The sequence below is a fragment of the Crassostrea angulata genome, chromosome 2 (assembly GCF_025612915.1).
Source record: "Crassostrea angulata isolate pt1a10 chromosome 2, ASM2561291v2, whole genome shotgun sequence".
NCBI lineage: Eukaryota > Metazoa > Mollusca > Bivalvia > Ostreida > Ostreidae > Magallana > Magallana angulata.
Genome location: NC_069112.1, coordinates 12,284,270 through 12,399,632, shown reverse-complemented (window position 1 = coordinate 12,399,632; position 115,363 = coordinate 12,284,270). Strand labels below are relative to the sequence as shown.

Here is a 115,363-nt window from a genome sequence, read left to right as displayed (position 1 = left end):
AGCCCCTTTTGCTTGGTGTCAGTTGAAAGATCTTTTATAGATTAATTTTTGATGCTCTACATGTGTTAGCAAAATATTGATTAGAAGAAAGATATTCGTGATCAAATCTCAAATTTCGTAAAAATTGTCAAAAAAATTTAACATCAACATTTTCAGTTCCGGGCTAGCTTCAAGGATGATGACTTCTGGTCAAATCTAAAACAAGCAAGCAAATCTACCATAACCACTCTATCTTGCATATAAATTTCAAGTCCCTAACTATAACAGTTTTTGAGGAGATGCGTGAACAATATCATGTTCCAAAATACATGAAAAAGGGAGATAATTCAGAAGCGGAAGTGAATTTTCAGACAGGAAGTATGATGCAAAGAGATATTCACCTAAGACATCATCCCTGTAAAAATCATTTAAATCGATTGAGAAATGGCAGAGAAATTTAGGGTGACTACCAAGAAGAAAAATAATAATATAGAAGAATGAGAACGCGTAGAAAAACAGTAAGGTCTTCCGCTGAAGACGGAAGACCTTAATTAAATAAATAAATAATTTTCTGTTTAAATTTTTTCACATGTTTAGATAAGCCCTGGATTTATGCAACGTAATTTTTTTTTATTCTTGATAAAATTAAATTTTTAAGACAAATGCAATTATTTTTTTCTTTAAATTGAGAAAAAAAAAAGAAATTATTTTTTGGAAAAAGTGTAAAAACTACTAAATCATATTTTTTAAAAAATGTAAATAAAATTTTTGAAAAAAAAAATGAAAACTGTTTTGTTTTGTTTGTAATTGAGGCATCTTTTCTAAGAATTTGGTGGCACTGAAAAGGGCCGTTGGGTTGATGGTGGCCCTGAAAAGGACCGTTGGATTGATCAATTTCTTCGTTCAGCTCCTCTAGATCTTCCAAGGCCAGCTCCTCTTCGTGCTCTTGCCCTCCCTAATCTAACACTACCGAGTGGGTGGAGGGCTTGGGGTGGATCGTAGTATTTCTGCATGGTTTCATAGAGACCAGCTCCTCTTCCAAGGGATGGTCGAGGGGGGTTGTTCTCGATTTCTGGCACCGGCTCGTCTCGCTCAGCTTCTCCCGAAAATCGACACAGCGGACATGGGTCCCAGATCTCTATTCCCACCATGCGGAAAGTGCACTCGGTGCACGCCACCCGTCTACTGCACCCCCCCGCACACGTAGATAGACGTCATCCCCTCAGCATAGCACAGGGGGCACTCGAAAAGGACTGAACTAGTCCGTTTAGCCCAAGTCGGAACAAGTTCAGTTCCGGGTGGGAGGGTTGGTCTTCTTGGGAGCTGAATGACTAAATTTACCTCGTTGGTTATCTGGCGCGACAAGATGGAGCATGGTCCCACGCCATCCCCTATAGCCATCTCTACCATGAACCTTTGTCTGAAGCGCAATGGCGCTCTTGGGACATACACCTCTTCAAGCACATTTCTGTTATCCTCTAACACCTGTTCTATTCTTTCCTGATTCATTTTTTCTTTGATAAAAAATAACTGCAAAGCCTGATAGTTATTACGAGAAGGCGGAACAAACCGCTTTACAGCGAGGACCAATCAAGACGAGGGAAATCGAAACCCATTAACTAAAGGATGTGTCAATGAATAGAGTATCGTCATAATCCGTTAATCACCCAGCTTTAGGAATTATCCTTACATTTCGCGAGATAAGTAACGAGCCATCAATGCCATGTTTACATAAATATATTTATTGACAAAGAATTGTGATGTGTTTCTAACAATTGATACATAAGTACGGGAATAAAATCTTCTTTTATTCATTGTTGCAAAAACAAATCATTTCACAATTTTAACACTTTTTATATATTTCAGCATTAAAATTTTATAATTTGCAAAAGAATAAAATGTAAAAATTATTCAAATCATCATAAAATCTTTATATACCCAATATACAATTAGATATTGTTCTATACATTTTTAAATCAAAGTACTGAAAGTACTGTTAGACGGTGGCGTCGTTTGAAATTGGCATATCACATGTAACAATGAGTGATACAGTATATGATAATTATTTTTGTCGAAAACCGCGGCCAGTATCGCATACATGCACTAATACTTAACGCGTACTCGCACAACTGGTCGTGAGTTTCCTACATGGATAATTCTGTGGAAATCGTAGCTGTGATCGCAATCCACACTTTACAAATGCTGTGTCTCTTGGTCGTCATCTTTTGGGAAAAAGCCAAAGATTTATCACAGTAGTCTTTGTCGTATAGAAGTTTGTATCTATATTTTGTATCAATATGTTTGTATCTATATCAGTTGACATTAAAACCCCGTTTGAATGGTTGGCACCACATATTGAATGAATAAATCAAATCCAAAGCGATTTCATCACAATACACCCAAATATTTGATTGTTTGAAGGGGAATTTTGGTTTTTTCCCTTTTGACCTTTGGGTTGACCCCGCAAAGGGGAACAACTTTTGAAAAGTGTGGATTGGACTATTGTGCTTTAAATATATTGTAGAATTCTCAAAGTAACGAGAAGAAATAAAACTTTGGTATGATAAAATACTTATTTTTACTAACTATTTGGGCATATATATAGTATGTTAATTGGCCCTTTCGATAGCATATTCCCTCATTTTCTTCACGTGGAAAAAGTTGCAGTCTTGTGGATCATCACATTTGCTTTTTTTCCTCATAGTCAGTTAATACATTTAGGTGTAAAGAAAACGGAATGGGTTTACAAGAACCTGTTTGATAAAACTGGTATTGCTTTTGGAATGCACGTCATCATGAAACAGAAGAGTAAATCAATATTTTATCTTCGATTTTAGTGGATTATTTCCATTTGCTCACAACGAAAGTGAATGAAAATTCAAAAAAACTATCATACAACAATTGGTCGCGGCAGTTTCATAAAGCAACGTTTTAAACATTTGTTCTATTGTATTTAGCTATAGATTTATTCAAATCATTTGAATGAATTCGGGAAAGTCACATGTATATTTTATCGCTTCTCAGTACACTTTAACACGCATAAATTACTTGCTACATTAAACTTTTCTAGTAAACTTACAACAAATATTAATTAATTATACAAAATTAGTTTTTTAAAACACCAAACAAACAAAATTCAAGCTGAACGCACGTTTTTCTGACCGTACAGCTGTGTATATATAAAGAAGATGCCCTTTTGGTTTAGTCGTAAAATACAATTTCAAATTTAGCATTTTATCAAATAAATATATTTGATATGTTATTATACAAGTTTATAAAATGGTAATTTCTAACTATATTCAGTTTGAAATATTTCAAAAAGATAAGAAAAAAATAATAAATCTTTAAGTCTTGGTGGTATTGAACCCACAACCTAAAAACCCAAGTTCTATAAAGTTTCCTAATGGCTGGTGCTCTAACCACTGAGCCATTTCATTCACAACACAAGTGCGTTGTTTAAATGCTATATGAGACTATGACCACGGATTTACGGACTTGTATTATATTTCTAAAACGTTCAATTGTTGAGCTACAAAATGACATTTTTGAACTGTAGTGGGTCATCTCTTCACATTTTTGTTGACTACAATCGGTTTAAATTCCATTGAACCACATTTAGACTGTAAAAAAAAAAAATAATGAGCTCAGACCCACTCTATGAAAAAAATGCATTGAAGTTATATAAAAATTGCACGATAAGGAGGTTTTGACACGCATACGCCAGTTTAAATCAATATATTGCAAATATTTAGAATATTTAAAGATTACAACCCGATGTTACGGTAAATATACATTGTTTTTAATTATTTTTTTAAAAAGTATCAGATTTAATGATATTTTAATTTTGCCGTATCTAATCATTCCTCATATGGGCATTTTACACGCCTTATTCACCCATCTTCTTTGAATTTATTCTTTGCATGTACTAGACAATAGATCTAGGGTACGCAAATCCCGGCAATATTTTCGGAAAGCTATATTTCTGTAGCTCAGCAGAATTCTACAGTCATCTATGAAGCACATTTTATGCCTTCATGTTTCATTATTTATCGCAAATATAGCATGGATGTATACGCTACGGCCGATGTAGCATTGCGTGTGTGTATTTCAATTGCGAGTCGCAACAAACTGGCGCATTTATATAGGCCCGCCTATTTGTAAATGCATGTTGACAAAATGATGCCAAAGCTGCTTGGTCCGATTTTGTATTAAATTTTATGCACGCTTTTAAACGATGGCTATGCTTAGTATATGTATAATAATTGACATTGCAGTAGTTTAACCCGTTAATTATGCCTAATTTTAATGAAGAAAAATACGTACAAAATTTGCTAACAAAACAAAGGACATTAAAAGGTACCGCGTTATTTCGCCTCATATTAAATTTCACCCCTGACGACGAGACGGGTATAGTTGTATTACGACTTTGACATAGCTTTAAATATAGGTCGAAATGATCAGACAAATTACAAATAAAAATGTGTACGTTTTGTTCGCTAATATTTCCAAAGTCTACTTTCTTTACAATCGATGCATAGCATGCGGGTTGAATAACCCCAATCATTCTGGGGACGAAACCAAGCGGTTTCCTTTTCTAAACATTCCCGTGATGCATTTTGATTTGTTTTTTCGTTTGCCCAAAGAGAAATTATTTATATTTCTAACATTGGAAGGAGATTGATTCTGCTGGTGTAAATAGGAGAAAGTCCATAACTTTCTAAGATAAATGATTTGTATGGAAAAAATTTTGATACTGTAATTACAAAAAAATCGGACCAAGCAGCTGTAAAAAAAAGCTTGGAAACAAATGTCGAAGAAAGTTCATAATAGAGTTGTACTCGCGAGTTAAAAATTATTTGAGAACAAACGGGGCGATGTTTACGTACATATGTAAATAATGTTATCTGTTAGTGAAAAAATGCCCCCAAACCAAAGAAAAGATTCTCTAATACATTTAGCAGGGACGGGCGCATATAAATTAAAGTCACTATTTGTACTTCGCTTATCGAATTGCGTTATTCAGTTCATTGTGAAAAAATTTGACAGAAACTGTTTAGTTATTAAAATTATTATATCTTACATTACCGTTCACAATGTACCATAAATTTATATGGAATATCGCATGTTTTTTTCTCACAAAAAAGCTAGCGTTTGCTGCAAATTAGAGATGCACGAGCTGACACGCCGTGAAATCCATAAGACGTTTTACAGCATATGTAAAAAAAAAAATCTGAACAAAAAATCTTTGAAACATCGTAAAATGTAGTTTATAAACATTTAAAATGGCGACTAGATTTGCACGTGAATTTTACAATCCGACGTCGATTTGCGTGTTTGAGAGAAAGTCAGCAGCAAGTAAAGCGTCAACATCTGCAGTTAATATTGTCTGATGAATATTGAGGTGCCTGTAATAAAATTAATGTTTCTACAGACTGAGTGAGGTACAAAAATAAGGTACATTGTAAATCACAGGTCAGTCGAAAATTTAACACATTTGTATCGTAAATTTAAAGTTTTTTGTGTGTTTGAAAACACGCACACTTGTAGAAGAAACTGTGCCATTGATCGGTTGAAGTTCAATAAAATGTAATTTATGTAATATTCATTGTCAGTATCTGTTGTGAATTCTACAACAACAAAAAATATGCTGCTCAACTAAAACTAATGCGTTAAAAATGGCTGAATTTATCGAGGAAGCATAATTGCTGAAATATGAAATGGCAAACCAGTTTAAATAGTGTGTTTCTGACAATTATTTATATCATAAAAAAACAAGAAGCAGTTATTGTGAGATCTCTTGACCAATTATCGCAGTGATATAGTTTATGCAGTCCTGATACAGAGTTAAACATCAAAACTGGCAGTTAGTGCTTATATTTAATTATTAATACCGCGTAACCAGATAGGGTAACGGCCCATTTAAAATAAAACACAATTTCATACATTATTTAAATGTATGTACAAAATAATTAGCAGCTATAATGCTTAAAATATCTGATAAGATTAAAATTAGTTCTCATACTGAAATCGACACGTAGATAAAACATTGTCTGTATAACACTGCATAAATGTACCCAACAAGAGTTATCGTTCGTTATCCGCTAGGGTCCCCGTGAGAAATACTCTTCCGGTCAGGACCGTAGCAATAGACCGTGGCTATTTATAGCCACCGTCTAAAAATTAGATTCACTTTCTAAACGCTCCAACACAATAGTCATAGAATAAATGAAAATCATGCAATCGGCAAAATAAACTCTATGATTGATAGATATAAAAATACATATAGAACTTTCACAATGAAAATGAAATCTCTAATCCTATTTTAATGAATTTTTTAAATTTTTATAACTTTATAAAACTCTCTCTCTCTCTCTCTCTCTCTCTCTCTCTCTCAACAGTTTACACATTAATCGCTGTCGTTCAGTTCGTCGAGCAAATGTACGAGACCTAAGTCAAAATCGTCAATTTCAATTTCATAATCATTTTTACTTTTAACTGGGCATAATTCTACATCTAAAGGTAGGGTGGTGATGCCGTCGGATAAAACTTTGCGTTTACAGTAAAAATATGAAAACCCGTTTCTTGCTTGACGATATGTACAAATTTTGTTATTGTGCAATTTAAATCCCATATTGACACTTGATGATGGTTTTTGGGTTTTCAAAACGTATCTAAAGGTAGTCAATGGAGCGGTCACCCGTTTCTTTGAAATGCCTTTACATGAAAATTTAATTTTGGTCACAATTCGCTGTTTGACGAATAGTCTTTTCGGGCTCCGCGATTTTTTTAATGCGCGCTTGAGTATTCGCTGCGCTGCAATCCATGCAGGTGATTCTTTTTTTAGAATGCGTTTAGAAACAATGTATGTCTTAGAGCACAGGCCGATTATTTCGTCGCCTTCAAACTCTATTTTAAACAATCCAGGCGTCCTGCGATCGTAATTTTTGTGTTCCTCACAGCAAGTGCGAGGAAACCAATGACGATCGCAGTCCGCCTCGATCTCTCCGCTGGCGGTGCAGTGACCTTCGAGGCTGTGTTTGTAAATTTGTCGCAATTCAGGTTTAATCACAGACTGGAAGGTCTCCCCCGATATGGCCATGTAGGCAGAGTCAGTGTCCATCTCACAGTATTCAAAGTCTGCACGGTCTACATATCTATCCATGAAATCGTAATAGAATTGTAGCATGTGAAGTTTTGCGTACTGCAAGATGAAGTACCCGATTTGTATGGGTAAATTTAAATTTATATTTTTTTTATGTTTCTCAATTTCATAAAGTTCCTCGTCGTCTAAAAGAGATGTTAGTTTCTTAAACTGAGGATTGTTAATCTCTACCATGGCCTTTCCCTCACCCCGAATGTATTTAACTTCCTGAAAATTTTCTTGGTTCATGATCGTGGACCCGTATGCACTGTTTCCCTCTAATTTTCGCGTATCAGCAAGAATGGCTTTAGAGGGATCTACGTCACCTTGACGGCGAGCATCACTGACGTCGCGCACGAAGCTTTTAAAACATGTTTGGGGTGTGTATTCGACGGTTTGGTAAATCTTTGTAATTTCTAGACCGTGGTTTATGTACCACTTAAGTAATGGGGTCGCAATCAGTAATTGTCGCGCGCGCATTCCCCCGACCAATAAACGACGCGGTTTTTCAGACAGGTTAAAGCGCTTTGCATGATCTTGCATGTGATGACCTATGACATCGAAGGGGATGTCGGTTGTGCAAAAGAGGGGGCTCATTTCAGAAAAATATTCGTAAGGCGTCATGGTTGAATGACTAAAATGAGCAGGCCATGTATCCGGCACGCGTATGTCGCACTCGACCATGCCGAATAATTTGTCACTCATCACTGCAGCAATGAGGTCTTCCTGAGACATTCGACCATGACTCATATTGGACTTGCGCGCTTCTGTGAAACTTTTTAATCTCAAATTAGACCGAACGTTATTCCGGAAAGTGCATTCGCGCATTTCTACAACTTTATAACCTTTCCTCTTCAGATAGACAGTTGTTTTTCGCGTCTTTTGTTCTCGACTTTTCATTAAATCATCGTCTTGAATATGTCGCGTTAACCAACAACGGTGACCGTGCCAGTAACAACCTTGAAATTGAAACACGGTGTTTGTAGTCTCGTCGTATCCGTCGACCGGGAAGCGACCTATTTTCTTTTCCTTTCCGGAATTAAACTTATGCGCGATATTGTACTGACCGCTTTGGTTTAGCCACTCTAGCCAATCGTACGCGAGCATGTATTTCTCTCGCTTTTGTGCTTTGAAACCGCTGTCAACTTGACGACGCACGAAAGCTCCAACGGGCATGTCTTTACCTAAACAATGTAAATAGAGGGCATTTGCATCGAAACCGATTATTTTGCCGCATAATTTGTGCGGATTGCCGCGAATATACGATTTTCCGGTCTCGTGATAGCGCGTAAATATAATACTCGGTCCCCCGATGATATTCTGTCTGACCGTATCGTACAAATCTTCATTTGTCTTATCAAACAAGGAGAAAACAGCCCCTTCTTTCCTAGCACTTTCAAATAGCATTTGTCGCGCCAGGCCCGGTACAGAAATACTACATTTGAAAATGTCAATGTTTCGTTCGAAATAATACTTTTGTAAATTTTTAACAGCTTGAACGAAAGGTCCGACGTCGAGGTTATTGTACCAGACGAGAAAATCACGAAAAGTGGACATGTTGTTTTCATGCCACACTTGCTGACAAAAAGCATATTCCTCCTCTGAAATATTACAATTTTTCAGGGATGAATAAAAAGCATTGTGATGCGGGAGTCTGTCGTAATTCAGTTTATCGACGTGATCTAGAAATTGATAAGGAAAAAAAACCTTTAGATTCTTGTACATCAAAAGCCTTTAAGAATCCTGCATAATTAATGCCGGGGCTCAGATACTGTGTAATATCTAAAAATTTAAATGTCGGCGTGCTAATACATACGTAACTGTTGTTGCGCTTTACAGTAAACGTGTCATTTCCGTTTTCCGGAATGAGGTGTTTGATCAGATAGCTCTTGATTAAATTGATATCATACTTGGCCGAATTAAAACCTATACATACTAGCTGTTTACAATATTTCTCTAATTCGTCTCTTAGATTTCCGGCGTATTTTCGCTCTTCCTCTATCAATTTCTCTATCTCAGTGTCATGTTCGAGGTACTCTGCCATTTCGTTGCCAATTCCGGCATCGAGAAAAGAACCCTCGAGTTCGTCAAACACATATTTAAATTTAGTTCTAGTCAATTCGGTTGCACTCTGCTCTATCATTGACATATACGAAATCATTTTCCGGATAAGATCGTCGGCATTTGGTTCAACTATACAGTGCGGTTCGGTGTATCCGTTCACATTGGAACATATGCTTACCGATATTGGCATGTGATGCTCGGTGTATTCTAAATTATCGGTGTTTTTTATTTTCGTAGGGACTAGCATAGATTCAAAATCATACACCAGAAACCACTCATATAACCTATCGCTTTCGTCCACGTGAATTCCGAATTGATCTAATTTATCGAATATAGATTGGGTTTTAGAATAGAACCCACCGGGAAATTTTCGTTGCGTTTTTCCCGCACACTTTCTTTGATGACGTCGCATGGCATCGATACGATTGAAATGTCTGTGACATGTTTTACACTGAAATTTTTTTCCATATGCATTGAAGTTAGAAATGTATGACAAGTGGTTTTCGTACAGATTTAAATGCATCACGTTTGAAAAGTTTGCTTTTGATTGATAGATGGACAGAACACACTGATTTTCGTTCAACGAAAAAATATTTACACAAACTTTAAAACATTTCTCAAAATAGACAATCTGATCTAAAGTAACGCCAGGAAAAGACTTACAATCCGAATTTATTTCTTTTCGGTGGGATCTATTGTATTCGACCCATTTATCGAATAAGAGTTTAGTTCGAGTTTCTAATCTAGTATGGTGACCTTCGTGCACAGCTAAACAACGGAAGGCACACAAATTGTCTTTGTAATAATGACCGTTCCTGTCTTTAGACAAGGAAACTATATTGGCTGATTGTTGAATGTGATCGGGTAAAACGGTGTCACCCTTACCTAACACGAAATTTAGGCTGTAAATAACGATTCGTAAATTGGTAATCAAATATGGTTTCCATTTTGTATCGGGTCGTTGACGTAAAATGTAATCGGTAATATTTAATTGTCTCATGCGTAAATACAAGCGGTTTAAATGTCTTCGGTTGGACACGTAAATAGGTCTTTGAAATAATTCTTGATTGTGATGAGGTTTAAAATATCTATACTCGCGTGTTTCGCTATGAACCAAAATAAGTCCGAATTCTAAATTTAATCTAAATGCATTGTTCTGTCGTTCATAGATTTCATTTGCCGCTTGCATGATTTCTTGTACAGAAAACTGATTGTCAATGGGAAAATTATAAATACTACAAACATTTCCCTCCTGATGTCTTCTTAAAATGATAGGACTATTTGCTTCATATACTTGTTTTAGTTTGTTATCGATATGCCCCCCCTTCTTCCCATGGCGGGGTCCCATTCCCCCACGGCCTGGGCTGTAGTTGTCCTGCACCAACTTGGAAATGTTCGTTCATTTGGTGGAGGTAGAGAGTTCTCCTACAACTGAAGGTTTGTTGACATGTGCGACAGGTTAACTCTTGAGCAGATTCCTGTGAATTATTAATAATAAGAAAATAGTCATACATTCTGATTTATTTATTTTATTTATTTTTTTTTCAAAATCAATTATATAAATAATAATTTGCCCCCATACCTCATTTCGTTCGATCGGACGACTTGTTGATGGCAAATCATCTTCGTTTTCAGCGTGCTATAAATGAAAATATAAATTACATTAATCATCCATTGTTTTAAGAGAACACAAAATATGTTGAATATGTAATATCAATTAGAATTTACATTCATTCTCTGTACCTCATTTTGATTGTCTGGACGACTAGTTGATGGCAAATCATTTCTATTTGCAGCGTACTAGTATAAATAAATTAATAATTATAATAAACATAAGAAATAGTGAATGTTGGGGAAAAAACGGGAAACATGTTTAGTATGTGTTTAGTATGTGTCATTTACATATCCCTACCTCATTTGGAATGTCTGGACGACTCGTTGATGGCAAATCATTTCTATTTGTAGTATTCTGAAATTTTTATCACGAAACCAAAGTAGTAGCTTAATTTCGATTACTGTCTATTTTTTTCTTCTATAATATATATATACATGTAAATGAGAACTTCAACTTAAAATTATTATTTATTCAAAAATATTAGTAATATCTTTTCGAAAATATGTAATTACATGTGGACAATTCGTTAGTCAAAATGAACAGATGATGTGTAATAACACTTAAGTGTTTTTTTCTACTGTATGGGAAGAAGATTATCTTGTAAGAAAGGCGGATCTAATCAGAAGTGAATGATCAAGTATTGTGCATGTGCAATTGTACATATACATGTATTATGGTGAAATAAATCCCTATCGATGTAATGATTATATTGACAAGTAAGTGACTTGCTAAGTAACATTCCGTATTGAACATAACCGTATCTTGTAGATCCTGATTGATTATGAAATACATAAACAAACTAGAGACGAGCTCGTTGCAAGCAACGATTAGGTCTTCCGTCGTAGCTGCGTCATACTTGTGACGTAATATAAAAATTGATACCTGACCATGGTGCAATATTAGATGTATAAACACTGTGTAAACGAAACAAAGTACATGTATATAAGCAAATACAGATCTTTAAAAGTTGTCTGACGTTTGATTCGCCGCATGTTGTTTTTTTGCATGTGCATTTTATTTTGAGAAACTTATCGAATCATCATAATTGACTCAATATACACAGAATATGGACGACGATTATAATCACACAGTGGGTATGCCCGGTATGAACGTAAAAAGACCAAACATTTTACTCGCATTTTTTATCGAAAGCAAGGGCCAATGAATCTTTTAGAATGTATGCGGAGATCCTGGAAATTTTACAGGGGGTTCTGAAGAATAATTTTGTTTTTTGAGGGGGGGGGGGGGAGGGGGGCATGCGCAGATAAGAAAAATTTTCCTGGGGTGGGGGTTGAGTGTCTGACGGTTATTTGAGTTTGCCTGGGGATGTCCGAGGCATATTTTTGTAATTTTATATTGTACATGTAATGGAAAGAAATTTTGCGGGGGTTGGGGTGGGGTCTGGAACCCTCACCCTACTCTTCTTGATTCGCGCATGGGGAAGGCCGATGCCGGTAATTTGACGGTAATTTTAACCATTTTTATTTAATTAATCATTTTCAAAATTATCGGAATTCCAATATTACCTTTAAACGCAGTTAAAACTTAAAGTACGAACCATTTAGTCTTGGTGAGTATTCGGCCAACATGCGTCCGCGTACGAAAGAAATGGCAATATTCAAGAAATTTGGATGGACGATCTGGGTCCTAGGTCGTCCATCCGATTCTTTTTCAGACTAAGAGCTACAGAACTGCACTTAGAGAATATCAAACTGATTATGTTTATTTATTTTGTCTCAAAGAATCAGTTTTTTAAATAAAGTTTTATCTTAAAAAAAAAGAAATCGGGCACAATTTTCAATGTTAGCATTTTAAAATTTAAAGGTCTAATCAAATTTTGAATGAAGTTTCAAGATACTACTCTTCGTTGTTTTATACGAAATATTGCGTGGAAAAAAGATTTACATCGCATATATATTATAGAACTAATTTCTTCTCTTTTTTATTTACATCAAAATAAATCCAAGAAAAAATCTAAATATTTTTTCCCTTTATATGTGTTAATGAAAACGTTGATCAGCAAGGGCCGGTTCTATGTCGTGCAAGCACCTACTTAATAGATTGTTACACGGATCTAGCACGATGACAAATATCGAAAAGGCAATATTGTGGGTGAAGGATGAAAGTGTAGTTTGTTTTTTAGGTTTATTTTTGATAATTTATTTATCTGGATCAATTTGGTCTGTTGGTTTGTTTTGTTTATTGAAAAGGGGAATAATAAAAATGAGTAATTTCCGATATGAAGTCAAGCATATATTTTCATATTATCATTGACTTAAAACATGTTGGAAAAAAGAAATATTGCATCAAGCAGTTAGTTATTATGCGCAGATTATGCATTCCTCTATGGTTTTCACAATTGCATGTATCAGTTACTACACGTATTTGCTTACGGAGAAATAAATCTCCAAAGAGATGATATAGTTATCAGTTAAGTTCCAGATTGTCTTCTGCACATGCAAGCACGTGTGTAATCCTGATTTAAAAATAGGTATAATGTCCGGGGAGGGGGGGGGGGGGGTCATCGCAACAAAACTGTGTATAAGCGTACTAGAGTGTACATTGTTAATTAATAATTGATGTTGTTATTAACAAACAAAATCATAAATTTATAATAACAAACACTAAAATGCCAGGGAGTTCTGCTGGACGCGATTTCATTTGTCTTCAATTAATAGGGTGTAGGGATGCCCGCCTACTTAATACATATGCTCACGCGTCAACAGATTAAAAATGACTGTATTTTGGATTTATAAATCGCTCTAAAACATTCGATCTGATATATTAACAATTCAAAACTTTGAACGATTAAATTTGTTTTTATACCTAGTACCCCGACCCTCACGGAAAAATCCATTCAGATCAATGGAAATTTCATTTACAAGACTCCGCGCCAGAATCAGGATGTCTCATTCATTAATTTTTTCGTAGTTATAGTGGACGAGTCCAAAATAGGAATTTTGAGACACATCATACAATGTGAACATATGCCATGAATGCAGTTTACTTTGCGTCTATTTTCTTATTTTGAGAGTCCTTTTTATCATGTTTATCATGGCTTGAAAATGACGGAAGGCCCTTGAATGTTGTTATCTTTATGCAGGCATCCTTTTTGAAAGTGGGGGGGGGGGGGCAGACTCATCCAAAAAATCTTGACAAGCAAAAAAAAAAAAAAAAACTCCCAATTTCAATCCTAATTTCCTTATTTTTATATAAATTTTTTACATCCTTGATAATTCAATTTTTTATAAGCAAATTTTTAAAAAATTAGTTGCTGTGAGAAAAAGTGGGGGGGGGGACCCACAAGCTTGAATTAATAATTGCCTGAGGATGCATCTTTAATGTGTCAACATTTATATTCATAATTGATGAAAACGTTATATGGGATGTAATAAGCACAATGAGCAAGAGTGTTCAATTAAAAGGGCATTTCACATTGCACGTGTGTAATCCTGATTTAAAAATAGATTGCCATATTTGAAAGGTCCAAAAAAAAAGAGGGAGGTGTCATCGCAAGATGATACACATTGTCTAAGTAGTACAATGTAAGTAATAGTTGGTGTTGGATTATCATCATTAACAAAGAATCATCAGTTTGGATTAATTAAAACAAATATAAATTCATATAATTGGAATATTTACTGGAGGGGCTACGTACAAGTAATTCGCCGAAGTGGGGTACGTGTGACCCGATTTTCGATCAATTGGGCGATTTCATTCATCTGGAAAAGGGTTTCACTCGCGTGTACAAATGTAAATGTACATCTAACAATTGCTAGTCAATTAAGTGTGTATGTTAATTCGATAGATTTCTTCTAAAACATTCAATCCAAAGCATAATATATGTAGTTATTAGTTGACACCCTCCCAGTGGATCTATGCCGATGGATCTATCTGAGATCTCAGCTGTTGCGTGAATGGTAAAGAAAGACTTCGCGCCATAATACGTCTCATTCATAATTTTGGCTCGCCGATTAGTGGGCGAGTCCAAGTTAGGCCAGAGCACATGATGTGTAGATGGTCTTACCCACTCTATTTTCTTAACTGGTCATATAATAAATAGAGATATCATGGATCTTTCACTTTTGTCGGAGCATGTAATAAATGGAACCAAAAAATAAAGTAATTCTAATTGAATTAAATTGAAGTTAAAATGTAAATACCCCCTCCCACCTACGGATTAGGATTTTCAAAATTCCCCATTTTTTAAATTCCTTGTCAAGATTTTTTTTTGATGAAGCTGCCCACCTAACCCCCCCACACACACACACACACTTTCAAATAACGATGCTACATGTACGTGTTTGAATATCCTTTCCTATATGGTTAGAAATAACAAAATGTCTTTGATTTTGCATCTAATATATAACAAATTCAATTTTCAATTTGGCTGTTTGAGATTATTCGATACATGTACATTCCTAAAATGATTTAAAATAATGAAATGATTTAATTTCCAGTGATATACAGGTACATGCACTCGATCGAAGAAAAAGATTGAAATTGCTTCTAAACTCTGCACGTTCAGTTTAATAATTTATGATCCGCAGCGAAAATTAAATTTCATTTCTTATAAGATAGTCTAATTGATACATGCATGCTTCCATTGAATAAATTTGGGTAGTCAGGCAAGCTTTTTGGAAAGCTATTGCTATGAAAAATTTCGGATGGTACTCAATTTTTCCAGAAGGAGAGCTACATATATGCAGCTAAGGTAACTAATAATGCTTCCGATGAAATACTTTGTTTAGTAATGCACGGTTTTAAGAGAGCAATACTTATTTGTTTAAAAAATAACACCCTAATACTTCGCATTTCATTCGCTGTTAGTAGAACAAGCAGAACCAGTATCAGTTCGATCCCTATCGTATGTACATTGTTCGAATTTAATAGCCCTTGCATTGGATTGCTTTGCATGTACAAAATATCTTTTAAAAATTCAACACTGAAAGTGTTTATCTATATGGCTATTAATCTATATGTACATGTACACATAGCGTACACATGTGATTCAAAATACCCCAAACGGAAAAATTAACTTATTGAGTCTACATTTTATAGAATTTGCAAAAAATACATTGCGGGTCTGAATGTTTGTTAATGTGTCAATCTATCAATATACAGTTTGTTAATTATTTTCGATTGCTAAGGCTACATCGTTTTTGATGAACATTGAACAACATTTTTCCATGCCATTATTTCCACGGAAGATAGCGAGTACAATTATAAAGCACAATTTATTTAATTATCTCTTTAATATTGTGTACTAGTATGTAATAAATTATTTATAAATTGCTGCCGAAGGTTGTTTGGTATTTTCGTTTGTAGATGCATTGCAAGTAAAAAACGTGAAACGCGGGGCAAGTCATAATTAATACATGTATCCCTAATAACCGTTACTTAAAAATAGCGGCTTTGGATTCAAATATTATCGTATACGAATATTAAGTTCACTTTTTAAAATCATCTCCACGATGATAATATTATATCCATCGGAAATCAGTATTTTGTTTTGCTTTAAAAGAAATGTTCTATCGGGAGCAATCCCGCGTTCGTTTAAATTGCCAGCGTACATTTGTCATGTCAGTAATACACATTGTGCTTTATATGACGGCCGTGTATACGTACTGTAGAAAAGTTGAGTTTAATTACCATGCATTCGAACCATTTAATTAACACATCTCCCAGTACTGAAACAATTCAAAATGTCTCTGTAACAGTAACACAGTGGGGCGTTAAACATGTGTACGTCCAGCTCTACAAGCATATGCACTGTCGTCAAGGCGACGGCCTGAATACAGCTAGCTACTCTTCTATCGATCGGTTACCTGAGTCTCGTAATGCATCTAAATATGGAAAGGGGCACAGTTATGAAACAAACAACAAAAATAAGGTCAAAGACGTTCATTTTTATGAAATGAATATGTACATATGAATAAAAACATTTGGGAATTTTTTGTAGAATTATTTTTGCGCGCTGCATGTATCAGTTAGTGCATTACAAAAAGCCCTTTCAGAACCTCCAAAACGTGCGCACCCCCACAAAAATGGACCGAACTGACAACAATTGTTTCTGCAAATACTGGCTATAAATTACGAAAACATTAAATTGAATACCACGGAAGGATTCAAAATTAATTTCTTTACAACTTTGCTTCAATAATGCATTAGAAATTTTTATTCCTTTACAAGTTATTGACAAGAAACTTTTGACGCATCTAACTCCTTAATTATAGGGGCCAGCCCCTTTTTCTGTATACCGAATGAAAGGTCTTGGTAAGACCAAGATCTTTTAAAATACATGTTATAACAAATTTTTATCAGGTAGGAAACTAACACGGAAAATACGCGAATTTTTTTGAATTTTTTTCTTGCCTTTGTTTCAACATCTATACCACCCCTTTTATTTGCATTTAAATAATAAATAAAATATATCTCGCACAAATTCAATGTATTAGCTTCCAAACCAGCCCATCTTTGAGACTCTGCCAGCCATCGTTATAGCTAAACCCCCCTGGACAAAAGAAGTCGTTTAATTTTACTAAAAGGGGAATAACTCAAAACCGAATGGGAATTTTCCTCAACTAAAATATGCAACGACAACATCACGCGGCATGTTATCAGTCCTGAAAATTTCAAAACAATCGGTGAACAAACGAGCGAGATATTAAGGATCAAAGTTGGCGTCTAGAAGAAAAAAAAAAAATAATAAGAAATTTGAAATTTTTTCAGAATAATAGTAAGGTCTTCCGTTGGAAACGGAAGACCTTAATAAAGCAATTTGCCGGATACTGATGAAGATTTATTTTATCTTAAAATCCTTTTTCATATTCTCTAGCAGGAAGAAAAGCTTTAAATATGTATGCAATTGTTTATGAATATGTTAATGAGTGAGTCTCATATAAAACTCAAAATTTTGTCGGCATACAGTACTCTATATTTTTGTCTGGACGTGCATTCATCATGAGTTCCAACGTAAGTAAATTATTCCTAAGATAATATGAGGGTGATATTTTTTTTGTATATTGTAAAAAAAAATCCTGTTTTGTCTTAAATATGTTTATATGTTACATGATTTATAAATATATTCTAATTTTATAGATTTTTTTTTAAACTTTATAAAAATAATTCGAAATCGATAAGCAATTTAATATTAAACATAACGATTTCGTTTTTATTTCATTTAACAAATCAGCATATATATTCATTATTTTTTTTTTTTTAATTTAACAGACAAATAATGTGTGGCTGTCGTCGCGGGTGATGGTAGCCTCCACACCAAAAAGACCCGTGTTCGCACGTGTGAGGAAGCGTTTGTTGTTTGGTTCAGGACAAGTAAGTATATTTAGATTCACCTCGTTTAATAAAATTCACTAAAGAATTGAACAAAATATCTTATTGTTCTTGTATATTAATTGATTTGTTGAATTTTAATTTTTTAAATTTAATTTTAGTGTTTTTCTCTAATTATAATCTAAAAAAATTATTGCTTCAATTTTTTACAGACTGCGGACAGTCCAATCAGGGAAATTGTTGTATTGGAAAAGAGTATCATAAACAATGTAAGTAAAAAATTTTTTTTTTGCTTCCGTGATCTATCGGCTGGCTCCTCGGGAGCCTCAATTTAGGTGGGAGCCTCAAATTAGCACGAAACCCCACCGACTATACTACTTGTATTAATAAGAGTGTACACTCATTACAAATTTGCACACATCAACAAGTAAATAAAACAAATGTAAATCCTCTCTTAAAAAGATGATATTAATGCTATCAAAAATAGTAAAATGAATAAATGTCAAATTGCTTTATTTCCATCTAAGCAATATATATATGTGGTTTTCTGATGACAGTGGACGTGCTGCTGATGTTGAATTTTTGGCGGGAGCATGGAAATGGCAGTCGTAAACTACAAAATTTAAAATTAGACCTTAGTTTCCCCTTCTTTCATTTCTCCAGAAGATTCCTACCACAGGATAAAGACATTCAGCATTCTCGTTACGTGGACTCAAAATTAAGTCCCTTTGTTCGATCAACACCGAGTGTAACCGTCGTTTGTCCAAACTTGTGTCGGCGAATTATTTCGGACCTTATAGAATTTGTTATTTTCTATTTTGGAAGAAGACAATACCAAAAGGATATCTTAATTTTGTAGTTTACCGAAATTGAGGATTCAGGTGTCACCCACCGTCAACCTCACAGGAGACTTGCCATTGTGGGACTAAGTTGGAAAAACCATAACTCTTATCTGGAGTTTACAGATGCAGTCATTCACGAATTTGTACACGTGTTAGAGACTATGAACGATGAAGATCATGGGGTGGAATTCGCTGGAATTTAATAGGTTTATTAAGTCTTTTACATTAACAGGAAATTGACCCGTCTTATGCAGGTGTGAATCAATGCGACTTACAGACCATCCGGGCTTCTGTAGAATGTAGAGAATAATATAAACATTTGTTTAAGATTTTGTAATCAAAGCCTCACTCAAATATCATGTTATTGTTATTTATGTATTATTTACAAATTGGGGAATTGACCCCTAAATAAATGATGATTACGCAATTCTTACTCTAATATTCAAAAGGATAAAGACATTAGTTAATTGGGATTAATAATTGATTAATCCTTCAAATGCTGACTCAAGAATTATACCACTTAGAGGGTGTAGCCATATGAGCTGGAACACCAATCGAACAATGTCACATGATATGAGCTGGAACACCAATCGAACAATGTCACATGATTTGAGTAACCACTTCCACTTAGAATGGGGTTGAGTTTTATGTTTAGGTATAGCTGTTAAATTTTGCGTCCAATTTCGAAGAATAAAAAGAGGGTGAAATTTATTACCAAGCCTTTTTAAGATCACGAGTTATATGCGGAAGCTTAGAAGTGGCATAATTAGGGATGGCATGAAACCAAGAGGAAATTCTACGGAAATTGTGACCTTGTAAATAGAGTAAATGCAAAATTAAGAACACAAAAATTCGGATATAGATTGGTGTTTTCAATTTCATTAATAATTAATATTTACACAAAATAACAAGTTACAAACATTTCAGATTCAGACGCCAAGGAGAAAAAGCCAGTACCAGCCTGGGAGGAGGCCGACCCACTTGAATAAGTTCAAGTGTTGGTAGATATGGGTTTAAAATATCCCGAGGCTAACCGATATGGGCGTTACGATAAGGCACGTGGTTTTTTTCTAGTTTAAGCATTAAATGACCTGGTTGAGTGACCGTGTTCAGGTATATACGTCTCATGAGTACGAATCCAGACTTCGTGATTTCTCCAACGACCCTGTGACAATAGCTGTAAACCAATTTCGAAGAATAAATGTGGGAGAAATTTATCAACAAGCTTTATTAGGAACACGAAGTACATACAGAAGCGTACAAGTTATCGAGTGTATGACAATTGGCCAGATCTGCCCAGTATAATTTTTTTTTAGTTTCAACAGATAGTACAGTGATTATTCCAGGTGTATACTATAGTTATGTACTTTATAAAATTAAAATAGTAATTTGAAAAAAAAAATGGTTCTTTATATCTTTTAATTTTTGTTTAAATATAGATGGTTAACAACTATTGTTACAACAATTTCGATGACTATTTACATTTGGTATTTTTAGCTGCACAACTGCCAGCAGTCCCTAGATATCAATCTTTGCTAACCTACACAGGGAATTTAATCAGGAACTATGCCTGAAAATTTGAATTATATCAAAGAATGCAGTAAGCGACACAAATATCATCTCATGGGTGGACCTTACCCTAGTATTAACGTTTATCGATTCTTGAGGAAAAGTCCTTTCGTTGAGTGCATGAAGCTATATAACTCTCAAGTCTAAATCGTGTAGGATTGGGGTTTTTCGGAGAGGGACGCTCGGAAAATAACCATCTCTCTGTAAGATAACTATTGCTCATTAAAACATTTTGCTTTGACCACAGAAACACATAACTAAGATGTAACGTCTTTAATTACATTGAATTAATTTTAGTTTGCCTTATTTGTGTCAAAGTGTTTAACAATTAAAGTACCTTTCTGTAAACCAAAGTTCACCCTCGCCGTTTGCGTGTAGACTGTGCTGCTAAACGACTACTTGGAAGTTGCGTGTGCTATACATGTACGCAATTTGCATGTTGCCGGACATGCATCAAACGTATCAAAAGAAAGCACAAAATGTGCTGCAACTTGAGACCTGTTCCATTTTGATAATTATGAGTTGTAAGAATCAATTTTGTTAATAAGCAGAACATTATATTAAATATTTAAATTCAAAGAATGTTTCCTTTATAATAAAAACAATTGCTTTGATATGTTAGAAATTTAAATCAAAGATAATTATTAAAAGGTATTTTTCTATATCTGGTCAATCCATTCCACCTTGACAGTAATGAGTTATCTTTCTTTATGAAGAAAAGAACAGAAGTTTTTAGACTTTAATAATGAACAGGAAAGATGACAGAAAGAAAGAAGCGAAGTGTAAGTATTTTATTTGAAAATATCTTATACTTTATTAAGAATGATACAAGTTTACTTAATAAACTATTAAATAAAATTTTTTTTTGTCATTTTAGACTAACGGGGTTTAGTTAGATGTTAGATCTACAATAATAGATTCAACACCGACAACCGCGGTGTTCATTTTCATTAAAACAAAACCTGAAAAACTGTTTTATTTAAAAATGAATATTTAAGAAATGAACTCAATGTCTACCCAAGTTATACTCGTATAACCTGGGTTGGGGTAATTTACGCTTTATAATCCGCGAAGCGGATTATAAAAAAGCGTAAATTGCTCCAACCCAGGTTATACGAGTATAACTTGGGTAGATATTGAGTTCATTCCTTATAATTTAATTTTCTGGAATTTGCTGTATAAATTGAGTCCGTTTTACTTTTAAAAATGATATAAATCTGTTCAAAATTCAAACGTAACGTCAAGTGAATTAGTACGTTGGTGCATTGTGACGTGTCTTGTGACGTGCAAACCAGGTTATACAAATTTAACTAAATTTTTCCATCCAATCAAATGCCGCATTACAACCAGAATTAAATTATATACGTTTAACTTTTTAGTAGGCGTCAAGGAGAATACTATTTTCTGAGACTGAAGGAGGTGAGCAGTCCCATTACTTCACCAGCAAGGGTGCATACACGGTAAATACATGTGATTTATCATGAACTTCTCTATGGTGAGCTTTAAGAATTTTTTACAAAAAGATTTGTTGCAAATGCAAAACATTATGCTAAACAAAACAACAGTACTTTTCAATTGCTTATGACAACTAAACTATACCATGAGTACCGATCTTTACCGTTTATGTTGTATTTTTATGAATGCAAGTTGAACTTTTAAATTGTTTTCTACTCATTTCTTTTTCTTGATCATTTTAGATCGATCATTGCTAATGGAAAACCTTAAACAAAGAGTTTGCAAGTTAGGGGAGAACTTGGAGGCCTTGCATCGTGAGCTTCAAAATAAACGCATTCTATGAAAGAAATTGTAGTACTGAGTTCTATTATATAAAAGACGGGAAAAAATGTAAACTTTCGATTGTCAATCACTTGGTAAAAATGAATTTAACCACGTTTTATTGAAGTTGGATTTGAAAGTAAAAGAGATCTCCGAAATAGTAAAAACAAACAGTAATCGGACTAAGCTACTAGGATGCTTATCTATCTAGGAAGGTCGATACAGGAACAGTAACTGAACGCTGCTAAAATTATACTAACAGTATATTAATTTTGAAAGAAGACTTAGACGTTGGACGAAAGATTAGGAAAAAAAAGAAAGTTATATTACAAATTATTCTGTGAATTTTTAAGATTTTATCTCAATTTATTGTAGAACTTATTTACTTGATTCTAACTTGGTTCGTTTTGTATGTACAAAAAAGTATTATGCACGCTACAATATAAAATGCGGTTGATGTCGCTCATTTGGGGAAGTCACTATATAATCCTCCATACCGCAGTCTGTACCTCTACTATAAAATCTTTGAAACCTTTTTTTTCTTGTTGGCTAACACCTGCGAAGTCAAATTGGTCCCGTGTCCAGGATTGGCCAAGTACTTACAGAAAGAACTTGCAGGGAAAATGTGACACAGTTTCTTGTTCTACAGACTGAGCTCGGGGGTGAACCTGAACACATTTCCTTTTCTGCCAAAAATCCTTCGTTCCCTCGTTTGATGCGAAAAAACATCAATGCTCCAGAGGGAATCTATGAATTAATGAAGAACTTTAGGGTTAAATTTGCTCAAATATCTTGCATTATTTAATTTTTCCTTTAATTTATCGAAAGTATATAGTTATAATATCTAATTTATAAAATCTCTCATTTATAATTAACCACTAATGTTTCTTTAACCCACGACAAAAGAAGCCGTTATTTGTATTACTGCTTGACGTATGTACAATAAAAAATTTTTAATGATATATATAATGGAATGACAGAATACTTGCTACGGAAGATATTTTCTTTCCTGGGGTGTACAACTGGTCATTGATAAAGGTGTTTTCCAATTCTGTAGATTCGAAATTTAGTCACTAGGTTTAGTCTACATATAGAGTTCCCATCCTTTGTCCGAATGTGTTTCGACGAATCATATCGATCCTTGTAGAATTCTACAAATGTATATCCTAATTGAAGAAACGGAGATGCCAGTGCGATACCCTGACCTTCTAATTAAATAAAATTGAAGATTTAGGAATCGCCTACCGTCCACCTCACTTGAAACTAGCAGTCGAGGACCGATATTCCTATCTAGATGTTACCAATACAGTAATCCACGAATCTTACGAATTTGACCATGTGTAAGAAACTATAAAGATGTCAGTACGATGCCCTAATCTTTCAGTTTACTAAAATTGAAGATTTAGGTGTCATCCAACGTCATCCTCACAGGAGACAAACCATTGCGAGACTAAATGTAAAAAACCTATATAGAGTTTACGGACACCGTAATTCACGAATTTGCACACGTATTAGAGACTACTGATGATGAAGATCATGTAATGGGGTGGACTTCGTCAGAATATTTAATGGTTTATTAAGTTTTTTACATCCACAGGATATTTACCTGTCTTATGCAGGTATCATTTACAGAGGGCATCTTGGGGAAGTTAAAAAGTAAAACACAAACCGACTGATAATTGAAACATTCCACGAACAACAGCAAGTCACACACAAAACAAAAATTCGGATATATATTGACGTTTTTATTTCATCAATAAATCTTAACAATTAAACAATTCAGATTTTAACCATTGCAATACAATTTCTGAGGATGCTATATAGTCTTAAATAAGATAAAAAAAACTGTTAAATTGACAGTAAACCGGGTTAACTTTCAAATATACTGTATTCATAATATATTCTTCAACCCTGATTTGAGAAAATGACCAAGTTTATCATCTAACATTTTTGTCGTATATTATCAAAATGCAGGTTTAAAGCATATCTCTGATGAATGTTCACTTGAGTTGCAAAACAAAACTCCCTCTCTTGAAAGTTATAAAACGAGTTGTCCCTACAATAGGGGTGCCCTTAAAATGGCTGTCCGCCCGCCATTTTCACCATTTAAATAACCGGATATTTCATTTAGAAATTCTTTATAATTTGAGAGGAAACGAATTAACTTGTTCTTTCTCTCCATCTACAAACATGATGATCGACAGAAAGGAGATGGTATTGCATTTGAAGGAAAATAACAACGGTATGATTTCTACATGATAATGATAAACATGTGCATTACACTCAATCCGCACCGTTTTGTCTTCTGCTTACCAACTTCACATTACTCTGTATCATGTACAGTCCTATGTCGGCGTGTGAACAAAAGGTCGACAATAATCATTTGAGGGAGGTGCTTTAATAGAAGAACCGGAGAGATGAAACAGTCTCGTGCAATAACCAAGATGAATACATTCGTAAGAAAGTGTTACACCCATGTCAACCAAATAGATAAATGATAAAGACCAAAATAAGCCATGGCCTTATACACATATGACTTGGCTTAAGATGAACATCCGTAGTGTTAAGAGGATTAACAACAGGATTATGGTTTAACAGGATGCGGTTTTTACAGTACGAGTTAATGAATCGTCATTGACTTGGAAATTGATCAAGTTTACCATATATAGTTCGTACATGAATTGACATTTTTGCGACGAATTAGACGAATGAAATTGGAAAGCGCCACTTTACACACCAACACTTATAGTTCTTTGTTAACTTGTACCTAATATTAATCTTTCAATCATTATATAGTCAAATGTACTGAATAATAATAAAAAAACTATTCTACACTCCATTAATTAAAAAGTTATCTACGTCATTTGATACCCTTTGTGGTATTTTACTTTTATTCGAATGTTTGTGAAATGACAAACCAAAGTTCGGGGTTAGCTTCTTCTCATTATCCTAGATTTTTTAGGAACTGTGTACATTGTATTGGAATATATTTGCGATCATTGATTTCCAAGTTAGTATAATAGGTTGGTAAATCCATTTACGGGTTTGTGGAACGAAGTTTTTGATAAATGCTTAGAATAGTTCCGTTAATCGTCGGAAAAACTAGGTAAGAATGAACATTATGCTAAAAATATCAGGTTTTAAGAAAAATTATCCGAATGAATTGTAATCTATCACATATATTGTGACTTTGCCCAGCTCTAACCGCTAGGAGGAACCCTTATTAATTCATCAATAAATCTTAAAATTTACACAATATAACAAAAGTTACAAAACCATTCAGATTTTAACCATTGTAAAAACAAATATTTTAGGATAAATACTGTTTAAGTAAGAGATAAGCTGTCAATTTGACAGAAAACCTGGTTTTCCTTTAAATGAACTGTATTCATGGTCTATTTGTCAACCTTGATTCGAAAAAATAACTATGTTCAGGGGCTTGTATTTTTGTCAAATAATCTACATCAAACTCAGTTTTAGGCACATCTCTGATAAATGTTAAGTTGATATGCAAAACAACTTCCTCTCTTGAAAACTGTACAAGGAGTTGACCTAAAAAAGGGTGACTTAAGGCAGCGGCCGTCCGCCATTTTCACAATTTTAATAACCGGATTTTTCCTTTAAAAATTCTGTATATTTTGAGAGGAAATGCATACATTTGTATTTTCTCTCTATCTTCAAACACGATAACCGACAGAAAGGAGATTGTGTGGGTATTGGAAGAAAATAACAAAAGTATGAGTTCTACATGACAATGATAAACGTGTGCATAAAACTCAATCCGCCCTGTTTTGTCTTATGCTTACCAACTTCATGTTACATGTGCGTATAACGAATTTATATCTTATATTTAAATACAGACACTTTTAAAGTGTTCAGTCTATGTCGCAGTATGCACAGAAGTTCGACAATAATTATTTATGCCTAATGGGATGAGCTTTAATGGAAAAAGAGCCAGAGATGATACAGTCTCGTGCAAGTACGCACTTTCAATACATTCGTAAGAATGTGTTTCACCCATGTCAACCTTGTAAATAAATAAATGATAAAGACCGATATAAACTATGGCCTTAAACATGTACACATGACTTGGCTTAAGCTGCATATCCGTAATATTAAGAGGATTATCAACAGGATTATGATGTAACAGGATGCGGTTTTTATCGAACGAGTAAACGAATGGTAAATAATTCAGTTGGGATTTGATAAAGTTTACCATATATAGTTCGTACATGATTTGAACCTTCATTAGACGAATATAAGTGGAACGCCTCACCTTAAACAATACATGTACTTATGAAATAGTCAACTTGTACCTAATATTAATCCCTCAATTGTACTAAAGTAACTATAAATTAATTCTACACTCGAACAGGTTAAAGTTAACGTCATCTGATACCCCGAATTAATATTGCTATTAGTAATATATTTTAAACATTTTTTATAAGAGTTTTAGGGCGTGGTGTATTTCCCAATTTTCCATTTCGAGTTTAACTTATTTCCAGTTACTTTTATCGAAAACCATTAATCAGACATCAAAGACACCTTAAGTTTAGTCAATTGTATAATTTCCGCTTCTTAAAAAACACTAAGAAGTTTTTCCTTCGCCGAAAGTTTAAATGTAGTCTCGAGAAATCCACCGAGTTTGTCGATATCGGTTTTTGTTTTGCCTTTGTTTGTACATTACATAAACATATTTCTAAATGTATTTTCTTGTTGTTTCTATATTATTTGTTAATAGTGGAAATCTTAATTATTTATCAACCTTTAACCTTAAAAGCAGTTATTTCGAAATGCATAAATATTGAACCACTCTTGCACAATTATACACACACACACACACACACACACACACACACACACACATATATATATATATATATATATATATATATATATATATATATATATATATATATATATATATACACACACACACAGTAGTTGGCCATGAATGAGTTCGCAAAATGGCGGCGGCGTAAACAAATATTGTCCGCTTGGAAAGTTGAGAGTAAAACTTTACCGTAAATCATGAACGTATCGAGTTCAATTTTATCCGAATTAATAGTTTTATAATTTTTGGATTGTTTTGTTTTATTTTCTGGATTATTCCCCTTTGGTAAACAATTTATCGTCTGCATAGAAACAATGGCTCGCCACGGGAAAGAATTGACAAAAGAACAAAAAGAAATCATTTTCTCTTTTTCAAATAACGGTTTTTCAGGCTATAAAATTCAGGAATTCACTAATATAAACAGCAGAACAATTCAGAAATTTTTGAAAAGGGTGAACGAGAGAGGAACTACAGAAAACAAGCGGCGAAGTGGGGGTAAGAAAAAAACAACACCTCGAGATGAGCGAGTTTTATTTAGACGTGTGAAAGGCAACAGACGACAAACATTAAAAGATCTTACAAGTAGGTTTAATAACATAACGGGTTGTAATATATCTGAAAGAACTGTAAGAAGAAGACTATGTGACGATGGATATAGGAGGCGTGTGGTTTCAAAGCGAATTACAATCTCGCACGTAAATCGAGAGCGACGGAAACGCTTTTGTAGACAGAAATTAACATGGACTGTCCGTGAAAATTGGTCTCGAGTCATCTTTAGTGATGAGACGAAAATTATGTTGGGTAACAACAATAAAATATACGTCTGGAGGAAGCCTGACGAGCGTCTACGACCCGAGTGCTTGGGTGAATTTGGAGACAGGGAGCGCACCTGCAAGGCATCTGTTATGTTTTGGGGGTGCATATCATACCATGGCGTAGGAACCCTTTCACCAGTTGACGGCAACATGAACACTGATAAATATATTTCTATCCTTGATGATTATTTATGGCCTGTGGTCGCACAACATTTCCCGAACCGACCCTGGATCTTCCAGGAAGACAACGCCCCTTGTCATGTGTCTGCTAGGGCCAATGCTTGGAAAATCACCAACAATATAAGCACATTACCATGGCCAGCCCAAAGTCCAGATCTGAACATAATTGAAAATGTCTGGAAAACCTTGAAAACTCGCATACAGCGACGAACATCTGAAATTAAAAACGCCGAAGACTTGAAACGCATAACGCTGGAAACGTGGACTGCATTGCCTCTTCACTACATTCGCAGCTTGTATGACAGCATTCCACGCAGAATTAGAAGTGTAATACGCACAAAAGGGCAGATAAACTAAATACTAAACAAGAAGGTAAATGATTTATAATTTTAAGATCAAATATCGGAGTTTGATTTTTGCAGACGAAGTTTGTTTACATCGACGACGCCGCCATTTTGCGAACTCATTCATGGCCAACTACTGTGTGTGTGTGTGTGTGTGTGTATATATATATATATATATATATATATATATATATATATATATATATATTGTGCATTTATTGATCTTCAATTGAATTTGTATTTAATCCAACATCACCTCTGACATGTGGAAAATTTACTCAAACACATGTATGGCGGAACTGTCATGGCTTTTTATTCATATCAACATTCACAGTTAACATGCCACTTGCATGTTCATACTCTATGCGCCGATCTTACCACTTGTAAGCTTTTGGCAGCATAGCATTCACAAATTATTCATTCAACAAACCATATCAGAGCAGGGGGACCTGGAGACAACAGTATCCCTCAGCAAATTGTTATATGTCAAAATTGCGCCAATTGGATTTCATGCAGAATGAAATCCAACCGCCATCACAGCGGTTTAATTTTGACCATTTAAAGCTTACATAGCAACATTCACATATATCGACCTAACAATGTGTACATACATGTACATATTAAAATCATTTTTCAACACATTCATAATAAAAGCCACAACAGTTCCAGACTAACTCTTGATCATATCTTTGGATAACATAAACTTTTACCCTCAATAAATTGCCTTAAAGCTGACTGCATGGTTGACACAAATTCATGATTGCCCGAAGGCGACAAATGAACCCCGTCATTCAGAAAGAGATTACTTTGATTGGGTTTAATGTCAACATATTTAATTGAAGCACCACATATCTTCAAAACAAGAGTGGCCACATAACTATTAATCCTAAGCCTAAATGTAATATATGTGACCAAACAATGCATGTTGAAGGCATATCCGTACTCAAATTGACCATAACTTTTTTTATAAACTTTTGTTGTCTAGATAATGGGTTATCATCTTTACCAATGTCATTTCCACCTGCATGGATGACCAGAAACCTTGGATGTGGATATTTTGATCACAAGTCACAAATAATGTCGGCAACACTGTCAAAACTTAACCCTGATACTCCTTTCCACAACACTGATACATTAGGTAATGAAAGGTCTGTACAAACTCTAACGACATTGATGCATAGTGCTCAGCTCTTTTAATAAGAGATGATCCAACAATCCATATTGAATCTACAATATCATAAACAATAAACAATGCATGTATACATGTAGCAGTAGTTGCAAGCTGAATTGATAAGTAAACAAACTGCAGAAATGGTGGTGTTGTTAATTAAAGTTGTAAAACATTCAAAATTAAATTGACGGTTAATATGCAACCAACTCAGGTCTCAGGTAATGCTTATATGCATCTGAAGACCATCTCCCCCTTCTTTCAATTTCTTGTTCAGCTATGCCCAACATGTACATGTGTTTAGCAGCTCCTATTCTAAAAGAGTGTGTTTAAATGTTTTTGTTTCAGTACCTAAAAATGTCAGTGTTTTGTGCAATATGCTTGAAAACTGGTATGAAGACAGGGGACTGCCTCTTAAATGGCAAAATAAAGGGCCATCATCCTTAGATCTGCATAGCAGAAAAGTCTCCAAGATTTCAAAACATACTAATGACTGTGATGATTTGTTTATATTAATAATAAAACCATTGCCACATTGATCTGTTTTAGAAAATCGGAGGTTTAGTATGATAGTATCTTTGGTTAATTGTAGATCTGAGAGATGTATAACATTTTTGTTATTGTTGTTTGATGCAGATGTTAACTCACTAATGCGGAGAAGACCGAAAAATGCAACTGACAAAGCAGATCCAAATAATAAATGCTCATACCTAGATTTTGTCACTGTTGGTAAAACCTGCAGTATTTTGAGCAAAAGTTGATTAGTAATGGGGCTTCTAATGTCTTTCACAGGCTTAGTTTTTCTTAAACCAGCCAACATTTTTTGGACAAAAGTTTTGAGTGGATTGTCTAGGCCAAGCATTTGCAAATTGTGGCTCAAAGCTGACAAATAAACTTTAGCTGTCGAATATGCAAGGTCTTTTGAAGCTAAAAATGCTAAAAAATTGACTTTGTGATCTACTGGGGCTGGCCAAAGTGGTGGTAAACAATACTGTAACCTGAAGTCATGAAAAACATTAATGGCTTTGTCATAAGCAATCTTTGTGTTGCTTGAGAGACTCGCGTCAATTAAACGATTGACATTCCCTTCAAAAGGCTCCAAAATTGAGTAGGTACTGGATAAGGATGGCAGTCTGCCCATGGTGCCAACTGCCTGAATCTGCGCCACTGCAATCGAGAAATTGAATCTGCAATCTCATTTCTATAACCACTTATGTGAACTGCCTTAATCTGAATGTTGAACTTCAATGACAATAAGACCAATTCTCTCATGAATGTCATTACCCTCTTATTTTTGGAAGTTTTTTGATTCAAAATTTCTACAAAGGCTAGATTGTCAACATGGAGTATTAATTTCTTATTTTGCAACTTATCAGACCACGTATAAAATCCTAAAACTATAGGGACAAACTCTAAGAAAGTTATATCATTTCTCATAACCGTGTTCCGCTCCTCTGGCCAACAAAAATAAGACCAAGAACTTCCAAAAATCACCCCACATCCTACTGACCCTGATCTGAATAAAAATGCAAGTTTTTATCAGATTCCCAATGTAAATCTGGAAATTTTGTAGTTCCATTGAATTCATTAAGAAATTTCAACCACATCTGAAGATCACTATGTATTTCTCTTGTCAGGCGTACAAAATGATATGGTTTAGAAACACCAGACATACACCAGACATAAGCCCATAAATGCGACATGTAAATGTCCTACCCCCCGGTAAGGCCCTTGTTACAAAAGCTAATGAACTTGCTAATGATTGAAGCTGTTTAAAAGTAACTTTGGATTTTCCTTGAATTTGAAGTATATCTTTGTTTAATGCTTCAACTTTCTCTTTTGGAATGAAAATTGATGTACTTACTGAATCTAAACCTAAACCTAAAAATACAATATAAGTTGTTGGACCCTCAGTCTTTTCATCTGATAAAGGAACACCTAACCTGTAACAAATTTGCTGAAAACTATCCATTAATATTGAATAATTGCCTGTCCCTTGAGCTCCAGCAAAAAAAAGTCATCTAAATAATGAACAATGGAATTTAAGTTACTATGCTGTTCTACTGACCAGTGTAAGAAAGTAGAAAATTTCTCAAACAATGCACATGATATGGCACAACCCATTGGTAAGCATTTATCTACATAGTATTTGTCAAGAAACTTAAAACCGAGAAGACTAAAATCCTCTGGTCTTATTGGTAACAATCTAAAAGCATTAGAAATATCCATTTTTCCTAACATTGCATTTGCACCAAGGTTTTGTACCATGTTAACAGCTTGATCAAATGACGAATAGTTGACACTGCAGATTTCAGGATCAATGAATTCATTTATACTATTTCCGCGAGGAGCAGATAAATTGGTAATTAACCTAAAGCCACCTTGTTTCTTTGGTAAAACTCCTATTGGGCTGCAATGAAAGTTTTTAAATGGCGGGACATCAAATGGGCCAACAATGCGACCTAATTGTATTTCTTTGCTCAATTTACCTAACAATTGGTCTTTATTTTCTGAAGCTGACACCATATTTTTACAAGATACAGGACCCCTTTGACCCGTATAATTCAATGAAAAACCAAATGTAAACCCATGTAACAGCTGATCTGCTACAGTTTTGTTTGGATAGTTTTGTAACAAAGTGGTTAATGCAGAAACATTCACTGGGGTGTAACTCAACTCCCAAAGACTTGAATGCCTATTGACGAAATGGCCTCGGAAATCTAGTCGCATGAAAATTGGCATTGCCTTGTTGACCTACACTGTGGGAAACCTTTTTGGACATACTAGTATTATGGGTGGTTTGAATATTGGAACAGGTAATGGAGGGGTGGTTTTGACCACATTTAAGACAATTATGTGAAAATCTACAATCTCTTTTGAGACAGGAACCCTTCAAATTGAAATCATAACAGCGCTTGTGCTGGTGCAAGCTATAAGCAGGCTTCCGTTCAGGCACAGATCCCTGACCCATATATAATAACCACAATTCTGCATCAATGTTTTCCCAATTAATCAAATGGTTCTTTGCCCTTCTCAACCGAAACTGTAGGTCATAGTCCCTCCACCCCATTGTTGTGGAGCGTGATGCCCCTAGTCTTATTGAACTTATATACTTGATTATACCCTGGACATGCTGGGGAAACCTTTTCAGATATATAGCAGCATAAATTATAATTGCATCTGTCCATTCGGAAATGGAAGCTATTTTCTTATCTTTTGATTTGTTTGTAATCTTAATTTGCCCATCTTCTAATACAAGAAGCTGTTGATTTTCAGCTGCAGGGTCTGAATGCAATAACTTTGCTAGATCAATGTATTCAATATTCCAAATTTTTTCTTGTGTTGACACTAGAACATTAGCACCAAGATCAGATGTAATGCTAACTAGCGGATTAATATGCGTACCGTATTGAGCCACCAGAGGTGATGTTACAATAGACATACTGGTTCCTTGCGGTTGACTGTGTTGAGGCTCTAACGCAGGCATAGTTGACATCTGCGCAGGCGGTGAGCTATACATTCCACAGGCATTAGGGACACTGCTTGGAACTTGGGGGATGTTTTGGACACTTGACGTCGTAGCTTGTTCTGTGGGCAGGGTTGGGTCTGTAGCACGTGCTTGGTCTGTGGCCAGTGCGGGGCCACGTGCTTGGTCCGTGGCCGGCATGGATCGTGTTGATCGTGCAGGTCTCGCGTAAGTGGGACTTTGTTTTCAATCGGCGAGACGATCCCGCTCTCAACATTCCAGTGCTCATTCTCTTGCAAATTAACAAGACAACTGTCAAGACTTAACATACAAATCTTGATTTGTTAATCTATAACTGAAAAATTAATCTGCGTGCACGTCCAGGATTTTTTAGCCAATAAAATGAAAATACATTGAAGAAATGTAATTGATGTGTCCTTTTTTTCAATTTCGACGCTTAAATTAAATCGGATGGGTAATTTACCTCAATGATGGTATTTGATTTTTTCCGCTGCTCAATTTTCGTGTTCACTCGGCCGAGGATTAAAATGAAAAGGCCAAGAGCGCATGCTCAGGAATAAATAAAGTATCAGTCATGATGTATAGAAAAAAATTCCGGAAAATTGGAAATTTTGTTAGATTTAAATTACCTAATTTATTATCAATAACTGTATTTATCTGTAAGGGATAAATTTGATTATTTACACTTTTCCCTGCGGGACATTGCAGTTTACGTTACAGTAGAAAAAATATAGTACAATTGGAAACCCAACAAAGGTACATATATAAAATTCATGTTCATCAATTATTACATATCATGTTGAGATAACCCAACCATGATTGAGGGGTTCAAACTTTAATTCAAGGATTCCGGCAGCAATTATCGTCTCAAAATCATTTAACTATTATTTGGTTGTTTTTTTTAGTACAATAATTAATGTCTCAATATTAGAATTTAGATTCCCGACCATGATATAATGATGGGATGTGCAGTTAAAAGCGCGAGGAGACAAGTATGCAGTAACACTGCACCCAAAAGACTCCTGCCAATGTGAGGCTTTGGGAACTTGCTGGCATATAATCGCTGATAAGTTTCTACCGGTGATGAAGAATGCAAGGCAAAAAATAATATAATTTAACACAGTTTCGCCGCAATTATCGGAAAAGGACAAACGCTGAAAAATGCAATCTCCTCCAAAAGTGGTTTTAAATTAGGTTCGTTTGAAGAAAGTGTCCATAAAGCCCACTAAACAATCCTGCCTTACTTTAAGCCAGAAGCGAGCATTTCGACAAATCGGGCGAATCCAGAGGGGACAATACTGAGTATGAGATCGTCGACAGAGATGGTAATATTGATATTCTATTGGTGAAGAAGCTTATTTATGAATAACATTAAACAATTTGAAAACCAAGACGTTAATTCAAATGTACATATCCACCATGGCTTATTACCTATATTGATTATTCTACACAATGAACTTAATTGATGAACATACGAACGACGCCAGCTACTACATTGTGAAAATCTTATGTGATCAAATGATAGCAAATGAATCTGAAGTTTAATCGTTTTTAGAGTTTATTTTATTCATGTGAAAAAGGTATACTATTCATATTAGGACCTTCTTTTCTTATCTTGAATATCCATCATGTATTTTATACTCTAATGAAATTCCAAAGCGTTTTTTTTTTATTGACATGATTTACCCAAAGACATTTTCAAAAATGTTATAAACTTACCAGTAACTCATTAAATTTTAAACTAAGGTATATGGGGACACGCACACTAAGAGTATCTCTAAATGCTGCGATGGAGAGATGTATTTAATCATAAGAAATACAAAAACTACTGAAAATAAATTTTAGACCCTAAATATTTTTATCAAGGATTGTACTAGTTTTTAAGGAAAGAAAAACCTTCACAAACAGGAAAAGGTCATTTATTACGACACCTTCCGCTCTTACATACTGGTACTTAAACATGAGAATTATGTCCAATGTAATGCATCCAGGTTTCATGAATCCGGAGCTATCATGGCTCGGATATCTTAATAAACGTTGTTTTTAGCTCCAACATCGATATCCTGTCAACTAGGTGTTTCTTGTCCTTTTGTGCACTTTTCTTTATTCGTTTGTGCTGTATAGAGTATGTTTCTTTAGCTGATCTTTAAGCCTGACTGACTTGGTTGTTATTATTTTTAGGTCTTTCCACCTTTCAGGTGAAAGACCTTTTGTTTTTCTTATGTTTTTTATTATTTTTTTTCTTCTCTTTTTTTCCAGGGACAGCTTTTTTGTTTCAAGAGATATTGAAACAATTTTTTCTTTATGTTATTGGCCATTAAAAGTTATGGTACCAAATGACCCTTTGCTTGATAACTCCCAGAACTTACATAGTTATTGCCCTTGTGTACGAAAAGCTTGTTATCGCTACTCCTCTGAAACCATAAGAGATAGATACTTAAAACTTTTACCAATGTCTTCAGTACACCTAGAGGGTTCTTCAATCTACTAATACCGAATGGATCCGAGACCCCCTTCTATCAGTTATTGCCCCTGAAAGTATTTGAATTTCCATAAAACCACTTCCAACTTTTTTATTATTTATCATAGAGACTTCGGACCACTTGGGATGGAAGCGTCTACATTGGCCGAACAAAATAACATAAAGGTCAAAGGTCAAGGTCATTTAGAAATCTGTAAATTAATGAGTTTTTAGATCTCTTTTGTAAAGGGTGGTAGAGAAAAAACTTTTTCATGGATGTATTAGGACATCTTAAGACATTTTAAAATATAGCCCTTCGGCTCATACCTTTGAATAAACACATAGTTATTGCCCCTATTGTACGAAATGTTTGTTATCGCTACTCCTCTGAAACCATAAGAGATAGAGACTTGAAACTTTTACCAATGTCTTCAGTACACCTAGAGGGTTCTTCAATCTATTCATACCGAAAGGATCTGAGCCCCCCCCCCCCCCCCCTTCTACAGTGGTAGCAACGTTATTGTTGACAAACGACACGCACGATTCTGATACACGAACGATCACGCACGATACACGAACGATCACGCACGATACACGGACGATCACTAACTTACTGAATTTTCACGATACACTAACAAAAACGATAAAACACGCAACCGAACGATTCTACACCATTAAACACGCAAAATCAAAATTAATTTTTAAGATTAGAATTAAGAAAACTTATTGTTTTAATTTGTATTGCTTTATGTTTGTGTTTTATTGAAAAGCGGCATGTACAGTAGCAATGCACTGTTTTATATTTCACGAGTAAACAATTTACACATCAATACAAAAAAAAATATATGATTCATACACAAATTAATTTTGTAAATTATTTACAAACGAGTTGACTGTTTATGTAATCCAGTTCCCTTGCGTACGGTTTGATTATGCGGGATAGAGGTAAAGAAAGTGAGCGCACAAGATTGTAAGTTTGCAGGAATCCTCGACACGAATCAATTGGGATTTAAATGTCTATAACCTCGAAATTCAACAAAAATATATTATGTTGAGAGTCGAAGTACATGGGTATTCCGGTTATTACAAAACTCACAAAGCTTTCAAAAAATGGCAATGAGAGGTAAACCGATAACTAGTTAGAAATGTTAATGCAAACATATTTTAATGAAGTTATATTGTGTATATCCTAAAAAAACTAGTAATAAGAAAAGACATTTTGTATAGTGTTCATACAGCAGATCTAGAAATCAATAACAACAAATTAAAATATACCGGTATATTATAATTCAACATCATGTTATAATAACAAACATTTAAAACAAAAAAGTTTATTTTAAAAAAAAAAAAACCACCAGTTGGATTTGAACCCAAAACACTGAATGTATGTATTCACAAATCCAGGACGAAACCACTGAGCCATGCGAGACTTGTCAATATATGCCCTATAAAGTACAGTTTGAAACAACACTGTCATATCAATGGACTTAGTTTTTTATCCTTCAAAAAATAATTTGAAAAAGTACATAATTAGTCATCTCTGGGTCATCTCTCCATCTTTTTTTAAAAAGCGACATTTTTAATGTTGAAATATGTTATCTTTACACGTTTCAAATTTGTGGAGAGAAGACCCAGAGACAACAAAATCATTTAAAAACAGTTGTAAATAAGTAGGATTTTGCATGAATTGCATCGTGTTGCTATATTTAGACCCATATTATAATAAAACCTTTTGCATTTCAAATATTTTTCCACCCATTCCACATCCAACAGAAACCAAAGAACGGTTATAATTCGAAAAATATTCAAAATCAATTGATGAAATTTTCACTCTCCTTGTGCCCCCAGATTCCTGCCGAATCTACATCTAAAGCGCCCACATTCTTTGTTACCTTGTTCCATAGAATTTCGATTTTACATATTAATAGTTTCATTATTTACAGTACATAATTGATTTATTTATATTTATTCTAAATTTTAAAGCGTCAATAAAAAAATTATTTAAAAGAAAAATCGTTGGGGATAATCGTTTAGTTTAAACGGGGAATGGATGCTTGATATAGGCTGACTATAACATTATGCAAAACTAACTCGACCGAACAAAGGATTGAATGAGCTGTGGAAATACTTGATAAATGTATTTAACCACGAAAAAGAGAATGAATGTTAACAACTGTAAATGTTCTTCATAAAAAATGTTTAAAATCCACATTGTTTTACAAAAACTACTTGTCGTTGTTATAAGAATAAATCCTGACATTCCGTAAAAAAAAAGTTACAAAACGAAAAAACCGCACGATCGCGCACGAACACGCACGGTAAAAAACGCAAACTAATTTTCCTGATACACGCACGATCCCGCACGTTACACGAACGATCACCCACGTTACACGAACTATTTAACACGATTGGCTTGTCAACAATAACGTTGTTACCACTGTAGTAGTTTTTGCCCCTGAAAGTATTTACATTTCCATAAAATCACTTAAAACTTTTTTATTATTTATCATAGAGACTTCGGACCACTTGGGATGGAAGCATCTACCTTGGCCAAACAAAAAAACATAAAGGTCAAAGGTCAAGGTCATTTGAAACTCCCCAAATTAATGAGTTTGTGTATCTCTTTTGTTTAGGATGGTAGAGAAAAACTTTTTCATGGATGTAGTAGGATATCTTAAGACATTTCAAAATATAACCCTTTGACCCTTACCATGTAACAATTATAGAGTTATTGCCCCTATTGTACAAAATGCTTGTTATCGCAACTCCTCATTAACCATTAGAGATAGAGACTTGAAACTTTTACTAATGTATTCAGTACACTTTGACGCTCCTTCAATCTATTCATACCGACAGGGTCCAAAGTCCCTTTCTAGCAGTTATTGCCCCTGAAGGTTTCGAACATTCAATAAAGAAACACAAATAACTTTTGAATCAATAATCATAGATACATCGGACCATTGGGTATTGAAGCGTCTACCTTGTCAGATGAAAATGACAGGAAGGTCAAAGGTCAAGGTCAAGCATTAAAAAATTGAAAACTTAATCGTTTGACACTTTTTTTTATGAAGTAACGCAGAAAAAATAATTTATTCTATTGAAGCAATCTTATTAATATTTCAAACATAGAAAACAACGAGGTGGAAAGACCTCTAATTGTTCGAGAACAATTAGTCTACTAGTTTTCTTTGTTTTACGTCTTTGTTAGATTAATGCCCATGAGACAGCATACTACCAGTAAATATCTCTGTACAGAGAACTAGGAACAAACACAGAAGAGTAAGTTGTACAAATGTAAGATTTATCATTACAAACATAAAAGTTTCATCAACTCGTACTCGTAAATGAAAAAAAATAAAGACATTTACCAGCTGTCAACTATCAAAAACATTTTTTTTTTATTACAGAAGCAATAGGTACACATACAGCCTGCTTGTTTGGTGGTGTTTTTGCTATTTAGGAAAAAACCCTCTGTGTTTCTCTCCCTGCATGAACAGTGACAAGGATTAGAGGTACGTTTCAATCCAACCAGTATAGAAAATTCAAAGACCCAGAATTAGTTAGTTTGGAGAAAGAACAAAATAACATTCAACACAATACATATATACTTATGTTCAAACAAAACAAAAATAAACACAACATAAAAATAAGCAATTAAAAAAAGAATCAGTTACATAATATATGTATCCAGGATCGAGACTTTGGGAGTGGTAAAGCAACAACAAGCCGGGAGGGGAAGAACACTATATACAAATTGACAAAGAACTGTTGGTATATTAGCACATTAAATATACTTGATAGTGAATCAAACTTATAAACAGTCACAGCACTTCCTATACTGTTGTCTCTCTGCTTGCAAATGGATTGAAACGTACCTCTTACCCTGGTCACTGCTCATGCAGGGAGAGAAACACAGAGGTATGAAAGTGACATGCATCATCTTTTTATTATGGATTTACCTGCTACACAATGGTGGTGGCTGTACAGCTGGCAACCATGGGACAGGATTATCACAGCCTTCTTTTACCGCAGATAGTGTCACAAGGGTTGATGTGTATCCTGAACTTTAGAGGACAATTTTAACAAACTATACAAATAAAACTGTTTGAGTTTACATATATGTCGAAATATTAAAAGAATATAAACCTAAAAGTTATCTATCAGAAAACAAATGTGCTTAGATCAACACTTCTTTCGCACACTGTAGTTCCTATGTTTGAACCTTGTAAGTCACCCTGTTTGGTTGTGACATTCGTCTTGAAGATTTTTATTTCGTAAATGTCAATTACGAGACCACTTGAGATTGTACTGCGCATGTGCGAATGATGTTTGTTTGTGTTGGATTCGTAACAGTTTTTAAACATTGTTAACGTGGTTGACAAATTATTTTATACTTATTATCAAACGGGGCTCCATAGCATAGCCGAACGTTTTGTTGTGAAGGTGTATATTTCTAACATGCAGAGTGCCCAGTTAGTGAATAACTCACCAGGCTGAGTTGTATCAATCACAGGATCGGCGAGAACGTCCGTCCGTAATCAGGGTACCTATACAACTGTCGATTTCGCGCACCTGATCAGCTGATTTTTATTAAACCCCGAACCCGATGTAAATAATATGCTTATCGATTATCACTACACCCCTCCCCATTTGAATTAAAAGTGCTATTTTTGTCTATTTTTTGAGGTCATGAATTTGATAATGGGAATTTTCCCTGTTGTCGTTTTTATTCAGACTTTCACTCGAATTGATTTGGGGATTGCGTCCTTTGTTTTCTCATCTTCTTCATAATATAACCAATATTTACTTTGGTCTTATTGTCCTGGATCAAGATTGCGATGAATTCAGTTTTTCCTGAATCAGGGTCCGATGAGGTTTTATTTCGGTCAGGAGTTTTGAAATTTTTCGAATCGGGCTTATCATTTAGTCCTGGAACAGGATTCTTGCAGTCTAGCAAATCAGCTTGACCATATCCTGGGACAGGTTCCCGTAAACTATTAGATTTTCCTTGATCAGGATCTGAAGCTATGGTATCTAAATCTCGCTACTAATCTGCCTTCTGCATAGTGAACCACAATATACCAATTTCTTCATCCACTTTCTTTGGTTGATTTCACGTATATGTGATAAGAAACTACAATTAAATATCCTTGCTAAGTGTGTAATAAATCGAGAGGTGCTCAAATAAAAGTTCACGAGACTTCTCCGAGAATTGTTCAGTTCCTGTGAAATTTCGAATGGAAGTGTAAGTGTTCCGATAATATTCTCAAAATACGATCCTTTGATGACGAATCTTGTTTGGCGGTTATGTTATTAAGCTTATTGACAACAGCTTTTGCTTTCCTTTTTCTATCTGTGGAAATAAGTTTGTTCCTCTCTTAGGACAACATGGCGCTCGCCATCAGCAGCACGTGCACTGAACCACGTGCGAAAAATATCAAAATCTGCTGCGTAAAAATATTACAACACTTATGTACAGTTTTAAGAATCTTGTATATAAGTGTTGTGATATTTTTACGCAGCAGATTTTGATAAATTTCAAACTTGATTCACTTTGGTACCCGTATTCTCAACCGATCAAACTAAAAATATACGAAAACTGTATTGATCTTTCAACTGCGCCAAGCTATTTTTTACATGCATGAAAATTCCTGTCTTCAGTTGATTACACGTGTAATGGGACAGGCCAGGTCTGAATCACACTCTGAAGTTTGTTCACCGTTTCCTATGTTGTTGTGATTTATTTCCCAGGTTCTTTGTGATTTGAGTTTCTGCATGGTCTTACTTTTAAGTTTAATAATATATAATTCACCTTTGATACCTTTCAACACACTGTAATGAAAAACACCAGTTTCAACAAACAGCAATATATATTTATTTACGACGTAGTAAAAAACAACAAAAACAAAATAATGATAACAATTGTAAATTCCTGCCGAGTATAGACAAAAAATGTTAATATCTAAAATTCCTCTCAAAAATCCCTAGCATACGAGAACGGTAGCCCACCTAGCGGGGAAAAAGGCCTAGATTAAACTACAAAAATCCCATTTAATAAAAACTTATTATCTAACTTTTAGTTTTAGGGCCGAAAACAATTAAACTGGTGCAAATGACGACCACAAAATGATCAAACTATTCTCTTTACGGGTGCAACCTGTTAAATATCTAATAAACCATGTTACAGATCCTACAGCAAACTAATGCTTAACAAATTCCCAAGAAACTTCGAATTTCAGGGCTTTATATAGCAAACTACGATAATAGAAAAACACAACCTTTGACTGTATTTAGCACCACCCGAAATATATTAACCAATAGAAGAGTATAAACAAAACTGGATACATGATGATCGAACATGTGTAGATGATTATTATCGATTATATGTCAAAACTAACCTATTTATAGTATCAACGGAAGTAAGTATATAAACTAGAAACTTCCAAATATATTTATAAACAAGAATAAGGGCACATAGGGAATTATTACTAACCCCCCCCCCCCCCCCCCGCGCGCTAAAGAATAAATGATATCTTTTTGTAAGTATAAAATGTTATATAATCATAGCTGGAACTAATTTAAAAATAAAATAAACATTTTTTTTCTTTCGCTCATGAAAAATTATAAAAATCAACAATGATATCAATCAACATATTTTGATTATCAATCATCATTAAAACTAAAACAAAATGGCCATATGTTTCAAAATTTTCTCTGTTGAATATTTAATCTAATTCAATTGTTCCTTAATCGCACAACTTTCTTCTTGCTCTTCTGTCCCCCGAGTTTCTTTGTCACAGTAAGAGTTTCTGTTTCATAGGCGAACACTACTTCGTCGCGGTAGTTGGTTTCCGCTCTTACCAAAAGGGTATCAGAACCCACAACAAGCAACCTCCTCACATACATAACCGGTTCTATTCCGCGCAGTGTTAAATCAAAACCGATAACGGTAAATTCCGGCTTCCGGTTTAATACGAGTAGGCACCTACATTAAGCGAAGGTTATTCGATGAAGCGTAAATGCCCTAGCAATCTGACTAAAATCAGATCATTGATTCGCTCTTCATTTTGTTACTGTCATCGCCCAGCCGGTCTTCGTCATTGATGACCGTTCCTGTTTAACCTCTTGAAGTGGCGAGTTGGAGGAGTTCACATTCTGAGTCGTTTCAAAACAAAACATTATAAAAAAAAACGAATAAAGGAGCAGATTGAGTATCTTATTTAAAACTGATTGATGCCCTAGGTGATAGAATTTGACTTGAAATTATAGTAAGGGAAAGTCACAAGGAAAGGTCTACTCAAAGAAGACCCTTTTATAAGTGGTAAATGCAAAAGTAAAATGTCGAAGAAATACTGACAAAATATTGTATTATTCAATTTATCATATTTGTCAATTCAGTTCAGATAAGTCGTACAGTTCATCTTGTAAGTTGCATACTTATAATGCTAAAAAGGAGAAAGTAGTAATTGTGTATGATTTTAATTGTATCAATTTTGACAATGTTCAGCTTCTCTCATCCTTGAGGAAGTATAATATTTTCTTTTCAATCTATTTCCTATGTATCTGCACATCTAAGTATTTCCAAGGCATATAAAAGAGGATCTTGTTGACACTAGAAACAGGTGTTACAAAAGCTGGAGTACCATCTCCAATATCGCTACGAGCAGGTTTGCCAAGTTTCTTGTTGCTAAGAGCAGGTGTGTCGAGTTCCTTATAACTAGGGGCAAGTTTGCCAACTTCCTTATCGCTAGGAGCAGGTGTACCAAGTTCCTTAACACTATGAGCAGGTGTGCCGAGTTCCTTGTCACTAAGAGCAAGTGTGCCGAGTTCCTTGTCACTAGGAGAAGGTGTGCCGAGTTTGCTGGGCTCTTTTCTTGCCTCTGCAAGATCGTGTCTGTAATCTTGGATTACGTTTGGAAATATTTTGACCACTTTTACTGAAAGCAAACAGACATATGTGCTTAAATTTAATTCATGGATCTATCATCTGTTAAGTTTTTCCTGTGAAATGGCCGTAGCAGACAGTTTAAATTCTTTTATGACCACATTACAAATTATTAATACTGCAGTCTTCCCTTCTTAGGCCGATATGTAAAGGATTTCAAATCTTTCCTCCGTGTTTGATTATAGTATTTGATAAAAACCAAAAATTACCTCAATTATGGAAACATATATTTAAAAAAACCTATCAATGGTAATTTCAAAATTTTCACACCTTAACTCTACCTCTCTAAAGCGTATTTAATAAAAATAAAGTTTTATATTTTTGATACGATACATTCATTCTATAAAGTGATTTATTTTATTAAATTTAATGTAAACAAGTATGGCAGTCATTGATTTACTACAAAATCACCATAATAAGAGGCTAATTGGAGTTGACCTTTTTTATTATATGATTGATGAGGTTAGATGTTGTGCCTTTATATATAATGATAGTCGTACGAAATAGACAGGAATCCATTTCTCCCAAATTTAGACAGCGAAATTATATGCTTTTCACCAAAAGATAACATGCAATAACACTACTGGCTCTAAAAACCCCTGTCCGTATGAAAATCCCGTCTTCCCCTGTCACCCCCTGTGTTTTCACTGTCATCCCCTGTGTGCCACTGTACAGAGCCCCTGTATACCCTGTCATCCCCTGTGCGCCCCTGTACACATCCCCTGTGTGCCACTGTAAGCCCCTGTCACCCCCTCTACGCCCCTGTCATTCCCTGTAAGCCACTGTATACCCCTGTGCATGCCCCTGACATCCCCTGTACGGCTTTTGACTGGGTTTTTTTTCAATATCATTTTCTTAATTCAACTATAGAAATCACATGTGTTCAAAAATCATGCTAACAACTAAAGATTTGAGATTCACCGGGTGGTAAACCTCAGGTGAGGGCGGGAATTATGTTTTATATTAGGTGTGCTAGCCCTCAGGGCATGCTCGGGAACATCGCTACTCCCTAATATTTGAAAAACAGACATAAAAATACAACAAAGAGTGAATTATTCAGTTTTTAAAATTGTCTACAGATATATGTACACTTTACTTATGAATATCTTAAGCCTATGAATCATATGATTCTTGGTAATAAACAACACACTATAAACTAAAATCAAGTGCGGCACACGGTTTTGTATATATCTAAACATATAAGAGCGCACTAAAACCAATAAATCAGTCAGAATATAGAATTTATAATCAGCTGTGTAACTATAGAGTACATCTTTCTTCTTTTTTCTAAGTTCTTGGTTATACCTTTATTAATTTCCCGTGGATAGCAAAATAAAGCTTCAATAGCTTATATAAGTTTTTCTAAGAAATCAAAGATATCAAAGATGATATTTTAGTATGTTTGTTCAATACGTTTCTGACCGGCTTATTGGACTCTTGAATTGAATTTAAACTGATGTTTTAATCTCATAATCAATTTCATTAATTTCCAAAATCTAATTGTCATATCTCTTTTTAAGGTAGCTCCTGCCTTTTAAATTTATCTGAGAAATGCAAGTAAAATTGCTTTTAATCAACTAATAAACATCTCATGAAAAAGAAAAACACAAAAAATGTTGATATAATTAGATTAATTTTACTGTAACAGTCCATCATATACGCATACCCCATATATTCAGTTGTACCTCAATCACTGCTATAAGCATACCTTTACATTTTCAAGTATAAAAAGTTTATAAATTAAAAACCACTGTCCATAGTTTGCAGAATAATGCTCTAATATATCCTTATGACAAAAATTGTGTATTTTTATGGATGAGATGCAGTTAGAGAACTTTTTTGACTATTTATACAACATACCCCCCTTAAAAAATCATCAAATCTGAACCAAAAAAATACTTTCAAAACAATTTTTTTAAAAATTTCCTCTGAGCCAAACATTTTAAATTATGTCTAAAAGAAAGACAGACATCTACTGAACACATTAAACAAATAAAACTTATCTATCATCACATTAAATTTTGAGCCACACCCAAAAAACTTTGGGTACCCTATACAACATCATACAGAAAACATGAGTAAATCGCATATTTATGTCAAAACAGTCTTTACCTGCTCAAAGTTCTCATTACAGCTGTAAAATACAGCATTAGAATGGATTTTTTAACATATTAATGTACATATCAAATTGCTAATGTGAAAGTTACACATGATAATGAAGTCAAATAGTGCGTACATGCCTCGTGTGACGACAGAAGTAAAGGTATTTTTAACTACAGAACTCACTTTAATTAACACAGTTTTGATGACACATGTAAAAATAGCATAAAACATGGGCTCAAATAATCAAAGCTGAACATAAATACCCGGTACATATTATCTGCCTAACAATTGGACAACACATGAAACATGGCATGTCAGACATGGGGACTAGGTGTACAATCATGTGTAATGTAATCGAAGGTCTAATATAGGCGTTATATAAATAGCTTTCTGATTTGTGTTAAGATTCAAAATTACAAATTTGAAAGATACTGGACAACTTTGCTAATAACAGCTTTTGATTTTGATACTCTTGGTTTCTTAGAGTTTGGTATTTTCTCACAAAACACAATGTGAATCCCGTTCTGGGGATCTCGCTGGTGGATAACCTGCAGTTTTGCCATGGTTAACGAGAGGCTAACAAGTTTCTTCAATGTAACAGAAGAAATAACTTTGCCTTTTACAAGTGGATCCAAAGATTCCTTACAACTGTAATATGACAAATGAAATATGTCATCACTAACACAGTGGGATTCCAGTTTGAGGTTAAACAGGTTCTGAAGAGAAGAAACATCTGCGATGGCATTGTGTGCTTCATAGGTTTCTCCTATCAGCTTCTGAACAAGATTCTGCTGCTTGTAGTTTCCAACATCAGCTTTAGGGAAGGCTTTTCTTGAAAGCTTCAAAGTATCAAGGTATCCAGTGACTGCAGTTTCAAATGCTTTCAGAAGGTTGTATTTGGACAGCTGGTGTATCAGAACTGGTAAGTCAAAGTTCTGGATATTATGTCCGAGCAAAATGGAATCAGGAAACTGTGAAAGGAACTGGAGAAACCTTTGAAGTCCGTCAGATGCTTGTAATGATTCTACGGCTTTTCCTTTGTGTTTTAAAACACCTCCAATATAAGTAAGACCTGTTTTAATAAAACATTTAGAAATGATAAGTAAATACTTTGTAAGGGACAATCACAAAATTTTTTCTGCTCACGATAAATTCTGTATACGAACCTGTTGCTTCAGATGCAGAAATACTGATGTTACAGCATGTTGGTTTCATGTATACATTAAAGCTCTCTGTTCCACAAACACATGCAATCTGGAGGATATCTGAAGTCCTGCCTACAGGTGAAGATAAGGCCTCAAATTTAACAAAATTCATCGAAGGAAACCTTTACAAAATTGACAAGGGAAGAATGACAAGTCCATATTACACATACCTAGTCCAGTGGTTTCCAGATCAAAAACTATAAACTGACTTCTCTGCAGGCACACTGACTTTGGCATGCTGATGTCCTCCAAATCCACCGACTCCTCTAATCCAATCTTTGAACTATATGTTGCACCTACATTTTTTATCAAATAAATTACTTTAACAAGAAGACAATTATATTTTCAGATTAACTTATTACAATTGAATATAAAATTGTTAATCAAATAAATTACTTTCACAACAAGACACTTATATTTTCAGATTAACTTATTACAATTGGATATAAAATATTACCCTCTAATACAGACTGGGAAGCATCTTTTGTTGATCTTTCATTTTTCAATTCCAGGCGGCGCCGTTTAACACTTCTCTGAGCCTGTGCCAATCTTTGTCTTTTTAATTTCCTGGCTAACTTTTAAGTCCATTTTTCTGTAAACCTCCCAGGGGACAGCTGACATCGCCTATTTAGCTGAAATTATAACAGATTGAATATTCAATAAAATATGCAAAAACAGGTGAGCCTTTCTGATAATATTATGTTTGTCGTCCGTTTGCCTGTCAGTAAAAAAAACCTGACAGATCTGGCCCAGGGCCATAAAACGTAATAGGTATCGTGTCGAGCGCCCAGTCCGACTTAAATTACATTTTACCTTTCAATCCTCAAAATCGGGAACATCTTTTGCATATTTATTTGGGTCATGAGTTCGAGTTTCATTTTATTAGATTAGAGCCAATAGTAGGCATGCAGTCGGATGTTTTTAATAGTGCAGTTAATGTTCAAAATGTAAATATAACATGTCTTCAAAACAAAAATACAATCTCAAATCACAATATCACAGACAACTGTAGTGATTTTTACAACCATTCTTTTCAGGAAGTTATTCAACCTACAAATTATTCGACTGATTCAGTTCTGAACCTACATTTATCTACAGACGACAGTTCATTTTCTCCTCAAAGCAGCCATCTAGACAGCGCCCCTTGTCACACAGAAGAGGAACACATTGATGCTCCTCTCCTGTCAACGTTAGATTCATCAGCCTCCCCAACAGCCGCCTCAGACAGAAACGATCTCAATTCCACAGATCATGACAGGTTATCCCCTCCAAGCCTTAATATGTCATTTTATATTGATCCGCCTTCTTTAAATAAAATTGCAGATACAGCAAATGGTTCAAATTATGACGAGGAACCTCCGGTGTTATCACCAATTCATTTAAGGTCAATAGTGCGCCCTCCTAAGAAGTTCACACCAAGCGATTATGTCAGGGCACGTAAGCAAATTTTTGCCGAAACGGTAAACCAAAAGCATTTTACTGATTTACCTTTTTTTATTCAGCGCAACATTTTGTCCCTTGTAATCTATAACAATTTCAACATGTATTTAACTTTAATGAAGGTAACAACACATTTCGAACATCTGCTAGCCACCCTTTATAATTTATGTCCTCAAATTTACTTAAATGAAAATGTTATGTCCATATTGGAAGGTAAATCTGTGTTTCCTGATGGCGTACGACACAACTGGTCTCTTCGTAAGTTAAGCCGAGTGGCGGGTCCTGGGAGTGGAGTAATGATGGAACTGCGTGACGTACTGAGACCAATTTCTTCCCGATGGATAAATGGCTACATCGAGATCCTCGCAACAGCAATCGCTGGATGGTATTATATTGTCGGTTTTAAATTCAAACAGTAAAATTTAATATTCGCGTTTGCAGCGTTAGTAACTGAGCGTCAATTGACGGTGGTACGGCCTATTTTCTCTAAATAGGCTTCCAGTTGGAGCCACCAATCGCGCAAGTAACATAACAAAAGTAAACATGTGGTACGGCCTGTCTCCTTATGAGCTGGCTTCCAGTTGGAGCCACGTGTCGCGCAAATATAGGACAATATGTAAACAAAATGAATTTATTTATTTATTTATTTATTTATGTATGTATGTACTTATTTATTCCATTATCTTTTTCAATGTAGAAGTAAAGGAAACACTTTCAAAACAAAGCAATGTTGAAAGTGTTTTCTCTATCTCTCTCTCTCTCTCTCTCTCTCTGTTTAATCATTTAATAAAAAACAAAGACTCTTAATAGGAGATGCCTCCACGTGGCAAGAGTTGGGCAACAGTTTAATCTGGCAGAAATCTCCTGATATTATTACTTGACTTGTGCATGTACTAGCAAGGTAAAGTGAGTTGATTTCCAGACCATACCCGTAATTTTTATTTAGTTTTTTATTCATTGTTTTCCCTCTTATCCAAACATGATTTTCAGTACTATATTTATTTGCTTTTGTCTGGTTACTCAAAATGATTAGATGGTTAAATATTGAAACGTGTATTTTAATGCATACTGAAAATGCCCTAAATGTCATAGATTTCATATTAGAGTCTCTGAAACGTTTCAGAACTGTTCATGTAATCAGTAGTTTTTGATGATGCACATGTCTTTATAATACATTTTCAAAATCGTCATACTTAAAATTCGAACATAGAACCTCTACATTGTAAGTTTTAAATTACCGCTAATTTACGTACGTTATAGTAAATACTTTGACATGCAGATGCGTATAAAATCTAAAGAAATATATATTTTTTTTAACCATCAAGAAGTAATGAAGAGAACTATAGGTGAATGTCTTTTTCCCGATTAATTATTTTTAAATGTTTGTTACCGAATGCCTGATAACCACAAATTTCCTAAGCATCTCTGAACTTAAGATATAATCGTATTCTAGAATTAAAAAAAAAAAATAAGATAAACAGAGGCGGTATTATGTTCATATTCTTTGTTTACAACTGTATTGTTGACTTTCCTCTACATGTCAGCAATAGTACACAGTCAAATTAATAACTAAATATTTCATTTATGAGAAGTGGGATGAATAATATCAAACCCGTTTACAAGTTATTAATAATGTAATTAGTGCCTACGTGTGATACTAAAATTAAAATTATCAGATGCGGTAGTCGTTACTCATTAATTATGAGGAGATAAATGTTGGCGATAATTATAATCGCTTATAATAGAAGAGGCAATTGTCATTACTGTTTAATTATGAGGAAATAAATGTGAGGTGATAATTATACAATCGCCTGTATTGTCCCACGTTTGCTATAATTATGATACATGCATTTTATTTTTTATATTAACGATGAAAGTCGCCATCTTCGGATCCTCATACGTGAAGCGAGCTTCTTATTTTGCAGACTTTGCCATGCCATTTGAAATAGAGTGGTTCGGTGTTGGTGGAATGACAGCCTCCCAGCCCTGCCCAAACCTAATCTTCAAAATGGCGAGATACAGCCCGGACATCGTTGTCGTTTGTTTGGGGGGTAACGACATTTCCAGTGGAGCAGAGCCGTCTACTGTCATCGACTGCCTGACAAGCCTCTTCCACAGAATAAGAGATTTCGCCCCCCGACAACCCGATATTTTCTTCACGGAGATAGTCTCCAGGGGAAAATTCCGTTCTTCTCCACAGCGTGAGGAATTCGACGGCAAGAGGAGAACCGTCAACAATAAGATGAAGAAAATCCTTGGCAGAACCTTCATCAGAATAGACGTCAGGTTTCCCAGACACTATCTACCAGACGAAATCCATTTTAACGACGCTGGGACTGTCATATTCCTGCTTTCCATAAGCAAGACAGTAAAAAGTCGCTCCTTGGAGTAGAGAATAAACGGCCCTTTTAAGGGCCTTTCACATTTTTCGAAAAGCTACCTCTTAAGGAAGGCGGACCCAATTCATTTCTACAATAGATTTTTTATTCAAATTTTTATATAATGTTGATCAGTTAATGGTGAGTGAAAATCAATAAAAAAAATACATGATCATCGACTTCCTTATTTTACTGGGGGCGTTTCAAAGTTTGGGTACGAAAATTCTCAGATATAATAGAAAGTAATGGGAATTTTCTGGGGTGTGGTATAAAAATTGATATTTTAAAAATTCTGCAATAGATTTTTTACTCTAATTAAATTGTAATATTAAGAAGTCAATAAGCTTACAGATGAACAGAAAAAAAATGTAGGTCATCGACCTAAATTTTTTAAGGGGTTGTGTCAAAGTTCACTGCATGGTTCATTTTCCTTCAGAAATGTCATTGAAAAAGGACATAATTAATTATTCCTGACTTTACATTAACTGTTGTACATATATATTGTTAAGTTAAGGTATAAATTCATTATCTACCAGATTAAAAGACTACAAACTTACTTTGGGCGTTTTAGGATGTATAAACCGTGGAAATAGTACGGACTTGTCGCAAACAGAGGAAATTCGGACTATTTTTTTTTTTTTAATTTTTCTCCACTAAAAATATTTTGGCATCACAAATTATGTTTTGATCTGTTAGTCAATATACCTCTTTAATTTTCTGTCGGTTTTAATTCATTTATTTCTTAAAATCTGTATATTTCAAGGCAACGTGCTTGCTGCCACTCACACAATACATGTATACGATTCACTGATATAAAAAAAAACCATTATAAGTAATTCTGTCTATTTTGTAAGCAAAAGCAAGTTTTATAACAACTTACCTTTAGCTAAGTGGTTAGATCGATATATACAATGCAGGACTGAACACTGCTAGCTAGTTTATAGGAGAGTGGATTCTTTAGGCATGTTAGGGAGTCGGACGGATCGATGTGAATAACGTGAAATAAGAAATGGCCACGGCCACGGGCTACCCTTTTTATGAGACTCAATAACCTTTCTAAAAAAAGTGCCAATAGTTCAAACAATATCATGCACTCACATGGTACATTATCAATTGTGTACGGCAGGGCAGTACGTTATTCTGATTATTCATGCCTTCCGTTTTGTCTATATGACAGCTAGACAACAAAGTACAATTACGGTACCTCCTTTACTACACAGATTTGTGCGAATAAGTTATAAAGAAAACAATGCTAAAATTTCATTAATGCCATTCTCTTTATATACTAATCATACGATTTTATAATCAACACTGCAGATAATAAGTGTTCTGATAATCAATAAAACTGAATCAAATACATATATATTTCTGATATAGTACCCTGTATCTTGTAAAATCATATTATCATCTATAGCACCTATAAATTCTGCAGTCAAAATAATTGAAAAAAATATAGGTGAATCTTAAAAAACTACAAATTCTCCTCATATTTTCTTTCACAAGTTTGTCATCTACCATATTCCAAGCTGACAATAGATTAGAGCACACATCAAGTATCTACGTACTTATCTACGTACATACATAAATATACAAAAAACACATTCAAATCAAAATGTCCCCTGTAACAACTATTAATTGTTGTAATTCATCAGAAAAACTACAAGGTACATGTACATGTAAGTTTCAAAATATTCATATGTTGAATTTAACTGCACAAATATGATAGGTTTTTGTTTTTGATATAATACATGGCACTATTTTCTTTATCGATCTGCATATCTTAGTCAAAATAGCTTTACACATATGGTTACATGTAGCTTTGAATAGTCTAGCTATAATCCTCCATAGATAAATGTATATGTACTATATATGCAGTACGCTTTCATATGAACTAAAATTTAATGACATGTATATGTTGCTACGTACATTTTCATATTTGTTCATCAATAGTACATTCATGTTGAATATAATGTTATTATAATACATTATAAGATGAATAATAGAAAACCCTAAATTATTCCAGTGGCTATATAATCACATATTATGTATCTCTGAATTTTGCGAAATATAAGATATATACATGTACAAAACCTATGCAGCATAATTTGCCTTTCTATATCAAAACACATGTATTTACATTTGCATCACTCTTCTTGGAATTCAGCTCTGAAATGAGCTGCAATGTTTTCAATTACTTTCATACATCTGGTGACCCTAACTTTAGCATCTTCATTTTTCTCCCCAAGTAGTAACTGCAGTCCATCAAATCCGCCTCTTTTGAATGCCAGGAGAAGGTGCATATATCCTAAACCAGCTTTTTGTATTTTGCCACAAATGTGTTTGGAAATTACTGTTTTAGATACTAAAGATGACAAAGAATGTTTGGTGGGTACAACACCCTTGGGAGACAACTGTGATGAATAAAAAAAGCACTGCTCTGATATCAAAATTTCAACATTTCCCTTCTCAAAAACAAGTCTTTGAAGAACTTCTACGTCTTTTTCTGCATTATGTGCATCATATGTGACATTTAGTAAGGACTCCACTAATGTTTCTTGCTTGTAGTTTTTCAAAAAATTTGGATACATGATTTTGAACATAGGAAGAGTATCAGAAAACCCAATGACTGTTTTACAAAATTCCCCCCATAAATTGTACAAACGTAGCTGATTAAAAAGTATGACTGCATCAAAATTTCGACAATTGTGAGCTGCAAGATAAACACCCTTGCCATTCTCAGATAAAAAAAGAAATGAAGTCAAGAAAAGCATTGACTGGGTGATGATGGATAACCTCTTTTCCTTGGTTGCACATAGTCTTTCCATCAAAGGTGATGCCTGTGACTTTTGATGCCTCAGAGGAAATGTTGCAGGACAATGGAGTTATGTATCTACTGAAGCTTGATGATCCATTGGATGCAGCTATTTGAACAATACTGCTGTGTCTACCTGGGGAAAAAATCAGTCATGTAATTCTGAAGAAAATTTAATAACAAGAAATTAAATAAAAAGCTAAATAATAATACTGGGCGAAAATAACCCTGTATGCAGTACTGTCCATTGGTATCGTCTGCAACCAGAGTCCAGAGTCTGCATAAATATCTCATAGATTGGAGAATATATATATTGGCTTGCGATGAGGGACCATGTATTTCAGAGAGCAATCTTTGCAAAGCTACAATTTAAAGACAGCATGCACAGTCGCTGTAGATTTCTGGTACCGGTAAAAAGTTCACCGCTAGACGCTTGTCTCCTAAATTGTTAAGTATGAAGCATTTAATGCATAAAGTTGATGAAGACTTGTAGTAACTAAGTTGGGTGGCTCACAATTACAAGTTGTGCAGAAAAGATTGAGGTTTAACAAAAGACTTGTTAAAACATGGGATAAAAAGAATCTCTCAGGATTTTTAGCCAACTTCTTTTTTGTGCTTTCTATCCCCTCATTGGATAAAAATCATATTTTATGCAAATCATGAGAGATCCTATATAAATTAAACTTACTCAATCCTGTTGTTTCTAGATCAAAACAAATGCATGTTTGAGGTTTTCTTTCTACAGCGGGAATTTCTTCTGTACATAGGTCTGCTGCACTTTTCTCTGAGGATAAAAAGTTAATAATGATTAATCTTAAAAAATTAATGTGTACATAATTTATTGTGGTCAACTTAAATTAGGTGCTTGCACCCAAAGGCTTTGCTAATTGACAGAAATAAAGGGCACTATATATACTCGTACCCATGATATCTGTTGCGTAGGTATCTCCTTCTCGCACTTCACATGTTTTGGTCTCTTCTAGCCTTTCCACTTTAAGAAGAATTCGTCTTCTCTTGTACTTTTTCTCCTTACACATTATCTTCTTTCGCTTCACTTCTTTGTTCATAATGTTTGCCCTTGAAACAGTAGAATTCCCGGGGCTTAGTCCAAGATTTTGATGAACCTAAAATCCATTAAGGAAAATAAAATAAGTTAAAATAAGACAATTTTTTATGTCACAGCAGTAATATCAGAAACAGAATGTTAACAATCTAAAGTATCTTTGAAACATTTAGGAAACAAATTCAAATTTGTACCTTTGCAACATAGTCATAACCTTCATTTTTTTGACAAACAGCAGCAGATAACCTGTGGGCTAAACTTGAGCTTTCGGAATAATGTTTGTCTTTTGGGGCTTTAGATCTCAGGATGTTGTTGAAACTCTCATTTACATTGCTTGAACCCAGTTTGGACAGCTTTTCAGCATCTAATGTTTTGAAGATACTCATAAGGTCATTCTTCAATGAATTATTGGAAAGATCCAGACCCCATGGCAGGTTCTTATGCTTTCCAGTGGGATTTCCTTTAAAAGAACACCAGTTACCACAGTCATCATGTTCTCCAAACTGGTGCAAAACAACACTTTCCAAGTTTTCTTTGATTGCATATATATTTCCAGTGTTCTGTGCTATCATATAACTGAAACTTTTCAGCAGGGAATTAATTGTTTTAACCGATAATTCTTTTGGGTACTTCGTTTTCAATTTGTACAGCTTGTTTGACAAATTTTTTTTCATATGATTTTTGTCACTGACTTTTTCTATAGTAGAATTAACTTCTTCTCTAGCTCTTTTAAAGGCTGTGCAGTCATCATCTCCAATTAATGTGGCAACAGGGGCATCTGAAGATTTTGCATGTTGGAGCATCTCAACAATCATGTCTGGCTCCATGGCTTTCGCTGAACCCACCCAGTTTTTCCTACATTTATGCTTTATTGGGGTTCTGTTTGACTTTTTGGCAACCATGCATTTTCTACAACGCTTGAACCTGCTTGAAAACCCGACCACTTTGCCCGTTTTCAACCCAATCAATGATGCTGCACCTATAAAACATGTAAAACAAATTATGTAAATCTATGAAATGTTGGCTGCCTGTGGGGGCATTCATGGTGTAACTTTACATCTAGTTCATATATTATATATATATATATATATATATATATATATATATATATATATATATATATATATATATATATATATATTCTGTGTTGTCTTTCATTTTTAGAATTTTCTCTATGGAAAAACCGGACTGTGCGATTTTTTTTTTTTATTAAACAATATTTATAAATCATGCGGGGATCTAGAGGGGGGGTCGGAGGGGTCCCGACCCCCCCCCCCCCCCGGAAAATGAAAATTTATTAAATTTACATAGTAAAATTATTACAAATATGCCTCGGACCCCCCTGACAAACACAATTATCCTTCAGACCCCCCCCCCCCCCCCCTGGAAAAATTTTCTGGATCCGCGCATGTAAATATACCAAAAATATATACACACAAAAGGAAGATCCTTTTTCACTAAAATCAAACTAACCTGATAAACTGTTGTAACATCTACCAGATCCTCTCTTCTGAAAAGTTCCATCTGCAGATACTGTTATACCCATCGATGTGTCACTTTGTTGAACACTTCCTTGACTATCAAAAGATGAATATACCTTAATAATTTAATTCTGGTTGTAACGCAGTATTTGATTGGATAGAAAAATTTAGTTAAATTTTTATAACCTGGTTTGCATGTCACAGGATGTCACAATGCACTAACGTCAATAAGGTACTAATCCACCTGATGTTAATTTTGAATTTTGAACAGATAAATATTCATTTTTAAAAGTAAAACGTACCCAATTTGTACGGTAAATAACAGAAAATTAAATTATAAGGAATGAACTCGATATCTACACAAGTTATACTCGTATAACCTGGGTTAGAGCAATTTACGATTTTTATAATCGGCTTTGCTGATTGTAAAGCATAAACTGCCCCAACCCAGGTTATACTCGTATAACTTGGGTAGACATCGAGTTCATTTCTTAAATATTTATAGCCCATACTCTTTCAAATTTTTCAGAAATTTATCTAGAGTCTGCAGCTACATGTATAATGTGTATTGTATCTTTTACATCTGAATATTTATACACATACACACACACACACACACACACACACAAATACCTGTCTTTATCTACATTTCTGATGACATTCTTTTCAAAAGCAGTTGTTTTCTTTTTATGTTGTTTACTTGTGGACTCTCTTGATGGCAATCTTTCGTCGCCTGAAAATGTATAACATAAAAATGAATGTGAAGTTTATCTTATTCTTAAATGCAAGTACATTAAAAATGTAATTGAATAAATAATTTAAAAAAACTGTTGCAAGTTGGAATTAAATTTTGATATTGAGCATTATATATGTATTAAACATTTTGGAATAAGTTTTCTGGTTATTCACAAATGAAATTATTTTATTCCTTTGCCTAGAAAACAGCTGAATTGCACCACCACGTGTTTTAATCCAGATAAAAATAACCTTAGCAGTAGCATTCTAAGACTACTTTGAAATTTTACGATGTATTCCGATTAACTCTATCCCATCCCAACAAATCAGGATTTTCAATATTGGCTAAAATATTTATGCAATGTATGACGGATCACTGATATTGCATCTTTAATGTAAATACATATCATAATGTAGATTTTCCTTAGCAAATATGGTTTTAATGTTTAATACTTCTTCTAAAACACATTCATGTTTCTCTACTGCTTATTCTGTATAATGAAGATGATAATCTTGTATATAATTGTATGTGGGCAAAAAACAATACCAATTACATGTGTAGCCAGGTATTTGCATTCTCTATCTCTCTCTCCTCTTTCTCTCCCTGTCTCTCTCTCTGTCTCTCCTCTCTCTCTCTCTCATGCAATACTCTTGTAAATTATCACTTTCAGATGGAAAGAATTTTCCAAAACTTTTATCATTAGGACACATGCATATATTTCTTTTTTCACTAAATATTACCTGCAACATCATTGTAATCATCTTCATCAAAATTAGCATGCATGTTATCTGTTGACACTGCAAGGCTTTCTTCTGGAACATCAATTTCATTCCTTCTCACCTCTGTAAAATATCATACTGACACATGTATATACATGATTAACTTGCATGTCTGAAAGGAATTAACACTATTACTCTCTCTCTCTCTCTCTCTCTCTCTCTCTCTCTTAATACTTTTGTAAATAATCCCCTGTCATTATATTTTTCCAGATGAAAGAATGTTAAAAGATTTTTATCCTATTTCTTTTTTCACTAAATATTACCTGCAACATCTTTGTAATCATCTTCATCAAAATTAACATGCATGTTATCTGTTGGCACTGCAAGGCTTTCTTCTGGGACATCATTTCCATTCCTTCTCACCTCTGTAAAACAACATACTGATATGTATATACATAATAAACTTGCATCTATGAAAGAAATTAATTCTCTCTCTCTCTCTCTCTCTCTCTCTCTCTCTCAATACTTTTGAAAATAATCATTATATTCTTCTAGATGGAAAGAATGTTAAAAGATTTTTATCCTATTTCTTTTTTCACTAAATATTACCTGCAACATCTTTGTAATCATCTTCATCAGAATTAACATGCATATCTGTTGACACTGCAAGACTTTCTTCTGGGAGATCAATTCTATTCATTCTTACCTCTGTAAAATATCATATTGATATATACATAATAAACTTGCATGTATGAAAGGAATATTCTCTCTCTCTCTCTCTCTCTCTCTCTCTCTCTTGCAATACTTTGTACTAAATAATCCCCTGTCATTATATTCTTCTAGATGGAAAGAATGTTAAAAGATTTTTATCCTATTTCTTTTTTCACTAAATATTACCTGCAACATCTTTGTAATCATCTTCTTCAAAATTAACATGCATATCTGTTGACACTGCAAGACTTTCTTCTGGGAGATCAATTCTATTCATTCTCACCTCTGTAAAATATCATATTGATATATACATAATAAACTTGCATGTATGAAAGGAATATTCTCTCTCTCTCTCTCTCTCTCTCTCTCTCTCTCTCTCTCTTGCAATACTTTTGTACTAAATAATCCCCTGTCATTATATTATTCTAGATGGAAAGAATGTTAAAAGATTTTTATCCTATTTCTTTTTTCACTAAATATTACCTGCAACATCTTTGTAATCATCTTCTTCAAAATTAACATGCATATCTGTTGACACTGCAAGACTTTCTTCTGGGAGATCAATTCTATTCATTCTCACCTCTGTAAAATATCATATTGATATATACATAATAAACTTGCATGTATGAAAGGAATATTCTCTCTCTCTCTCTCTCTTGCAATAATCCCCTGTCATTATATTTTTCCAGATGAAAGAATGTTAAAAGATTTTTATCCTATTTCTTTTTTCACTAAATATTACCTGCAACATCTTTGTAATCATCTTCATCAAAATTAACATGCATGTTATCTGTTGACACTGCAAGGCTTTCTTCTAGGACATCATTTCCATTCCTTCTCACCTCTGTAAAACAACATACTGATATGTATATACATAATAAACTTGCATCTATGAAAGGAATTAATACTCTCTCTCTCTCTCTCTCTCTCTCTCTTAATACTTTATATTCCTCTTAATGGAAAGAATGTTAAAAGATTTTTATCCTATTTCTTTTTTCACTAAATATTACCTGCAACATCTTTGTAATCATCTTCATCAGAATTAACATGCATATCTGTTGACACTGCAAGGCTTTCTTCTGGAACATCAATTACATTCCTTCTCACCTCTGTAAAATATCAGACTGATATAAACATAATAAACTTGCATGTATGGAAGAAATTAACACTCTTTTTCTCTTTCTCTCTGAGACTCTCCCCCATTAAACTTGACCAGTTATTTTCTTATCACCTGTTTGCCTATCATGCATTATATCCACTTCATAACATAATTGTTATGCAGTAGATAAATTGCATGTAACAAATCTTTAATATTTCACTGCATTGACTTCACAATTTATTTCCAGGTTACTGTTGATTTCACTTTATGATATAAAATATGGATTTATGCAAAAAGTGGAATTAAAACATAATGGGTTTATGCAAAAATGTGGAATTAAAACATGTGATTAAAAGAATTATTTAGGGTATAGAACTAAAAACACAACTTGTTTGAAAAAAAATATATACCATTACAAATAAAGAGGTCCTCTATTATGAATTATTATAAGTTTATAATTTCCCACTAATAATGTTTTGATAGATTGTAACAGTGATCAATTTTTTTCAGTTTATTCACTCAAACCATGAAATGGTACATGAGGTCATTCAGTATAATTATACATTTCAAAAGTCAGAGGTACATTTTATAAGTGAATAGATAGGTAGTAAATAAATAGTAAATAAGCATAAATATATAATATATACAATGAAAGTAGGAAAAGGTAGAATTGTGGAGGACAGACTATTATATTAGACTATAAATTTTTATAATGAAATAACATATTTTTTTCAGTTTTGTAACATTATTACAAGACATAATTCATACAGTAATTTATGAATTTACTGATACAGGGATTTTAATCAACATCTTCATCACAAAAGAAAACAATAAGCATTGAATGCTTATTTTGGGATGTCGTCGGTCCTATAACATACCAGGCCGTGCAGACAAATTGAATACCGCACGTTAGGGGAAATATACACTGAATGTAAAAATTGGGATATGTTGACATTGCAGATTTTCAGAGTATTGGTTCTGCAACTTTTTCCAAAATGGAAATATTTAGGGTAAATATAGACACCGATTATAATATCATAAGAGACACAATTTACTGTCAGATTGTAATTTGTGCAAAGGAATTAATTCATACCTGTTACAGTACATTTAACTTCTTCTTTTAATGCATCTTTTACTGAATTTTCTGCCAAGTTTTCAAGTTCTTCTCCAATTTCTTCACACCGCCTTCTTAAAGTTTTGACATTTATAGATGGCAAATTAAGTGTACAAAGGATGTTGTTCACTTGAGTGGGTCCAATCCCAGTATGATACATTGCTAAAGTAAAACACAATAATGACAATTAATACAATGTGAAAATTTGACATAATTTACAATTTTCCATAGGTTTCTTGCTTTTACTCTTGTAACTATTTGCAAGAGCAAAATTGCATATAATTAAATGCACATGTTCATTGTACATGTACATTAATCCAGGGACAAATACTGTTGAATCATTTTTATTTGTCTGGGTCAATTCTTCTTGGGTAGCCAAAATTTTCCTGGTTCATGGGGACAAAATTTCGTTGGTAATGTTTGGATAATTTTGAAAAATTATAAACAATTGGTTGTTTATTTGTTAGTGGGAATGTAAATTCATGGGCAAGGGTTACACACAAACGCCACATTGGTCTCCCATGAACAATGATGATTCCACAGTATAATATACATGTACATATATATTCCAGAGTGTGATCAATTTCACGTCAATTAATAGCATATTATTAAAACAGTGATATATTCTCCAACATTTCTTTACAAGACATGTACATCTGTATCAAATTCATCATTCATTTTACAGATTTAGTTTGTTTTATTTTGTCATAATTCATATTAAATGTTAGGATGCCCTCTATTTATTCACATACATGTACATATTCATTTTGCAGTTACATTTTTATAACTTTACCTGATCCAATTTTTGAATTGACATCAAATATCTTTGGGCCAGGTTTTTGTTGTTCTTGATGCGTTTTTCCCATGGCTACTTTGTTTACGTGTTTGCACACGAGGCATGTGATTACTACATGGCCACACACTCCAGATGGGAAGACGCCTAACGCATTTTTCAAGTAGATATCGTTATCACATACTTGGCAAAATAAATTGTCAATGAACAATTTCAAATCAATAATAAACCGGTAGAAATTAAGAGGCTTGAGTCTGTCAAACTGAAATGAATCTTCAAGGTAATCCGGGTGCAGGTGGTGAGTAAAGGCTTCGTCATGGTCAGATGTTGACGACTTTTCAGTGAATTTAGACGCGTAATTGTGATCAGATTCAATAACAGTCTGATATATTGGCTGATTGCGGGCTTTAACAATGTTATCTTGACGGATTTTTGAATGAATAAAATCCTTTTTAGAGACAAATTTCCCTTTTTTCCGAAAACAGTTGTCAACAGACATTGTCGTCTGTTTTGACAGATGAGCTTCCGGTGAATGTCGTAAACTTAATTTCGCTTCTTAAGAATTTATGAACATCGTTTGAAATATCACTGATATTTGTGTAAAACAAATTAGTTTAGTGGAATGAAAAATTTATTATTTACTCTTATTCTGATGTACCTTATTACGACAGTCATATTCATAGCATATGCGCGTATTTCTGCGCAGAGGCGCGAAATCTTGAATTGAGTCCGCCGTCATTAACAGCAATCAGAACATGTCTCACAACGGCCAAAAATGGCACACCCATCAAGTTACAAAATCTCGAATTCCTAATAAAAACAAAAAATTCATTTCATAACATTTAAGACAGCAACGTCTGCCTTCAGTTCCATGTACGACGTAATACAGATTTTGTCATATATTTATCCTCATAACTATTAATAATATTCATTTAAACGTACATTCCTGTTGGCGGACATTTTGTCACGTTCTTTCACAATATTCAGCGTGGGCATAATACGATTTCTTTAAAATTTAAATGCGGCGTACATAATGTAAAGACTTTTAGAAACTAGGCAACCTTTTTTAATTGCAGACATTATGTTTCGACATACAATTAGGTAGGCGGACATTTTGAACAACGTTCACAATGTTTAGCGTGGTCATAATACGATTTATTTAAAATTTCAGTGGCGGACATAATGTAACGACGGTTAAAAAATAGCACTTTTTAAATGGCGGATATAGTGTTACGACTTACGATTGAAACATACATTCGTGTTAGGGATGTTATGCCATTTTATTTTTCAATGTTAGCTTGGTCATTATATAATCCTTTTTAAAATATAACGGCGGACATAATATTACGACTTTTGGAAAAAAATGTGAATATTTGAAATTGCTTATATTATGCTATGACATACATTACAGTCGGCGGACATTATGCCACAATTTTTAGCGTGGTCATAATCATTTATGATTTCTTCAAAAGTTAATGCGGCGTAACTTTAAAAATAGGATAACACTTTTTTATGTCGGACATAACGACTTATGGTTTAAACATGCATTCATGATGGCGGACATTATACCACAATTTATAACGTGGGCATACAAACGATTTTTTTTTCAATTTATAGGCGACAAACAAAAATTTACGACTTTTTAAAGAAAGAAGTTATCATTTTTTTTAATGGCAGACATAATGGTGCGGCACATTTCCTGTTTGCAGACATGCATAATTTTTCACAGATTTTAGCGTGGACAGAGTACGTTTTCTCCAAAAGTTAAAGCGGCGGACATTATAAAACGACATTTAGAAAATTGGAGTGCACTAAATAATGTCGGACATAAGATTTAAACATGCATTCCTGTTTGCGGACATTTTGTCCAGATTTTTCACAATTTTTAGCGTGTGCATCGTGTGCGTTAAACGAACTAATAGTCTATATAATGCGGCGTACATAATGTTCCGACTTACGATTTGAACGTGCATTCCTATCTGCAGACATTATGCAATAAATTTTTGCGTCGGACATGATACGATCTTTCCGAATTTTTGACGGACATACGTTTCAACGTTATGAGATAGTGTGTACATTTATGTATATTGTTTAATACGATCATATAATTCTCATTCTGAAAATAATTTCAGATCAATAAATGGCAAACATAATATTACACAATGGGATAGCAAATGTTATATTTAGAAATAATAGAGAGAGTAGTGTGTTCAAAACTGGTGGCGGACATTAGCCCATACATTTTCCAAAAACAATGCTGACATTTTTAGCGACGTGCCTGCATTTAATACAATTTCTCTGAAATTTGAAGGTGGCGGACATATGGTAATGACTTTTGGGGGAATATACGGAATTTTTGTAAAGGCGGACATAACGGTGATTTTTTTCGAAAAAAGTGGCGCACGTTTCGTGATGGCGGACATAACGTGACCATTTTTTCAAAAAGCTGGCGGACATTTTGTGATGGCGGACATAACGTGACGATTTTTTCAAAAAAGTGGCGGACATTTCGTGATGGCGGACAAAACGTGACGATTTTTTCAAAAAAGTGGCGGACATATCGTGACGGCGGACATAACGTGACGGCGGACATAACGTGACTCAACAAGTGTTAAATTTTTCAAGCATCTGCAATCACTAGTTGCTAAGGAAAATATGACAGAAATTTGTTGTGGACAGACTGATCGACATACAAATAAGGATAAAACGGTGTTCACCCCCACCGCCTCCTGCTGAGCAAGGTTATAAAAACAACTGTGCTTATTTAAACCTCCCTGAGACTACATTTCTGACAGCAGACAAAGTTAACACTATCAAACAATCTAAAGCTATCATGTCCACAACAGATATACACATGCAACTATAAAACATTTTCAGCAGGCACAAACTTATACTCTATATAAGACAATGATCATTTGACTTAATATTGCCAATATTATATATATATGCACAGTGTATTGAGCATATATATAAATAATAAATATGAACATGACAACTATTACACAGACAAAACTGTCAATGAGACGCACATATAAACTACTGTGATAGACAATCACATAGAATTTCAAACGAGAAAAAAATACATGTATTGTTGTCTACTCTTTCAACTGTTGTAGGAAAACCTATGCTCTTCCTAACAACTGACAGTTTAAATCAAAAGTTAGTTTTCGAATCTTGATTTCTTTTCCTCGGACAGTTGAATTGAAGGTGGTGGAATGATAGGCGCAATCGTCTTGGAAATTCTTCTTGGGTCATCTTCCTCTAATTCAATTTGTCCGTGAATCCCTCTGTCTGCAACTTGTTTTTCTAGGACTTTTCGAAAAAGAATGGACACATGACCATACTTCTTTCTTTCCTTCACTGGGTACACCGACCATCGCCCAGACATCTTATTGTACGTCCTCTGCAGTCTACAATTAGATGTATATATTTATATTATTTTACCTCAATTAATCAACTACAAAATATATAAGAAAACTCCCATGTACCAGTACAATATATTTTGTGCATGCATGTATGAGTGTATATACATACCTGATTGTCCCATCTCTATTCATTATTGGTTCCTGTTCACAGTTTCATTATAACCCAAAAGCAGACATAATACTCCTTGCTTTGTACACTGGTGGGGTATAAGTATATCTCTTTGAGGAGTACATTAGCATGTGATTATGGTAGCTCTCCAGCTCCGCTGTACTTCTATGTAAAAAAAAAAATACAAGTTCCATAGTATTTCATGTACTTAACAAAGTAAGTAATATTATGATTTGAAACGAGTAAAGTCTAATGATATGTTCGTGTATTTAGAAGTTGAAGGAAATGCACACCGCGTGTTCTGTTTTCTGAAACAACGTCGATTTCCCCACATTATTTTGCATGGATTTGACGTCTTGCTCTACTAATTCAATAGCACTATTATTTAATCTAGAAAAACAAATATTGAAACATGTTAGATGTCCGAATTGTAAGTCGCCATCTTTGTTTTTTGAACAAGTATTTCTTTAGGATGAGTGAATAATCATCGGTTTACATGGTCAGTTGTATACATGTCAAAGTTTATTAAAAACAACAAGTCCACACATTGGCACTATACTGAGCCTTTCAATTTCGACTCAATTTTTCATAGAATAAGGATTCTATTACACAAATCAGAACCGAACCGAAATCCGGAAAAACAGAACCGAAACCGAACCGAACAAATTGTTCCCGGTTCTCGGTTTTTTCGGGTACCCTTGACAGATAAACACTATAGTGAACTAAGCGGTTTCATCAGCTTCCATGCTGTTGGAAATCAAATTATTGAACTGGAAAAAGTGCTAATCAAACAACATCCCAATTTACCCAGTGTATGCTGCTATTGGTGGTCTGGGTTTTTTTACATTATGACGATTTCCTCTAACAGGGTTTGCAATAAACAATGTAAGTGGTGATTTCTTATACCCAATACTTTTGAAAGTATTTTCTTGTTAGAAGTGAACTTACGATTGAAAATGGGTTTGTTTTTCAAGTGTGATGGCGCATCTGCTAACCGATCATTCTTCCAAATGCTATAAAACATCAGGGCAGGAGGGAGCTGTATACTTCACTTTAAAAAAAATATAACGGGACAAGAAAACTGCATTTCATCTTAGATGTGCCACACTTGCTGAAAACTGAGTATAAACAGACACTAATCTACTAAAGCTGTACATTAGACAACCAAACAAACATCAATATCTGTAATATTTATACAACAATCAATAATTGTAATCATTTTTGTAAATAGTTGCCCGTCATCTTGTTATGTAACATATATAACAATAAGCATTAACATCATTTTAGAAATATCCTTAATGAAACGTCGACCTCAGTAAACATAGCTATGTAGACATTTTGATTCCCCAACTTTGATAAACCCTATCGTTGCAAAACTGCCTACATTTCTATGAGAAAGATGAACCGTGGAGGCTACCAAGTACAAGAAGTGTGGGTCGGTTGTATACCCACCGTTTACGTCTTTATCGACTCGGATGAAGAAAGATCCCAGTTTTAATTACTCATGTTTGGATGATGAGAAGCCCTTTGAGAACTACCCAAGACATTCCCGTAACACTGTGGTTGCTGCCAGTACAACAGAGCTGAGCTTACCTAGCAATGTCTCGATTGAAGACACTGTCTGACCTACATATATGCCCCCTTCACATCTCTTATCATACATTAAATGATTGTAAATTGTTCTCGGTCAAAACCAATGGCAGAGAGGAAGAGAGTATAACTATATGGCATCAAAATTTACGATGCTTTTACCCCATGAAACATTTTTTTTTCAAATTTGTAAAATCAATTGAATAATTATGATATTAAAAATTCAAAACATATAACTATTAGGCTGTATTTTTATGGGTACGAATGATGGTTTTAGCCAGGTGAATGGTTACAGCAAAGGATAACAATGTATCATTATGGAAACTTTACAAGACATGGACGTAAGAGCAAGTTTTGCAGATGGCACATAGGTGATGATATTGATATTCATGACTGAACCAGCAGAATGTATCATCAACTACAATAACTAAGGAAATGAAGACCTAGGGTGTAGTCGTACCCACTGAAGGTCGGACACTAGGGGGTCGATTGCTAACCTCCCTCCAGCTGAAACGTCTTGCGTCTATGAATGGTACATTCTTAAAGAATGGTTTGTTCCTTATCACTCTAGAAGGTGATTAAACTATAGAACTAGAGGTCCATGGGCCAAATCGCTCACCTGAGCAACAGTATATATTGTAAAATCTCAAAATTATGCTCAAACAATCAAAATAAGTATTTGAGAGCAAACTGCTTAGGAAAGCATGGCAGTGTATTTGTCATTGACAGAACCCCAACTTTGATCCTGTTACGTTACGGCCACGACTTTCAAACCAAAAGCAATTATTCAACGAGAGACAAAGGGCAAACCAATAATGCTGGGTCCAATGATGCTTCATTATGAAAGTGATTAAGAGACATACACCACTTCTTGGCACATATTTGTCAAAAATACGAGACTAATCAGATACCATTGAAAGTGATGAAGAATTCAAGTTGTCTATCCAATTTTCCAAATTTTTAAAATGTTAATCAACATTTGCAATATTTACAACGGAAGAAAAAGTTTTATTCAACAAGTTTTTATGATCAAGAAAGAGAACATCCATGAAAATTTAGAGTCTTCCAAATTTTGTTTTTAATTTTATAATACTAATCGCGCATATTTACATTTGTCTTAAAAAATATATATTGTATTTTTAATCAGCTGTTCAAGTTGACATCTCACAGAGTTCAAAGACATCCAATATTGGTACTTAATGCAACAGAGATTTGGAAGAGTTTGATTTCTCGAGACGGCCAAAATACCTTAAATTGAAGAACGAAGTAAATGTATATCAAAATTGTGATTTTGCCAAGCAGATCTCCATCATATGAATGTGCCAAGCAAAGATGCATATTATGAGCCAAAACTTTCAAACGACCTTTACATAGTTGATGGGTATATTACTTATATGAACTTAAATATAATATACCGGTGTATCTTAATATGAATCTGTAATATTTATAACATAACAGATTAATAAATTACGTCAGTCCTAGGGGAGGAACAAGGGTGTGGAATGAAAGGAAATTCATAGTCTTTGAATCCACTCTTCTAAAGTTAGTCCGAAACTGCCCATCTTGTTCATCTGTAATCCTTTTTTTTTTTCATTTCATGGGCTCTATGGTTCAAGTTGAACAAGAATGTGGCACATGTTGACATCATAGGACATGGAATAGGCAACCACTGACAGGGTCGATTCCATCAGGAAATCTGCTCTTATCAGCAGCTATTTTATTTAATTTTTGTAAGGAAATATCGAACATGTGTATTGAACCTTTTGTTTTAATTAAAGGATTATTACCATCAAAGGCGCTAAGATTTATGGAACACTGCGTGTCCAGACAATAACATCAAATAATTTCTTTCAACACCAGAAGCACTATCTTCACCCATCAGCGTTTTGAACATTTTTCAAGTAAATTACTTTAGAAAGTTGGAAGAGAGTGGCAGATCTTTAACTGTTGAGGGGATGGCCGAGCAGATATTCCTGGACACTCTGCAAAGTTTGGAAGCTACGCTTTACTTGATACGGACTTGCCTCTGTCTCTGGTGATCAATATAGAGCTTGTACAGGTACCGCATATATTTAAGTAGAGGTATACATTTCTTTAAGAAATTGCAAACGTACATAATTTATAAGATATCATTTGTTAATAACATTTCCTTTTAGAGTAACGAAGTCAAAAGCAGTTACTACATGGAGAAGGAGGGATTCATCAGAAGCATTAATCATGTTCAGGAAAGGGGGTTCAAATAAAGGAAATAGTTAAGGACAGGCATGTACAGATTGTAAAATAAATCCGAGAGGAGTTGCCAGAAATAGTCCATCACTTTGATGTATGGCATGTTGCAAAATGTAATTAAATGATTGGCTGATAAAGATATGTCTATGGTGCGGTTCCAGAATTTTTTCAGGGGGGGGGGGGGGGGGGGGGCGGGGGCGGCATATTCTTTTTTTTGAATTGCTTTATAAAAGTAAAATTCTTTCAACTATACTGTCTCATTTTATTATATACCATTTTTGAATAAGTTTTCTCGTTATGTCACAAATGAGATAATTTTATTACTATGCCCTGAAAATTGCTGAATCATACCGGAAACAGTTATATTGCCCTCCCGGAAACAGTTATATTTCACAGGAAATAGTTATATTGCCCTCCCGAAACTGTAATATCACCATCGCGTGCAAGAATTCTGCATATTAATTACGTCAGGTTCAAAATTCAACGAGCCAGTTGCTAAGCAAACGTAAACAGATCCGCGAATTTTAAACATGTCAGGCCAACGTCTGCGGTTTGTTCATCTAAATTCAGATGAACTCGATAGTTTAATTGATGAAAAAAATTCGGCAAATACGACAAAAGTGATAAACTCAAGCGTAGGTGTTTTAAAAACATTTTCCTCTGCCTTGTGAATTACATGTAAATAAATTTGTTGATAACCCGAGTTTGATTTAATTAAAAATGTTATATAACATATATTACATGTCTTCTCGGGCGACAATACCAGAATATTTGCCCCGAGGCGACAGGAAAGCCCTGGAGTGTTATGTCGCCCGATGCCGATATATGTATAATGTAGCTTTCAAGCTTACATGCTTTTATATGATATGTGTACATTTCCTAAAATAAATTGAATTGATAAAACAATTGAATTTCAAGTGATATCTATATACATGTTCTAGATTGAAGAAAAGACTGACAATTTCTTAAAATTTCAAAGAGTCTTAAATTTGCACGTTCAGCTTATAAATTAATAATCAGCAGCAAAAATTAAAATTCATTTGTGATAAGATAGCCTAATTGATACAAGCATGCCTACGTTAAATAGTTTTGTTTAATCAGGCAAGTCTATTGGAAACTATTACTTGTATGAAATAAGTACTAACGCCGGACAAACAAAAAAATTGAGTAAACGAAAAATTTAAGGTGGAATAACACATCATCACGAAATGACTGACCGCTGATCGAAACGACATTTCGTTTTATTAAAAGGATTTTATGAACTGAAACATGCAACTTACTCCATAGCGCTAAGATTCACTCATGAGTCGTGGTTTGGATATCCAATCACAGGCACTTCAACCACAATTTCAGGCAGCGTCCAAACCTCAATTTCAGGTTTTTGACCAATTTAGAATTTGTTATTTCTCAGCTTCCAAAATAGCATCTTTTATGGTCGCCATTGTGTTACAGATGCCCTAGATATTTTGATTTAGTTTATGCAAAGTATAAGGGAATTAATTTGCTTATCTTAGGTAAGGTTGCATGTTTTCTTGAGATATTTAATTGATTATGTCAAGGAATTGGAAAATGTATTGGAAATAATAAAAAAAATATGAGTAGGGGGAGATCAATATATGAAGACCAGTAAAACATGTTTAAAGTGATTTAAGTTAAAAATGCAGATTTTATGCATATAATAACATTTTTTTGTTGAATTAATTGATGATTTAATTCATTATCCACTGTAAGTAGTTACAGAAATGAGTTGTGGGGTGGGGCCATGTGTGAAAGGTGCAACTGATGGGGTACCCTGACATCCCATTGTTAATTCATCATTATCAGTGTACCTGTGCAGAATTTGCTAGGCAAGTTGACAGTGTGGGGTAGGCCATGTGTGTTTACAAGTATATACCTGGATATCAGGTGTCATGGTTTGAATCTATATACTATTTGTTTATTAGGTACCTGTTCACTTTTCTCCCATCGCTGTATGAAGAGACGCTATACCGCAATTCACCACATGATACCTGCACTTTTGCATTGTTCATTTTCTGGATTTTTAAAACAACTTATTTTCTGTAAGTATTAATCTGAATTTCAGGTATTTTATAGTTTGATCTATTCATATCATTTGTATGTATTAATCTTTGGATCACCCTTACTAAATATATCTATATATTATTTTTATATAAAAAATCATCATAATTGATCTTGACTTTTTCCCTAAACATTATAAAATGGACTTAATGTTTTTAAATTAATAATGTATACGAATAATTTTGAAGCAATAAATTTATTGACAAGTAAATTGTTTGAATTTTTTATAATGAAATTATAATGAAGTAATTAGTTAGATTTTCTAGACAAGTGTTGTTATTACTGTATCATCTTTTTATAGTACTGTTATCTGCTAAGATGTAAGATGACATTTAAGGACACCGACAAAATATTTTGATTTTACTTAAATTTATTTGAAACATAAGTATTTAAAATACAATTCCTATTATTCAGAGCTTTTTAGATTTGTTATTAAATATTTCAAAATTTATTTTTAAGTCACATAAGGAATTTTGTAGAATATGAAAAACAAATTAATTTGCCATGCATGATTAATCAACAAGCAGACTGCAAATTTTTCCGGAAGCATTTTGTTTATCTCCACATTAGGTACATTCATGTGTTTCCGGTCATCATTTTAGAACACGATTAATTTGATAAAATAACAATGATTATTTCTCAGTGTCATGAGTTCATTAGTGCCCACATTCCAACGATTGCCCTCAGAAATGTTGTCCCTTAGTGACAGTGCTGCTGCGAGAGTCGTGAAAATGGAACACAGGGAACAGAACCGAGCAGAATCCGAGAGTGTCATCCGGATAAAGACCCAGGCAGAGCGATCCGTGAAGGCCTTGGGGGAGATTTTAAGAATGTAAAGTATCTGCTCGGTCAACGTACCATTCAGTTTGGACAGTTTCGGTAATTGACATTTTATTGTGACAATATTAAGTCCATTAAAGTGCATGTAATACCAGACAATAATTAATTTCATAAAGATAGAAATAAATGTTAGTTTCTTTTCTTTAACTTTTTGTGATAATTTCATAAACAATCAATCATCATCTTGATTAAGTTAAAAATGCCTTTGAATGATTTATTAAAAATGGAAGAATTCTTATTTATGGTTTTAATTAAGAAAATCTTGTTTTATTTCAGAGGAATGACTTTCAAATGGCTGCTTGAAAATGCTCCGGGGTGGGTTGCGTTTTTGATTGCCAGGGATGAAACTTCCGGAGAGACCCAGGGTGTTGGCAATAGATGGCTTAACAAGATGGCCCTCCGAAGATATGTCTATCTATTTGAGGAGAGCAAGGAATTAGTGAGGATGAAAAGAGAAGAAAAACAGAAAAGGATACCTGGTGCGTTCGAATACTAGATATGTTTAACATGTTTAATCCTTAGGACTGAAAAACATGTATTAAGTTTTTGATACTTCATATTGAAGCTAATTTTGAATTGCATTTTAGGGAATCAGAAGCCAAGTTCAGAGAACAGAACCCTTGATGTTCATGTTGATGACTCAGAACTGATAGCATGCTTAGAGGAAGTGGAAGGCAAAGCTGGCGAAGGTAAGGACTACATGTCAATTACAATACATGTCTTACTCTTTCAGAAAATCTGCTACAAAAATGAGAGATGAGAGGCTATTTATTTTGTCTGTCAACATTTAAAAAGCATAGTGTATTAAAATATAGGATTTGTTATGTTTGTTATAATAGCTTTGATGTTAAAATTTATCTTCGGATAACAGTATCTTGCTACATACTTGTCTTCATCAGTAAGTAAATGAGGGTAATTTCTATTGTCTGTTATATATTATCAGGTGGGCTTGTTGTACTGTGTGGTTAGGGCGAGTAAATATAGAGTTGCTATACGTGGTGTCTGTCTCCTTTAACATTTGTTTTGCACTTGTAAAATCAATCATAATCATAGTGTAATCGTTCATACATGCAACATCAAAATTTAATCATTTCTGTAAATAGTGTATCTTTACTTTATGGAAATGTGTCATATTTTCATTTATTTTTATTCTATTTTTCTAATTACAATGAGAGAAAATGTGTATTCATCTAAGCATTGTTTTTGTTTCTTATACGAAATCGTGCTTATAACATGGCCATTATTGTAAATTGTTTAAAATTCTTACATGTTGAATATTAAATCATGTTGTAAATTACATTACAACAGGAATCCCAAATCCTACGCCAAATCCTGCATCGGCTTTTAGGAGGAAATCATCTACATCTACTTTTACATCTGGTAATATTTTAATACCCCAAAAAATATCCTAAAAAGAAACAAAAAATGTTAATTTCCTGTCTGCAGCAACATTTTCAAACACTTGAATATCAAATATGGATTAACATTTTATTTAAGCAGATTCCGGATCCTCCAGACCGACTAGTAGTACTTCAGCTGCCATGCTTGAAAGAAATCAGCAGCAAGAGTCAAGTTCATCCACAGGTTAGCCAAATTACTCTGTTGTGGTATAAATACAATTAAAAAATATCTAAAACTTTGAATGTGTATTTTACACTTTAATATCTAAAAATTTCTTATCTGAAGATATGACATGTGAACATTGGTATGAATGTAATTGCATGTTAAATGATTATGTTCCAGCACCAGAGTTGGATAGCCTAGCACTTCCTTCTGGCTGGAAAAAAAAACGTTTCCTGAAGTTTACCATCAGTGGATATCGGAGTCCTTCTTTCATGCTGGGTCCCGAATTTGATTTCAGCTGTGTATCAAAGCTATGGTACGATCCACTCCGAGCTGTTTTGAACAAGCCTGACCGATACTTTGGACATCGTTTGTTTCTTTGGTTGCCACGCCACTTGTTCCATACGCAGTTTCACTGCCACCATAGTGGTTGTAACGGAACATTGACAAATGCAGGCGTCCATCAGAAAACCAGGCGTGTTGTGGATGCAGAATATGTCTACAATATAGCAGCTGAATATCTTAGCTGTTCCAACTGCCATAAGAAGGGTATGCCTTTCAATTTTTTTTAAATCAGGAATTTAAACCTTATTTGACTTACTGTCAATGAAATAAAGATTGTGATAGGGTATGCCCCCAAGTGTTAGTGATATCAGTAACTGTTTTAATTTTTATTTTCACAGTTATAAGTTGGAGTGATGGAGTTCTTAACCAACTGGACAATGCAACAAGGTCCCGCTTTCCTTACCTCGAAGTATGCCTGCGATTTGCGCCTTCTGAGACAGAGAGGACTTGGAAACAGCAGCAGCGCAGTGATGAAACAGGTAAGGGAACAACATGGTGAGTCTTATCTAAATAATTTACAAATGCACCTATCTCATTACAGGAACTTTAAGACATCGGCAGAGAGGGGATTCTTTGCTCCGATTCAGTTTAGTGAGCCCCCTCCAGCTGCCGCTGTACCAAGACACCGCTGGTTCATGGAGGTCTACTAGATAGATGTCCTGAACCGCGTTGATTACATCAAAGCCCACATGACGTCACAGTTTGGGACCGTCCTCAAGATGGACTCAACAAAGAAAATCACCAACAAGCTTGCCGGTAGGTTTTTCGAAAAGAAAATATATGTTAATGAGTTATATATTGTTGAAGGTAAAGTGAAGTATTTTTTCACACTAATGCATTTAAAAGATGTTTATGAGATACTTACTACATGTATTATGTAAAATTATGCACGTTCTCAATATTATATTAAAATAGCATTGAATTATGTTCAGGGGATAATGATTGCCATTTATTTGATAAAAAAGGGGAGGAAACAGCAATGTGGGCCACCAACATTGGTATAGAGCATGGACAAGTCCTCATGTCTGTCTTGGATCGGGTTTGAAGCAGATGTTGGATGGCCTTGTTACACGGTACAGAAATACTGGCGTTCCTCCTCCCAAGGCACCCTATGTTGACCGTGACTGCTGCGGAGCTTCATCTGTGCATAAGTACTTGGAGGCCTGGCCGTTTCTTCATATCAGGTGTGTATGATTTCTCTTGCTCTTACATGTATAATATAGATGATTTCAGGTATATAACTATGAGTCTTACATTTTATTGCCAATGTTTTTTAGGTTGGACATATGACACTTCATGCGCCGCTTTCCCTATGGCTGCACCACTGATAAGCATCAACTGTACAGTGTGTTCATGGGGAAGTTGAGCCAGTGCATCTTCAAGTGGGATGAGACTGATCTCAAACTTACTGAAGACTGCTAAGCGAGCCGAGATGATCCAGCAGTGCATCCAAAATCCTTCGGAGGATGATGTCATAAGACGCTTGTCTACAGCTGAGCTTGCACTCCACTGCACACGAGTGACCCGCGGCACTGCTGAAACAACTAGGCTCATATCCAGCCTGTTAGAATCCATAGATGGCCCCAGAGGTTTTGATACCCAGGGAGTGCCTTTGTTTGACAGTGAGAAGATCCAGCAGATCTGGAAGATACAGAGTCAGCATGTACCTTGCATCCAGGATCCCCTGGTCTGAGACTCTACACACAGGTCAACACATTGAAGAGAGGCGGCATTGAACTTCCTGTTTACAGATGTGCAAGAGGCTCCACCTCTCTGGAAAGCTTTCATCTCGATATGAACAGGTTTATTCCAGGTAAGAACAGATTCAACACAACTCTTTTTTATTAATATGAACATTTTTTTTTATTCAATGTTATAAAGATTAAACACCTATAGGCTATACTTGTCATTGAAATTTATTTAATTATTTGAATATTTTTATAGGAACCCTGGCAAAGGACATCAATTTCCAGGTATTCCTATTGGATGGCCTGTTCAGATGAAATTCTGACCGGAAGAGTTCAGCAGTAGTTGATGTCCAGGAAGCCGCCCCAATGACATACAGTGGACCGCTCAAGAACTCTGTTAACAAGTTGGCAAATGAGGTCTTGGGCAGAGGAATTTTTTACGACTACAAGCCACCTGGAAAATACACTGGTAGGTGAGCTATAGGTATTTTTTAAACAAGAAATCTTGCATTTCATTTTATACAATTTTCAACTGAATCTTTCTACTCTCACCAGGAGAGCTGATAGGAATAGAGTACCTCTACTCCCAAACAGGAAAAGGTGTGACTGACTACAGAGGGGCTGTCCGGATACTCGCTGATGATGCCGATGTGGAGGAGGAAAACCCAGAGCATTCTAAAGCAGATGAAGGATTCCATGAACAACAGGAGGAGATGTTGGATCCCACACTGCCTGTAGAGTTTGGTGTGGATCCTGTAGAGTTAGGTGTGGATCATACTTCTGCTACTCCTGCCCTCCTTAACATCCCATCTGTATCTGAGTATAGACAGATGATGGCCCAGTCAGATTCAGGTAATACACTGTAGGAGCTCTAAATTAAAGTAAGAATTAGAAACAATTTATGCAGTAATTTATAAGTTTTGTAAAAAAAAAACGTTTACATGACTAGCTGCAACATTACAGTACCTAATGTCTTTTTCTTTTTAGTTGACGTACATACTCATCACCATGAGGCTGAGACAGACAAAAGCAAAGATGCAGACTCTGGTGATTTAAGTGATTGCAGATTAAAAAATATTAGTGACATGAATGACAGCAAAAAATTGAATGCTAGTAAAAGTGAAATATACTTATAAATGATATATATTTACATCTGTGCTTTTTATAACTTTAATTTTAAAATAACTCTTGAGATTACTTATAACAGTTTTATTAATTTTCATATATTTTTATCTATCACCTCTTTATATTACTTATAACATATTAATTAAAAAAATTATTTAAAGGACACAGTTGGTCTAGACAATGTACCTGGATATTCAAGAGTGCTGGCTTTAGCACACTTTCTGGTAACCTTTAAAGATAAGGCAGCCATGACTTCAGCTGAAGTCCAGAAGCTGAAAGATCTGTAATTAGCACTCTCAGAGTATGACAGGAAGAGGACTGTGTTCCCTCAGCGATTCTCCACTACACCTCTCGGACGTTTCTGTAGCTAAAGAAAGAAAGTTGCACTAGGAGTTCAAAGTATTGAGAAGTAAGTAATTGCACTTTTGGAAGTTTAGGCCCTTTTGTAAAGAATAGGCAGTAACACTATTATGAAACCTGAAAAATAAAAACACTTGATGCTATGTTAAGTTGTACACTAAGTTTTACTGTGTTTTTTTATTAGGGTTATTCTTGGACCAAATCAAGGTCCATCATAGTGAGTGGCCAAACTGCAATCGATACACAGAGGCCACTGTTGAAAAACATTCTGAAGATCTATCCAAGTGATAGAAGGAGGAAGGGGGAGGAGGTTTTCACAAAATGGTCACTCATCCTGGATGCATATCATACCATCAGGAAGACCATTTTGAACAACCATAGAGCCATGTCAGTTACAGACATCCAACTTCCTCTTTTAAACAGGAAGACTCTCCAACAGTGGTGAGTCGATTTATCCATATTTACATTTGCAAAATATGCTTCCTGAATTTGTTGATGTCATCACTATTATTACAGTACGAGCTTATCGCTTGATGTTTGCAATGTTGTAAACATTAAAAACACGGGTATTTTAATAATTCGATTTGATCATGTGACCAACCAAGTTCATATACTGATGAAATTCTTAACTTTTCTGTTTATTTCATATACATTTAAATAGGTATCTAAAATGCAGATAGTTGCTTTTTATTAATAATACTAGAATTGAATTCTAATTTTTCAGGTTCAATGAGATGAGTAAGGATGAGGAGAAGAAAATCCTAATGCAGGGTCTTGCACTTCCTACACCAAAAATGACAGTAGCCAAGGCACCAGAAGCCTTGCCCAAGCCAACATCTTTGCCAGCAGGAAGCACAGACCCCTTCTCTTTTAATGATCCACCCTCTAAAATTGGTATGGCCAAAGAACACTCCAAACGCACCAATACCAGCTGTGGCACCTGTTTTTCCTTGCCCGACACCTTCTTGCGATCCTGTAATGAGCTTCCAATTGATCACAACTACAGAAGGCACTGCTTTGTTGATTCCAAATATTCCACACTCCACAAAGCAGTACCAGAAACGAAAACAAGAGCTTTAGGAGCAAGGGCGACCAAAAAGGAACTCTAAACAGCTGCAGAATTTGTGAAAATGTGCAGATATATTAAGAACATAATGTAAAGATAAGGCAAGCATATTACTGTCAATTTCTGACTCCATTATTTTTCTGGGAATAATGGAATTTAGACCTTTGTGAATATTACGTTAAGTTAAGATCTGATGTGTTTTGAGTTTTTTTTTGCATTATGCCCTTTTATTAATATTTGTGCAAATTGAAATTTACTTTTAAAAACTAGTAATTGGAGAGTGTTTTTTTTCTCTAAATATTTTAAGGCTTTAAAGGGGAAAATGTACAAAATGAAACAGTTATTGATATTTTATATTGTTTGATATTTAAAGCATCATATAAAAAAATTATATCTTGAATTTAATAATTGATTTTATTTTCAACCATACCTCTGTATTTCATGTAATTTTACATTGGCTGTACCATAAATATGCATTTTACTCAAATTTTGAATTTGATGGATTTTTTCACAGTATTTAAAAATTATTTATAATGGGAGATATATATTTAAAACAATATCTTGATAAACTTGAAGTTAGAAACTCATCTTTGGCCAGTTATTGAACACTTGAACATTTTTTATGCTGCCTAATGTATGCATTGTATTCATGGGTGCATTAGAAGGTTCCAAGCCCTTGAAAAAGCAGAGGAGAATTTGTTTTAAGTGCTGATAATTTTTTTATCATTATTACACATTGTTAATGATATTATGTTTGAGAATTAAGAAATACCATAGTTTGCATGAAGCTTTTGTAGTTCAATGGAAGAACACTTTCTCTTAGCAGAAAGAGGTCAAAGTTCAAATCTTGGCAGAAATTTTAACTGCATCTAGGTATTTCATAGAATTAAAAACAAAGTCAATTTAGATAAAGGATATGTTTTTAAGCATAGTATTCTGAAAACATTCTGATTATTGTCAAAAGCATTCAGGAATTTTTTTCTCTTTCCTCTTTTTTACCTTTCTCTTTCTTTTTCTTCCCTTTCTCTTTTTCTTCCCTTTCTCCCCTTTTCTCCTCCTTTTTCTTTCCCTTTTCTCTCTTTTCCCTTTTTTCTCTTTCCCTTCTTTTTCTTTTTCTACTTTTTCTCTTCTTCTGTCTTCCCTTTTTCTTTCTTTTTTCCTTCCTTTTCTCCTCCTTTTTCTTCCCCTTTTCCCTTTCTTTCCCTTTTTTCTCTTTTTCCCTTCTTTTTCTTTTTTCTCTTTTCTTTCTTCTCTCCTTTTTCCCTTCTTCTTCTTTTTTCCCTCTTTTCTCTTCTTTTTTCGTTCCCCTTTTCTCTCTTTTTCATTCTTTTATTTTCTATTTCTTTTTTTTTGGTTTGTGGCGCAGAGACTAATGGGTCATGGGCTTAACCGAGTGGATAGAGTGTCGGACTTGTGATCCGTACATCCCGAGTTCGAATCACGCATAGACTTTTATTGTTACTTACTGAAATAATTATTTTAGATGTTCATTTTCTTTTATCCCCAAACTGAAATTTTTTCCTTTATTTGACATATGTATAATTTATTTATCATTATATCTCTCATTATTAAAATACTTCCGGTTAATTTGTGTGACTTTTTCCAAGTGTGCTATTCCACCTACAATCTTCAGTTACAAATAAACATAGTAATTTGTACTTTCATACGTAAAATGTATGAAACACGCATTACAATAAAAAAGTGTAAACTTGATATATTGTTCCGATATTTGATATGTCAATTAACAACTAAATAGTTCAGTTTTAAAAACTTAAATGTAATGCATTTTCCTTTAATATGAAAAACACGAAAAAACTACGAAGAAGTTAATAAAGATAAGTACTACAAATTAGTATACCTCTAGGAAAAGGTATTTTACACGTTAATCATGTGACAGACAACACAAATACTCAATTTGTGAATGAGTATAATAAATATCTCTATAAAACCATGTTTTAATCAATTATAAGACAAATATGGCAAGATATTTTTCCATAGTCAAGTTTACGTGTTGTAAAAAGGGCTGATACGGCCTTGACGTTATATAGAATATGCCACGCTATACCTAAGCCGATTAATCAGTCAGAAGGCTGGGTATAAAATAAAAGAACAACTACATAAAAGTTAACAATGGTACTTCTAAGTTTCATTTAGTAATTCGTACCATGAATTAATGCCCATAGCTGTAGGTATTATTACGAAGTTTTAACCGCGATAATTGCAATCGGTATACAAAAGAAGTGTTTCTGTCGTTTCAACTTTTTAAAACTTTCAACAAAGTACTCCCCCTAGGTTGAAATGATCCGAATACTTATAAATTGTTGACTTTACAATAACACGTATTTATTAAGTTGAATTGCCATATCATTATAGTGTTTATTACACACTGATATTACGATAACTAAGTGGGTTGTCCCGAACTTACCGATTCATGATCGCTGTGGCTGTTGTCTTGTCTCTCGTTTTCAGTCAATTGATGGGGTTCCAACACGGGCTCCCGCCAGGTGACGTCACAGCTCGTCATGGTAAGTCGTACTCGGAATGAGTCGACAAACAATACACTCCCCTCCGTTTTCTTTGAAGGAACTCGGCCCACACTCACTAGTTGGCCGGCTCCGTCCACACCAACTCGCGGGACTACCAACAATCACAACACAAGGGGGCGCGTAACACCCATCCCAATCACTACTGGGATCAACCATCACTCTTACATGTTCATAAGATAGGCAGGTGGGGCCATACAACACATGATGGCCTCTGCCCAATAGAAAACGTCAAAAACCCGTCCTGGGAACTGGATCTGGGGAACCACGGGATCTGGGGGAACTACCACTCCTCCAGTATTAGGAAATGGATTCGGCAGCCCTGGCATCCTCCGGTCACAGTCCCAGGTGGTGGGCGGGGGAACTCCGGAGGGAACTCTATTCCCTCCGCCCTACCTGCAGCCCAGGGCTACATGGCACCAACCTGCTCTTCCTCGGGCGGAGTCGGGGCTCGCTCGTCGTCCTCCCAGTCCTCAGGCTCCTCCGGGCAGAGGCTCTCTGGCGGGGTCTGGGCTCCTTCCGTTTTCTTCCTGGCCCGTCTGCTCCTCAAGGGAAATGCTCCCTAAGATCGGGGGCGTCCCATACGTCAGGGCAGGGTGTCCGCCAACCATCTCCTGGGCCAACAGCTCGCGGTAATCCCTCCACAGGTCCGGGCCCCACCGGGAGACCAGGTCTGCATGCACTCTCCAATGTAGCAAGAGGGCTGGGTGCAAGCGGCCGAACAAGGAAAATCGGCGGGATTGATCTTCCCCCACAAACTGGCAGAGTGCGTACATGGCCCTGTTCAAATCCTGAGGTATACCTGCCGCGTGTTCCTGGAAAATCTCATCAGTAGGGACATCCCTCGCCAGGTCCTCGGGGGTACAGACTTCCGGAACACGGGATGGAGGTGCGTCAAGGTGGCATGGCCCCGAATTGTTGGGACGAGCATCTTGCACAAATAGCCGGGGCTCTGCGCTCTGCAGTAAACCACAATTTGGGTTTCACGGCAAAGAAACGGATGTTGTAATGGTAATTGCTCGCACCTAAACCACCCCATTTTCTGATTTCACTAACGCATGGGCAACAGCCAGTCGTTTAACTGTCGGCCTGAAATCCTCAAATATACCCCCAAAAAAATTGGTCTAATCGAGGAGCAATAGTACTTCAGCAAGTTTAATAGAACTGTTATAACGGTTTTTCCTGTGTGTACTCGCTTTGCTGAGGTACCGGGGAATAAAGGATCTTCGGGGACTTCGAAATAAAACCAAATATTAAAATAAGGCCAAAATATAAAGTTTATTAATTTAGATTGCAAATGTCATAAGGTGTAAACTCACAATAAAACAGCTCCTAAAACTGACAAAGAAAATTAACATAAAATGAAAATATATTTATCTTCGAAATAAAACAAAATATTAAAATAAGGCCAAAATATAAAGTCTATTAATTTAGATTGCAAATGTCAAAAATAAGGCCAAAATATAAAGTTTATTAATTTAGATTGCAAATGTCAAAAGGTGACAATTTGCGTTTGGCTTTTGGTTTTATTAAGTCATTTTTGCGACATTTGAATATTCCCTTTTTTCTATTTTAAAAACGTATATACAAAATAACTTAAATAACTATAATTTTAAAACATAACATTATTAAAATAGCATTTGATATGAATACAATATACACAAATTATACAAGGTAAGTGATATATAAAAAATATAAACAAAATATATACACGGAGCATAAAATTCTGTAACAATGCTCCCCCTGCTCGAACAAATTGATGCCTACTGGCATCACAATATTTACAAACAAGGAAATAAATGAGCAGAGCATATTATATGACATATTAAAGAATAAAACGCCATATGTCTAAAAGTGAAATACACATCAATAGGAATTCCGATGTGCAATCCAAAGATTAATCGACTCAGAAACATGAATAATAGTATAAATATTGAATGAAAAGTAGAATATCTTGAATTGAAATAAATTAATCGTCACTGAGTATATATGAATAAATACTTCAAGTGAAACACTGTTACTAGCCATCGTGTGGCGAATGTCCATCACAATCACATTGAAAAAGTTTCTTCTAAACATATCGCAGTAGTAAGGTATATAGTCTGCGGTCAGTGTGGGGTCAGTGACGTCACGACCCATCCCATCAGTGTGGGTCAATGACCTTACAACCATGAACCTGTCTGGGGTCAAAAATCGTCTAGGGTCACCCATCCCATAAAGCAGTCTGGGGTCACCCTCCCATAAATCCGTCTGGGGTCACCCATCCCATAAAGCAGTCTGGGGTCACCCATCCCATAAGTCTGTCTAGGGTCACCCATCCCTAAAATCCTTTATATTCAATATGATTGGTATATAAACTCGAAGTTTCATTCAATTTCTCATATTGCGAAAATGAAATACTTTGGTTTTAATCGAGGACAAGATAATCCAATTCAAAAAAGGAAGAGAACGCTTTGATATACCGGTATACAAGACAGCTGTATAAGTAAGGAGAGGGCTCAAATAGGCAGATTGCCTGCTGCCCAATCCTATTATGTGATATTTTTTTTTTACATAATAAAATATTGTTTAAACAAAAGCTGTATAAGTAATTATATTCTTTTTACTTAAATTAACTCTTTTCCTTCGAACCCAATATGTTTTCCCCAGATACATTTTATACAAATAATCCTTATTTTAACGAGGCTGGGGTGTGGCAGCATTTTTATTTTTTTTATAAATGAAGTGCTCCATATAAAGATATAGAAATTGGTAAAATTTCAAACTTAAAATTTTTCTTCATCTAATAATTGTTGACAAATATATAGACCATATCTAAATTTTTCAGCTAAATTTGATCGTTAATTAAAATTTTAAGCTAACAACCCCCCAGCCTCCTTAAATGAATAAAAGAAACATAGGTATCATCAAAAATATTTAATATTCATTACATACATCTCAATACAAAACCAAAGACACAATTTTTTAATCTACAAACGACGTTTAAAACGTAGGCTTTGAAATAGTTTTCATTTTAAACATTTGATATCATTTCTTAATATGGGTACAAATAAAACTGAAATCAGCAAGTTCTAAATTACATATATTATAAAATAGTTCACTTAGAGCTAGGAAGCTTCACTTTTTGAACATTTTAATTATAAGATTTCAAAAAAATCCTGAATGTAGTTAACAATCATCGAGGTTTGTAAAAGGTCCACACGAACTGAATCCACGAGTTCGCAGAGAGCGCTTAGCTCCGCCTTGAGTGGATACTGCCCAGAGGTTTGCGCGGGAGTTGTTTGGGGCACTGTTGTATTTCTGGATGGTGTTAAGTTGTGATCAGGTGTTGGAAGGTTGGAGATCGAGTTCAATTCTGGTACGCTGATTTGCAATGCAGTGTTGGATGACACGTCGCTGGGCGATGATGGGCTATAGATTGGCAAGGGTGGGTTGGATGGCATGTTGCAGTTTTTGGGCGATGCAGGGGGGCTGGATGCAATAGAGATGGGAGATGCGGGGCTATTTCCCAAAAATCTGCCTTCCAAGGCTTTATATTTTGTTGGGTTGTCCCTCCTGTAATTAAAGTTTGTGAATATACGTGTAAAACAGAAATGTCTGGATTTTTTTTTGTAATAGTTAGCATTTCAGATTTCATTGTCTTTAACATGCACAAATTTTAAAATATTTTTATGAATTTCTTTTACCTAAATTTCGTTAAAACGATGTCTTCTTTCTCAATTTCTTGGTTTTTAAAAGGGAACACATCGTCATTTTCTTCTGTGGTTTTGCTCATTTTTCTGAGGGGGGAAACATAATTAGGATTATAGAAAGAAGTGAAAGTATGTTAAGAAAAAAAATTTAAAATTATAAAATAAGTTTTGCTTAATACGACTTTAGAAAAGATAATAATGCATGAAAAAAAAATACCTCCGGGTCAGAATAAGCGAGTCTTCAGACTCACTTATTTTCCTTTTTACTCCAGTTTTAACTTTGGGCTCGTAAGGGTCATCTGGAGAATTTCTGTATTTATAAAGATTTTTTGAAAATATTTTATTTATTTTAAAACCTTAATGATTTTTTATACAAACTTCCAATAAAAAAAAACCCAGAAATCAATTTACCCTGACTCAAAGATCCCTACATACGACTCCTCTCCTAGTTTGATCCATTCTTCCTCAAAATCGCCATAAGATCTTGAGGGGGAAGATGTACATGGGTACATGTCAGATTCCCTGGAGAGACAGAATGATGCTTTACGACCCAAGAAAGATAACTCTACATAACTAAGAGAGCAATAAACGCTGTTCTTGTCAAATGTAGAAAAAAAAATACGTCATGACATAACTTGAGATAAATTTCATTGTTTTACTGAAACACAACAAGACCAACAAGACGTTTAAAACTTTAGTTGTAATGTACCGAACAACAGAGCTTTTCTCCCAAATAATTCGCTGTCTTTTAACATTATTCATGGAGAAAAATACGACCTTCTCATAAAAATTATGTTTAATCATTACATGTATGTACACCTATACATAAAATACTTCTCAATAAGTCAAAAATGTTTCTAATAAGTTGGGTTTATAGCTCTCTTAAGTATGCTAATTAATTGAAGACACGCAGATCTTTATTCGTTATACACATATTAAGTTCAAGACGTGTATTTTGAAAATAAAATTGAAAAAAACTCTGAAATTTGTACATGTATTACGTTATAGTAAATTTTTAAAAAATCAAAAAAAAAATTAAAACTTTCATAAAAAAGAGTTAAATTGTACCATTTCAAAATATAGTCCGAGAGATCGGGGTTTTTTCTCCTATTTGAAAAATTAATTTAAATACTCACTGAAACTTGAAGAATTCTTCAGCCATGGTTGCTACGCTTTTAAGTTTGAGGTCTATAACTCAGTAGCTTTTGTCAAATTCACCCTACCTATTTATACCCGAGGGTAGACTATTGGGGGTATGCATGATTTTTGTGGGTGGTAAAGGGATGGGAGTGAAAAACAAAAGAATTTGTTTAGAGCGTCTCTTTTCTTACGTGTTTGTACCTAAAACGGGGTTTTTAAAATACGCGCAATTAGAGTCATTGCACCTGCGCTTCAAGTGTTTCCGTATCAAACGTGATAAGAGCTGTATGACGAAATAATCATGATAACTTAATATTTCTCACACATTATCGACATATTAAAGTTTTAGTATCTTATTGCTTTTAAAGCGTTACATATCATTAGAAAGATAATGTGCTCTAGTATTACTGCAAGTACAATAAAAAATTATCACAGTGTTCCAGTGATCCAATACCGAGGACAATGAATTATACCTAGATAGAGTTTAGGACTTAATATTTACAGTACATATTTTAAAAAGTAGAAAAAACAGACATTAAATGATCTGATTTTTTTCCATGAGTAGATGTGATATAAAAGCATAAAGTTTAAAATGGGTTAATAATTACACGTATCATCATTTGTTATCTCCAAGAATACAAAGTTCTTTACAAATCAGGTGCAAAGACCTATGAATGTGACGAATGTCATATTTAATGTAGGTCACGAGAAGTCAATACCCGGATAGAATCGTTCCATACAGACCGGGCAATGTCTGTTATATGTTGCATTACACTCCATGTAAATTGTTATAACATGTATGTCAATCACAATCTCAAAAAGATTCAACTAAAGTTTTGCGCAATAAAAGATACCCTTATCCAACACACTAATAAATATAATTAAACAATTAAGTGTGTGTCATCAATACCATTTACATGTAATTTATGAATTCCTTCGTTAAAGTGATAGTCTATATTTCACATTATTTTAACCCAAACCATGCCTCAATATCTGTCATCATGTGTGTATCACTGTATGAGGGTTTCCACGAGAGAGAGAAAGAGAGAGAGAGAGAGAGAGAGAAATGATCATGTGACCAAATTTTCGCGCGGATATGTTTCACGCACTACACACATGCAGGCGATGAGAAAAGATGGGGGAGAGACCCGTAAAGATGATGTTCCTTATGTCTATTGTTTTATGTCCTGTGGTTTTTGGTGCTGTATTGCCAAGGAGTACCAACAGAATCGTAAAGACATGTTACTCGCCTTGTATTAATATCACGGTGCACGCGTCAGAAGTTCGAGACGTTTTTGTGACATCATGTAGACTGAACTCTGTATTCGTAATTGGAAATATGTCATCGGTACGAATTCACCCGCTAGACCAAAAAAACGGACAATGTGGTAAGTCTTATATTTTTCAGTTTCAATTAAGTTATCTTGCACATATCCCATATAACATGTATAACGAACCTCACCCCTACCCCCTTTTTTTTGGACAAGTAGTACTGAAGTAATTAAATTTGCATCAATCTGTTTTTTCATGTTGGTATAGAGATGATCACTAGTAAATTAATCTTTTATCGGTCATTAAAAAAGTACACATAACTGCAAACAGACGCTCAATATTTAAATTAAGATCGGGTTCGACATAATATAAATTCGAAAATCAGAGGCATTCCGAATGTTTCATTAATTCTATTTTTAAATTTCAGAGCCAAAACAAATCCCAATTACAACAAGAACAACGATTCCAGCTAGCCCAGAGATCCAAACACTGAATCTCTCTAAAACAGGTAATGGAGGTAAGATATTTCAAAAGTATTTAACACGTGATGTTTGTGTATTAATCAATGCGTGGCAAGTACACTTTCTTGAACATTGTCAAGGTGAAAAGAAGAAAGAAATGTTCAGAATGACTTTGTTTATTTTTCAGAACCAGTTGAGAAAACGACTCGGCCTGGGATTACAACAAGAACAACGACTCCAGCTAGCCCAGAGACCCAGACACTGAATCTCTCTAAAACAGGTAATGGAGGTAAGATATTTCAAAAGTATTTAACACATGATGTTTGTTTATAGTCAATGCGTGGCAAGTACACTTTCTTGAACATTGTCAAGGTAAAAAGAAGAAAGAAATGTTCAGAATGACTTTGTTAATTTTTCAGAACCAGTTGAGAAAACGACTCAACCGGGGATTACAACAAAAACAACGATTCGAGCTAGCCCAGAGATCCAAACACTAAATATCTCTAAAGAAGGTAATGGAGGTAAGATATTTCAAAAGTATTTAACACGTGATGTTTGTGTATAGTCTGATTAGTCAATGCGTGGCAAGTACACTTTCTTGAACATTGTCAGGGTAAAAAAGAAGAAAGAAATGTTCAGAATGACTTTGTTGATTTTTCAGAACCAGTTGAGAAAACGACTCGGCCTGAGATTACAACAAGAACAACGACTCCAGCTAGCCCAGAGACCCAGACACTGAATCTCTCTAAAACAGGTAACGGAGGTGAGATATTTCAAAAGTATTTAACACATGATGTTTGTGTATAGTCAATGCGTGGCAGGTACACTTTCTTGAACATTGTCAAGGTTTAACGAAGAAAGAAATGTTCAGAATGACTTTGTTTATTTTTCAGAACCAGTTGAGAAAACGACTTGGCCTGGGATTACAACAAGAACAAAGACTCCAGCTAGCCCAGAGATCCAAACACTGAATCTTTCTAAAACAGGTAATGGAGGTAAGATATTTCAAAAGTATTTAACACATGATGTTTGTTTATAGTCAATGCGTGGCAAGTACACTTTCTTGACGTTGTCAAGGTTAAAAGAAGAAAGAAATGTTCAGAATGACTTTTTTTTTATTTTTCAGAACCAGTTGAGAAAACGCCTCGGCCTGGGATTACAACAAGAACATCGACTCCAGCTAGCCCAGAGACCCACGCACCGAATCTCTCTAAAGAAGGTAATGGAGGTAAGATATTTCAAAAGTATTTAACACGTGATGTTTGTGTATAGTCAATGCGTGGCAAGTATATTTTCTTGAACATTGTCTGAAGAAATGTTCAGAATGACTTTTTTGTATTTTTCAGAACCAGTTGAGAAAACGACTTGGTCTGGGATTATAGCAAGAACAACGACTCCAGATAGCCCCAAGACCCAAACACACGACATGATGGGTGATGAAAAAGAAGATCTTGCAGAGGGTATATCTGGTTCATCCATCTATATCATTGTCATTTGTTCACTTAATTTGTTATTACTCTTTTTATTTAAAACAAAGAAAATAAAAAATATGTTTGTAGATAAATGTAAGAAAAAAAGAAAACATGTGAAAAGAAAAAAAAAGTTTAGTTCATGGTTGTTTAGAAAAAATCAGATAGTTAAGGAAAACAAATTACCATCAAAATATGAGCTTCAGGAAATTATAAGACCTTGTACAAAGTCAAAAGATGAATTTGATGATGATGATTTTTATGATGAAGTAAACTTTGATGCAAGATTGTACGCTAATAAAAAATAGATTTTGTAAAATTATTTTTTTTCTAAAACACATGTAAAGTATATGGTGTTTCATAAATTATGTGAAGAAATCTTGTTTTTTGAGAACTACATTTGTTTTGTAGATTATCTGATATGGGCTATCATTGTTACGATTTGCTGTAAAGTGTCTGTGGTCATCATAATTCGACTTTCAATTAAAATTCGATACACAAGAATGCATGACATACCAATGCAATTGACGGATATTGACTCCCCTGCTCCTACCACACCACCACCAGCTGCTCCTTCCGCACCACCAGCTACTACACCACCAACTGCTTCTGCACCTGTCACTCCAACAGAAACACCACATACTTCTACACCTGCAACCCTGAAACCTTTAATTGGTCCTTCCACTCCCGTCAGCAAGAATACCAGGTTGCAGAGCAAGAAGAAGCTATTATTTCAAGAAAGTCAAATGTAAATTATTTCGGGAAGTGAAATGTAACAGGAGGGATTCTGTGACTAGTCATGTTTCTTTTTTTCTTTTGTTTTTCGGAAAAGACCAGGTGTGCTTCTGCATGTAGGGATTTTTTTTATTTTTATGTTGCATTAAAATTTTATGACAACATTATATACCTGAAAACTTTTACCTCAATTTTTTTTTTAAATTTCTAAAGTGTTTTGTGATCCAGGGTGATCTAGTATTTTGTACATTCCTAAATAGAAAAGTTTGCTTTTTGCGATATGTGGTTTTTTAAACACTGGGTGTACATTGTTAACATTGAACAAAGGGTCAACATTTTTTTTTTTACTGGTTGTGAAATATTTTTATGACTTTTTTGTGTAATCTAGTCTTGTTAACTAAATAGTTATGAGTGATTTGATATCAAGCACTGTGATTGAATTGTGGATTTTGTTAGCTTACCATTTTAGATAGAGATTTACGATTTTGTAGTCTTTTATGACAATATTATATCATTGGCTGTGATTATGTCACAAATTTTTCTCACTTATCTTGTAACTGAAACTGTATACTCACTCATCATGGGTTCAAACTTTAAAACAGAAATAGAGTAAATATTTAATATGTAAACATTTTCTATTTACAAACCAATATTTTTTACTAAATAAATGTTATATCAGGAAAAAAAACCACAACTGTGAGTTATATGAGTATGAAGTTACTAAGATAATTTTTAGTAGTAGGATGAGACTACATCCTTCTCCAGAGAGAGACTTGATTGTTGAACAGTTTTGATTAAAAGTTATTTTTAAAAATAAAGTAGCTTTTCTTATTTTTTTTAATTAAAAAAAAAAGGATGGTTGATTGGTAACATTTCTTTATTTCGGGAAAGTGAAATGTAACAGGAGGGATTCTGTGACTAGTCATGTTTCTTTTTTTCTTTTGTTTTTCGGAAAAGACCAGGTGTGCTTCTGCATGTAGGGATTTTTTTTATTTTTATGTTGCATTAAAATTTTATGACAACATTATATACCTGAAAACTTTTACCTCAATTTTTTTTTTTAATTTCTAAAGTGTTTTGTGATCCAGGGTGATCTAGTATTTTGTACATTCCTAAATAGAAAAGTTTGCTTTTTGCGATATGTGGTTTTTTAAACACTGTGTGTACATTGTTAACATTGGACAAAGGGTCCACCTTTTTTTTTTTACTGGTTGTGAAATATTTTTTTGACTTTTTTGTGTAATCTAGTCTTGTTAACTAAATAGTTATGAGTGATTTGATATCAAGTACTGTGATTGAATTGTGGATTTTGTTAGCTTACCATTTTAGATAGAGATTTACGATTTTGTAGTCTTTTATGACAATATTATATCATTGGCTATGATTATGTCACAAATTTTTCTCACTTATCTTGTAACTGAAACTGTATACTCACTCATCATGGGTTCAAACTTTAAAACAGAAATAGAGTAAATATTTAATATGTAAAAATTTTCTATTTACAAACCAATATTTTTTACTAAATAAATGTTATATCAGGAAAAAAAACCCACAGTTGTGAGTTATATGAGTATGAAGTTACTAAGATAATTTTTAGTAGTAGGATGAGACTACATCCTTCTCCAGAGAGAGACTTGATTGTTGAACAGTTTTGATTAAAAGTTATTTCTAAAAATAAAGTAGCTTTTCTTATTTTTTTAATTTAAAAAAAAAAAGGATGGTTGATTGGTAACATTTCTTAACAAAGTAAACTGAGAATAAGAAGCTTTCGTACTAAATATTTATTTTAATTGTTGTGTATTTCTAAATTAAAGATATGACAGACAATAGTCTCTTGAAAGAAATCCTGGACTCCTTAACTGATGTCGACACTATCAATCTGTTTGCTGCAGCCAATGGTCTAACCGGTGACATTGAGGTCGAGAACCGAATAAAGGAACTTGAATGGAACGAACATATAGATCATTTATGGGAAGAGCTCCTCCTTGATCTGGAGCCTGCATCCAAGCGACCAAGACAATCGCCTGACAATGACCAGTCATCAACTAGCGTTCAGTTGGGCGGTGGGGATGATGATGAAGCAGAAAAACCTTATTTTATATGGAAAAAAGAAACTCGAACCTATAAAACGAAACTGGCCCGTGACACGACCTTCAAGGTAAAATTCAATGACCAATGGAGAGGAGATAAGTTAATTGATATTTATGACAAATTGCATGGCATGTTCGATGACGTATTGTCACAGGCTAGGGGTCACGATGCTGATTTAGGCAGAGTGGTGTTAAGTCATCCTAATTTAAACAACTCCATTGTCGTCCCATTACAATCGTGGGAAAAGCTCAATGCAGATACCGTGATGTCCGAGATTACAAAGGTGCTAAATTCGAACGAAACGATCCCCGTGGACGAACATTTACTCGTCACTGTAGGATCTATCGACTTGCCCAAGGGCGGGAGCTGGAGTGGAAATAAGTTACCGGTTACGTCACTGTTTGGGCCCAACAATTCCCTTCATAAGAAGAAATCCGTATTGTACGTTGAAAATGACAACAATCTCTGTTTACCCATTGCCATAGGTCTCTGTTTCATGAAAACCTGTAAAAAGGTTAATGCCGAGACGTGGTCTCGTTTGACCGGAAACGACTCTTGCGCCACAATGCAACACGTGATTGAACACCGAACCGTTCCCAAACACTATTACGGTAATCTACTCAAAAAATCGCGCAGGAAATGCCAGACAGATATGGCAATTTGGCTATGTAACAAAGCAGGCGTACCTTTTGACAGATACCTAGGGTTAAATGATATCGAACCTTTCGAAACCCTACTGAATGTGAATATCAATGTAGTGTCGTCTCGGGTAGGAAACAAATTCGTCCGGGTTGCAAAAGAGGACACAGAGAGAATAAGTCTTTATTTATATCATGTGGAAACAGAAAACGAGAAACATTGGCATGGTATTGGAAACATCCAGGGCTTTTTCAATGCTGCTTATTTTTGCCATACGTGTTTGAAACCTTACAAAACCAAAAGTGCACATTCTTGTGCGACTTCCTGTGACGTATGTCTACACGATAACTGTTCCGAGTCCGAATTGCAGGTAGGATGTCTATCCTGCGGTCGAGTCTGTCGTTCACTAGCCTGCTTCGAGAGACACAAAGTCGGTAAAATGGTGCACAAAAACAAGGTTCCCCCTGCATGTGAATTGTGGTATCAGTGTAAGAAATGTCGCGTTAAACTGGCAACGGCTAAACGCAACCCTCAGCTCCATGTATGCGGCGAGTGGCAGTGTTCCAGTTGTTCCGAATACCATGTAGGGACACATCTTTGTTATCAAAAGGCATACAATACGGATCCAGAAAAAGCGGAGAAGAAATTCATCTTTTACGATTTTGAGACTCGTCAGGATGACATTTTTGAATGCGATCAAGGCTATACCCCCTCTTGCATCAGATGTCGAGAATGTGCCAAGAAAGATCGGCAGTGTGCAAGCTGCAGATTGTGCCTAAATTGTAAAGATCCGTCTTGCGGACTACACCTTCATAAAGTCAATTTTACGGTATTACAGACTTCTTGCCCCTCGTGTGAAAAAAAAGAATTGAAAAAAGATTCAAAATGTAGCCACTGTGGTGCGCGCTGCGCAAGATGCTCTCAAATGAAAAAATCAAAATTCGTTCGCCCTCGCTGTCCAGATACTTGCGGTCACCGAGAACTGATCTTTTGCGGCGAAAACGCTGCACAGCAGTTTTGTGCCTACATTACTCAGCCACACGTTAAGAACACGATTTTAATCGCCCACAACGCCAAGAGTTTCGACTTGTATCCGATATTAGATGTACTCATTGACCGACATTCGATTCGACCAGATAAAATCATTTACAACGGATCCAAAATAATGTACATGCATATCGCCAAGAAACTCAATCTCACATTCTTGGATTCGTTAAATTTCCTTCCCATGAAATTAGCAAAGATTCCGGAAGCGTTTGGTCTAGAGGAACTTAGCAAGGGATACTTTCCTCATTTTTTTAATACGAAGGAACATCAAAATTACGTGGGTCCCTATCCTGCTCTAGAAGACTACGGATACAATTTCATGTCGTCGGGAGAGAGGAAAAAATTGGTCACGTGGCATGCAAGTAAGAGTTCGGAAATATTTAACTTTCAAGAAGAGATGTTAAAATACTGTCGCTCGGACGTTGACATCTTAAGAAGGGGTTGTATGGCGTTTCGAAATACTGTCCTTCAAGCCACGACGACAGAAACGTCAAACGTTCGACCCGATGGAACCATTTCTACGACCATCAAAGATGGTGTAGACCCCTTTGATTACGTAACCATCGCAAGTGTTTGCATGGGTATATATAAAACTTTATTTTTGAAACACAACACCGAAGTAGAAATCACAAAAGACCAGACGTCTACCTGGCATGCGTTGGACAAGTTTGAAGGGGTACAAGGGGTTCGGCTTGATGAAGATTGGATTGCGCTCAGTGACCTGGAAAAGGAGGAGAATACGGAAGTGGGAAAACAACGACTAACGAGTCCCATTGCGGTCGTACCTTCCCAAGGATATGTCAGCAAGGACAATTACAGTAAAATATCTATTCAATGGTTAGAATGGATCATGCAACGAAGTCGACAACGAGGTACACCTGTACACATCCGTCATGCTCTGAATGGAGGAGAATACCATGTACCAGACACCAATTATCGATGCTACGGTTTTGCCGAGAATCCTCAGGGGAAAGACACCATCTACGAATTCTATGGTAAAACATTTTACTGTGGAAAAATGTTGGTTCTGAATTTGCCCCTTCCTTTTCCCTAACGGAGGGGAGGGGGGGGGGGGGGCGGCGGCGGCGGCGAATCTGTTTTTAAAAACATGATTTATACATTTGTGTTTGTAGGTTGTGTGTACAATGGATGTCCGGATTGCTTCCAGCAGGACCGATCAGATGTCAAACACCCGGCGACAAACCAAACGTTGGACGAACTCTTCAAAATGACCAAAAAGCGAGAACGAGAACTCAAAGAGCGTGGATACAGGCTAGTCGTCGTATGGGAGCACCAGTTTCGATATCAACTGACAAAAAACACAGAATTGCAACACTTTGTCTCTACGTTGGATTTGCAAGACAGACTGGACCCTCGTGAAAGTTTTTTTGGCGGTCGCACAAATGCCATAAAACTACATTATAAAGCTCAAGAGGACGAAAAGATTCAGTATTACGATTTCACGAGTCTCTACCCTTGGACGAATAAATATTGTCGTTATCCCGTGGGTCACCCGACCATCATCACGGATGATTTTGAGGACATGTCAAGTTATTTCGGTCTTGCCAAAATCAAAGTTCTTCCTCCTAGTAATTTGTACCACCCCGTGCTTCCATATCGATCCCAAGGAAAACTGAAGTTTCCGTTGTGCCGAACGTGTGCGGACAATGAAAATCAGCATGATTGTGTCTGTTCTATAGAGGAAAGAGCTATTATAGGTACATGGTGTACCCCCGAAATCCAAATGGCATTGCAAAAAGGGTACAAAATTTTACAAATTTATGAAATCTATCATTTTGAGCAATCGTCCCAATATGACCCTTTGTCTGGTGAGGGGGGTTTGTTTGCAAACTACGTCAACACGTTCCTAAAAATCAAACAAGAGGCATCGGGATTTCCTCCCGAGTGTGACACTGAAGAGTCGAAACGGAATTACATTCGACGATATAAAGAAAATGAGGGTATAGATTTAGAGTATGAAAAAATTCAGACGAATCCAGGTCTGCGCTGTTTAGCCAAACTCTGCCTCAATAGTTTTTGGGGAAAGTTTGGTCAGAGGCTAAGCATGAAACAATCCTTGTTCTTTCACGAATCCGAAACTGATAAGTTTTTTCAAATTCTGTCAGATCCCACAAAAGTCCCTCACAATTTTCACATTGTTTCTAGGGACACTCTTCAATTTGAGTGGAGTAACCATCCCATGTTCATGCCCCCGGATTGCAAAACAAACATATTTCTAGCAAGTTTTACTACTGCACATGCGCGGCTGCGACTTTATAGTGTATTAGATAGATTAGGGGAAAACGTTTTGTATTTCGACACAGATAGTGTTATTTTCAAAACACAAAAGTCGGATGACTTGCATTATCTGCCTATTGGAAATTATTTAGGGGAATTAACCAACGAGATCAAACCAGAAGACGGTCACATAGTGGAATTCGTATCTGGGGGCCCCAAAAATTATGCCTATCGCACACTCTCGGGCAAGGAAGAATGTAAAGTTCGAGGGTTTACATTAAATTGGACCAACTCTAAAATGATCAATTTTGAAGCTATTAAATCATTAATTTGCACAGGGCAAGATAAACAAATCGAAATTATTAACCCATGTAAAATATCCAGGGACAGTCGGAAAAGAAAGTTGTTAAACCGGGTAGAAACCAAACATTATCAAATGGTATACACTAAAAGAAGAATTCTGCCCAATTTAGATACGCTGCCATTTGGATTTCATTGAAAGAAAAAGTATGAAAATAAAACTGCACAGTTTACCCGAATTTATTATGATATTCACATTTCAGTTCAATGTTTTTGATTACATCATTACAGTATATACAATAAAATGTTATCATAAAAGGAGTCTTTTTCTTTCTTTCAATTTAACACTCAGTACGTAAGCCAGGGAACTTGTTTCTTGCGTCGTTTCATGGTTAAACCAGGGGGTTTTCCTATTGTTTGAGTTCTGCTGACGTAACCACTCCCTGTCTGTGAGGTGTCGTTGATTGATTCACTCGGTGTTGTATCGGTTAATGTCTTTTCAGGCATTTGTTTTTCATCCTTACTGTCATTCATTGTGTCTGGTTTAACAGGCTCTTCTTTGTCCTCGATTTTTTTAAGAAGATGTTCGTATTTTAATTTAGGTACTAGTATCATTTCTCTCGCCATATTTGTCGATATGATGTACAATAGGTTTCAATAACAGCGAAACTAATGGTAGATGTTTCAATAAAATCCCACGTTTCGTTTTCGTACTGACTTCTCTTGATCCAAGGGACCGAATGTACGATTGGTAAGGTTTCAATTTATTTATATCGTTCTTTGTGAGAGGAAATGTTCCCGTGTAGATATTTAGGGCTATTTCACAGATAACATCGTATTGTTCACTGGTCAAAGACTTTACAATCATTTTCTGTTGAGAACTGTTTGTACTTAGCATAAAGCGTATAAATGCTTTCTGCTTCCGTATTCTTCGATTCATTTTTGCAATATGAGCAAAAATGATCAAGTGTATGTATTTATAGGGGTTGGTAAATAACCATGTCCTCTCCAGGCAAAATATGAGATCGCAGTTGATATTCTTTGTTCTGGGTAGGTTCTAAACACACATGCAAATAGCCAAAATTTGGACGTGTTGCAGCTTCGTATGCTGCTTTGAAAAATGGTACACATCCTGGTAATATTTGTGATCCGAAGGTGATGATCTGGCGAGAATCACGGTAATTCTTGAATAAAATCACATTTAGACAGTTCAAGGATATGGTCCTGGCATATTTACCAGGAGGGTACAAATTTTGAGATAGCATCACGGTGGTAACGTTACGGTGATGAGACGTCACAGTAAATAGATGTACACAATCTTGAGATTGCGCAACTTGCAGCATAAGATCGTCTAATACCACTATCGTGTGGTTTACACCCTCTGTATACTGCTCTATGTCTTCCTTGGAGGGTAACCCTTGATGAAGAATAAATCTCGGTATGTTTGCCATCATTTCGTCAAACATGGGTTGATATTCAGAATAAGCATAGATGATTTTATCTACAGAAGTGGAAAACATGCCATCTGCATTTTGCAAGAGTCGTTTAGTGAAATGTGTCTTTCCACTTTGTGTACTACCACAAATTAAAATTGTGGTGGGTGCTGAAAATGGTAGTAAGGATTTTGTTTTCCACCATTCGCTCTGTGTTGCCATGTTTCCCTTTCCTCTACTGATTCTCTAATGAACTGAACGAATATTTATAAGAACTCATCCATGTCGTATATAATGTTTATTGAAACAAGAATTCATGTATGAAACTATGTACAAAATCATCATTTAATTGAATGCTTTTAGAAAATAAAGTATAAACACGTGGCAAAGACATTTTAAGACACAATCTAGATATTAAAAACACAAGTACGTAAAGCCCACACAAATCTGAATAGGAAGGTTGAAGTCGTTTACATTTAAAGTTACAGTATTCACTATTCTTATAAATAAAGTTCTCAATCTCTTGGTAATTCCCAGGTGGTTTCCCTAGACTATCGAAAAAGTCGGCCTCCGAGGAACTGTGTATGATTACAGCGACCCAATGCTCTCCTGGAAATGGCAAAGGTTGCGTATTGATGATGAAGGCACAAGGGTAATGCGTCACGACTTCCGGTAAAGTATTACTGGCATATACTCCTTTTACAAATCGTTTTAGGACAGGTTCATTGTGCACGAAATCGAGGAGCTGTTTTGAATTCATGGTTGAATGTAATTGATGTCCCGGGACTTGTCCACTTCTAGTAGAGAGGAAAAGGTGGCAAACACCAAAACGTTGGCAGCTTTTGCTGTTGCTTGTTTGAACTTGAGTTCGAGTCTGGTGTTTCCTCTTCGAATCAGGTTTAAATATTCTTCACCAAAACCACATGGATCTATGGTAAAGACGAACAGAGAATATCCACTTCCAAAGTTGTCTCGAGTAATTACTAGACCGGCGTCTTGACTCCATTTTCCAGAGGCCTCAAACAGTCGAGCATATGCTGATGAATATTGCCCTGTCGTGAATTCTGTTTTTAAGGGTCTTCCTGGGACGCTTTCTCCGTTTACGTATATTCCTACATCCGTTACACCAAAATGCTCGAAATTGAACGGATTGGTTGTGTAATCCCCATTTACAGCTTTCTGATCTACCAATCCTACAACGATGCGGTCGGGTACTGCCTGAGGAAAAATGTTGTCCCAGTAAAATTCAGTAGATCCTTTAGGAATGGTGTTCATTTTTAATTCATTTCTTGCGATGGTGTATTTTACAGGGGTAGATTCTATCTGCTTGCTGTGATTCAATAGAACACCAGGATCGACTCGCACTTTGGCCACTTTGTATACAACATCTAGTAATTCTACTTTGTAAGCCGGAGAGTCCTGTGTCGACATTATTAGAAAAGGTGCACTAGATCTAAAAAGCTTGATGTAGATATCTACACCATTGATCAGGTATTTGTCGATGTCAAAAATATCTTCCATCAGGTTACCCTCCAGTTCAAATACTTTACTTTCCTGTGTATAGCCATAGCGCAGGACTAGTCCAGCATTGCCACCATTGTAGGCGTTCGCGTCACCCAAATTTCCATCGTCCTTAAAAAACAACTGGGACTGCTTTTGGGAGGATAATTCCTCTCTTCCACCAAACAAGACTGTTTTCAGGTATGCCTTCCAAGGATAATTATTCGTATTAAAGGAAACCAACTTATTATTTAAGTAGACATCCATCTGAGAAAACATGCTTTGCAATGGTAGATTCACAATTCCAGTCTTCTCATCGGTCGCTAATGAGGAGCCATCCGCTTTTAAAATTCTGGCTTTTACATACAATCGACTTCTTTTTAAATCGATATATTCCGCTCCCGATCCAGATACAACTATTTCTATGGGGGTATCTGACACTCCAATACTGGAAATCGGTCTGGCTTCAGTAAAATACACTTTTTCGACTGCTACTTGATTAGTGGGTGATGCAAAGAGAGAAAGTTCCATTGGTTGGGCTATGTCTTTATTATCACTGCTTAAGAAGGCCATCTTCACTGCTTAAAAACGTTCTTGTATCTATCGATCTTAAAGAGTTTTTTTGGCTTTTGTGATGCCTTTTTTCCTCCAGATGTATGTCGCTTTTTAGATCTTCCGTTTGTTTTCTTTTTCGAGACTGGTTTTTTCTTCACAAGATTGATTTTCTTGTCCTTCCGCCTCTTGTGCGATGTTGACGTCTTCAATTTTTTAGTAGGAATGACAGAGGAGTGCTGCGATGGTCTTTTTATACCATTGGTGACCTTGATAAAGGGAACGCCTTCTTGTACGTCTTTAACATGTTCTGATTTGGCTCTCTCTTCCACCGCAGCCATAGGTGTCACTTGAGGAATAGGGTTAACGGGTTCTAACAGTGAATGAGGTCTAATGGGAATTACGTAAGATTTTTGTTTTCTCATACCCCTTCCAATCTGTTTGGGTTTATATTTGTACGGATTGAACTTTTTCTCTGCCATGTTTTTATAAAAAGCTTCCCAGATTTTAGGGTCACTAATGTACGTCTGACTATTCATTATAAAACGTAAGGGAATTTCTTAAAGTGAAGTGTAGCGCTCACCGGTCCGTCTAAGAATGACACTAAGTTGCCTGCTCTGTCCGTTATATATATACAGATTTGTTGTAATTGACCAATCTTTACGGGAAGGTAATAAGGTAACGTGTAGATGATGTTGTTTTCCTGTTTTTCTCCAAGAAAAACTCGTCGTAAGAGGGGTACGTCCTTGCCACCAACAATGGTTTCCTCACATATGTCACAGCATATGTACACATCGGAAGTTTTCTTAGATGGATCCCAGCTCTCTGTAGTAAATTCTGTTAAAGCAACTGTCCAGTATCCATCCAATTGAATTTGTTTATTCAAGTGAACTCGAAAACAATTGGGTTTATTGTCAAAATATTCGGAGCTGTCTGTGGACGTCAACACCATTCGTAGACTCATCCTGACTGATACCGAATATTGAAAGTCAACTGCTTTTAAGTTTTTTCCAGGGAACTTTCCGGAATCCAGGAATTGAATTTAGTAGGCCATCCGTCCCATTTTACAAGCACTTCCTTTTTATCGCCACGCTTTCTTCTTTTCAGTACCCTTTCAACTCTGTACAAAACATCACTTGACTTTACGACTTTTTGAAGTTCTGATTGATAAAATGTACCCTCAATTTGTTCATCAGTTAAATCCTTCACCTTATACACAGGGATTCCGTCTCTTTTGTATCTCTGGGTCACTTTAAAATACTCCTCTGTCCTTTTTTGTTGATAATCTCTTTGGAAAGGATGTTTCAGTTGTGAGATGCGTACATTGTCTCCAATTTTGTATTTAAACTTAGGCTTGTTTCTTAATTTTGTATCCATTGACTTCAACGGGGTTTTCATACTGACTTTCGCCTTAGGTCTTTGTTTTCTGGTTGTGAGATAAGTAACTAGTCTTATTTCATCCGCATTTTCCTTATTGACAGTTGAAGGTGCTCGTTCTCCTAACGATCTGTGAGGTCTTTGGTTATAACTACTCACTAAATCTTGTAAAACATCAACATATCGATAAGTTCTGTTTTTAAGAAAATAACGGTACATCAGGTTTTTCATTGTCCTGATAACTCTCTCCGCATAATTTGCTTTAGTTTCATTTTGAGTGTATATGGTGTGAATTCCCTCTTTTTTAAAAAACGCTTTCACCCAGCGATTTTTAAATTCGCTTCCTTTGTCTGTTCTAATCGTATTTGGTTTGCGTCCACTTTGAAAAACCAATTTAAAACCATCAGTTATACTTTGATGTTGTTTATTTTTCAGTGGTATTAAGAACAGAAAGCGACTAAATATATCGATTAACACTAGCAAAAATTTATATCCGTCATTATGGGAAGAAATGTTGCTAACGTCAGCTAAATCTCCGTCCCACATCGAGTCAATGGTGTCCACCACGACCCTTGAACGAGGAAATGTGCGTCGGATAGGTTTCATTAAACTGTAAGGGTCTTCATTGTTTAAAAACTGTCTTATCCTCACTCTTCCAATTTTATATTTTCCCTCCTTTTTTACAGCTTGGTAAAGTTTTTCTGGTCCTGCAAATGCCCCGGGATTTCCAGGAGTATAATATATTTTTTTTAGATAGTCTGTGTTCTTTGCCATCCTGAGTCATACTGATTAATTCTTGTTTTTAGCTAGTATTTAATAATAAAATGAAAACAGGAGTCATTTATAAATATACAATATATATGATTTTATTCAGAGGGTCAATAATTGTTTGCACAAATACGATTGTACTCGCGAATATGTTATTAAAACAATATTTTCATAGATACACATCATACAATATCATTGGTTTAGTCAGTGTCACATTCGATTATCAATGTTTCTTGTGAGTCACCGTCATTGCATTCCATGGACGTATTAACTTCCTGAGGTTCGTATCCGAAGGGAGTGCATTCTGGGCAATTTAACATCCCAAGCTGGTTTTGATGTGATTCACTGAATGCGCACAGATCTGTATCATTTAGCTCTGGGACACATTCTCTTAATTCCTGGGTAGCTTGAAGCAATCTACTCAGTTTTTGTCTGTTTAGGGTCACACCCTTTCTTGTTGGTACCGGTTTGACAGCATCTTCTGGCTTCCAAAAGTGTCTGATGTCCACTGTTGAATATCCAGGGTTAATGGAGACGTACACTCCACCTCCAATGTGCCACTTCATTTCACAATTGTTCTCTTTGTTCTGCATACATCTTTCTATATCCGGGAGCAGAGATTCAAACATCACCCATCGAGGAAGTGAAAACGTAACCCCTTTCTTTGTTGCGATATAGCGACCGTTGGACTCGTGAAGTGACGAATGTGAATATTGATCTTATTTTTGAAAGGAACGGCTGTCAGGAAAATGTCACTGAAGTCATCCAGGCTGATTCTGCATCGTTCCTCTTGAGATTTTTGTCGTTCTGTACGGTAGGTCTTTGGCTGGTTGACACCAACAGATGTTTCTGTCGTATCGTGAACTAGTGATCTGGCCATGGCTAACTTTTTGTCGTATTCAGATACAGTATTATCTTCAGGTAAAAGAAGCTTAAACAAGTCTCTTTGATTGGCTTTCAGGAGTGCCATCCTGAGACCTGTAAAAGCTCTCGGACCTCTCCGTAGAATGATGCTTAATAGTTTTCTATTTCGATCATAGCTGGTTTTTTCAGCTTCAATCTGCTGCCGCATTTCATCGGTAATAATGTTGGAAGCAAATAGATGTCCGGCAACCGATGAGGTCGTTATGTTTTGCACTAAAGTAGAGTAGTTCGCCTTGATAATGTCTTGGTGCCTTTTCTCCATATTTTGTTTTATAAAGAGAGAGAGAGAGAGAGAGAGAGAGAGAGAGAGAGATGTTGGTTCTTCTAAGTGTAGCTTAGATCTGATGAAAGTCACATAAAAATGCGACGTTTTTATACCAAAAATAACACGTGATTTAATTGACCGCAGACATAAATTTTGCGTGATAAAAAATGACCCTAGACATTTTTTGACTGCAGACATTTTTAATAGTAAAGTCCTGATTCTAGACTTAATCAACAGTATACATCTTTAATTAAAATGACCCCAGACATTTTTGACTGCAGACTTTTGTTAATAGTAAAACCCCGATGCTAGACTATATTGGTCGTATTCAACTTATATTCGATTAGTTTTTTACGTAGTACTGGTGCTAGAGATTCTTCGGCCTTTTCAATTCTTCTCTTAAAATGGGCTCTGTCTATTGCATATTGCATCCATATTCCTTTTCTGTCTTCTAATGGAATCAAATATGTGCACACATTATCATCAAATTTGATTTTCTTTTCCATCGTTAATATTATACTTAGTTCAATTATCTTCAACAATATTTACAGCACTTGACTTCCCAACGACTTTGAAAGAGAGATCTCAGTTCATACAAGTACCATTCTTTTTTCTCAACCTGATCTCGTGATCGCCATATTCCATCTGGACATAAGAACTCCATCGTACCATTGTTATAACTTTCATCAATTGACTTTGAAAGAGCATGTTCCATTATTTCTTTAGGTACACGGTCAGCCATGGTGATTTTAAGGACCTCTGCAAAGTCGGTCATTTCTTTCAAAGACTCTTTTTCAAAACCATCTGCACGCAAACAAAATGTAGACATTTTTGTGGGATCCTTTCTGGATTCCAGGGCCAATCTCACGAGACAATGTTTCTCATGTACCATTTTGTTCTTAAATAGTACTGTTTTTTACAAAAATCACAAGTTATAGAGTTCTCATTATTCGATATATATTCATCAATCAGTTTTTTAACAGCAGCTCCATTTTGCAAGAAATTTCTAAGATTTTTTTCTGTTTGTGTTAAATCGTTTTCATTTGTCATGTATTCTTCCATTATTGTTTATTTTAGATGTTTAATAATACAACTCTCTTATATAGACGGATTCTGATCCCAGAATTTATAGGATGGGTGGCCCCAGACGCTGATGGGTGACCCCAGACTGCTTTATGGGATGGGTGACCCCAGACGGATTTATCACGCTGATGGGTGACCCCAGACTGCTTTATGGGATGGGTGACCCTAGACGATTTTTGACCCCAGACAGGTTCATGGTTGTAAGGTCATTGACCCACACTGATGGGATGGGTCGTGACGTCACTGACCCCACACTGACCGCAGACTATATACCTTACTACTTATCGCACAGTTCTTGACACACATGTAGTTTATTATATAAACGTATTGTCCATTGGAAATAAGTCATTGGAAGCCACGATAATGTACGTTAATGATTCTGCTGCAACGCTTCCGTTTGAAATTGACAAGTCCTTCGATATTTGGTAACCACGGCTATAGTATGGAGATAGATTAAGTAATACAAAACATTGAATGAACCTGACGATATGCGAAAAAAAATATACACCATTAAATAAAACACTTAAAACGTTTGAACGACAATGTAGGAGAAATGCAAAAATAAGAGGCATTATATAAATTAAACGCAATATATATGCAAAGAAAAGTTTTATTAGCGGTTGTAAATGTTCAAACACAATATTCTATTTTCTTCGACAAACTTGGGTATATGGAGTTATTTGATGGTTTGTGGAGACATGAAGCGTCACAAATGTTCAGATTAGTCAAGTAACCTTAGTGGATCAACCGTGGTGACAACATAAATTGAGTTAAGAAATTTTTTCCTAGAATATAAGCCTGATATGTATTTATTGATACAGTAGCTGGAGGTGAAATTGGAACGGAAAAAGAGTTATGATGGACTTTGAAATCACCCCAGTCAATAGGTAAAGTAGGTCGAATGTAACCAGACACACTGACTGTGTCTAAATATACTGTGCCTGTAAAATGACAATCTACTGTACATGAAGATGGTAGGGCCATTACTTTACATAAAAGGGTCCTAGAAGGAGTGTTGAACTCGAGATAGATTGCAGATTTTGTTTTACGTTTATATGATCTGTAGATAAGGAAGGCAAGAATAACGACAATGATAACAACAAGAATATGTGTAGAGTAGCATGCATGATCTGTAATTGGTACAGAAATGCTAGGTGTTTCGGTAGTAGTTATTTCAGAGGGGATGGTGAAATGAAACGATGGCAAATCAACAGGTAGTGCATGAGATGGTTTGGCAGCTAAAACCAGTGGTATTACAACAAAACGAAGTTTATAGAAGAGGTATACGGAGAAGAAATGGAGTAAGGTTGACAAAACTAAAGCTGTTATAGAAAAAATCATTTGGTTAGTAAGGACTGTCTCAGGAAATAGGTTGTCGTCCAATGTTGTATCGGAAAGTTGCTTAAATATAATTTGATCCTTTTTCGTAAGTTGGATTGCTTTTCGTAAATTAAGATGAAGCTTTTGATCATTGGCAACTGATGACGAAAATTTGTGGTCAACAATTTTAAATTGAGGAAGAGTTGCATTAACAGGCTTAGGAAACGTTGAATTGGCGGTAATAGTTTATAAAACATTAAAGGAAAAATAATTATGAAGAAGGGCTATGTTAACAGGATATATAGCAGTTAGATTTGAAGGTGAAGAGTGACATGCATGTGAACCACGAATAATCGTTTCTGAGGACGATTTAACTCTACAGTGACACGGAATGTTGATAATACAGAAGGAGCAACGAGGAAGTTCTTTGTATGATGCTTTACACTGTAAAGATAATTTGGAAGCGTTGTATAATAAAATATGTGAATCATTGAGTGGGCGAATGCTAGTAAAGTTTTGGTCTAGAAGCAAACGAAAATTGCATTCAACTTGAATTGTGTGTCTGTCATCTAAATAAAGACCGGAAACACAATTAAGCTGTGAAATAGATTTGTAAATTAAACTTTCCGAAAGCAGGTAATGATGATGGAAGAAATTTGCTGAATTAATATGGTTTTGTGTTAAGGTTGTGAATGGGGAGTTGTCATGTGGAATAGCAAAGTGTGATGGTAAGTTAAGGAGTTGTGACGCATGGGATGAGTTATTGATTGGAAAAGGAAATGATAATATTTTGAATAATTTCATTGGTTTCCTAAAACTTTAAATAGGAAAGTTTACTGTTGTGAAAATGGTTTCACCATGTCTTAAAACAAATTGCCTTGGTGTAATAAAAATCCACATGTTTCTCGACCTAATAAAATGGACTGTTCGAAGCAATTAACAGTTCCTGAACATTATTAATAACATTTTGAAGAATTGCTACTTGAATTAAAGAAAGAGAAATTGAGTTTTGAAACAAAGACAGTACTCCAAAATAAAATATATTAAGGCGTTCTTCTAAATTTGCTGAATATCTAAGTTGTCTAGATAGTAATGATGTTAAAATGAACTGCATTTGTTCTACCTCTATAATAGATGAGTTAAATTGTTGGTGTAATAATTGTATTTCCTGATGGTTTGTACCCACGGCTTTAAATGCATTATTAAGCCGTTGATCAGCTGATGTTAGGAAAGATGAGAAGTGTTCCATTTGGTGTTCAAAAGCTGTGGGCATAAGGTTATATTGTCGTTGGATTCTTTGTATTGATCTCTTCAAGTTGTTTACGTCATCAACAGTTGCTGTGCCGAAAAGAGTTTTGGAAAGTCCGCCGAAGAAGGGGAGAAATGATCTTTTTCGTCTAGATGGTTTTGGAGCGCCGTGTTCCGGAAGAAGTTGTTTAATGTTTAATATGCTTGTTGCTATCCCTTTAAGGGAATCCAAATGAATGTCGTAGGTGGTGTTTACGGACTTGGCAAATTAGTTATGTTGGTATGTGGCTTTCCTTGGACGATTAAGTCTGACAGAGGCAAGTAAAATGTATGCTTCCAATTTTGTATTGGAGTAATTTCCCCGTGTTGTTCAAAGATGACACCATAGTTAATCCTATTAACACCCTGATCTGCTTATGTTACTGTTACTGTCATCCATAAACAAAACAACACTCAGTTGAACATGTTGCCTACAAAGAGAATGAGGAGTTTTGAGAAAGGATGCCAAAGTAAGAATGAATGAATTGTATACGAAAAACCAGTACTGCGCAATACTGATGTAAAATGTTTGACGTATAAAATAAAGACATTCTGAAAAGATCTAGAAAGATAAAATTTTGATGGTAGGCAAATGTAACTTTGAGAAGTTTTAGGGGCGATCTAAAGTACCAGAGAAGTTATAAAGTACGTGAAGAAGGGAAACTAATAAGATTTGAAGAATTTTCGTTTACGTCTTTTCCCAGCCTTTGTGTGTGTTTTATAGAAATTTTGAAGAGGGAGAGGTGGTATTTGTTCCTGTGGCTCCCATGTGGTCTCGCGATAACCGACCCATTTAACGTTGACATATGTTTTTTCATTCATTTGTTTTTTTCGTAATAGATTTTCTATTTCGTAAAATTCTTGAATTGTTGATCTTGTTCGTGGCGAGGTGGTAATTGTTGAATTTGAATATTCCCTTTTTTCGTGTTTTTTTTCTATTTTAAAAACGTATATACAGTATAACTTATCTACAAATTTAAAACATAACATTATTAAAATCGCATTGGATATGAATAAAATATTCACAAATTATACAAGGTAAGTGATATATAAAAATATAAACAAAATATATACACGGAGCGTAAAATTCTGTAACAGAAATCCAATCAACGGAATGAGTTGGCAAATGCGATGTCCACCTTACTGAAAAAAATCCTCTTTATTTTCCATTAGAGATAGATTAAGCTTGTGTATGTCAGTTGAAGCGGTTGCAAATTCCCTGTTAAAAACACCATTGTTGGTTGGATTGTAAATTCTAAAATAGGCTCCGTAGAGCTACACGTACAAAATCTGAGAAATTTCTCAAGATTGATCTGGGGTCGTCTGCCTGCTGTAATTATCCCCCCGCGTGACTTGAGGGTATATAGCATCCCTGCTGTGCGCGTGTGTATTTATGTATGTAATTTACATATATTAATTTTTTTTTAATTCAATAGGTTTAATAATTATTTCAACGGTTAATTTAATACTTTAATGTGTTTAAGACAGTATATAAATATATATTAAGAGGAGTCAACAATGGACTGCCACAATTTGCATACAGCCAATGCATTTCGTGACAGACAGGTGACAATCATGAATCACTGGGCAATGTAGTACCGCTTCAAAATGTAAGGAAGTAAGTATTTATTATAGTGACATGTGTTGCAGATAATTTGTGTTTTAACTATTTTATCGCCCTAAAACATATTTTAAAAAATAGCCCCTTTTTATACAACAGATAACAGAACATCTACCATGATTTTGGTAATTAGAAAACAAGAATGACCAAATATGATACATCTTGATTAGTGAGAATAGCTTAGATTTTTAACAATTGATCTATTTACCACAAATAAAGATTTATATATCCAATGTTTCTGTTTTTCCTGGTTAAGAAATAGATTATATAAGCGTACATATATCAACGACTAAGACTAGTGCATGTAATATTAAAAGATAAATTCCCAAATTTATTTTATTGCTAAATTATTTTTACACCGCCCTTTGCATGCTCTGATCCAGAATTTTTTTCCACTGAAAGGGGGGGGGGGGGGGGGGTGACTGACCTCCTCTGTGTCTGACGAATGGAAGCAGGTTACTCTCTAAAATCTGTTGGTATCGGTCAGAGTTCATTATGCCAGTAAAGATGCAGATTGGATTTTTCCCTTTGTAAGATATCCCTGCCCAGACATTCACCTAAAAATATTACAAAGCAGTTTAACAAACCAATCATTGAGAGTATGTATATGTGCTATGTGAGTGTTTGTTTGTTGTCTTGCTTTCTACTTTGTTTCATAATTGTAGTTCTAAGGTTTCACACCATTAAAATAATACTTGAACTTATTTTTAAAATCAAAAATACTTATTTTGAATAAACAATTACTAAGCCTGGAGGCTTAACATTTTTTTTAAAAGTAAACGTAACTGTGAAGAAAACAAATTAATAAATATTGGAATAATGTGTCAGCTCTCTACTCACCCTATATCCATGTTTTGGCCTGGATCGCTTCCTGGTCTCCATCTCTATCCCTGATCGAGACTGGTGGAAGAACAAGTTTCCATGGGAGCACATCGCCACCGATGTCTCGTCAGCGAACACAACGTTCCTAAAGTTGGCCTTGTTCTTTATGGCGTTGCATGCCCATTCCATTCTAGCCTAAGAATTCCAATTTGACATAATATAAACTAATTGATTGTCCCTATTCCATTAAGTTTATATTAAACCTAAATGTTTATAATAGGCTCAGTGCATCAAGACTTTGAAGCTATAAAACAATCTCTAATATCCTATTATACATTATGCAGGGGTTGTATGCAACTACAAAATTTTGGAGAAAAAAATACAACATTCAATACCAATCAAATAAAACACACACTTGATGTCATTGTCAATGTTATTTATATTATATGTTTTTTTTTTTTGTTTTTTTTTTTTGTTTTTTTTTTTTTACACTTTTCTGTTTTTGTGGCTGATTTGCTGGCAGTATTTTCCTGTGTTGCTGCTCCATCCCAACTCACGTCTAACCTTCCTTACACAGGATAATGACACACTTAGACGAAACAAGTCCTTCAGTTTTCGCTGACTATCACAAGCTGTCAATTCATTGTTCTGTGTTAACCACATTTTGATAAATCGTCTGTGAATGGCGAGAATCTTCCGTGCACTGCTTGTCACCAGTTTCCTTCTTCTCACTAAGCTCCCGTGTCTCAAAAATCAATGAATCGCTTGTCTGGAAACGGTGCACCCTAGATGCGATCGTAAATGTTTACAGATTTCTAATACTCCACGTCCCTCTTCACGATACTTCAGAATTTGTGCTTTCACGTCTAACCGCATCGGCGCCATCTTTGAAAATGAACGTTCATCGAGCGCGGGATGCCAACATCATTTTGTTTTGCGAGCTCGATCGTAAAAAAAAGTATTTACATTTATAGATTATCATATTTACGATAAATAACTAAAAAATTATATTTATTATAAAATTGATGAACAATTAATAAATATATTGGCAGTTTCGTTTTCTTAAATAAATATTCCGAATTTTTAATCTCGTAGGATAGGATGGATAGACTAGAATCAATAAATAGAATATAATACTGCATACAGGATAAATGATACAGGATAGGATAGGGCTTAAACTGTAAACTTTATGGATAGCGGCACTGTAACTACTCACCCACTCGCAAATGTGAGTAATTTTTACTGTGGACGACTATTTCTCAAATAATTAGTTGCCCACAATTAAATCGGCACTTATCCGGAATCAACCGTCGTTGGTTTTTCTTTTACTAAACTCACTTTCCTTTTTCATTATTTCTGTTTAAAGAACCGTTTAGAAGACTCAGATTAATCTGTGTCGGTAATAGTTATTAATCGTCAGCATGTGGAATTACATTCAAGGAGTTAAAAATCCTGCGGAAAACGTAGAGCGAAAAGCAGAACGAAAAGAGTACTTTGAGGATTATGAGAGAAAAAGAGCTAGAACAATCTCACTGAAATGGACGGACAATCGGCCCTGGCTTGTTTGCACAACCAACGGTATGACTTGCGCATGGTGTTCCAAACATGGAACGAATATAGAAAACAATATAGAATATAGAAAACATGAAACCAAGTTTTATAACTGGCTGCAAATCGTATTAAATTGATGCAATTACAAAACATGAAGAATCTAAAATAAACTTAAGATCTAGAGAAATTAAAGCCCAGTTGCAAAAGCCTATTAAAAATCAGATGCAGCAAAAGTATTGTGTTCATCAAACAAAAGCAATACAGAAAAATTGTTCAAGACATGTCATGCTCTCGTCTTAAAAAATCGACCTATATCAGATTTTCTCCAAAACCATGATGCTTACATGCACATGTCTTGCTGGAACAAATAGCCGCCGATGTTCACTGACGGCGTCGGCACTTCTATTCGACCAAGTTGTTGCTGCAGAGACAGGATGCTCATGCTCATTAGGGACAGAAGTCAATAACTCGGCCGCCTGACTAAGCAGTCTCGACGCTTGTCTTATCACATCCTTCGCTTTACCCGCGGCCAACCGAGGCTTTCGCCCTTTTTTACGTAGAACACAATAATCGATGACGCATATTGCTTCCCTAAAAGCGCCACCTGGCGTTTATTTGTGCGTCCGCTTGTTTCATTTTGATGTATGTTCGTTTTACATTTATGTCTGTTGGTTTTACTTCTTTAATTTGATTTGTATTTAGATACCTTTGGTTGATTTTATGTAATATTTTTTTTGCAAAGAAGACTGTTAGTTTTGCACTTTTGGTCATTGATAATATTATTTTAGATTGATGAATTCAGTTTATCGTTGATTTTGTAAAATTGTATTTTAAGCCCTTTCCGCTGCCCATATTGTAGACCTTGTATTGCAGAAATTAGAAGCATTGGGGATGGACAAATATTTCATATCTTTCCTGACATTAGTAGAAGAAGGCACATTTCCTCTCAACAATTTATCTTTCCTTTTGTTTTTGGAAACGGTGCGGTTCTTTTCAAATTAATGCACAACTAAGATGAGGTACTTTCCTGAAAGAAAACGAGTCATTGCACTGGTCCGTAAGCGGAACTTTGTGTTTCTCGTCTGGATATGAAAAATACAAACTCACTATTTTTTCTTCAGTCTTGTTAACATTAGCAACGACAAACAATCTAGATTCAGATGACAGTGAGGTACTTGAAGAATATTTGCTGTCAAATTCGTTCAAAATCTCTTTCTCACAAGACAACAAAACTGTGTTAGACATCAAACTTTTGGTTCCAAACATGTGAATCAAAATGCTCATTTTGTTTTGCACAGTTTAGCTAGAACTTTTGCATTTTGATATTAATCGTGTTACTTTTAACTTTACTTTGTTGTCCATATTTGTTCAACATCTTCATACATGCTCTAAAATTTCTTCAAGATGTTATTTGAACGGGACAACAGAACTTTGTTTTGCATACTATTGCTTAAACTGCAGTTTAGTATTGTTCATGTTAACGAGGCCGAGTACAGAACGAGTACACACGCTTTCGCGCAGCGTTTCATTTGTATTGTGACGTCATCTTTTTGCTTGGTTGACGCCATGGCGTGATAGTTTCAACTGCAGATATTCAGCGAAATTTGTTGAAAATAGCTCGTTTGATGCGTAAAATTAATGTTATATTGTGATATAAACATAAATGTCTCGAAGTATAAGCTGTATTTGGGCTCAGGTCGAAAACTTGAAGAGGATTCAGCAAACCTAGCCCCCTGTGACGTTTTCTTTACCCGCGTATATATTTAGCTTATTTCATATATTTCAAGACAGTAACCATGTATTTTATATTAATGACCCTTAAAATGTGATGTTATATATTTTTTATTACTTAAATATAATGTTTTGATAATACTACATAGATCACCTTTTCCGCCTTTGTCAAATAAAAAATAGCCATTTCTGACAAATCTGGGAAATTGGGCATACAAAAAATAACTTTTATAAGACCCCTGGAACAAACCAGGAGGTAAACGGTTTTTTTATTTATCCATTCAATGCCTTTTGGCAATAACTTTAATATGTAGAACAGAAAAAAGAAATCCCTAGGGCAGAAGTTTAAAAAAAATGTAAAAAATGTGCAAAATTGATACATTTCAAGCAAAATCCCATAGGGTCCTATGTTAAAGATTAACAAACTTTGAGATGACCCCCCTAAACAAACGGTGTGGTAAATGTCTTATTTTTGTAATCTTAAAATGATAATTATATCAGTAGAAATTTATGTAAAAAATTTCATCCAAAAATCTAGGGCAGAACAAATTAGACCCGGCCTCGTTAAATTATGACATAACTTTGTTGTTCCTTATCTATCCAACAACTTCATATTTGTTGTCAAATTCACTCAATTTATCATTTACACAGGACAGCAAAACTGTTGGACATCAAACTATTAATGTAGAATCTGTAACTCAAATTGCTTTATTTGTTTTCATTATATTACTAGAACTGTCCATTTTGGTATTATTCATGTGAAATTGTTTTTATATTTCTTTTTTTCCTTATCTGTATGGCAATTATTTTTATGTTTCATAACTCATAATTAAGTGTTCATTTTTTTTGTTCTTTATCACACATTTCATCTGTTGTTCTTTTATTTTTTATTTGGCACGTAACATTTCCTATTTCATTTTTATTTATTTACATTTCTACTTATGTAAAATATACCTTTTTATATTACATGCAAGATGCATATTCAATTAATGATCTTCTCATATTATTCATACAGTACACAAACATGCTGATATAATAAATCAAAGTACTGAAAGTACTGTTAGACGGTGGCGTCGTTTGAAAGTGGCATATTACATGTAACAATGAGTGATGTATGATAATTATTTTTGTCGAAAACCGCGGCCAGTATCGCATACATGTACTTATACTTAACGCTTACTCGCACAACTGGTCGTGAGTTTCTTACATGGATAATTCTGTGGAAATCGTAGCTGTGATCTCACTCTACACTTTACAAATGTTGTGTCTCTTGGTCGTCATCTTTTGGGAATAACCCAAAGATTTATCACAGGAGTCTTTGTCGTATAGAAATTTGTATCTATATTTTGTATCAATATGTTTGTATCTATATCAGTTGACATTAAAACCCCGTTTGAATGGTTGCCACCACATATTGAATGAATAAATCAAATCCAAAGCGATTTCATCACATTACGCCCAATTATTTGATTGTTTGAAGAAGGGGGACTTTTGGTTTTTTCCATTTTGACCTTTGGGTTGACCCCGCAAAGGGGAACAACTTTTGAAAAGTGTGGATTGGACTATTGTGCTTTAAATATATTGTAGATTTCTCAAAGTAACGAGAACAAATAAAGCTTTGGTATGATAAAATACTTATTTTTACTAACTAATTGGGCATACATATAGTATGTTAATTGTCCCTTTCGGCAGCATTTTCCCTCATTTTCTTCACGGGGAAAAAGTTGCAGTCTTGTGGATCATCACATTTGCTTTTTTTTCCTCATAGTCAGTTAATACATTTAGGTGTAAAGAAAACGGAATGGGTTTACAAGAACCTGTTTGATAAAACTGGTATTGCTTGTGGAATGCACGTCATCATGAAACAGAAGAGTAAATCAATATGTTATCTTCGACTTTAGTGGATTATTTCCATTTGCTCACAACGAAAGTGAATGAAAATTTAAAAAAATATCATACCACATTCGGTCGCGGCAGTTTCATTAATCAACGTTTTAAACATTTGTTCTATTGTATTTAGCTATAGATTTATTCAAATCATTTGAATGAATTCGGGAAAGTCACATGTATATTTAATCGCTTCTCAGTACACTTTAACACGCATAAATTACTTGCTTCATTATACTTTTCTAGTAATCTTACAACAAATATTAATTAATTATACAAAATAAGTTTTTAAAAACACCAAACAAACAAAATTCAAGCTGAACACACGTTTTTCTGACCGTACAGCTGTGTATATAAAGAAGATGGGGGATAAGATGGCGCAACTGCCCTTTTGGTTTAGTCGTAAAATACAATTTCAAATTTAGCATTTTTTCAATTAGATATATTTGATATGTTATTATACAAGTTTACAAAATGGTAATTTCTAACTATTTTCAGTTTGAAATATTTCAAAAAGATAAGAAAAAGATAATAAATCTTTAAGTTTTGGTGGTATTGAACCCACAACCTAAAAACCCAAGTTCTATAAAGTTTCCTAATGGCTGGTGCTCTAACCACTGAGCCATTTCATTCACAACAAAGTGTGTTGTTTAAATGCTATATGAGACTATGACCACGAATTTACAGACTTGTATTATATTTCTAAAATGTTCAATTGTTGAGCTACAAAATGACATTTTTGAACTGTAGTGGGTCATCTCTCCACATTTTTGTTGACTAAACTCGGTTTAAATTCCATTAAACCACATTTAGACTGTAAAAAAAAAAAATATTGAGCTCAGACCCACTCTATGAAAGAAAATGCATTGAAGTTATAAAATTACACGATTAGGAGGTTTTGACACGCATACGCCAGTTTAAATCAATATATTGCAAGTATTTGAAATATTTAAAGATTACAGCCCGATGTTACGTTAAATATACATTGTTTTTAATTATTTTTTTTAAAAAAGTATCAAATTTCATGATATTTTAATTTTGCCGTATCTAATCATTCCTCATATGGGCATTTTACACGCCTTATTCATCCCATCTTCTCTGATTTTATTCTTTACATGTACTAGACAATAGATCTAGGGTTCGCAAATCCCGGCAATATTTTCGGAAAGCTATATTTCTGTAGCTCAGCAGAATTCTACAGTCATCTATGAAGCACATTTTTTTTGCCTTCATGTTTCATTATTCATCGCAAATATAGCATGGATGTATACGCTACGGCCGATGTAGCATTGCGTTAAGTGATGACACTTTCTAACCGGTGTGTATTTCAATTGCGAGTCAAAACAAACTGGCGCATTTATATAGGCCCGCCCATTTGTAACAAAATGTTGACAAAATGATGCTAACACTTGGAAACAAATGTCGAAGAAAGTTCATAATAGAGTTGTACTCGCGAGTTAAAAATTATTTGAGAACAAACGGGGCGATGTTTACGTACATATTTAAATAATGATATCTGATAGTGAAAAAATGCCCCAAAACCAAAGAAAATTTAGTAGGGACGGCCGCATATGAAATAAAGTCACTATTTGTACTTCGCTCATCGAATTGCGTTATTCAGTTCATTGTGAAAAAATTCGACAGAAACTGTTTAGTTAACAAAATTATTATATCTAACATTACCGTTCACAATGTACCATAAATGTACAATGTATATGGAATATCGCATGTTTTTCTCACAAAAAAGCTAGCGTTTGCTGCAAATTAGAGATACACGAGCTGACACGCCGTGAAATCCATAAGACGTTTTACAGCATATGTAAAAAAAAATCTGAACTAAAAATCTTTGAAACATCGTCAAATATAGTTTATAAACATTTAAAATGGCGACTCGATTTGCACGTGTATTTTACAATCCGACGTCAATTAGCGTGTTTGAGAGAAAGTCAGCAGCAAGTAAAGCGTCAACATCTGCAGTAAATATTGTCTGATGAATATTGAGGTGCCTGTAATAAAATTAATGTTTCTA

General features: G+C 34.9%; 6 protein-coding genes and 7 pseudogenes across 6 annotated transcripts; 6 read left to right on the top strand and 7 right to left on the bottom strand.

Moving 5' to 3' along the window:
* Positions 1-6,160: 6,160 nt before the first annotated feature.
* Positions 6,161-11,160, bottom strand: LOC128172088 (uncharacterized). Its single transcript, XM_052837860.1, has 4 exons — positions 11,097-11,160; positions 10,928-10,984; positions 10,767-10,823; positions 6,161-10,662 (listed from the first exon to the last, which is right to left on the bottom strand). The coding sequence occupies exon 4, from the start codon at positions 8,843-8,845 to the stop codon at positions 6,386-6,388; it is 2,460 nt and encodes an 819-aa protein (XP_052693820.1). The 5' UTR covers positions 8,846-10,662; positions 10,767-10,823; positions 10,928-10,984; positions 11,097-11,160; the 3' UTR covers positions 6,161-6,385.
* Positions 11,161-45,971: 34,811 nt separating this feature from the next.
* Positions 45,972-47,580, bottom strand: LOC128173905 (protein PML-like; annotated as a pseudogene).
* A 33-nt stretch (positions 47,581-47,613) lies between these two features.
* On the top strand, positions 47,614-48,680 carry LOC128172091 (uncharacterized). Its single transcript, XM_052837862.1, has one exon. It carries the CDS (start codon positions 47,727-47,729, stop codon positions 48,678-48,680), a length of 954 nt encoding a protein of 317 aa, XP_052693822.1. The 5' UTR covers positions 47,614-47,726.
* Positions 48,681-50,000: 1,320 nt separating this feature from the next.
* LOC128172094 (uncharacterized) lies at positions 50,001-50,702 on the top strand. Its single transcript, XM_052837865.1, has one exon. The coding sequence runs from the start codon at positions 50,132-50,134 to the stop codon at positions 50,651-50,653; it is 522 nt and encodes a 173-aa protein (XP_052693825.1). The 5' UTR covers positions 50,001-50,131; the 3' UTR covers positions 50,654-50,702.
* Positions 50,703-51,971: 1,269 nt separating this feature from the next.
* Positions 51,972-61,747, bottom strand: LOC128172095 (uncharacterized; annotated as a pseudogene).
* A 9,154-nt stretch (positions 61,748-70,901) lies between these two features.
* LOC128172097 (uncharacterized) lies at positions 70,902-72,132 on the top strand (annotated as a pseudogene).
* Positions 72,133-74,329: 2,197 nt separating this feature from the next.
* Positions 74,330-76,417, top strand: LOC128172093 (uncharacterized). The gene is made up of 6 exons (XM_052837864.1): positions 74,330-74,531; positions 74,625-75,160; positions 75,292-75,504; positions 75,591-75,887; positions 76,023-76,082; positions 76,322-76,417. The coding sequence occupies exons 3-6, from the start codon at positions 75,402-75,404 to the stop codon at positions 76,393-76,395; spliced, it is 534 nt and encodes a 177-aa protein (XP_052693824.1). The 5' UTR covers positions 74,330-74,531; positions 74,625-75,160; positions 75,292-75,401; the 3' UTR covers positions 76,396-76,417.
* Positions 76,418-76,795: 378 nt separating this feature from the next.
* LOC128173904 (uncharacterized) lies at positions 76,796-77,629 on the top strand. Its single transcript, XM_052839575.1, has 2 exons — positions 76,796-76,961; positions 77,245-77,629. Exons 1-2 carry the CDS (start codon positions 76,906-76,908, stop codon positions 77,627-77,629), a joined length of 441 nt encoding a protein of 146 aa, XP_052695535.1. The 5' UTR covers positions 76,796-76,905.
* Positions 77,630-83,266: 5,637 nt separating this feature from the next.
* On the bottom strand, positions 83,267-84,472 carry LOC128173903 (uncharacterized; annotated as a pseudogene).
* A 1,315-nt stretch (positions 84,473-85,787) lies between these two features.
* On the top strand, positions 85,788-90,525 carry LOC128172096 (mucin-2-like; annotated as a pseudogene).
* Positions 90,526-97,402: 6,877 nt separating this feature from the next.
* Positions 97,403-98,425, bottom strand: LOC128173902 (uncharacterized protein F54H12.2-like). Its single transcript, XM_052839573.1, has one exon. The coding sequence runs from the start codon at positions 98,423-98,425 to the stop codon at positions 97,403-97,405; it is 1,023 nt and encodes a 340-aa protein (XP_052695533.1).
* A 1,963-nt stretch (positions 98,426-100,388) lies between these two features.
* Positions 100,389-102,029, bottom strand: LOC128172090 (uncharacterized; annotated as a pseudogene).
* Positions 102,030-103,407: 1,378 nt separating this feature from the next.
* On the bottom strand, positions 103,408-105,239 carry LOC128172089 (uncharacterized; annotated as a pseudogene).
* Positions 105,240-115,363: the final 10,124 nt, after the last annotated feature.

Excerpts from the sequence above, each read along its gene's own strand:
- LOC128173902 (XM_052839573.1), bottom strand. The coding sequence starts at position 98,425 with ATGTTTTCTCAGATGGATGTCTACTTAAATAATAAGTTGGTTTCCTTT.
- LOC128172093 (XM_052837864.1), top strand. The coding sequence starts at position 75,402 with ATGACATACAGTGGACCGCTCAAGAACTCTGTTAACAAGTTGGCAAAT. Across the intron at positions 75,505-75,590 it reads GCCACCTGGAAAATACACTG|GAGAGCTGATAGGAATAGAG; the intron begins GTAGGTGAGCTA and ends TACTCTCACCAG. Across the intron at positions 76,083-76,321 it reads AAGCAAAGATGCAGACTCTG|GACACAGTTGGTCTAGACAA; the intron begins GTGATTTAAGTG and ends AATTATTTAAAG.
- LOC128172091 (XM_052837862.1), top strand. The coding sequence starts at position 47,727 with ATGCAGTCGGATGTTTTTAATAGTGCAGTTAATGTTCAAAATGTAAAT.
- LOC128172088 (XM_052837860.1), bottom strand. The coding sequence starts at position 8,845 with ATGTACAAGAATCTAAAGGTTTTTTTTCCTTATCAATTTCTAGATCAC.
- LOC128172094 (XM_052837865.1), top strand. The coding sequence starts at position 50,132 with ATGAAAGTCGCCATCTTCGGATCCTCATACGTGAAGCGAGCTTCTTAT.
- LOC128173904 (XM_052839575.1), top strand. The coding sequence starts at position 76,906 with ATGTCAGTTACAGACATCCAACTTCCTCTTTTAAACAGGAAGACTCTC. Across the intron at positions 76,962-77,244 it reads AGGAAGACTCTCCAACAGTG|GTTCAATGAGATGAGTAAGG; the intron begins GTGAGTCGATTT and ends CTAATTTTTCAG.